General features: G+C 41.7%; 2 protein-coding genes across 13 annotated transcripts; both read right to left on the bottom strand.

Moving 5' to 3' along the window:
* Positions 1-31,829: 31,829 nt before the first annotated feature.
* RHOT1 (ras homolog family member T1) lies at positions 31,830-100,000 on the bottom strand. Of its 10 annotated transcripts, none has more exons than XR_011468051.1 (21): positions 99,774-99,998; positions 80,537-80,595; positions 77,823-77,904; positions 75,776-75,819; positions 75,437-75,490; positions 75,230-75,282; positions 71,510-71,618; positions 71,089-71,190; positions 60,481-60,579; positions 59,851-59,959; positions 58,937-59,057; positions 56,678-56,762; positions 55,946-56,091; positions 54,583-54,683; positions 52,812-52,942; positions 52,083-52,166; positions 50,655-50,774; positions 49,227-49,429; positions 46,257-46,379; positions 34,346-34,419; positions 31,830-32,921 (listed from the first exon to the last, which is right to left on the bottom strand). XR_011468051.1 is itself a non-coding variant. In XM_070390428.1 (21 exons), the coding sequence occupies exons 1-21, from the start codon at positions 99,847-99,849 to the stop codon at positions 32,804-32,806; spliced, it is 2,115 nt and encodes a 704-aa protein (XP_070246529.1). In that variant the 5' UTR covers positions 99,850-100,000; the 3' UTR covers positions 31,830-32,803. The 10 variants fall into 10 exon arrangements, 9 of the variants coding, with proteins under 9 accessions (XP_070246529.1, XP_070246520.1, XP_070246522.1 ...); XM_070390428.1 differs by lacking the exon at positions 34,346-34,419 and adding an exon at positions 48,070-48,165 and having other exon boundaries at positions 99,774-100,000; XM_070390419.1 differs by having other exon boundaries at positions 34,346-34,489; positions 99,774-100,000.
* A 13,112-nt stretch (positions 100,001-113,112) lies between these two features.
* Positions 113,113-126,114, bottom strand: RNF135 (ring finger protein 135). 3 transcript variants are annotated; one of them, XM_070390413.1, is made up of 5 exons: positions 125,576-126,108; positions 121,266-121,409; positions 118,717-118,876; positions 115,638-115,727; positions 113,113-114,700 (listed from the first exon to the last, which is right to left on the bottom strand). In XM_070390413.1, exons 1-5 carry the CDS (start codon positions 125,924-125,926, stop codon positions 114,171-114,173), a joined length of 1,275 nt encoding a protein of 424 aa, XP_070246514.1. In that variant the 5' UTR covers positions 125,927-126,108; the 3' UTR covers positions 113,113-114,170. The 3 variants fall into 3 exon arrangements, with proteins under 3 accessions (XP_070246514.1, XP_070246515.1, XP_070246516.1); XM_070390414.1 differs by having other exon boundaries at positions 121,284-121,409; positions 125,576-126,103; XM_070390415.1 differs by lacking the exon at positions 121,266-121,409 and having other exon boundaries at positions 125,576-126,114.
* Positions 126,115-133,806: the final 7,692 nt, after the last annotated feature.

Raw genomic sequence — 133,806 nt, 5'->3', positions numbered from 1 at the left:
ACTCACCCACTGGCCTTTGCTCCTCTCTCTACCTCTCAGAAGTGGATGCTCTTTTCCAGTAGTGCAAGTTGCAATTAATGTGCTCATCTTCATAAAGCAAACACATAACCCCAGGATCCAACCTGTGACCATCTCAGCCGACAATAACTGCTCCCCCTAAACCCAGAGAAGGAAATTAACTCCATTCTAATTAGGTGAGTTTGCTACAGACACCAATTTTCATCTCTGGTTTCAGAAAGTGTGATCATTCCAACTATTTTTGTTTCTCACCACCCTTCCCCCATCCCTACTCTACTAACAAGTCAAGATCCTGCCAAGATTTCCTTGTAAATAAAACTGTCTGCATAGGATGTGATTTTGGAAACAGCTTTCAGGGGACAGGAGAGAGGCCGATGGACTCCTTTATGGAAAGAAGCCCAAAGGACAAGGGGCAGCTGGGGGCCCTGAGGTCAGTGGCACTGCCCCCACCACCCCCACTGCTATCATTTACAGGACCTGCCTGGGTGCTGGCTGTCTTACACTTAGATCTTCCAGGCTGGAGAAGTGGTCAGGAAATGGGAAGTTCCAGGGAAGAGGGGAGGTGAAGAGCTGAGAGGGCTTGGTCTCTGGGCAGTCTCTGACCTCAGCTGCCCTTTGGGTTCTGCCTTTTCTTCAGCCCAGGGACAGCTCTTATCAACCCATCCAATTCTGTTATCCCCTCCAGTAGAAGGGATCTCAGCAGGCTCCATTCAGTTCACTGAACCTTTGCTGGGCTCCTACTAAGTGCCAGAGACAGAACTTTGGGAAGAGAGGTAGATAGGATCCAGACCCAGACCTCCAGAAGCTGTTTAATTGGGAGTGATAGCCAGGGAAGATCAAGGGAGAGGGTTCCTGTGGGTCCAAGAGGGCTTCCCAAAGGATATGCCCCAAAACAGAGCAAAGTGGGAAAGCTGGAGGGGAAACCTTCCAGGTGGAGGGAACGGCATGGACAGAGGCTGGGCTTGGGCAGCAGTATGGTTTGGAAAAGAAACTACAATCAATTTGGCACGGCTGGAAATTAGAGCAAGGAACTCAAATGTAGAGAACCCAAACTGGGAGACTTCCTTGGTGGTTCAGTGGTTAAGACTTTGCCTTCCAATGCAAGGGGTAAGGGTTCAATCGGTGGTGGGGAGTTAAGATCCCACAAGCCTCAAGGGCAAAAGAAAAAAACCCATAAAATAGAAGCAATATTGTAACAAATTCAAGAAAGACTTGAAAAATGGTCCACATCAAAAAAAAAAAGTCTTAAAAAAAAAAAAAAAGAACCCAGCCTGGAGCAGAGGGTTTGAAGGTTTAAAGGGCTGTGAGGAGTTTCCTGAGAAAGAGATTTGGACTTTGCCCTAAGAGCAATGGGGAGGCCACCAAAGGATTGTGAGCAGGGAAGTAACACTGGAAAAGATCCCTCCAGGGAATTCCCTGGTGGTCCAGTGCTTAGGACTCCACACTACGACTGCCTTTCAATAGCTGGTCCAAAAAAAAAAAAAATCTGTCCAGGAGGCTGGCCTCTCTAACCCTAAGCATAGGGAGATGGGAGGTGACATCCAAGGACTCAATGGACATGAGTTTGAGTAAACCTCTGGGAGTTGGTGAAGGACAGGGAAGCCTGATATGCTGCAGTCCATGGGCTTGCAAAGAGTCGGCCATGACTCAGCGACTGAACAACGATCCAAGGAAGCAGTCATGAGGGCAGCACCAGTTAGAATAAAGTGGAGAGCGGGGCTCTGGGAAGTATCGAGAAGGGGATGTTGTTCCTTCATCAGTCCTAGGAACATCACACCCAACCCTGGCAAACAGAGTTCCCAAGTCTCCTAGGGAGGAATTCCTGAACTCCAGCCAGGGCTCTCGCTTCAGGAGCCCGCTCCCGTCCCTCCCCGGTCCCCGCTGGAAGGAGCACCACCATCTGGACTTGGAGACCAGCTGTGACATCCGGCAGCTCCTATGAACCTGAGGCCGCACGCACCTTTTGCCCTCAGCCTTGCCTCTGCCTCACCAGCCAGCCCATGGCAGTCCTCAGCCCAGGGGAACATGCAGCTGGGGCCAGCCTGCCCCTCAGCAGGCAGTGGGACGTGGACCTTGGGTCCCAAGGCCCAGAACCCCTGGGGGGTAGGAGTGGCCAGGCTGTCTGAGAGCTCTTGTCCCACTCTGAGAAGACCTGAGGACCAGCCCATCCGGAGCCCTACTGGGGACAGAGGAGAGAAAGGGCACAGCAACCACCCACTCTCACTGGATGCTGCAGGGCCCTGCCCAAGGGCCCTGGTCTGCCTGGAGATGACAGTCAGCAGAGGCCGACTGGCATTTACACTCTGCTCTTCACTGTGTAAGACCTCGACACCCATGACCTCTTATGAAGTTTCCTGATGGCTCAGTGGGTAAAGAACCGGCCTGCAGTGCAGGAGACACAGGAGGCGCAGGTTCGATCCCTGGGATGGGAAGATCCCCTAGAGAAGGAAATGGCAGCCTACTCCAGTATTCCTGCCTGGAAAATCCCATGGACAGAGGAGCCTGGTGGAGTGCAGTCCATGGGGTCGCGAAGAGTCGGGCACGACTGAGCTACTAAGCACACAACAGCCAGACACTAAGTCAACGCTGAACAGGATAAGAGCCTGGGAGAAAGCGGTTCAAACCTTGAAGCGGCAAACCCAACTCAGAGGGACAGGATGAGCTATGGAGATGAACCTGGACAGAGGGGGCAGCTTTGCAGTAGAGTGTGGAAGGGTTTCTCGGGGGACAGAACCAAAGCAGTAAAAGCAGAGACAGGAAAGCCACTGACTGTCTTGGGAACAACTCAGTGGGTGAGCACAAACAGGGGATGACCAGATGGGTGAGAAGTCGTGTCCAGAAAGTCTTTGAGTGCCAGTCTGAGGAGCCTGGACCTTGCTTAATGGGCGATGGAAGAAGTAAGTGGTGGCGGCTTCTAACTGGAGCAGCATTTTAGGAAGATTAAGTTGGCAGCAGCCCAGGACAGCAATTCAACTAACACATTGCGAGTGTCCATTCTTTGCCAGACCCTGGCCGAGGTGCTGAGAATACAAAGGGAATAAGACCCAGACCCTGGCCTCCTGGGAGAAAATTAGATAATCCTCTAATTACAGCCCAGTGCGATAAGGGAGGAAGAGCCGTCTGGGGGTGCACCCACCCAGAGAGGGAGGGGGGCGGTTCTTTAAGGAACTGATGTTCTGATGGGCCGGGAGCACCCGCACAATGGGGCTGCTACTGGAGAAGCAGGAAAGCTGGGGAGAGGGAAGGAGGGTGGAGAGGGGGCCCAGGAGTTTGTTTGTGGACACCGTGAGCTAATGAGAAGACAGGGAAGAAACATTAAGGGCTGTAATTACCGCTCAAAGCAAATGGCAGCGCCAAGAAGGAGGGGTAAACGGGGGTGACTTTTTCTCCAGAACCTCTCAGCTGAGGCCTCCTCTGAAACAGCAGTTTCCTATCCTGATGTCTCCCTCAGCCAGGCCCACACCCCTCAGGGCACTTTTTCTCCCCAAAGCAAACCTAAAACTGACCCTCACAGTCCCCGTTGCCTGCATCCAGCTCCATCTTCTGAGAAACCTGCAAACAGCCCCGAGCTGCTTGAGATGAAGACATGAGTTATTTTTGACTGAGATCCAAGCCCCGGCCCTGAATTCTTTTGTCTTCCCGGAATCCCCCAGTCATGTTTGAAGTCTGCAAGTCCGAACAGCGGGTGCGGCTCAGGGAGGAGACCGACACTTGGGATCCAACCCTCCCCGTCCCCAGCTCCAGCATTCTTCTGTTATTGCCCGCTGTCTCCGAGATCAAACGCAACAAGGCTGCTAAACGGACTTTTTTTTTCTTCTTCTCGCCTTTCGTCTCTTCCCCTCTCACTCCAGGGCCCCCAATTTTCCAGGGAACTAAAATCACTGAGAGACGTCTAGGTCCATAGACACCAGATCCTTTCAAAGAGAGGTGTGGGCACCCAGAAGGGAAAAGCTCAGAAAAGCACGGGGGAAACTCGCCCAGTTCCAAGATTCAGCCAATCGCACATGCAGGGAAGGGCTTCCCAGGTGGCTCGGGGATAAAGAATCTGCCTGCAATGCAGGAGCGGCAGGAGATGAGGACTTGATCCTTGGGTCGGGAAGATCCCCTGGAGGAGGGCATGGCAACCCACTCCAGTATTCTTGCCTGGAGAATCCCATGGACAGAGGAGCCTGGCGAGCTACAGTCCAGGGGGTTGCAAAGAGTTGGACTTGACTGAAATGAGAGCACGCACATACATGCAGAGAAACTCTCAGCTGCTCTGCTGGTTCTCCTCTTCCTTCTCTGCCCTCTCCTTGGGGGGTAGGCTGTGCCCGGGGCCCCATTTCTGGGTTCTCTTTGGGCCTCCTATGCTCTGTGTGACCTCTGGTTATGTCACAGGTAGGCCCTGTGTCCTTAGCAAACAGCACCTTCGGGTTCAATCGTGTGCTCTCTGATGGATGCTTTCTCCTTCAGAAGTCTTTACTCAACCCTCCAAGCCCAAGTGGAACCACTGCTTCCTCTGGATCACTTTTTTCTTTTGACCTTGCATTACAATATCTAAGTTTTGCCTTCCTTGTACCCAAATACATATTCCTTGAAGGAGAGATTATGGCTTATTCAGTGTCACACCCATCACAAAACACAACACTGCACACGGTAGGAGCCGAACAAATGTCTCTTTAATGAAAAACAGAGCATGTCTCTTGATCTGACATTGGGTCTAATTACACAGTTACTAGTCTCAGCCCTCGATAAGAAACAAGTTTTATGTTTTACAGAAAAGATTTCTCTGCGTAATAAAAATACAATTGTATCTCCGTTGCCTTTATTTCAAAGCACTTACACATTTGTCATTTCATTTCATCCTCAAGAAGCCGGCCTTTCTGAGGTAGCAGAACAGATACAAAGGCGGGACAGTAAGATTCCCCGGACCCAGAGTGGGTTTGATTCTCCATTCCTCTCACCAAATTTCTTTTTATTTTTTTAAATGAAGACGAGGCTTTCTGGGTTTCTGTGTTGCTGCGTGGGCTCTTCTCTAGCTGCGGCGAGAAGGGGCAACTCCCTAGCTGTGGTGCGAAGGCTTCTCATCGTGGTGGCTTCTCTCGATGAGGAACACGGGCTCTAGGGCACGCAGGCTCAGCAGTTGCGGCTCCCGGGCTCTAGAGCTCAGGCTCAGTAGTTGCGGTGCATACGCTTAGTTGCTCCATGGCATACGGGATCTTCCCAGACCAGGGATCAAACCCATGTCTCCTGCATTGCAGGTGGATTCTTTACCACTGAGCCACCAGGGAAGCCCCCAAATTTCTGATTTTAAGAGTGAAAGACAGACTTTCCTGGCAATCCAGTGGCTAAGACTCCATGCTCCCATTGCAAGGGGCTGGGGTTTGATCCTTGGTCAGGGAACTAAGATCCTGCAAGCTGCACCACATGGCCAAAAAAAAAGTTAAATACACAAGTCCTGACCACGACCTGCAGTGACAGCCTCCCAGGGCAAGTAGGTGGGGCTTGTCCAGCTGTAGGCTGGTAGAAATGGTAACATTGGGAGGGTCTCTGGCTGTGAAGTAAAAGCCACTGGATTGTTTTCTGCTTTGCTGTTGTTAAGCTGCGTGTGCGGGGTCCCCAGGATGGGGAATGGTTTGCTGTCACTCCCCACTACACAGCCAGATGGGAGCTTGTGCAGAGTGAAAGGGACAGAGTCTGGAGGCAATCTGCCACAAAGCCTGTGGTAAACTTCCTGCTTGAGCATCTACTCCATTAGGACAAGCACTTGGTTCTGTTTGCTGACAGCAGAATCTTTGACTTCTAAAATGATTCCTGGCACCTGGAAGGTTCACAGCAAGCCACCTGCTCAAATAGATGGGGAAAAAGTGGAAGGAGTGACAGATTTAATTTTCTTGGGCTCCAAAATCACTGGGGACAGTGATGGCAGCCATGAAATTAAAAGACGCTTGCTCCTTGGAAGAAAAGCTATGACAAACCTAGACAGCATATTAAAAAGCAAAGACATCACTTTGCTGACAAAGGTCCGTCTAGTCAAAGCTATGACTATTTCCAGTAGTCATGTATGGATGTGAGAACTGGACTATAAAGAAGGCTGAGCACTGAAGAATTGATGCTTTCCAACTGTGATGCTGGAGAAGACTCTTAAGAGTCTCCTGGACAGCAAGGAGATCAAACCAGTCAATCCTAAAAGAATTCAACCCTGAATACTCATTGGAAGGACTGATGCTGAAGCTGAAGCTCCAATCCTTTGGCCACCCGATGCGAAGAGCCAACTCATTGGAAAAGACCCTGATGAGGGCAGGAGGAGAAGGGGGCGTGGTTGGATGGCATCACTGACTCAATGGACATGAGCTTGAGCAAACTGCGGGAGATAGTGAAGGACAGGGAAGCCTGGTGTGCTGTAGTCCATGGGGTTGCAAAGAGTTGGACACGACTGAGCAACTGAACGACAACAACAACCTGTTCAATGAACAAATCTCTCCTATTTCTCCTCCAGGCCTGGGGAAGGGCTCCCAGATGTCAGAATTCCTAGAAACGCAGCCCAGGGTTTGGCCTCAGAAGCCTTCCTCGGCCTCCTTCGCGAGAATGTCAGTGAGTCCAGCATCTGCTCTGTTGAAGGAAGCCTTGGGGTCCTTTCTGATGATGAGGATGCAGCAGCAGCAGCCAACCATCCTGGAGCTCCAGATCCAGGATAGCCAGGGGCAACCAGCGCAAGGGAGAGTGAACAGAAACACGGCAGCCGTGGCAGCAGCAGCAGGAACGCCAGGCACAGGAGTGAGACGGTGGGCACACAAATCTGCTTCCTCCATCTCTCAGCCACTCCGCCCAAGTGAGGCTGTGTGAGAACTTCTCAGTACACATTGTAAATACCATCTGTCACACTGCCTGCCCAGACGCGGCCTTCCTCCCTGGAAGGGAGTCGTGCTTTATTATTTATGCAGCATGCACCCTACTTAAGTGCCGTGCCACCGAGAGAGGGAAAGAAAAGCCCAGAAGAGTCCAGGACTCCGGGGATCCGCCCCTCAGAGAGCAGCTGGGCAGGGGGGCTTGGCCATCATCTTTCTGGAGTGGGAGGTTCGCTCCAGGTCTCCTGGGGATTAGGAGGTCTGCATCCTCGCCCTAGTTCTGCCACCGGCTTGCTGTGCGACCTTGGGCAAAGCAGCTCAATCCCGTGGGCCTCCGTCTTCTCATCTGTAAATGCAGAGGTCAGACTAGGTGACTTGTGACATCTCTTCTGGCTCTGAAATTCAATTGTTCTCATTCTAATCCTTCATCCTCCTGCTGCCGGCTCAGAAGCCTGATCATTTCTGGTCAGCCCTCTACCCAGTCTGGAGAGGACAAATGCACATCAGGATGGGATTCCTCAGCACTTGCGAGCAGGCCCAGGAGTCCGCAGGCCTGGGTTCATGTCCAAGCTCTGCCCACTATGTAGACAGGTGACCGTGGGGAAGGCACAGGTTCCTAACCTCACTTCTGTCTTTTGCAAACCATGTGGGTGGGACTAGGGGATTTCAGGAGGAAAATCCATCTTGCAATTCTGCAATCTCTGATTTTCCCCTCCAAAACACTGCTGATGAACATTTTTACAGGCTGAGGCTCCAGACACAGAGATGAATTAGACCCTCACCGAGGTCTAAGTCGGATGGAAGAGACATGCTAAAAAGCTAGGAAAAAACAAACAAACAAAAAACGGTACAATACAATGGGTACTGGGTAGAGATGTATGCAGAGCACGTGGAGGCAGAAAGGGAGTCCAAGTAAGTGATGCCAGAGCGGAATCAAGAGACCACCGAGTAGGAGCTGGCCAGGTGGATGAAGCTTGATGCGTTCAAGACAGAGGGAGCTGCATGTACTGAGGCAGGAAGGTGTGAATCTGCATAGAAACTGCCCGCTCGTTGTTAGGGTGATGGAGACATTCTGGGAATTTGTGCACTGACTGCTTCCTCTCCCACCCCTTTGGAACAATCCAGCACTCCCTGAATGGGGATAAGGGGGGCTTATGGCTGACGACTCTGCTTGGCCCCCTGTCCATAAAGCATCATCACCAAGGAGATGAGAGACTCACAGGGCTCCCTTTCCATCTCCTGCCTTTCTCTATTCTCTAAATTAGAATCAGGAAAGCAGGCTGGAAATAGGGGGCTGGCTTGCGAGTGGCTCCAAGGTGACCCATAATTCTCCAGCCTTGCACACCATGAGGCTGGGTCAGGGGAGGGACATGGCTTTGTGTAAAATGGGGGCCCAGAGGCTGGCTGGTGCGGGCAGTCTGTCTGGGTTTGCTGGGCAGCTTCCCGCATGTGGCCAGGGCACGTGATCTGTCCTACAGCTGTGGTGGCCTGTTGTGGCTCCTCAGGGAGCGGGCTGAGTCCTCTGCAGAGCGATGGAGTTAACCTGTCCCTTCTCCGTGAAGGACGTCCTGCAACGGAAATGCGCTTGTCCTCCCAGCCGCTCAAGCTGGTGGCTGCGGCGGAGGCAGCTCCGGTCTGCAGCTTGTATGCCTGCTCTGCATACTCCCAAATACATAAGAACAGCAGACAGGAGACACACAGGCGTCCGAGACATCCGTTAGCTGTGAACAGATTCATAGGCTGCGAGCCATGGGGTTAACCAGGCTCGGAGAAAGCCAGTGAAGCGCCAGCAAGCATTCTACTGGCGTGGTTCGCTGCAACAATTTATATCCAAGAGGAAGGGGCTGCAAGCCAGGGAAATACCAGAACCGCTGAAGGAGCGGGCACATTTGCCAGATGGTTCCTGGGGCACAATTGTATCTGCAGAGGAACGGTCTGCGGTGGGAGGTCCTTTCACGGGAGAGCAGAGGCGCAGGCTGATGGCTCATTCATTATCCCAGGGCTCCTCTGGAGGAGGTTGGGGGTTGGAGCACACCCACGCTCGTCCTTGCTTCCCAGAACCTTGAGGCTCTGATTGCCTGAGGTTGAGGTGTCGAGGGGAATTGGGCCTCTCCAAGCACTCCAAGCTCTGTGTCTTTAGATGCCCGCCACCTGTATCTTCCTTCCCAGCTTAAGCCCATCAGTCCATCCTCCCAACTGCCAGCTGTCACTCTCTCTCCTTAATGTAACTGCATTTAGTCAATTACACAGCTGGGGCTCCTATGCTTTGAGTGTGGCTGTGCCGCCAGGACTGAACTGTGAGGTAATGGGGACAAGGCTGGGAGTGGGTCTGAAATTATTTGCTACATTAGCACAGAATTTGCCAGAGCTTGTTGTTTCCCCCTGATAACACATGTGTCTCTTTTGTCTTTCTCTGTGAAACTAGATTGTGAAAAGTAGGGCGCTGTCTTGGCTTTGCTACATATTCCAAGTGGATGGATGGGTCAAAGCCTGAATCCCAAAGATGCCCCTGAGGGCCTTGGTCGCAAGGCAGAGGCAGGGAGGGTGAGTGGGCAGTCCACACAAAGGCACCCTGACAGCGGAGCCCAGTGGTACCCTGTGACTAGTGGTCTGTGACTTGCCCCCGCATAAGGACAGCAGCAGAGTCTGTGTGTCGTGAGGCTGACCACCTAACGGGGTACCTGTGAGAGTCCATGCTACAGACCTCCACAAGGAAAGGATGCCTTTAGAATCACCTCACTTTCTCTACCCCTGAGAACGATGCCCTATGATATGGTATCCAGGGGGTTAGTGGAAAACACGTATCTTTATTCATACAGACTTCCATTTGCATCTAGCAAGATAACTTCCAGCAGGTTAGTTCACTTAGGCTCAATGAGCCTTAGTTTCCGTGGATTCGAATGAGGCTAATATGACCAGGGCTTCCCAGGTGGCGCTAGTGGTAAAGAATCCACCGGCTAATGCAGGAGACTCGAGAGACGTGGGTTTGATCCATGGGTTGGGAAGATCCCGTGGAGTAGGAAATGGCAACCCACTCCAGTATTCTTGCATGGGAAATCCCATGGACAGAGGAGCCTGAAGGAATACAGTCCATGGGGTCGCAAGGAGTTAGTGATGACTGACTGAGCGCACGCGTCGCACACAGTATGACACAGCTTGCCACATGTAGTAAAAGGGAAGAGACAGTGCCTGGCTGGCACAGAATACCTCTCAATCAGCACCCTTTTCCTCCTGGATTCTCAATACATGGTGTTGAATACATGAATAATTATTTCAGAGATTAATACACTTTGACATCTTTCCTGGATCCCTTCACATTCTGAAAAGCCCATATATTGCAAATTTTTTTTTTTTTTTTCCCCCAAACCAAGGAACCAAATTTGCAGTTTACAGCACTGGGTCTATGGTGTTACCCAAAAGATGGAGAAGTACCTAGGTTTATTTTTAAAAGAAAATACAAAGAAACTAGCTTGGGAAACAGTGCCACAAGATATCATGTTTGACCTCTTTCTCCCCTCGACCCAGGAGGCACACATTTGGTGCCTAATAATTGCACACCGAAGGCTTGGCCTTCTGAGAGGATTGGGAGTTGCAAGACTGGCTGGGAACCACATGAAGTCCTGGAGCCACAGTGTCCTCTAGTGGGGAAAAGTAGCCACAGCACCCCACAGAGCCAACTGAGCTGCAGAGAGTCCCCGGCCAGCAGTTCCCTAAAGGGCTCTGGGATAGGCCCCAGGGTGCAGCCACCAAGACTTGCAGGGCTGTCTTCCTGACTGGGAAATACAAACGAACCACGCGTATTCCAGGAAATGCTATTCTGATTGTATTACTCAGAGACTGCCATACTCGTTCCTTAAAATGAGTAGGCATTAGTCAGTGAGTGGGGTCTAGACAATGATTCCAGGCTGCCAGCAACACAAAAAGAACCCTGTCATTCGCCTTCTCCGATGGAAGCACATAGCACCTCCTCTGAAGGACGTTTTCAATAGAACTAAACCTGAGTCTGACCTAGTCTCTAGATCTAACCACCAATTCACAAGAAACACATTGATAGTTAACAAACTTACAGAGGAATACGTTGAAAACCACCACAGGGATGTGGTTAGAAGAAATTCAGACCGTGGAAAACTCTCCAGGACAAATGACCTCGTTTCTTCAGCAATAAATTGCAAAGCAGAGAGGGAAAGAGCTGAATCTTTTTTTGGATCCTGATTTAAACAAAATGGGGAGAAAAACTTCTTTAAACAACTGGGGAAATCTGAACTCTGTATTTTAATCTTGAGAAGTTATTTTTTTTTAAGTGTGAAAATGGTATCGTGTTTTTTAGTTGTTTTTTTTTTAAGATTCCCTATCGTTGAGAGGTACACGCCAAAACATTTTCAGATGAAATGATGTGCTGTTGGAGATTTGTTGAAAACAATTTCAGAGTGGGTGGGGGAACAGATGAAATAAGACTGGTCAAGTTGATGACTGTTGAAGGTGGCTGATGGGTTCCTGAGGGTTCATTATGCTGTCTGCTTCTTTGTTTCTATTTGAACATTTTCATAATTAAAGGTTAAAAAAAAAAATTCCTACTGGAAAAAGTTTCCACCTTAATTCTCAAGAGAACCTGCCAATGGCTCCTTTAAAGCTTTATTCTCTGACTCTACGAGAAAACACAGACTTCCCTGGTGGCTCAGATGGTAAAGAGTCTGCTTGCACTGCGGGAGACCTGGTTTCAGTCCTGGGTCGGGAAGATCGCCTGGAGGAGGAAGTGGCAACCCACTCCAGTATTCTTGCCTGGAGAATCCCGTGGCTATAGGAACCTGGCGGGCTGCAGTCCATGGGGTCGCAGAGTCGGACACGACTGAGCAACTAAGCAGAGCACACGAGAAAACCGGAGCCCGCTGTTTGACAACCTCTGTAGGATGGGGCGTCAGGGATTGCTTTCACCTGGAACACTTGAGAAATACAATCAGAATCAGATGAACTGCTGTGCTTTACAGCTGTACCATTCAAACGAGCTTCTGTGTTATTTTTATTTTTTTTTTAATTTTATGTATTTGTTTTTGGTTGTGCTGGGTGTTCGTTGCTGTGCATGGGCTTTCTCTAGTTGCAGGGAGCAGGGACTGCTCCTTGTTGCGGTGCATGGGCTTCTCGTGGGGGCTTCTCTTGTTGGGGGGCATGGGCTCTAGGCGCACGGGCTCCAGTAGATGTGGCACGTGGGCTCCGTGGTTGCAGCACGTGCACATGGGCTTAGCTGGTCTGTGCCACGTGGAAGCTTCCTGGACCAGGGATTGAACCTGTGCCCCCTGCACCAGCAGGCAGATTCTTATCCACTGAGCCACAAGGGCAGTCCTGTTGTTTGATTTACTCCTGGATAACACGGTGGGAAGAGGCTGAGAACCAGTGGACATATCTTCTAAGGGACTGCGTTGACAATGCTCTGATATGGGGTGGGGTTGCTCCCATGCTCTCTACAGTCTCTACAAGATCTGCACAGCCTTCTCTCCTCAGTGATAACTCTTGACCCAAAACTCCCCCCAAAAAGGCAGTGGGCATCAGAGCATTGCTAAGTGGATAGATGGACTCAGCAAACTCCTGCCTCCTTCTTAACCCTCATGCTCTCCTCTGCCGCTGGCTTACATAAACACAGCTGTATCAGCAGCCCGCCAGCTGCCAACTCTCCTAGAAGATATTCTGCGTTTTTCCTCTTCTGGCTAAAAATAAGTACCAGGCTCTCCTGAGCATCTGCAGGTGCTGTGCTCACTCTGTCACACCGGGGTTTTAAGGTGCTCTAGTTCGGAAATGTGGAGCTGCCTGTGCCAAGCCCGAGCCAGAAGTTCTGTTCCTTCTTTTGGGATGTGGTCCTAAGGAAAAATTAAAGCAGAAAGGAGCTTAAGAGGGCTTCCCTGGTGACTCAGACGGTAAAGAATCTGCCTGCAATGCCCAAGACCCAGATTTGATTCCTGGGTTGGGAAGATACCCTGGAGAAGGGAATGGCAACCCGCTCCAGTATTCTTGCCTGGAGAATTCCATGGACAGAGGAGCCTGGCGGTCTACAGTCCATGGGGTCACAAAGAGTTGGACACGACTAAGCGACTAACACACACATATGAAGCCATTGCTAACAGGTACCAACCTCAATCAAGGCATCAGACAGGGGACACTGGTTCAAGTCCCAGTCCTGCTACTCAGCTGGATCCATGACTGGTTACCCACATTCCTTCAGCTGCAGCTCTGTTACAGTTTTAACGAGGATGATGATAATACTATACCTCTTGGATATGAGAATTAAATATGTGAAAAGGACTTTGGAAACAGCTCTATAAAATGTGCTAATTTCCCCTCCTTTTTATTATACTCTCCCACCCACCCCCTTGTGCCCACAGGCTTGCTTTATGTATTCACTGAACAAATATCTGAGTGTCTGCTATGTGCCAGGCACTGTGCGAGGAGCTGAGGATAAAGCCGTGAACAAAACAGAACACAAATTCTGCCCTCACAGAGTTGACAGTGTTGGGGAAACAACTAACAAAATTAATTATACAAAAAGTACAGTATGAAGAGTGGTGATAAGCATAACAGAGAAAGAGAAAGCACGGATTCAGGATAGAACTACCGTTATGATCACGCAGTCCCCCTGCTGGGCATATACCCGGAAAAAATAAAAACTCTAATTCTAAAAGACACGTGCACCTCAGCATTCATAGCGGCAATGTTTACAACAGAACCAAGACACGGAAGCAACCTAAGCGTCCACTGATAGACGAATGTATAAAGAAGTTGTATTTATATATGCAGCGGACTATCAGTCATAAAAAGAATGAACTATTGCCATCTGTAGCAACATGGACAGACCTAGAGAAGACTGTTCAGTAGGAAGAAGATAGTGTTTTCAACAAGTGGTGCTGGAATAATTGAATATCCACATGCAAAGCAGATACTCAGTGTATATAAGCTCATATAATATAAAAGGGACCAAAGGTTTGAATGTATATAAGAGCTAAAACTCTTAGAAGAAAACATAGCTATAAATATTGGTCACTTTGGGTTAGGTAACAGTTTCTTTGATATGTTACCAAAAGCATAAACAACACAACAAATACATAAGTAAATTAGACTTCTTCAAAATTAAAAACTTACGTGTTTCAAAGGCCTCTACTAAGAAAATGAAAAGACAACTCACAGAATGAGAAAGTAAACTCTTACAACAATAAAAAGATAACAACTTTTAAATAGGCAAAGGACTCAGACATTTTTCTAAAAAGGACATACTAATAACCAATAAGCCCATGAAAAGATGCTCAGCATCACTAGTCATTCAGTTCAGTTGCTCAGTCGTGTCCGACTGCGACCCCATGAATCGCAGCACGCCAGGCCTCCCTGTCCATCACCAACTCCCCGGAGTTCACTCAAACTCATGTCCATTGAGTCGGTGATGCCATCCAGCCATCTCATCCTCTGTCGTCCCCTTCTCCTCCTGCCCTCAATCCCTCCAAGCATCAAGGTCTTTTCCAATGAGTCAGCTCTTCGCATGAGGTGGCCAAAGTATTGGAGTTTCAGCTTTAGCATCAGTCCTTCCAATGAACACCCAGGACTGATCTCCTTTAGGATGGACTGGTTGGATCTCCTTGCAGTCCAAGGGACTCTCAAGAGTCTTCTCCAACACCACAGTTCAAAAGCATCAATTCTTCGGTGCTCAGCTTTCTTCACGGTCCAACTCTCACATCCATACATGACCACTGGAAAAACCATAGCCTTGACTAGATGGACATTTGTTGGCAAAGTAATGTCTCTGCTTTTGAATATGCTGTCTAGGTTGGTCATAACTTTCCTTCCAAGGAGTAAGCGTCTTTTAATTTCATGGCTGCAATCACCATCTGCAGTGATTTTGGAGCCCAAAAAAATAAAGTCTGACATCACTAGTCATTAGAGAAATGCAAATCAAAACCACAGTGACGTATCAGAAGACATGGGAGAAACTTTTAAGTAATGCTATTGTAAAGGGGAACAGAAGGCGGAGGACAAGAAGATAACTTTTTTAAATGGCAGAAATAACAATATGCTTGTATAAGAGCATCTAGTGGAGGGTGGTTCTCTAACACCCAGGGAACATCCAGTGGTTAGAGCTCTGAGTTCTTACTGCCAAGGGCCCAGGTTCAGTCCTTGGTTAGGGAACTAAGATCCCATGAGCCAAAACAAACAAACAAATCCAGAAGAAAGGAAAAAAAAAAAGTTGATGACGGTGCAGGGCGGGGAGGGAGGGGAGAGAGACAAAGAAAAAGAATTTCTGGAGGATGCAGATGAGAGGGGCTGGAAGCTAGTGCTGAAGTAACAGGGCTGCCTTGTGGACAGTTTATCTGTAGTAACAGGAGAGAAAGGACAACAGACACATACAAAACGCTGATATACATGGTGTGGGAGCTACGGGAGGTTCTCTTCCAAGTGCCTTCCTTCAGAGAACTCAGTCTATTTTCCTTGACCATCTTGCTCCTATCCCAACACACACATTCAAACAGAGCAAACTAGCTTCAAAGAAAACTAGCAAGCTAACAAGCAAACCAGTCCCCAGAAATTATCTGCTCCGGTAGCTTTCATTCCACTCAAACTGGTCATTCTTTTACTGGGAATTCCTGCAACAACGTTATTTACCTCTGTTATTTTAATCTATTTTTAAATTACATTTTATTATTGAAGAGTAATAGTTACACAAATGAAACTCAAAAGTTCAGAAGCCAACCTCTCTCCTACCTCAAGGCCAGTTTATTGTATATCTTCTGAGAGATAATCTACATATGTGAGACCATATGTGTGTGTATTTGCATATGTCTCCCTCATTGCTTTTTTAAACCACAAATGGTATCCAGACTTTCTGTTCTGCATCTTGCTGTTTTCCCTGAATATGCATCTTGGAGATTGCCTCATATCAGTACAGATAGCATTGCCTCATTCTTTTACATAACTACTATGATGTGATGGTTTTAAAAAATGTCCACACGTCTTTGATAGTCCTACTTTCAAGAAGTGGAGCTTCAGGCTTCGCTGGTGGTCCAGTGGCTAAAACTCTGCACTCCCAATGCAGGGGGATTGCATTCGATCCCTAGTCAGCAAACTAGATCCCACAGGCTGCAATGAAAAAGATCCTTCACACCGCAGTGAAGATCGAAGATCCCATGTGCCGTAACTAAGACCTGGTGCAGCCAAATAAACAAATATTTTTCAAAAAAGAATTCAAGCTTCTACTGTAAGGGCATGCACGCATGATCAGTTGCTTCAGTCGTGTCTGACCCTTTGCAACCTATGGACTGTAGCCGTCAGACTTTTCTGTCCATGGAATTGTCCAGGCAAGAATACTACAATGGGTTGCCATGCCCTTCTCCAGGGGATCTTCCCGACCCAGGGATCGAACATATGTCTCCTGCATCGAAGGCAGATTCTTTACTGATGAGCCACTAGGAAAGCCCCTACTGCAAGGGATGCAGGTTCAATCTCCAGTTGGGGAATTAAAATCCCACATACTTTGCAGCGAGGCCAAACAAAACAAAACAAAACAAAAAGTGGGGTCTGAGTCTCTTCCCCTTAAGTTTGGGCTGGACTGAGTAACTCCTAATAAACAGAATATGGCAGAAGCAATGTGCATCTTCTGAGGCGAGGTCATGAGAGAGAGCGCAGGTTCCCCCTTGCTCTCTAGCTCCTGACTCACTTGCTCCGTGGTGAAGCGAGCTGCCCGCGGCGTCACTCAAGCAGCCCTATGGGAAGAGGCCCGAGTGGTGAGGAAATGAGGCTTCCTGCCAATAGCCGTATGAGCCAGCCATCTTGGAAAGGGGTCCTCAGACCCAAGTCAAGCCTTCAGATGACAGCAACCTAATTACAGACTCTCGACCACAACCGCCTGACTAAACCGCTCCTAAATGTCTGACCCACAAAAACAGTGAGGTAATGAATATACTTATTTAAGACAAGCGTGTCCTGTCTCTTCCATCAACATATGTCAATCTGAAAATCCCTGGTTGGCCATAAAGCCTGTCATGAATATAAAGTTATTGAATATAATCCTCTCTTGTCGCATTGTCTGTCCCTGCCTCCCTAACGACCATCAGCACGTACATCCGAACTTGCTCAAACCAGGCTGCTCTGCGGCAAATCAGTGTGGCACGTGGGACTTTGGAGCACGTCTGTGCTGGCCCCTCTTATGTGTTCTCAGGTGATGATTTTCACCAGAGAAGCTGGTATTTTCATCAGGGCTCCCACCAGCAATTCTCTGGGTCAGTGTGAGGGCCATATAATTTTAAGTTTTTTGAAATGTTTCCACTTAGTTCAGAAAGTGAAGTCTGCTAAGAAACAAATCTGACTTTCTGGGCTTTCCTATCTCTGCTCCTGACCTGAGCAGGCCTCCCTGCAGTGTCGAGAGAATCTGTCAACTGTACTCTGAAGATGAGGAAGAAAAAAAAAGGACCTAGTCTTTTCCCCGGAGTGGGAAAGCAGCTAATAGCATTCAGATATTTTGAGATGAAACTGTTACCATGGGAATGTTTCCATATCTCTCCCTTAATAATGATGGGTAGAAACAATGAACAGTACAGCTCTCAGAATTCTAGAAATAAAGGAAGCAAGGAAAGGAAAATGAAGCTGGAAGAACAGGTTCCCAAGAAAGGATTGATGAGTTCAGTCAAAACTCTGCCCTGGGTGCATTCGAGGAGAATGGGGGGCAGGGAGTTCGTAGGTCAGCATTTTTTCTCCCAGGACCACGGTTCCCATACAGGCTGGAGGAGGGTAATCTGGAGGTGGGGGGGTGGGTGATTCTTCAGTACTGCTGGTAAGGGGGCTAAGTTGCTTTTTCCTTCTAGGGCTTTGTAGCGGGGGAGGGGCAGGGAGTCGGGAAGAAAAAACGAGACCTACCAAATCCTGATGCTTCTAACCACGTCTCCATTTCTGATCTGGCAAGAGGTCAAAGGGCTTTGATGATCCCTTTATCCCCAGGGCCTCGGACTGGACCCTGAAGGCAGAAGCAGGCTGGTGCACGGACGTTCTCATCTTGCAACCGGAATGTCCTATGCTGCCCTCTACAAGGGGTCAGAAGGGCCCACTGCCCGCCCTCCACCTCAAATTACCCACTGCTCGAAGCACACATAGGGGTGCTGCCAGCTGGGCTCCTGTCTCTCCAGGACCTTGAGAAGTCAAAGGACAGATGACTCACTGATGAGCAAGAGAGGTTATCTTCGGGGACAGGCATTTTACCCTTGTCTGCTAGAACCCCATACCCTCTCTCAGAAGGATTTGTTGCATTTTTTTGTTGTTTCTGTTTTTTGGGAAGAGGCACCCTAATAGACCCACCCTATCAACAAGATGAATGAGAATCCAACCCATGAGCTGGGGAATTTAGGAATTCATATTGATAAGTGCGTAAAGATAACATGCAGGCTTCCTGAGTAGCTCAAATGGTAAAGAATCTGCCTGTAATGAGGGAGACCTGGGTTCAAGAAGATCCCTGGAGAAGGAAATGGCTACACACTCCAGTATTCTTGCCCGGAGAAATCCACGTACAGAGGAGCCTGGTGGGCTACAGTCCAAGGGGTCGCAAAGAGTCGGACACAACTGAGTGACTGACAGACACAAAGATATATGCAGATTGGGTGCTTTCTTTTAAAAAAAAATATTTTTTAACTTATTTACTTGGCTGTGTGGTCAGGTCTGAGCTGTGGCATGCAGGATCTTCACTCCAGTATGTGGGATATTTTGTTGTGGTAAGTCGGCTTAGTTGTCCCGTGGCATGTAGAACCAAACCCGGACCCCCGTGGAAGCTCGCAGTCTTAACCACTGGACTGCTGGGAAAGTCCCTGGGTGTCCTCTTAATGTAAGCACATTTAAAATATCACACAAAGAGGAAAGAAATGGATACTGCTTCATCAAGCACTCCTACACATGCGGACTGACCTAAGGTCAGGAGGAATGATGATCTGTCAATGCTCCCAGGCCAAGGTTTGTTAGAAATATCGAAATCTAGATTGTCCTTTTCTCTGTTGGCTGTGTGGCTTGTGAGATCTTATTTCTCTGACCAGGGATTCAACCTGCACCCCCGGCAGCAAGAGCTCAAAGTCCTAACCACTGGACAGCTAGGGAATTCCCTCCATTTTGTTCTTGAGATCCTTAGTTCAAATACACCATAAGCAGCACTTGAATTGTTCCTTGGAGGTAGTAGGTGGAGGTCAATCCTTATCGGAATGCAGTGTAAAGACCAGATGCCTTATTGGGCTGGGTCCTCCATCTCTAAACCACCACCCCGTGAAGCAACACATACCACTTTCCCTGTTTTGCACACCTCCCAGAACTACATGTTTTCTGTTCCAGAATTTATGATTCACAAAGAGAAAATCCATTGAAAAATTCGATTTAGCAAAAATATAAGCTCAACAGAGAGTGGAGCAGGGAGCTCTAAAAGCAGGTAGCTCCACTGGCACAGAGAAGTCAGCCAGGAGACCCTCCGGCAAGCTCCCTTGCCCACTCCCACCTTTCGTGGCCTTGGGAGCTCCACAGTCCTGGCCACGTGAGAGGGGCTTTTCCTGGCAGATGGCATGCCTCTCTTAATTCTTTTTCACTGATTGCTGGGCAGGCAGAGCTTCTTTATTTTGGTTTTAAAGGTCATTTCTCATAAATAATAACTCTCACTCCCCAAACGTGAGTCCTAAAATGTGGTAGAATCTTGAGGGCAATGTTAAGATGATACAACTGCACCAGGCTTAAAATCTGGTCCATGTTTCAGCTGCCATCAACACTTAACAGGTAACCACAGCTTTCCAGTTGTTTGAGATGAACACCTATTCTGTTTCAAGTACATTATTATTTTTTTTAATATTTATTTGGCTGTATCGGGTCTTAGCTGTGGCATGAGAGCTCAGCTGCCCTGCAGCATGTGGGATCTTAGTTCCCCAACCAGGAATCAAATCCATGTCCCCTGTATCGGACGGTGGATTCTTAACTACTGGATCACCAGAGACGTCTCAAGTGCATTATCACAGAGGGTATTTTTCAACTCAGCTGCTACCTTGGTATTTTTTAGTAGAAGTGTGTGTCAAAAATGCTTTACATACCACACTGAAAGGAAATTCTTTCAAAGAGGTGATTGCTGGTCTCCAGCCCCAGAAGTAGGAAGACACACAGGAACTTGAAATCCTTCAGCCCAAGTGAAACTAACTAAATATGTCTTATGTGTGAACTGTTCAAGGTCCACATTGAACATGGCCTCCATAAAGCTGCTTGGGAGCTCCTCAACTTGAGAAAATTCCCCCTTTGCTTGAATCCCCATTGCACTCGATTTTATCTCTTACAGTTATTATTTTTCTACGTGTAAATGCAGACATTTACATATTAATTCTTGGAAGATAAAAATTTATCTCACCATATCTTATCTTTAGTTCTCACTACACCCAGCCCAGAGCTTTATACACAGAAGCTTCCAGATATACATTTCTAAATGAATGAATGCCCAAGCAGTATGGACTCCCTCCTGACAGTGCAGCAGCAGGAGGGCGATCACTGAGTTCATGCTAAGGACAGCTGCCCAGATGGCTTGAAGGGAAGCCCCCACACACACACCCCATGCTCAACTTTGAAGCCTGTGACCACTGGATCTGAATTACCTGAGTCTCTGCTGTTCAGTATCTGATTTTGCTGAGGCCCCTCCCCACAGCGTCTCAGCTTCAGAGCCACCTCAGCAGAAAATATTTGGCTTTCCCTTTAGTTTGATTTCCTCAGTCCAATAAGCTGCACTGCCTTCCATAGAGTTTTAAGGCAAGCAGCCGGCAATTCATTTGTTTGTCTGCTCATTCAAACAAAATATTTATTAAAATACTTAGCACAACTGTGCCAAGTATTGTTCGAGGCTCTGAGTATACAAGTGGTGATTAAAACATCTTGGCATCAATCTTGGTGATGAGCTTTTGGATCTGACTCCAAAAGCAAAGGCAAAATTAACAAGTGGAACTACATCAAACTAAAAAGCTTCTGCACAGTAGAGGAAATCATCAACAAGATGAAAAGGCAACCTACTGAATGGGAGAAAATATTTGCAAGTCACATATTTGATAAGGAATTAATAACCAAAATACATAAAGAGCTCGTGAAACTCAACTGCAAAACAACAATTTGAAAAGGATTAAAAATGGGCAGAAGATCTGCATAGACATTTTTCCAAAGACGACATACAGGGGGCCAACAGGTACCTGGGAAGATGCTCAGCATCACTAATCATTAGGGAAATGAAAATAAAAACCACAATGTGTTATCACGTCACACCTGTTAGAATATAAAGAACACAAGAAATAAATGTTGGCAAGAATATGGCAAAAAGAGAATCCTTGTACACTGTTGGTGGAAATGTAAACTGGTGCAGCCTCCATAGAAAACAGTAAGGAGGTTCCCCAAAAAGTTAAAAATAGAATTACCTACAATCCAGCAATTCAACTTCTGGATATTTGTCTGAAGAAAACAAAAGCACTAACTTGAAAAGAATATGAACCGGCATGTTCAGTACATCGTTACTTACAATAGTCAAGATATGGAAACAATCTAAGTGCCCATCAATGGATGAACGGATAAAGACGATGTGGTATATATACACACACAATGGAATATTATTCAGCAATAAAAAATAATGGACTCTTGCCATTTGCGACAAACATGGACAGACCTTGAGGGAATTATGCTAAGCAAAAATAAGTCAAGAGAAAGACAAATATCATACAATTCTACTTATATGTGGAATCTGAAAATCCACCACCCCCAAGTTCACAGACAGAAAACAGATTGGTAGCTGCCAGAGGTGTGGGATTGGGGGTCGAGGGTAGGCGAAATGAGGGAAGGGGGTCAAAAGGTACAACATCCAGTTAGAACGTAAATGAGTCATGGGGATGTAAGGTCCAGCATAGTGACTACAGTTAGTAATACTGTGTTGCATAATCGAAAGCTGCTAAGTAAACAGATCTTAAAGTCCTCATCACAAGAAAAAACTTGTCACTACGTATGAGATGGATGTTACCCAGACTTACTGTAAGGATCATTTCACAATACATACAGGTAGTGAATCACGTTGTGCACCCGAAACGAATGTAACGCCAGTTAAATCTCAATTTTAAAAAAGACAGACACGGCCCTACACCCACGAAGTGTATATGCAAGCACAGGAAAATACTCAACAAATGAAGGAATGCACACGAGGGAAAAAAAGGATGAAGCACAGATGGTGAGATGCCAAGCATTCGGGGTGACGCTTCTGGGAATTTTTTTTAAGATTAGATGGTCTGGAAAGGTCCCTCTCTGGGGAGGTGACATTACAACTGAGATGTGAATGACAAGAACGAGGCAGCTTGGCAAAAATCAGAGAGAAGAGCATTCCAGGCAGAGAAGAGTCAGTGCCCAGGCTCTGACGCAGGCACACAGTAGGTCGAGAAACACAAGGTAAGGCCAGGAGGCAGGCAAGGAGCACCTCAGGTACACTTTATAAGGGCAAGGAGTCTAGGCTTTCTTTAAGTGTGATGAGGAGACCCTGAAAGATAGTCATGGCAACATGAGAGAATAGATTTTAAAAGGGAAAGGATGGGAGTGGGAAACCAATAGTTAACTTGCATTTAGTCCAAGTGGGAAGTCACGGAGGCCCAGACTTAGGTGGTTGTAGTGGAAGTGGAGATAAGTGGACAGTTACATAGTTTGGAAGCAGAGCCCACGGGACTTGTTGATGGATTGCAGGGGTGGGGAGAGCAGAAGATAACTTCCAGAGCTTTGCCCTGTGAAACAGTGTAGATGGCAGTGTACTCCGGTAAAACAGGAAAACTGGGAAGCGGGTGGTTAGTGCTGGATATCTAGGGCTCTATTTAAGGAGAAATCCAAGAGGAAATAATAGGCATGAAACAAAATAGAAGTGTGGATTTCTGGAATGAGGTCAAGGCTGGTAAAACTGATTTGGGAGTCACCAGAGGACTGGATTTAAAGCCACGGTGCTGCAACTACCAATGAGCTATACCTACTTCCAGGATCTTGGTTTCTAATAAAATAATAAAAGGACCAGTGTTTCTTATAGAAATAGTTGTGTCAGGACTAGGACAGGGAAAGCACAGGAGGATGCCTGGGAAGTCCATAAGTACAAAAGCTGCCTGGAACCTCTCTTGTGGGGCCAGAAAGTCAGGAGGGCTCAGAAAATAATGGGCACATGCGGAAACGGCACATGAACCAAGATGAGGCGCTGCTGTTGGCCAACCCTGAGATAAGAACATGCAGCACTGAGCAACAAAGTAAATGACAGCAGTGGATTATGATCCAAAGAACGAAGGAAATACACACTAGCCCATAAATCACTGAATAAACATATGGGGGGAAGGCATTGCCTTCCCTTACATAACAATTCCCATTAGTAAATGTAGAAGAAATGATAGAAGTGAAAAATTCGGCAAATATCACAGCAGTAACCATTCTGGGCAAAATCGGTAATAGTCAAAATCGCAATGAAGGTACCACTTCATACTCACTAGAATGGCTACAACAACAACAAAAAATAGATGATAACAAGTGTCTCAGCAAGGATGTGGAGAAACGAGAACCCTCATAGGCTGCTGGTAAAATGTAAAATGGTGTAGCCACTTTGGAAAACAGTTTGGCAGTTCCTCAAAGACAGAGTTACCAAACGGTCCAGCAATTCCACTCCCAGGTATATACCCAATGGAAATCAAAGCATATGTCCACACAAAAACCTGTATGCAAATCTTCATAGAAGCATTATTCATACTGATCAAAAACTAGAAACAATAAAAATGACCATTAACTGATGAATAAACAAAATGTGGTACATGCATATCTTGTTTTATTTCACTTCACAGATCACTGTGGTTTTTACTGTTTTGTTCTTTTTTTAACAAATTGGAGGTTTGTGACAACCCTGTGTTGAGAAACTCTTTTGCTGCTAGTTTTCCCAAAACCATTTGCTTTACGACGTTTGTGTGTCACATTTTGGTAATTCTTGCAGTATTTCAAACGTCATTATTATCATATTGTTAAAGTGATCTATGATCAGCGATCTTTGATGTTACTATTTTAACTGTTTTGGGGCACAATGAACCACATCCCTGTAAGAGAGCAAACATAACTGAAAAATGCTGAGTATGTTCCACCTGTTCCACTGAGCAGCTGCTCCCGTCTCTCCCTCTCTTCAGGCCTCGCTACTCCCCAAGACAACAACTCTAGTGAAATAAGGCCAATTAATAACCCTACCTTGACCTCTAAGTGTTCAAGTGAAAGGAAGACTCACACGTCTCTCACTTTAAATCAAAAGCTAGACATGATTAAACTTAACAGGGAAGGCATGTCAAAAGCCAAGAGAGGTTGAAAGCTAGACCTTTCTCTCCAGTTAGCCAAGCTGTGAGCACAGAGAAGTTCTTGAAGGAAATGAAAAGCGCTACTCCGGTGAACACATGAGTGGTAAGAAAGCAAAACAGTCTTATTGCTGTTGTGGGGGAAGTTTAAGTGGTCTGGGTAGAAGATCAAACCAGCCAAACATTCCCTTAAGCCAAAGCCCAATCCACAGCCAGGCCCTTACTCTCTTCAATTCTATGAAGGCTGAGAGAGGTGAGGAAGCTATAAAAGAAAAATCTGAAGCCAGCAGAGGTTGGCTCATGAGGTTTAAGGAAAGAAGTCATCTCCATAACATAAAGGTGAAAGATGAAGCAGCAAGTGCTGATGTAGAAGCTGGGCAGAAGATCTAGCTCAGATAATTAGTGAAGGTGGCTACACTGAACAATAGGTGTTTAATGTCAGCTAAACAGTATTTTGGAAGATGCCATCTAGGACTTTCCTAGTAGAGAGTAGTCAATGCCTGGCTTCAAAGCATCAAAAGGGCAAGCTAACTCTCACTAGGGCCTAATGCAGCTGGTGACTCAGAATGAGACTCATGTTTTCATGCCTGCTAATGCAACATCCACTCTGCAGCCCATGGATCAAGGAGTAACTTCAGCTTTCAAGGCTTAATACTTAAATCCATTTTGTAAGGCAATAGCTGCCATTGAAAGTGATTCATCTGATGGATCTGGGCAAATAAATTGAAAATTTTCTGGAAAGAATTCAACATTCTAAGAACATTCATGATAAATGGAGAAGGGTCAAAATATCAACATTAAAAGAAATTTAGAAGAAGTTTATCCCAACTCACGGGTGACTTTGAAGGTTCAAGACTTCAGTGGAGGAAGTAACTGCAGACGTGGAGGAAACAGCAAGAGAATTAGAGTTAGAAGTGGAGCCTGAATATGTGCCTGAATTGCTGCAATCCCATAATATAACTTTCATGGGTGAGAAGGTGCCTCTCAGGGATGAGCAAAGAAAGTGGTTTCTTGAGACGATGCTATGAAGACTGTTGATGTGACGACAAAGGATTTAGAATATTACATAAACTTGGTTGATAAAGCAGTGACAGGGTTTAAGAGAATTGAGTCCAATTTTGAAAGAAGTCCTACAGTGGGTAAAGTGCTGTTAAACAGTATCCCGTGTTATCGAGAAATCACTTGTGAAAGGAAGAGTCAATTGATGTGGCAAACTTCATTGTTATCTTGTTAAAAAATTGCCACAGCCACCCCAACCTTCAGCAACCACCACCCTACTCAGTCTGCCGCCGTTGGCACTGAGGCAAGAAGGCTCAGAGGGTGGTGAGCATTTTTTCAGTAATAAAGTATTTTTAAAATAAGGTATGCACACTATTCTTTTAAGACATAATGTTATTACACATTTAATAAACTACAATATTGCTATTACACATTTAATAAACTACAATATAGTGTAAACAGAACTTTTTACATGCATTGGGAAAACAAAAAGTTCAAGTGACTCACTTTACTGCAACATTTGCTTTATCTGGGGGCTCGATACCAAACTTGCAGTATTGCTGAGGCATACTGCGTAGCCATACAATGAAATATGATTCTGCTTCCTCTCCAGAGAAAAGAACGCAGCACTGACACCTGCTGCAATGTGGATGAACCGTGAAAACAGGCTACAGAGAAAGAAGCTGGACTTCCCTGATGGCGCAATGGATGAGAATCTGCCTGCCAATGCAGGGGACACGGGTTCAATCGTCCCAGGAAGATCTCACACACTGTGAGGAGCAACGAAGATCGGGCGCCACAGCTGCTGAGCCCACACTCTACAGCCCTCGAGCCACAGCTACTGAGCCTCTGTGCTACAGCTACTGAAGCCCACATGCTGTCAGCCTGTGCCTATGCCCTGCAAGAGAAGCCACTGCAATGAGAAGCCCGAACACTGTAACGAAGAATAGGCCCCACTTGCCTCAACTAGAGAAAAGCCTGATTAAAAAAAAAAGCAGTGAAGACCCAGCTCAGCCAAAAAAAAAAAAAGCCAGGCACAAAAAGACCACATATTGTAGACTCTATTTATATGAAATGCTCAGAATAGGCAAACCCTATTATCATTTTTGCAACTTTTAACGTTTCAAATTATTTCAAAATAAAAAGTTAAAAAAAAAATAAAATCAGGGTTCTTGATGAGATCACCGAGAGACAGCAGAGATAGAACGGATGAGGAAACTCGGGACAGAAACTTGGGGTGTGCTAACACTTTTAAAAGGGTGAACACAGGTTGAACAGCAAGAGACTGAGAAAGCAGTCAGCCAGATAGGAAAATCAGCTATTTGCACCGCCTGCCAAGACAACAGAGGTGAGGGATGCATTCCTGGCCCCAACACCCCAGACAGCTTAATCAAGACATTTGTCAGATACATGTAGCAAAAGAATCTGGCTGCCACCCAAACCTCAGCAGCTCACCCAGATGCAATGGCTCAGCCCTGCTCAACTGCGGGGGATGGGACAGAGGCTTAACCCCAGGTGCTGTCTGCTGTGGGGACAAAGATCTATTTTCCCGGGGAAGAAAGAAGGCGAAACACCACCAGGGACAGAGCTCAGTGAATGTACACAATGACCCTAATCTTCGTTTTAGAGAGACAGGAGAGAGAACCAGAAAAGTCAAGGGATTTACACGCTGAATGAGGCAGAGCTGGCATTCCAACTCTTAGCTCTTCAGCCCATGCTTTCTATTCCTCTGCCAGCAGTCTAGTGAACTGTCAGTAGCACTAAGAGATTAGTCTCCAGGGCTGCTAGTCAAGTGTATCCACAAGGGCTGCTGTGACTGAGTAAAGCGGTTTCTCAAGAAAAGGTTGAATAAATCAAGAAAATTAAATTAGACACAAGCAGATTGGCATGTATCCCCCTGGGTACTTTAAGGTTAGGCAGGAGGAGTGGTAAAGAATCTGCCTTCCAATACAGGAGGCACAAGAGACGCGGGTTCCATTCCTAGGTTGGGAAGAGCCCCTGGCATAGGAAATGGCAACCCACTCCAGTATTCTAGACTGGGAAATCCCATGGACAGAGGAGCCTGGTAGGCTATGGTCCATGGGGTCGCAGAGTCAGACACGACTTTGCGACTATAAACACCACCACCACCACCACCACCACCACCAGGAAATGAAGACACACACAGTCCCTGATGTTCTTCTAGACGGAATACAGAACAAGTTGGGATAAAAGACGCTGGAATTACAGAAATCCCAGAGGCAGAATGGAGAAGCAGAGATAAAAACAGTTAATGACAAAACTTCTGTTTTCCCCTCAATTAAAGCCCCTGTTCCAAGGTACTTTTCTGTTAATAAATAAAAAGCAAAACAGTAATTTTTTCAACATTAACAATTTTAGAACAATTAAAACAAAAACCATAAAGACTGCTTTTAAAACAGTAGTTACATCCTTACCGTCCCTCAATTATCTACACCTGAAATAAACCTAACCGCCAAGCCTGCACTCCTCTAAATAGACATCATCAATTACCTGGTGACAGCTACCAGAAGGGAAGGCAAAATGCCTCCGAGGAACTGAAAAGCGTCCAGAAAATTTGCTTTGCCAACTTTAACCCTTCTTGGTGATAGGAATGTCAAACTCTTTATTGTTTTTTTTGTTTTCTCTGTCTCTTTTTGTTGTTGTTGGCCTGTCTTTTTAAACTGAACATACAGCATATTTACTAAACGTATAAAGTCAGGGCAAGTGTTAAGGCTGGTTCCTCCAGCGGAAGGAGGGCTGAACTGGGAAGTCAGGACGTCTGGGTTCCAGCCCTGCCCAGGCATACACTAATAGTGTGGCTTTGTGCTTAGTTTATGCAATCAAAGTATGGAGTTGGACAGATGATCTTTGTGGTCTATTTAAGCTCTAAAATTCTGACTTTACAATCTAAAGTCGAGGTACTATGACACTGTCACCCATAGAAGGGATAGTCCCAGACTAGAGGTCAAGTTAAACATTCCTGTGGGACTCTTTCACCTTCACCTTCTACACACGTCAGTAAGGTCACTGGACACAGGGAAAGCACACACTGATAAAGCACCACGAGAACGCTGCAGGTGTGCTTAGAGGCGGCGGACACTCCCCTTGCGAGCACAATGCTGCCCTCTGAGGCTGGCGCCAGCTCATCCAGGGCACTGGGTCCTAGTGACCAGTATCTTCAGTAAGAAGGGAACCAATCAAACACTTAAAACATGACTAAAGTCATTTTAAGTTCTTCCTAGCACTGCACCTTTCTGAATTCCAAAGCAATCAGATAATTTTTTCAGCTGCCATGTGATTACTACTAGTATCTTCATCAGTTACACCAAGGAGTTGGTCAAATCTGGCCCACAGCATGTTTTTCTATAGCCTGTGAGCTCAGAATAGTTCCTACATTTTTAAGTGGTTACAATAATCAAAATAAGAATACTTCCTGACAAATGAAAATTATAAAAAATTCAAATTTCAGGGCCTATAAATAAAGTTTTATTGGAACACAGTCATGCTTGTTTACACAATTTTCTACGGGTGCTTTTTTGCTATGACATAGTTGAGCAGCCGCAAAAGTCTCAAATATTTATTCTCTGACCTTTTACAGAAAAAGTTTGTGACCCCTAAGTTACACTACATCCTATATACCAACATCATTCGGATAATAGACACTTCCAAGGGTCATTTGATTACAAAAGACCTATATGTGAAGAATGAGTAGGAAATACTGAACGAGGAAAAGTATTTTGATGGAACTTGGATTTTTCAACGTATGAAGATAATACTAGCAATGCCTCCTTGTGTGTGTACCTGAGAGGCAGCTTTCAATCTCTCGGTTTCACTCTCTGACTTTCTGAAGCTCTCTATGTTAAAGGAGAAGAGAAAATCTACAGAGCAAAACAGTATCACTGGAAAATACAGCCGGGAACCAGAATGGCACCATGAACTTAGGAAATGTTTCCAAATGAATCAAAATCTCACTTTCCAGTAAGGTGTCCGTACCTTCTCAAACAAAAATGACTGGGACAAAGGGTGTGGCAAGTGTGAGCATGCCATGGGAGGCAAGTGAACACAGTTTTTGAATGTGGGATGCACTAGAGAGATCTGAAACACATTAGCTGTGATACTCACAGATCAGAGACTTCCACAGAGCTGACAGCCAAACAGGTTAACAGACATTCACTCTCACTGATGGAGCCTTTTGATAAATAGAGTTTAAAAAACAAGAATTACTTGCAAGATGAGAGGTTTTAACAAATGGGTTATTGGGACTGTGAAACTGGGGATCAAGGTTTTTGGTTCAGATTACCAGCATGGTGCATTCTCATACTATTAATAGAAACATTAAATACATTTAGAGTCTTGCCATAGGGTGTTTCTTAAAAAGCATGTAGTCCAGAGTCAGCTTCCTAAGAACACATGGACTCAAAAATGTGAGGATGATGCCAAATAGATAAATGTGCTAATGAAAATTAGGTCACGTACCCATTTTTAAGATGTGCACATATATTTTAAAGATACTTTTCACAGGAAGCTCAGTTTGGTGCCCTGTGATGACCTGGATAGGTGGGATGGGGGTTGGGGATTAGAGGGAGGTCCAAGAAGGAAGTGATATATGTATAGACATGGCTGATTCACCCCATTTTACAGCAGAAACAAAGACAAACTGTAAAGCAATTATACTCCAATAAAACAAAATAAGAGCTTCCCAAGTAGCGCTAGTGGTAAAGAGCCCATCTGCCAATGCAGGAGACGAAAGAGACACAGGTTTGATCCTTGGGTAGGGAAGATACCCTGGAGAAGGGCATGGCAACCCACTCTAGGGTTCTTGCCTAGAGAACCCCATGGACAGAAGAGCCTGGTTGAGCTACAGTCCACGGGGTCGTAAAGAGTCGAACATGACAGAAGTGACTTAGCATGCAGGCATGCAAAAGAAAAGAAAATAAAGACACTTTTACATGGATATTTACTAGTACAGTTCAGACAGAAGAAGCTGACACCAGTTGCGTTCTGAGGGTCTGTTTAGGAAAGGCTTCCACGCTGTATCGTTTGAGCACTTACCTCTGTTTCCCCTCTGCTAGTCACTATCCAGTTGCCTCCTCTGCTTTCATTCAGGACCAGCTCAGCAGGACGCCTCCTCTGCGGTGCTGTCCCCTACAGGTGATGGGTCGATCTGCACAGATGCCTACAGTCTTCCTCTCTCTTCACAGGCCACTTCAGAATGGTGACATGCTCCCTAAACTCCTAACATCAGGGCCCAATCCCACCTAGCACTGGGAGCTCTGACAATGTGGGACATGGCCCATTTTTTTGGTCCAATGCGAAAGAGAAAGAACAGATGGATGGCAAGAAGCAACAGCAAGGGATGTGCTCGTTAAGGCTAAGTTACTACATCACGACAAGGGACTACAAACCTTCAAAGTGATGCTCCTTCACAGGACCGCCTCCAAAACTCATTAAAACGCTGTAGCAAACAGTTTTAGGACTGTCCTTTTAAAAGAGAATGCCCCTGGCACAAAGTGAGAGGTTTCCTTTCAACCCTTAGATTCCTACAGCGATCATCTGAGTACACTGTAAAGCCAGAAGAAGCCTTCTGCTGTATTCATGCACACATTTTCCTACATTAACTAGTCCCTAACGTAGATATGAAAGAAGGAAAAAGACCTGCATCAGCCAGGAAGTTAACGAGGTGAAGGCAGTGTTTCCTCTGCAAACTGGACTGAGAGGAGAAGGAGGCTGCTGTCAAGAGCAGGGAAGGAAACAGGGCAGCTGCCAGTCTGCCTTCTTGACAATCAGACACTTCAAACGAAAAGACTGAGAGAGAAAAATCACAACATGTAAACATGCTGCTTTTCACCTTTTTGGCACACTAACTTCTCTCCTCTGTTTCTCACAAACACAATCTACAAAGCATATTCACGTAAAATAACATTTCAGTTGGAACAAGGAAGAACTTGGGAGGAAAGAATTAACTGAATTGGAAGCTGTGTAACTGAAATTTATTTGGTAAATGAGGAATTCTCAAGAAATAATGAAAATGAGGCGTCAGTAGACTTTTCTTCCCTCGATTCTCCTTTTCCTCAGATTCAGAATGAAAATGTGAGGGAGGGAGATGGGGAAGTGTGCAGGTGAGCATGGCACATACTATTTTACAAGCTTATAGCTAGTAAATTATATTGTTACTAGCTGCTCAAGGAACGTGATCTTCAGACAAAACACTCCTCAGAATGGCAAAGGAGAAAAAAAAATCCATGTTAAAGGAGAAAATAAACATGTAAATCATAGTAGTAAAACTACATCAGTTAGGTATGTGTAGGGAAAAACAACTGCCCTTTCCTAAGAATAGATTTCCCCACAACTTTAAAATAGATTTCCTCCTAATAAGTCTTCTTTCCCAATAAGTATTATCTTTCTGTATAAAAAATAATTTGCAAGATAAGAAAGACAGAAACCAGAGGAATTTCATTTCATCTGTACAGAAATAATTACTTTTTCCCCCCCCTTTTTTGGCCACATTGTATGGCTTGCGGGATCTTATTTCCCTGACCAGGAATTGAACCCCAGGCCACAGCAGTGAAAGGGCTGAGTCCAAACCACTGGACCACCGGGGAAATTCCCAGAAATACTTACTTTCATGAGACAAAAAACTCAAGAGCACAGCACACAGCAGTTATTTATTTAAATACTTGAAAAGGTCAATGATGGAAAAAATAGGTTTATCATGAGAGTTTATATTCATCAGATTTATTTTACCATTTAAAAAAGTGCTGCTTCTAGGTTATCCTAGCCAGATATAGAACAATTCATGACACATGCAGCTACTGTAATATACTATAATAGACACAGCCATTATAGAACAATTTACACTTTGGGAGGAAATTCAGTAGTAGTAATGGTGACTGTTTATTTAAACTAAAAACATTGATAATATACAAATCTGTTTTCTCTTTTGATTGAAAGGGCTATAAAATTCAACGTACTGACAAAGGAAGCAACATAATCACACGAGTGACACCTCTGCTAAGGGCCTTTAGCGTCCTCCTTCCTTGGAGGAGAGCCTCACGTTCAACTACACAATTTTTAGACTGCACGATGACCTCAAGGCTGGCCTACCATAAAGGACGGGACCGAAAGAAAGTCATGTTTTTTAAAAACGGAGAGAAAATGGCAAATTGTGCCTTGTGTACTCAAAATACCCAAAGATCATTCTGAATAAATGTGAAATAAATAAGTGATCGATGAGTAAAATACAATCTCAGAGCTGACTTAAATCTAGGAGAGTGAGCCAGCTGAGCACTAACAATACCATGTCGAAACGTCCAGAAACACCGTTTCTAGAACTCAGTCTGGGAGACCGTACCTTGCCTGAATATGTACATTATTTACAAAATATTCCCTTTTGGCCTCTGAAAGTTAGCCATTTTAGTTTGACTGTTAAGCTGTTTCTTTCATATGCTAGCCAATACTGCAGTTATAACTATCATTAAAATACTCTTATGCATGAATTACAAATATTAATAAAGTAACTCTGCAATGTATAAATATCTCAATATTTCTAGCGGAATTTAAAGCATTCAGAATGTACATAAAAGTATTTGTTTTTGGTAGGGCCAGTATTTTTTTTTTTAATCATCGCTGTTTCAGTAATGCTTTGTACATGGCAAAGCCCAAAACTGCAAAAACAGTAGCACCAAAACTTGCTCGAAGCCAAAACGTGGAGCTCTTGAGGTCAGCTTGTGTCACGTGCCTGTAGTCAAAAAATATAATTAATGTTTAAAACATGATTAGTATGAAAAAAACAGTTATGTGGACAGTCTATTTTTAGGGAAGTATTAGCACACTTGTCAGACTAATTGCATACAGTAATGGTCACCAAAAGCATTTGTCAATAAGGCCGTATGTACACTGCTTAGATAGTCACTGTCTTAAGACATACTGTAGACATTTGGGAGTAAACAACATCTAAAATGTTACAAATTTTCTTCACAAGAGAAATGGAGAACTTAGACAAATCAACCTGCCACTTTTTAATACCAGCATGGTCCTTCAAAATGAGAGGTTAAGACTGAAACCACACAATTTTGAGAGTCAATTTCATGGAATCTCCTGTCCCCAGGAACCAAAAGCTATCTTGTAAGCAGTTAAGTGACAAGTGACCATACTTTTCTAATAGCAATGCTTAAAATCAACTTTAGAAACACTGAGTCCCATAAAAATTTACCAAAAAAAAAAAATCCCAAAAGGGAAGGGGGAAGATTTACCAGTTTGCATTAATTTGGTTACTGCTGATTAAAGAAAGAAGAACAAACAAACAAACCAAACTCTGGTATTAGTCAGACAGGCAGTGACAATGGAACCAACCAAAGGACATAATGAACATGATGGACTGAAAGGTAAATGACACAAAAGAAGCCGTATTATGCATGACAAGAACAGGGACAGCCTGTACCACAAACTGAGTTTGTGAGCATGCTCAGTTAATAACACTGCTAAGCACCCTCAAGGGTCTCAAGTATGACAGCTTACCACAAAGAAGATTAAGCTTTAAAGAAAAAGTTGGAACATTTTATTCAAGTGTCACTGAAGGTTTAGTTAAGTGAACATAATTGAGGTGATACAGAAAACTTACAGGATTAAGAGTTTAGAGAAACTGCCTAGGTTATTTTACAACTGAACTAATAAACAAACAGATTTGAAGCAAGAGTCAGACATCATTAAAAGACCAAGACACTGACACAAGCAAAAGAGTTAAGAGCCAAGAATATATAAACTGTACAAAACTACTTTGCCTCAGTAAGAGTCAAGAGTGAACAACCAGATTAGTTATCACACAATGCAATCTGTACATCCCTAACAAGCAAGGCTGTAATACAAGCAGAGTGCTCCATGCCTTATCTCCACAGAGAAACAACACACAGCACTCAACTCCTTATCCTCCCCAGTTTCTATTTTTAAAAAGTCACTCCTTACATAATTATCATTTTACAAAGCAAAGTGATAACACAGATTCATGCCACCTTGCAAGTTAGTTCTTCCAACAGGCAGTATTTCATTAAAAAGAAAAAAAAAAGAGTTAGGGAAGAAAATACTTAGGTTTTTTAGTTTTTTTCTAGTTTTTCCAATAGGAAAAACTCCAACATAGCCAACCCCACTGGTTGTGGGAAATGTTACCTGGCTTCAAGAAAAAGTGGACCGTGAGATGACTCCATGAAGATGGAATCTTCTACAGAGCTGACGGCGTGCACCTGGTGAGTAATACTGCCTTCGTCGTCTGCTAACAGCATGGCACCCCACTCAGCTACCCGGGCTCTTAACCTTTTATACACATGCATACAGTTTGCAGTTCACAGCACAGCTCACAAAAGAAGGGGACTGAAAGTAATATCTCTTGATTAAACATCCCACACATAAACTGAGTTGCCATCCTATTATATGATGCATCTCATGATTTCTATATTTAAAATGAATTTATCCTCTAGAATACTGCCAAACTTAAAAAAAAAAAAAATCTATATATATATACTCTTCTAAAACACTCACATACCATGCAGGGAAACCTTAGGCTGTTATATACCTTCTCTATGTATCCCCCAGAGGCTGGTCTTGGTATATCTGAAAGACTAAGAGAAGCCCTGGAAACTAATACTACAAACAGTACTTGACAATATTCGGTGACTAGGAGTACTGACTCAAAATAAGGCTAACAACTATTAGTCATGAAGTTGAGAGATGCTTCTAATTTCCGATTACTAAAAACTACAAACATATATCTGTAAAAAAAAAAAAAAAAGAGTAAAACATCCCAAACTCTGACTGTCATGGTCCTATGATGAGAGTTTCAAAGTTTACAGCTCCAAGTCAGCAGAGACGTAGAGGACTGAAAGTGAGAACACATGCTCAGAGTGCCTCAGAGTTCTGCTTTGGCTTTGGTCTCTCTGTGATTTTCATGGGTCTTCACTAACAGAAAATATTTTTACACTTTTTTTTTTTACACTTAATTATAAAGTTAGTGTAAAACAGGGTTAGGATTAATGCTAGCTATAGTGACATTAAAATCAGTGAAAATAATTTCTTATAAATATTCTTCAAGTATGGAATCTGTTAACACAGCTTAGCTCTTCTTGCTGTTGCTGTAGTTGTGTGGCTTTTTTTTTTTCCTACACTGCATGGCATGTGGGATCTTAGTTCCCCAACCAGGGATCGAACCCACAACCCCTGCAGAGGAAGCAAGGGAGTCTTAACCACCGAACCAGCCACTGGGGAAGCCTCTCCTTTTGTTGTATTTTGAGAAGTAGTACCATTCATGAAATAATATATTCTGCCTGACTTTATTGCTTTTGCATTTCCAAAGAGTAATTATTACTTTTCCCTAAGCTATAGTACAGCCTTCAATAGGCAAAACAGCGCTTCATATTTATAGATGGCAAACAATATAGATACATGTTCAATATACAGCTAGTTTAAATCTCAAGGCAACCATTAACTCATAAAGTATATTTCAATGACTCCACTGATGTTACAGTAGTTGTTTAAGATACTTTTAGACATGGAAAACTACTTTTTAGACAGAAAGCTACTTAGAGAATTATTTTACGCTTTTACGATATGCATTTAAAAGCTACATTAACCAGGCTCTATTTATAAGGAAAACACATTTATAATGGATGGCACATTTGCATTGCCTGCCTAACAACACCTGATCAGATAAGAGTGTGATCTTAACTGTACCCCATAAGTGTGAAGAACAGAGCCATGCTTGTCATTTCAGGTCTCAAGCAGAAACAGCAATAGTTTCAAAAAGCTGATTCCTAATTCATGTCTAAACTCAAGCAAAAAGCAATTCTTCCACAATTCTTTCCAAATGACTCATATAAAGTATCTTAGAATAAATTATAATGTCTTATTGTATGTTTTTTCTTAAGTTTTTTTGGCTATTAAAAAAGTAATATAAAAAAAAAGAGTAATATAAGCACATTATATGAGAAAATGAAAGTAGGAAGGAAAAAATCAGTCAGAGTCACCTAAGGCAACTAATTAAAATTTGTGGTATTTCCTTTTAGACTTTTTTCAAATGTATTTCTTACATAGCTGCAAACACAATGCATATAATTTATATATTTTATATCCTTTAAATGTATTACATAAGGTCTTTTCCATGAATTATAGAAACATCCTTTTAAATAGCAGCATTACATTTTTATTGGTGGCTATTTCCATTTACAGATACCTGTAACTAAAGTGATAAACACTATTTTACATAACATTTTCCACTACATTTAAAACAGTTTCCTTAACACAGACTTTCCCAAAATGAAAATTACAGGGTCAAAAATGTGTGTATGTGCGTGTATGTGTGTGTGTAAAAAGGTTCTTTTTTTCCATCTATTGATATACCAGAATCACACATTTCCCTATTGTATGTGGAATAAAATATTTTAGGTTCAGCAGTATCTCTTTTTACAACATAAGAAATAATGACTAAGTGGTAAAATATAACCTTAATTAATCATATAAAGCTTGCTAGAGCTTTTGGGTTCTTAGGCAGAGAATCCCTGTGTCCTGAATGCTGGCTTTCTGGCTTAAAAGTGCTCTGGGCCCATACGTCAATCAGGTAACAAGCGCTCTTTGACCCAAGTGCGGGAGCAAACCAACAAGTTTGGACCTGGGTATTATTAAGGCTGCTACTTAATAAGGCAGAAAGAAGGAAATGTTTCCAAAATTCAGGCAATAAAGATGTAAATTAAAAACTGTGTGAAGGTCACAGAAGGTGCGTAACAACGGATCAAAATTCCTATGTACCTTTACACTGAATGCCTCAAAGAAGGCATACAACACGCTCTAATTAACTCTGCAATTTACAGTAAATATAAGAACATTAACTAAAATCTTTATGGGGTTCTGTGTATCTAACCAATAATAAAGGGAATGTTATCAATTGCAATGTTCAGAATCATAAAATAATCAAATCCTTTATAAAGGGCTCAACGGAACTAAACCTATTCCAGCTAGTCCCAAATAGGTATTTTTAATTTTGTTCTCTATAATGTGTTACAAGACTTTATATATGGGGTATAAAAACTATACAGGCATACCTCAGAGGTATTATGAGTTCAGTTCCAGAACACTGTAATCAAGTGAATATTGCAATAAAGTCAGTTAGATGAACTGTTTGGTTTCCCAGTGCATAGGAAAATTATGTCTATGCTATACTGTGGTCTATTAAGTGTGCAATAGCATTATTACTAAAAAAACAACCATACACATACTTAATTTAAAAATACTATAAATATCGCTAAAAATGCTAACGATCACCTGAAAATGCAGTTACCACAAACCTTCAATTTGTAAAAACCACAATATCTTCGAAGCACAATAAAGCAAAGCACAATAAAATAAGGTATGCCTGTACTGCAGAGACCTAAATGTCTGCAAAAATTAGAATTTGAGGCAGGAGGAGAATTCAGAAAGGTCCAGCTATCAACTAATCTAGCCTTAGATTGCAGGCTATTAAGCAGAGGAAAGAAAAGCTCAATAGTACATACTCTTTTCAAAAGCAGTGAAGTTAAGAGACTGTGGGAAAAGTAGCTTCCGCCCAGTGACTTTTATCAGTCCTCCCATACAACTTCTCAGAAATAAATTTGAATTTCCTATTTTTTATTCTTCTATCTCACCACTTCACCCTTCCCAAACACAACTCCAAGGTGTGCAAAGGCACTAAAAATGAATAGTCTCCTAGTTTTATAATTCTTTCCATACATGTATCTCAGGTATGCATTTTTAAGTTAATACTCTGAAACAGTCTATGCAACTGTACTGCACGTAACCTAAAGTTAACTAGGGTTCACAGATGTCATTCATAGCTTTTTCCTATTTGTAATTACATATCTCAAATTGAGAATTATACTGAGGTCATCGAAACTATAATTAAATCTATTGTTTTTAAACTTTAAAAAAAAAGTCTCTGGATCTCCCTGCTTTTCTTCCTCTCCCTGCTTTATGTTTCTTCCTGGTGAAGTAGTTTTTTATATTTATCTCTAATAATAATACAATTACTGTTAATTATAGTTTTAATAATGACAATTCTCCTAATTGAACAATTCATACCTAGTAGGTATGAAATATTTTAATATTTCTCAAAATAGGTTAAGAAATCAAAATATAGTGTTCAACGAAGATGAACTGCAAATCATAAGAAAGCTGTTAACTGAGCATGCTTAAACAGCAACAAACTTAGGAAAAGGACACAGGTGTGCAATGTCAAATGCTTCACCAAGCATTAGAGGAATAAAAATTCACAGATGACTGTAAATTCATGGGAAATAAATAATGTTTATATGTTAACTACTGATAAAGGTCAGAATAAGCAAACTCCAGTCTGTCGTGTCCTTTAAAATACTAATCAAATGGCAAAAAATTTTAAAATTATATGCAGCAGCAGCTTACTTGGCAAGAATCTATAACACAACTCTGGTGCAATTTTAAATGCATGATCATGTATATGCATTCAAATTCAAAGAAAAGCCTTGTAAGGACCTTTCATATAAATATAAAAGCTTCATATGAAATTAAAATACAGGATGCAGTTCCTTAAAATGCAGTATTTTACTGTAACATAGTATCTTATGGACTCATGTTTCCAATGGAATCTCTGTAACATTAAGATTTCTAGGAAACCATCCTCTTTATAAGGCAATCCTGTGAAAGGCAGCTCATTTTGGTGTGACAACTGTAAAACACCTTCTTCAAAAATAGAGTTCCTATATTAAGTAACATGACTTTAAGCGATGTGGAGGAACTTAGGTGATTAGTAAAGTAATAAGGGCAAATGAAGTAAGTCATTAATGAATGGATTAAAATAAATGTCTCATGTATCCAATTTTTAAAAATAGATTAAAAAGCAGAGTAAAAAAATACATGGGTATGACCGTCCATCATATTCAGTGTGGAGCTACACACTTTGTTACTAAAGTAAAATACTGTTACCAAACTTAGGAAGTAATAGGAACAAATAATCTGTACAAAGAAATAAGAGAACCAAAATATGTATCAAAGAAAACTACACCAAAATGATAAATTGTAAAACAATATGATTCAACTACAGGTTAGGAAAAATGGGAGGACTAGACACTGAAACGCAGCTGGGAAAAGGATCAAGAGGAGTTAAAAAATGACTAGGTGGCACAGACAGACAAATCAAAGTGAACATCTAAAGGAAGGGACAAACTACAGTGCTGGCTAGAGTACACTGCACACTAGAGTACACTGGTGCACTAGAGTGCTATACTAGAGTACACTGCACACTAGAGTAGTACACTAGAGTACACTGCACACTAGAGTAGTGCACTAGAGTACACTGCACACCAGAGTACACTGGTGCACTAGAGTACACGGCACACTAGAGCAAACTGGTACACGAGTACACTGCACAGTAGAGTACACTAGTGCACTAGAGTAGTACACTAGAGTACACTGCACACTAGAGTAGTGCACTTGAGTACACTGCACACTAGAGTACACTGGTGCACTAGAGCAGTACACTAGAGTACACTGCACACTAGAGTAGTGCACTTGAGTACACTGCACACTAGAGTACACTGGTGCACTAGAGCAGTACACTAGAGTACACTGCACACTAGAGTAGTGCACTTGAGTACACTGCACACTAGAGTACACTAGTGCACTAGAGCAGTACACTAGAGTACACTGCACACTAGAGTACACTGGTGCACTCGAGTACACTGGTACACTAGAGTAGTGCACTAGCGTACACTGCACAGTAGAGTACATGGCACACTAGAGTACACTGGTGCACTAGAGTACATGGCACACTAGAGTACACTGGTACACTAGAGTACACTGCACACCAGAGTACACTGGTGTGCTAGAGTACACTGGTACACAGCACACTAGAGTACACTGCACAGTAGAGTACACTGGTACACTAGAGTACACTGCACACTAGAGTACACTGGTGCACTAGAGTACACTGCACACTAGAGTACACTGGTACACTACAGTGGTACACTAGAGTACACTGCACACTAGAGTACACTGGTACACTAGAGTACACTGCACACTAGAGTACACTGGTACACTAGAGTGGTACACTAGAGTACACGGCACACTAGAGTACACTGGTGCACTAGAGCAGTGCACTAGCGTACACTGCACAGTAGAGTACACTGGTGCACTAGAGTACACTGCACACTAGAGTACACTGGTGCACTAGAGTACACTGGTACACTAGAGCAGTGCACTAGCGTACACTGCACAGTAGAGTACACTGCACACTAGAGTACACGGCACACTAGAGTACACTGGTACACTAGAGTACACGGCACACTACAGTACACTGCACACTAGAGTACACTGGTACACTAGAGTACACGGCACACTAGAGTACACTGGTGCACTAGAGTACACTGGTACACTAGAGTACACGGCACACTAGAGTACACTGGTACACTAGAGTACAGGGCACACTAGAGTACACTGGTGCACTAGAGTACACTGCACACTAGAGTACACGGCACACTAGAGTACACTGGTACACTAGAGTACACGGCACACTAGAGTACACTGGTGCACTAGAGTACACTGCACACTAGAGTACACGGCACACTAGAGTACACTGCACACTAGAGTACACTGGTGCACTAGAGTACACTGGTGCACTAGAGTGGTACACTAGAGTACACTGCACACTAGAGTACACTGGTACACTAGAGTACACTGGTACACTAGAGTACAGGGCACACTAGAGTACACTGGTGCACTAGAGTACAGGGCACACTAGAGTACACTGGTGCACTAGAGTGGTACACTAGAGTACACTGGTACACTAGAGTACACGGCACACTAGAGTACACTGCACACTAGAGTACACTGGTACACTAGAGTACAGGGCACACTAGAGTACACTGGTGCACTAGAGTGGTACACTAGAGTACACTGCACACTAGAGTACACTGGTGCACTAGCGTACACGGCACACTAGAGTACACTGGTGCACTAGAGTACACTGGTACACTAGACTGGTACACTAGAGTACACTGCACACTAGAGTACACGGCACACTAGAGTACACTGGTGCACTAGAGTACACGGCACACTAGAGTACACTGGTGCACTAGAGTACACTGGTACACTAGAGTGGTACACTAGAGTACACGGCACACTAGAGTACACTGGTGCACTAGAATAGAGCAACATCCTCATGCAAAGCAAAAGTGTGCTGAAATTAGAACAATAAATGCTTAATAGACTAAAACTCTGGGGAGTTCAAACCAATAAGCCAGTCCACTTCTACACAGTTCATTTTAACACCTTTAGATTTAAGAGGTATTTATAACTAAAATATAATCACAAGGTATTTTTCTCCAATAATGTGATTAGCATGGTTTGAAATGAAAGTATTGCCAAAGACTGAAATCATTTGGCCACATACGAATCACCCTCCAAATGTATTTAAATTCAAATAATTCCAGCTATTCATAAATTGTTCTCAAGAAAAACATAAACCTATCCAGATCTAAAGGCTGAGACCATAATTACCTAAGAACAAAGTCACACGTCAGATATGTAGTTAAACACTTCTCATACATGTTGAATCCAATATTCATTCAATTAAAGTTGAAAGAAAAAAAATTTGTATTACTACTTTCTACTTGAAATATGTTGTGATAGTCAACTAGCTAAAAACAAAAACAAAAAAAGACAATTTTTTCTGGTCAAAGACGGGAAACATGGACAATTTCAGAAATGTTGGAACTGTTGAAACTGCTTAAGTGTAAATTAATTAATTTGACATAGATCCTCTCAGATCAGGTTTTGTTAGCATAAGGCACTAAGGTCACTGAAAATATAATCAAAGTTTAAAAAATTTTAACATAATATTTAAAAAGGTATTTAAATACATGCCTAGATCTTCATATTTGTATGATATTTTGCCCCACTCACAGCAGGATCCTAGCTAATGCAGGTACTTAAGTACTTAAATGAATAAATCAAAGTGGTGGGAGAATGACATAAGGGGAGAATGTGGGCCCAAACATGTATTATCTGGAAGTAATTTCTATTTTGGTAACCAACATTTTTATGAGCACATTAAAACAATGTACTAACTTGAGAACAGCATGCATATACCAATATTTGTCTACTAATTTCTTTGCAGACATTTAACAAAATTTTTGGCTTAAAGGAAAAAATTTTAATTGTTTATTTACACGTCTAAATCAAATGCTAGGCACAAAAGATTTCTAAAACCAAAGACCCTAAGACTTATTGAGTAAGAAATCCTCCCTATTGAATGAAGAGTAAAAAATTCTTGTATGACTTTTACTCAGTTACTAAATCTCTTTTTCCATTTATGTAATATTAAGATATATCTGGCACAGCAAACCAATGGTGAAAAAAGTGGTTCCATAGAAAGTGGTTCCATTCTCACTCCACCAATGAGATTACTTTTTCAAGTTTTTAAAGAGAAAGGAGTAAAACTGTATGTGGCGGGTGTTTGTAAGACATTTTCATTCCTTAGGTGTACTTATTTATTTTTTTTTTGGCCTGCATTTTCCCAACTCTAGGCTATGTCTTAAGACTGAAGTTACAAACTGGTGGCCTGCAAATATGTCTTCTTTGTTCTGATTAATACTTTAAATTTTTAAAATTTTGTTGCTTTCATTTAAACAGCAGGAATTTTCATATAAAAATCCTGACATCTGATGTCAGAGAATCAGAAGTCCTGGCAACACCACACTTGGACAACGACCAATAGCTGGAGCTGAGACACGGCTGCCTCTTTCAGACAGGACCTGTCATTGTCCCCACCTCTCTTACTTCTCCTTGGCCACCTTCTTTCATTAACATTATCCATCCAGGCCCTGTAGGCATTTCTATTTTTGGCTTCCACCCTCGCTTACCTCATCTAACAATCCTTTTGTGAATTAGAAGAAACTTCAATACGTAACTCATAAATTTCCACTGGACTTCTAGAAAATTAGTGAAATACCTACCAGGGAAGAGGAAGGAGTTCTTTGAAAAGTGCATGGGTTCCCTTACTCATCTTTTTCAATCTTTCCCTTCTTGATTACCAGATGTCAGTGATGTATGCTGACATTACCTTTAAATTATTTCTAGTTTATAAACAGGCACTATACAGAGCAATTTATGATGAGCAACCTCATCCATTAATGCACACCCAACCTCTTTCACTGGGAAGCTGACTAAACCAACCTAAAACTAAAACTGTCACTGAAGATGCAGACAACAAATTAATCTGCAATTATGTACAATCGAGAGCCTCTAGAAGGAAACAGATGGTTTATGACCAGCAATTATTAGGAGCCAGGGTAAGTTCATCAAGAATAAGACACCAAATAGATGTCACTTTCTATTTAGATAAAATTAACACATTGGTAGATCAGAGGAATGTGGTAGAAATTGTAATGATTTCAAAAGAGCTCTCCATGAAATTTACTGTAAGATAACAAGATAAAATATGGGCTGGATAATAAAATATTTTTAATTGGCAGAATAATCTTTCCCCCAAAACTCTGAATCTGTGTCACTGGGAAAAGAGCTCTCTAGTACAGCACGAAAGGGTTTGCTTGCTTGAGAGCCCTCACTCTCTAATCGCTGGGGATTCAACATTACTTTTTATCACTAACTTGAAAGATAAAAAACATAGCTACCAAATTTGCAAATAACACAATGCTGAGAAAGATATATAATGGGACAAATGACAGAAACAATGTCTGAAATGACTGAGCTAGAACAAATGGACTGAAAAGAATATGACATTTAATAGAGATATATATGTATCTGCATTTAGATTCAGAGGGCCAACTAAAAATGTCAAAGACACAATTAGAAAGGAGGGGAAACTGTTTTAATAGCACTTCACATGAAAAAAAAATCTGATTTCAATTAACCCCAAGATTAATACACATTCACAGTGGGTTGGGGCTTCTACACAGTGAGTTCATGCAGTAGACAGGTGCTGTCCTAACTGTGGAATATGACTGCCCACCGTTACGGAAAGTCAGATTACACTTGAAGCACCATTCTCCATTCTCAGGGGCACTTGTTAAGAGGTACTCTGAACACCTAAGGGGCTTTCAGATGAGGGAAACGAGAAATGATGAGGTCACTAAACCGACTAAGTTAAGAAACAGCTGAAAGAAATGGGGATGTTCTACCTGGAGAAGAGAAAATTAGGGGAGACATGATGGCCGTCTTCAAATGTCTGAAGGATTGCTATGTTGAAGAGGGAGTAGAATAGTCGTATGTTGTTCTAAAGGGCAGAACTAAAACTAAAGGAGAGAAAGTTAAAGGGCAATCATTTTAAAAAAAAAAAAAAAAAAAAAAGCAAAAACAAAAACCTTCTCCAATGAGGAAAGCCATCAGCAGATAAACAATACTCTCAAGAAGGCTCTCAGAAAGTCAGTCTACAGGAGGTTAGGCCAGATGAATCCCAGAATCTCCTCCAACTCTACCATTTTTGACTCCACAGCTCCTGAATGTTGTTTGGTTTGAACTAGCCTTGCATTTTCTCAGATAGCCATCATGAGAGAATCTGTGTTACTCTTTATACGGTGCCATTCAAAAGACAAGAGGCAGAATTTCACCACCAAATGCGAGTGGTGATCCCTTCAAAGCAATCACCTGAGACAGCTGCATTCTTATTCCAGAGCTGATAGTTCTCAAAAACTCTTGTAGGATGCCTGCAGAGTCCATTTCTGATTCATATAAAACACAGCCTCATTGTTTAGTAGCCATGTCTACACTGCTGGTGAACACAAACCAGCCTACACATTTGGTACAGTTCCAGCCCTCAGTGGGAGTCCAACAGTAACCCAAATAAGATTCATTTCTTATGAATCTTATGAACCAAAATCTACTTAGCTTGATCATCTGTCTTAATTAAGCCCTGTTCCCAATGACATTAAGATGATTTCAAAAACCTAATTCATTCATGGACACACAAAAATTTGACATTAGATACAAATTAATAGTACATTAATTAGGCTCTTGCTGCTGCTAAGTCACTTCAGTCGTGTCCGACTCTGTGCGACCCCAGAAACGGCAGCCCACCAGGCTCCCCTGTCCCTGGGATTCTCCAGGCAAGAACACTGGAGTGGGTTGCCATTTCCTTCTCCAATGCATGAAAGGAAAAGTGAAAGTGAAGTCGCTCAGTCGTGTCCAAGTCTTAGCGACCCCATGGACTGCAGCCTACCAGGCTCCTCCATCCATGGGATTTTCCAGGCAAGAGTACTGGAGTGGGGTGCCATTGCCTTCTCTAAATTAGGCTCTTAAATGCTCACAAAATGTAAAATCAATTTGAACAAAGGCAGCATCACCGGAATAAGAACATAACTTCCAAGTTTATTGCTTTGAGGGACTGTATACAACCTATTTTGTTGTTGTTGCTCTTTTTTAAAAGCATATTATGTTCTAAGCAAACTTCATGTGTTGGGTTCCGTTATAAAGACCTCAAAAACTAGCACTCTAGATCTTTTTCCTTTTCAATATTCCATTGAATGCTTAAAGTTGGCTATGGTCTTCTTTTCAAATAAATATCCAAGGTACTTAAAAAGCAAAAAAAAAAAAAAAAAAACTATAAATAATTTAAACAACAGAAAAGTTTTTCAAACCCAAGACACTGTTCACGTTAGTATGGTTTTATAAGTAGCACTATTTGAATGCAAGCTGAACACATTATAACATTTGGGATCAATGTCTCTTTTCCTTACTAAAGTCCTAATCTATTTCTGCAACTCTCAGCCACAAGATTTTCAATCTCCCTACACATTTTTATCCTCTAATTTAAAAAATACTTTAACTTTCTGAATTAAAAAGGCAAAAATCCTACTTTAGAGTCCCCTAAATATATCTATTAATCTTTAAACATTGAGGATGATTCCAGAACTAAACATGGTCAGCACAGTGAGAATTTTAGTGGAAGTTAGTTGGGCGTCCGTTGGCTCGTTGTCTTGGTAGTGAGTACCTATGTAAGATAGTCATCCGCGTTTTTCCTCTTGTATTCTAACAGAACGCCTGGTACCCAGTAAATAAAGGTAGGAACCTGTTAAGCACTGCAGTGAAGACTTTGCTCTTTACAGATTGCAGCAAGTCTGAGTTGAGGAAGCTCTGACAGACGCAAAAGGTGCACCTGTTGCAGGTGCACATACAGCGTAACCGGGCATGGCTGCGGAAACACACAGAAGGACAGGCGTTGAGTTCTTTCTTACAAACACGGCGCAAGTCAGAGCGTGCCAACTTTAAAAAAAAGACTTAGGCATAAGCAACACTAAGGAAAAGGACAGCGTGGGGCATGCTAAAGTTGTGCAGAATTCCACATTTACAAAAAATATCATCAACAGCAATAGCTCCCTCCTCCCTCCCTATAGAAATCTGAGGAAAATCCGCTAACACGTTTGCTTTTTTTTGGAAGGGGGATAGAATTATTAGTACAAGGGTTTTAGTGGAATAAATATGCACAGCAATAGATGGCACCCTCATCTAAATCAATAAAAGAAAAACTGAGTAAGCCACAGCATCCACCGAAAGGTCAGAGTTGGCTAGCATTGAAATAACCACCCCCTCCTCCTCCCTCAGGATACACACATGCCTGAAAACCAGGAAGGAGAATAGGGACAAATCCACAAGAGTCAAAAGACGAGTATGTATATTCAACCTGAGGAGATGCGAACATCGTCTTTAATCCATCAAGCACCACGGTTCCCCAAGGAAATCAAAGTGCTTCATATATTTCTACTTGAACCCAAAATATGGGGTTAATTTTCATCTGCTACCAGCAGCTAAGTATCTGCTAACATAGCAGCTAAGTATGATAACATGAAACTCTGGGTAAGGGTGTAAAAATCAACAATGGATCCAATTGATCTTAGATACAAAATTTAGGGAGGCTTTCTGACTCCTTTCTGGTTGAGTGAGTTGCACTAGTTGGTACAGGCACGTGGAGCCATTTCACCTCCACTTTAAAGACCAAAGTAGGGGGTCTCCAATGACTGCTCAGTGGTCAGAGCCACTCAGACATACAAGGCCATCACACCACCCCTCAAGAGGTACTGGCGCAGAACCCACTCAGAAGAGCGCCACCTGATGAATCAATTACATCCTTTCCTGTAACACCTGAACATTTTTTAGAGGCTTCTCTAAAGGAGAAGTCCTTCTCAAAGAACTGGCCCAAACTGACTTGGCTTAGCTTGTGAAATCTGATGAGATCACAGCACACGGTGGCATGGTTGTGGAGATTAGCAGCATCCCAATAATGCCTAATTCTCAACATGAAGAAAAACAAGAATTAATTTTTCAAAAGACTCTTATAGGCTCGAGATACTCCATTTTAAAATTTGACTTGTGATGATGAACATAGCACTGGTACTAAGTCACTGCCAGCTGTCATACTGGAATCCATCTGTTATTTTATAATTGAATCTGACTCTTCAACATACACAGGCTCCGCCCATCAAAAAGGAGGGATGCAAAGTATGCTTAGCAACAGGGAGATGCTTCATGAGAAGTAGTTTCGGATTAACCATATAAACAAGTGTCCATGTATGTACATTTATCATATACACACGTGCACACACACACACACTCACAAATATTGCAGTAAAATTTTAAATATGCAGATCTAAAAACACAGTTGCAATTATTTACAAGATTAAGATAGTGCATTTACACAGTGAAAAAAAAAAGACACCATAGTATACAGTTAGGCAGTAAAGAGTGACCAAGCAGTGCGTTTCTGGATAATTACTAATTATGGTGAAAGAGATCTGGTCATCTACAAGAAAATGTCAACAAAATCCCACAGAAGCCATAAGGAAAAAGTAACTTACAAAGGAAGCCATAAAGAAAAAGTAACTTACAAAGCAGTTTTTAGAAAGACCCAGATTTTTCTCAAATTCTCTATTCTATCAGTGCTGCCCATGTCTCGGTAGACTCTGTCTTTGTAATGATCCTCTCTGTAGATAACATACACGAGAGTTTTAAAGCAAAGGTAAAACAGAAGTAAGGTTTTGCTTATCTAATAGTAATAGGAATGACTTCTCTTCCAATACAAATAGAATTTCAAGGGTTTGCTGCATTTTTTTTAAGTATTAGTTAATGGAATAGCAATAAAGTTAACTCTGCTTTGAAAAATCTGTACAAATTAACACCCTTTTTGAAAAACCTCAGCTTCTAGCAGTTTCTGAGTATTACTCTGATATACTGCAGTTTTCATAAGAAAAAAATAACTTGGAGAATAACATAATAATAAATAAAATAAACTATGAAGTTCTGAGAAACGCACTGCCTGAAAAACTACCTTGTCACAGAACAGAATTTATACGAACACAGTGCTTGAGGAGAATGCCATTAAGAGCCATGCAATTTTAGGCAGTTAGTAAACTACAAAGATGACCACACTTACGTGCTTGTGCATATGCATGTACAGATACATAATAAATGTACATAAAATTTGTGGCTCATAACACTCCATGTAAAACATTTATATAGAGGGAATTCCAATTACAACTGCTTTTAACAGCACTAAAAAAAGATGTTCTATCCTGAATTCAAACATACCCATAATTTAAACAAAGATTCATAAATGATTTTAGAATCCTTCACATACTCGAAGTCAATTGATCAGCAGAAAAAAAATATAAAAATGAAATTTTTGTTCATATGAAAATGCTTTATTAGCATGATGTCAATCCCACTTTATGGCAGCAAGACTAATTTTTTTAATGCTGGGTGAGGGGCTGAGTTTTACTGTACTATCCTATTAAGATAGTTACAGCCTGCTCAAAAATATTCAAATATTGTCAGATTATATATACTTTATATAATTATATTTATACAATTTTATTCCGGTATTCAAACTAAACTTGCATGTACTCAAACTTGTCCCTTCTCATTACAAAGTCTCTGTTGCTGAACAACTTCTACATGACAGAGATTCCACCCTCATGGCTAACAACGACATGCAATGCTACCACGAACCATGCAATGTGAAAATGACGGCAGAGCAAGTACTTACGGGTACATGGCCATCGTTGTCAGTTTAACAAAGATATCTTTACTGGGTGCATCAGCAGTATTGCAAGTGAAGGCTTGTGGTGGAGGCATTTTGTGTTTCCTGCAGAAATCAGTAGGTGAAATACTATACTCTTGTTTAACTTCATGCAGGTCTGACTTTGCAGCTACGATTAAGCAAGGTATTCTGCTGTCCATAAAGTGTTGCTATAGAATAAAAAGTGAAATCAAAATCTGATGACAAGCTCAAAAATTACTAAATTTCATTCAACGGGCACTGAAATTTTTCTCTAGATAGGCAAATCATCAACAGTTTCAGGGAGAAAGTAAATGAAGAGGCAAGGACTGGCAGTTGTCTAGGTCAGTGATATAATAAGACCAGGGCCACTTTTCTAATGCAGATAATGATACAAACTTGTAACAATTCTTCAAATTCACTATAATTAAAAAAAAATTTTTTTAAAGATCTAATACTCTGAAATAGAAAGAAATCCACCTAAATTCTTCTATCCTAAAACACACTACTTTCATTTTTTTATATTACCTCTAGTCCTTAGGGCTTCCCTGGTAGCCCAGGACAGTAAAGAATCTGCCTGCAATGCAGGAAACCTGGGTTCGATTCTTAGACCGGGAAGATTCCCTGGAGAAGGGCACCCACTCCAGTATTCTTGCCTGGAGAATTCCATGGACAGAGGAGCCTGGCGGGCTACAGTCCATGGGGTCGCAAAGAGGCACGACTAAGTGATTAACACTTTCAGTTTCTAGTCCTTAAGCACATGCATATATATATACACACACACACATACATTCACACACACACACAGATATTTACATAGTGGCAGTCATGCTGGATATTACTATTGAAAAATGCTGAATTTTCCATGTTTTCAGAATTCAAAACCATTATTTTTAATGACTATATAAATTTCACAGGATCATTTTATCTCAATTTGGTAAACTACCTTCGTACTGTTAGATATGTGGATTATTTCCAGGTTTTTGCTATTAAAAACAATCCTAGAGGAAATTCCTTTGTACGTATAGTTTTTTTACTCTTATTGAATCTTGTTGACAATCTCAAAGTAACTTACAACTTTTGAAGCCTCATGTTTATCTCCTTGCTCTATTAATCTTCTTGGTATAATTGGCAATATGCAAACCATGTGCATTTCTAAGAACTTTCACTAATGCAGAGGTTCTTAACCAGGGACGCACATCAGAATCACTCGTGGAAAAAAGTAGTTTTAAAAATACAGATGTCTGGGACTGTACCACCTCAGAATGAAGCCAGAACCTTTACAGATAGGATGTATCTATCTTTAAAAAGTTCCACAGATAATTTTCTTGCATTTCCTTGGTTAGAAAACACATTACAATTCCATTAAACTCCTTACAAAGTTAAACTTAGTTATAGGCCAAAATTGAAACAAACCTTAAAAATCCTGGCACAGTATTCAAAGGATTTAGGGTTACTGACATCATATACCAGGCACACAACATCACAAAGGATCTCAGCCTCAGTCAAAAATTCCGATTCTGAGATATCATGCAACTTGGAAAAAGAAAAAGACAATGAGAAACGTAAGTATCATAACACTGATGCAAAATTAAAGTCATGAAGTTTTATTACTTGCTTAACTTGACTTCTTAATTTAAAAATACTAGTTAAGCATAATTTTTCAGACTCATTAGAAGTAAGACACAGAGATAAACAAGTAGCTTTCTGATTTTTGTAGATGAAAAATGGTGATTAAGGTCCTACAGAAACTAACATTTAGTGAGTGACTGAAGTGTGCTGGGCAGGCCCTTTACACGCATTCTCTACCTACTAAAGATAACAAACGGGTTACAGAGATTAGGTCAACTGCCAAAGATAATTCAAACCAAAATCTGAATTCAGATGATTCCCAGTGGGAAGCACAGGTGGCACAGTGGTAAAGAATCAGCCTGCCAAGCAGGAGACCTGGGTTCACCCCTGGGTCGGGAAGATGCCCTGGAGAAGGAAATGATAACCCACTCCAGTATTCTTGCCTGGAAATTCCATGGACAGAGAAGCCTGATGGGCTACAGTCCATGGGGTGGCAGAGTTGGACACGACTGGGCACATACAAACGATTCCCAAGTGTTTTTTCTTTCTACCACACCACTCTTCCTCCCCACCAATCAAAAACACAAAGCAAAGGATGGTACATTAAGGTTATCAGTGACCACAGATAAACTACTACACACCTGCACTAAAGCCTTCAAACTCATTTCTAGTCAATAGTAAAGGATGTAATTTTTTAAAATATAAATGAAAGAAAGAGCAAAGTGGATTGAATTTTTTTTTTTTTCACTTTTTTATGGTGGTATTTGGAGAAGGCAATGGCACCCCACTCCAGTACTCTTGCCTGGAAAATCCCATGGATGGAGGAGCCTGGTAGGCTGCAGTCCATGGGGTCGCTAAGAGTTGGACAAGACTGAGCGACTTCACTTTCACTTTTCACTTTCATGCATTGGAGAAGGAAATGGCAACCCACTCCAGTGTTCTTGCCTGGAGAGTCCCAGGGACGAGAGAGCCTGGTGGGCTGCCGTCCATGGGGTCGCACAGAGTCGGACACGACTGAAGCGACTTAGCAGCAGCAGCAGCATGGTGGTATTACATACAATTAAGCACACAAATAGATAAATTTTTACCTGTATCTACAACCATGTAATCACCACACACATTTAAGAGAACTAAAATTAAATCTAATGACTAAGTCAGGTAGAAAAATAAAATCACACAAAAGCCATTAAATTAAATCCAATTATGTTCTCAGAGTCATTTTAAAAATGTACCCAATAATTAATAATCTTTATATGCCAGAAAATTTCTTACCAACAAATATTTCTCTTGTCCATAGACATAGACAGTGTTAATCGCATAGTACGATTTATGATCATCACGAATTTTCTTCTGCCTCTGAAAACAACCAAAAATCTCAGTATTTACAGTAAGAAATCACAGTAACTAGTTTTCATCAGCACATGTACTTTGTGTATATGTGTGGGTGTGTTACCAAAAAAAGGACATTCTTCCCTATGCTATATATTATTTATCAGTACAAAGAGCATATTGATTTTGTTTCTTAGTTCTTAGGCTCTAAAATAAGAGATGCATTTGTTCTGCAGAAAGGGAAAGCAGTAGCTGACAAGAAAGTAAACTGCATTCACTGAGCCACCTGCTGGCAGTTCTCATTACACTATGATTTGGCCTGCCATTTCACCCGAAAATATGTCAGCCTCTTTACTCAAGGCAGTAGTCACAATCAGGTATCAGCAATGTAGAGTGCTACATTTACTTCATGCCAAGCCCTGTGTCTGATACTTTCATATGTGTATTTATTTAATCTCCATCTAAACGTTAAAAAAAAACCAAACACCAAATGATGGCTAACACCAATGAAGCAAAGATAAAGCTAGTTCAAAGAGATTACTGTTACATTTTAGTTCTACTTTACTATTATACCTATACATCATCTAAAAAGGTTAATGGTTATGAAAAAATTATGTAAACACATGACTATAAAAACCTTCTGAGTAAGGTTCTAACTTTCTGAGCTCTCACCGTTAAGTTTCTTCCCAGAAGAGCCTGAAGAACTCCACTTTTCCCACAGTTTTTCATCCCAATTACATTACATCGGAATACATTTCTTTGAGTTTGTTTTTTCTGAAGGTCTATCTTTTTATCTCTTGTTACTAAAAAGGAAAATAAAAAGCTAATTATGTACCACATACACTCACTGAGGCTTCACTTCACCTTCTGCAAAATATGATACTGCTATTTATTATTTTTATGAAGCATTTGATCAATAAATAAACTGTATGATAGCCAACCTGTATGTAAAATGAAGTACAGAAGATAATACAGAAGGGCCTCTTTAGTGAAAAAGGTGCGTTTCTGAAAGTCAGTTGTAAATTTCTAGTAACCACATATTTATTTTATCATAAAATAAGTAGTACCTTTATGTAAGAAAACAATATTCCAAAAATGAACAAAAATTACAATGAATGTAGCATACACTACATCCCATCTTTTTTTCTATTACTGTCGAACAAATTATAAACTGAAAGATGCCACCTCAAAACGTTACTCTCGGATCTATAAACAGAAAGGCGGTAGGCACTCTAGATTTCCAAGGTAAATCTGTGAAAGAGGCAGTGCTGAAAACAACCCTGCATCAGCAGAGCCACGGGCATCTTTCTCGAGGGAAAGAGACCTCCTTAAGCTGCACCCAAAGATCTGATTACAAGAAAGCTCACCAGAGACACTATTTATAGTAGCAAAAAACTGAAAATGATAAAAAACACAAAATTATGGAATAGTTCAGTAAGTATATTATAGACTATCCATATGATTAGACTTTATATAATATTAAAGGTATATAAAATACACATCGATAATAGAAATATGTCCACAATATTTTGTTGAGTGAAAGAACCTCATGCTGGCTAATTCCTTATTCTTTGGTGCTGAAGTAAATACTGTCTAACTGGTTAAGTATTTTAAAGGGTACTTGCTCTGTCAATTTCTCATAGGCTGTCTTCTTGTAACAGGGCTTCCTGTAAGATACGTGCCTATTTTTTCCCACCAATTAGGATATAAAAACTTCTTGAAATGATCAGTTCCCTAATTTATTATTTCATGTTATATCTATATATATTTTTTAAGTGGAGCACATTGTTTGGCAAGAATGCCTGTTTAACATTACAAGATCTGTAAAAAATTTATTAATGTGGTAAAAGATTATAAAACTGAGATGTACAATCAGTTCAATATCAGGATCATGTGTTAATACACATTGTTTTTAATGTTAAAAGAAAATTAAAACACAAGATGGACTGTAAATACTTTTAATGTCTATCAGATCAGATCAGTCGCTCAGTCGTGTCCGACTCTTTGCGACCCCATGAATCGCAGCACGCCAGGCCTCCCTGTCCATCACCAACTCCCAGAGTTCACCCAGACTCACGTCCATCGAGTCAGTGATGCCATCCAGCCATCTCATCCTCTGTCGTCCCCTTCTCCTCCTGCCCACAATCCCTCCCAGCATCAGAGTCTTTTCCAATGAGTCAACTCTTCACATTAATGTCTATAGCCTTCCCTAATTTTCATCCATGAAGTACCCTCAGGGGTAGACTAGAAGTAAAACCTTTACTCTTTCTTTCTTGATAAATAAGAAATCGAGCATTTCAATTCAAAAGAGATTATCAAATTATGGGCAAACAAGAGTATAAACAGGAAGACTAATGAAGATGCATTTATTTTCACTCTTTTTACATATGAAACTGGAATCTTGAAAAAAAAATATCTAATTAAAGAGTATTTACACACTTACCTGTGATGGCTGAAGCCTGAGATTCTTGTTCAGTCAATATTGAATAGCCTAGATAACCCAAATACTCCAGGCACCGCTGTACATCTAAATAGGTCGTGAGCCTAGGAAAAAGTTGAAAACACGAGAAGTTTCTAAAAGAATATCTATTTTAAAAAATCACAACAGCTCAAATAATTTAACACCAGACCCAGGTAATTTTTGTCAGACTGCTTTAATTTCCCACATGCCCAAACATGGCTCTTCCTACAGTGACATTCTTAGGGCAGAGAAGAAAGAGGAGAATGCAATGTAAGGGGGCTCCTGTACCTACTCCATCGGCCTGGAGAGAGCAAAGCCACACAGATGAGCTTTAACCTTGGTGCCCTAGGTAAGATCTACAGCACAGATATTTTATGTTACCTGCTTCCCCAGTTACATACTGTACTGCAAATACTGGCTAGCTAAGGATTTAATTCTGAAAGGGCTTGCAAAAGGTGCAAAACTAAAAGGTTGAAAGGCACTTGAAATTAGTTGGCCTTTCTTATGAGATGAAAAAAAAGAACAGATCCTGGTGTTGAGAAAGTTATTCTCACCAAGGTTAAAGTATTAAATCATTATGTATAAGCAGAAGATTTTCCTATCGCCTAGACAAGAGGTCAACTTTGCTGTATCTAGACTGTAGACACCCTCACTAAGCCTAAGAGTGCATTCAAAGCAATCAACAATCCCTCAAAGCGTCTTCCACGTCAAGTAAAATATGCTCTCCCCACATTCCAAAAAATATGGGTTTCCCAGGTGGTGTTAATGGTTAAGAACCCATATGCCAATGCAGGAGATATAAGAGACGCGGGTTTGATCCCTGAGTCAGGAAGGTTCCCTAGAGGAAGGCATGGCAACCCACTCCAGTATTCTTGCCTGGAGAATCCCATGAACAGAGGAGCCTGGCAGGCTATAGTCCACAGGGTCACAAAGAGTTGGACATGACTAAAGTGACTTAGCACACACATATTCCAAAAATAAAAGAATTGTGCAATAAAAGTGATGATTCCTATTCCCTTAATCAAAAAAGTATTAAAACACAACACTGCAAATCAACTATACTCCAATAAAATTGTTTTTAAAGTATTAATGTTTAGTTCCATTTTGATATTAATGTTTCCCTGTACATAATCCAAAAGCAAGCACATCCCTTCCTGATAAATTTATAAACATCTATAGTTCATCTTAGCGATAGCAGTGACACTATATTAATAAATTCTGCTCACAGGCAGCTAAGATAGAAGTATTTCATAACATCTGACAAATTCACAAAATAACGCATGTAATGTACCACAATTTCAAAGCAGCTGTAACTCTAGAGGAAAGAAGTGAGCTCTATACTCACGTCCACTGGGAAAGGAATCCCTGGTAGGTTATCCATCCTTTTTCATTTGTACAAACTGTGTTATTCACATCTGGCCCCCAAGGTATGTAAGGGAAAACTTTAAACAAATCTTTAAGCTCATCAGGTGACAAAGCACAGTCTCTATCCTGAAGATACACAAGGAAGTATACATAATGTTTAGATATCTAAGAGGATAATTCCCAAACACAAGAGCCTCCTAATCTTGTAAAGCTATGCTTCCAAAAACTAACCCATGAAAATAAATTTTACATTTTATCAAGAAAACTCCTTGCATGTATGTATGGAAACCTATGCAAAAATCTATCAGAAACTAGACTTTTTCATCTTGAGAAAATAATAAAGTAAATAAGAAAAAGTATTTTTGCTTGTTTTAAGAGCTTTTGAATAATTTTTGGCTATGTGACATGAGCGGGGCTAGTGGTAAAGAATACGTCTGCCGATGCAGGAGGCATAAGAGACATGAGTTTGATCCCTGGGTCAGGAAGATCCCCTGGAGAAGGAAATGGCAACCCATTCCAGTATTCTTGCCTAGAGAACCCCTTGGACAGAGAAGCCTAGTGGGCTAGAGTCCACGGGGTCACAAAAAGCCGCACATGACTGAAGCGACTTAGCACACATGACATGAGCACCCAATAGGTCAGCAAATAGAGCTACATTATTCACAGAAAAACATTTATCATATATCACAGAAAGCTGCAGCCGAAAGCTTACCAAATCATGCTTATCAAAAGTGCTTTGGAGAAACAAATATGCGTGATGATTTAATTCAGTAGTGCAATCAGGAGGTATTTTTAGCCTGAAGATGGAAAAAAAAAAGTAAAATAAATCATTAATCAAATATTAAAATTTAATTTGAGAAATGAATATGAAATTGCAACAAGTTCTTTTTGTAAGATGAAAGCACTTACAGAATATGTTTGCTGCAGCCATTTAGACTTTCCCAGGGGAAGTCACTGCATTGCTATGGCAATCCTCAGAAGAGCCGTAATAGTGCTCCTTCCAAGGTGACATATACATTTCCTTAACTATCTGAAGGGCAGGTTGTATTAAAAAACGTACAGACAATACTGATTAAACTGTAATTAGTTTCTAGTAGTTTCTCCTACAAACCAATTGTAAGTCAAAATTATGAGCTTTATACAGTATCAACATTGTAATGAGTTAAAAATGATGTGAAGAGATGTTATTTCTGCCTGATGTGATTTCTGACCCACCCTAAATTTGAATCCATAAACATTTATCAAATGCACTGAGATACTGGGGGCATGAAAACACGACAGGCTCTCTACCTCTAGGGAACCACATTCAAGCTGGAGACAGAACACAAGTAGATAACCTCACTATCTCAGCAGAAAGAGGCAACGGCTGAGTGGGCAAACTACAGATGCTGAGGAGCTCCTGAGAAAGCAGACGCCTTGGTCTGGGGACAGGAAGGTGTCAGCACTGCTGAGAGACACTGTACTTGGACTGAGACCTGAAGGGTAACAGACACGAACTGGGTTGGAGAGAGAAGAAGGAAGAGTAAAAATACCATGGGCAGAAGCCCAGGGTGGGAAATAATATCTGATTTGCGGACCAGAAGTAGTTTAGTATTTACTTCTAGAGTGAAGGCAGAGAGTGAGTCGGAGCAGACCAGATCAGGAATGACTTTCTATACCTGGTTAAGAAGCTTGGGCTTTACCCTGTCTTGAAGGCAAAGTGACATGGCAAAATCTGTGTTATGTATCTATCAGTATTAATTCTTGCCACAACATGAAGGGTGGGAGTAGAGAGTTTAATAAGGAGACTCAAGATGTGGCTCTAAAGGGGCTATTTTACAAAAAATTAAAGGTAGAGTGCACAAAGAAATTAAAAGAGATTTTAGTCTAAGTCACAAAGCCATAAAAGATGGAGTTTCCTTACTGTCATACTTTACAAAGCAATAAGCAACTTTCTATGTTCTGTAGAATTTATCTACCCACATAAATGGCACAGAAAAGAAAGCTTGATAAAAAGATCTTGGGACAAATGCATTCATTCCATACTTATTTATTGAAAAATCTGGCAAATTACTTGAGCCAAGTTTGAATAACTTTGACAAGGGAAGTTTCAACTTAGAACTGATTAATGGGCCAGGAATCCAACCAGAAAGTATTTTGCTTCCTCGGTGATGGGGAAGGAAAAAATGACAGTTTTTCTGAACCCTTACATGGAGAGCAGTACCATGCTAAAATTTTTTAAAAAAGGAGAACATGAAGATAACGTGCTACTGAAAGAATGAAGAAAAAAGGCAAAAGGCTCAAAGGCCTGATCCTGGGAAGTCACCTCCCTGAGAAGCCTACTTCCCTTGGGTACAGAAGAGGCATCCTACAGTTACGCAGTCTCCTACCAGGATGATGCTGGGTTCATTGCTAAACAAACAGAACTTAAACACATCATTACTTAAAGGAAAATAACCACAGAGAGACTGGTTGCTTAGGAAAAGTACTTTATCCTAAACTGAGAACAGGCTATAAAACTCAGGGAGGACAAAGAAAAATGCTAACCAATGTATTTTTGACTCCTTTGATTCTAAAAACAAGTTCATCTAGCTTCTCTTATCTCCTTCCTCAATCAAACGAATTTTAAAATATAACTGTATTCTCCGTAAGAAGAAGAGCAAGAGGCTGAGCCATGCTATAACTCAGTGGCTCTTAAGTGGGGATCATCTCACTCCCACGGGCACATTTCTGGCTGTCACGACTAGGGGAAGAGGTGTTGCTGGCATCTAAGGATGTGCTAATAAACATCCTGTAACGCATAGAACAGGCTCTACAATAATGAATTATCTGGTCCAAAATGGCGTTAACAGTGCCGAGGTTGAGAAACCCTGCTATAAACGGCTCTATAAATCTAAATTATTCCTAAGTAGCTCAAAGCCTACTACCTACGTGCTAAATAAAACTTTAAAATACTGGCAAGTGAAATCAATTAGAAGCCAAAGGTACATACAAGGGGAATAAATATTCGGGTGTCAAATCCAGATCGTCATCATAACCAAATCGTCGAAGCACAGTCCAAGTAGTCTCATGTCTCCCTCTCTGAATAAAAAGTGTGTGTAAAAAAAGAAAACCTGAAATAAAATAAATTAGTAAGTACAGCTGATGTGAAAATGGGTACAGGGTCACACGGGAGGGGAGCACATAACACACAATGGCAAGAGCTACACTCACGACCACACGTGCACTAGCTGTGCATACTGAAGGTCCGATCAAAACCAGGTTCACGTGTGTCGCAAAGAGCTGATTTCAGAATGTATCTGTAATTCAGATACATTCAGATATCTGTAATGTATCTGTAATTCAGAATGAATATGTAACTTCATATACACCCAAGTCAGCAAAAGGTGGTACTGGATCAAAGGGCCAAAAACACATCCCAAGGTGTATACTGACATTCACAAAGTTATACGATAAAAACAAATGAAATCATTTCCGACATCTGTGTGCTTATTTCTATAACGAGAAAATTGGTTTCTGATTTCACTGTGGCTCTGTAACATATTTTACTCGGTACTTGGAACATTCGGTACTTGGTAAATTTGATTGGGAGACAAAATGTCTTCCTTAAAAATAATTTCTATTTAGAGGATGCTTATGAGTAATAAGAATTTTAAGATAAATTTGTTTCAGAATTCTTTTATCTTCAGGGGGAACTCTGCACTCTTGAAATCCAATAAATTTCCCTATCTCTAATTTATACTGACAGTGGAGGTAATTATTCCCACCGATGGCCTGCCTGCTAGAATTTTAGTTACACTAATAAACACAGACGCTTCCCTAAACATCTAGATAGCACTATAGACTGTTGCCTGCTGCCAAATTTTTTAAAAGTTTGAAAGGAGGAGAAAAGCACCTTTCACCCACCTTTCAGTGTCAATCCACCGTCAGCCACACCATCACTTATATGTTTTCTGACCACATTTTTGACATCTTCCAGAGCTTGAGGGGCTAAGGGAGTGTTAAAACAAATTCTCTGGCAAAAGACATAAAAATAAAGTTAAAAACAAATCAGCATTAAAGTCACAAATAATACAAATATTAATCCACAGAGCAACATTAAACCAAAGAGTTGTAACCAAAGGAAACAAATTCTGAATTAGGACAGCCTCTACTTTGTATTAAGTAAAGCATGTCCGACCAAGAAGGGCATGTTCTCCCTATCTCCCACATGGGGTTCCTAAAACACAGAGCTCTTTGTGTAACTATGTTATACAAAACCAAGAAGGAAAAATAATTCAGAATTCAGACTTCAAGTCATTCCCACCCATTGTACACTGTGAAATGACACTCTCTCAGAGTCCCCTCAACTCCTAAGCAAAAGAGATTTTATCCCATAGGTAAAGATTAAATAGCCTGATGTCAGAGAGATTTTACATGAAAGAAATGCATGTTTATCAAAATACCATTGGTCATGCCAATAAATTTTTACAGCTTTTCTCAGCAAAAAAAAAAAAAAAACAAGATATACAAATATCTGAAATAAGAGAAAGCTACCTGGAAGAAGTTGAGTTCAGCATCATTGAGTGTACCATCATTATCTTGATCAGATATTTTGAATATACGAGTAAGGGCTTTTATACAGGCTGGTTTCATCTATAGATCATTGAGGAAAAATAAATTGTTTTAATGCAAATAGTTGGGATTTTAAAATATGATTTTCATAAATATATTGAGAATTCTGAATGTTTTCACTGTCAAATACATAACATCAAATATAAACAACATGAAAACTTAACTAAAGCAAAGCCACTTTTATCTTCAAGCCACTTTAAGTAAATGAGACAATATTTACTTGGACCAGTATCTGGAATAGTTAAACACTCCCTTCATGACCACATACCTCTGAAGATGAGCAAAAGAGAAACCCATCTTTTGAAAAAGTCATTCTTCCAGTTATTTAGAAGAAATGCCCTCTCTCATTCCATGAGCTGACTTATAGAACTATAGCAAAGGCTTTTCTCTCTCAACTTCTCTGATTTTTGACCTTCTAGCAGCAAAATAGGACTAAATGTTTCAATCTGTAACTTGTGTTTATGTGTGTATGTACTGAAGCTGGGATATAAAATGTACTTCTTCCCAAGAACATGACAAAACAGCACTGGTTGATGTGCAAAAGTTCTTTTTTTTTTTTTTTTACTACTTGCCTATTATAAGAATTATATTCTTCAAAAAAAGAACCTTGCCTTTTGTGACTCTGTAAAACTTTTATAAGAAAAGCTGCTAGAAATGTATTCTGACAATTTTTATTTTAGGATTTATAATGGATAGAACAAATATTTGACTATTTAAAATAAGGCCCACGTGCTTCTAATTTGTATAACTGCTATAGGAAAATCATGGTCAACAATTCTGAGAAAATAAAACTTTCAGGGAGATTTTTGAACGCTGAAAATGTGGAGGGAGATATCTTATGGACATCTGAGTGCGAGAAATGAGCTGCTGAGGTGAGGAAATGAATACTTGTTAGTTTATCTACTCCCATGATACGGCTAACCAGAGAGGCAGTAATGATGAGTTTTGGTCACACTATCATAACAAACCTAAATGCATAAAATAATTTCTTTTAAAAATAGTAAGGAACAGTTATCTTCCAAAATATGCACAATTCCTCCTCCTCCTCCTTTTTTTTTTTTTGGTTTAAATAGGGGCTCTAGGAGAGCAATTTGATAGAATAATAAAAAGCCAAAATCTAAGATATAGAGAGATTAGAAAGAACTGAGAAAAAAAAGTCAAACATTTAGGGAGCATGGTTAGGGATGTCTTTATAAAAAAAATGCTAAATGGACTATAACCTATCACATCCATAATCATAAATAACTTTAACATTTTTATTTTGTATTGGGGTATAGCCAATTAACAATTTTGCTGATAGTTTCAGGAGAACAGCAAAGAGACTCAGCCATACATATACATGTAATTGATAACTCTTTAAGTAAAAACAAGTTATTGCTTCTGTAAATATGATCCTAATATTAGATATTCAAGATTACTAAAGATCACATTATATTTTATTTTCTCTTCTTTTAAAAATCTGTTGCATAATAATCTAGATGTTTCAAAAAGGAGCAATAGGTAGAATGATGCAAAAACCAGAATCTAAAAATAACTTTTTATTTGCACGTGTTTTTCCTTGTATCATAAAATGCTATGATAAAAAAAAGTAACTGAAGAAAAATGAACAGTGATGCATTTTTCATTAAAGCCTGAAATGCATCAGAAGCTAAAGTGCTCTAAGGTACTGGCTCAATATGATATTTAAATATTAACCATCTTAAAATACAACACAAAAAATGACTACTTCTTAAACGCATCAAAAATTACACTTCAGTAAAACTTTAAAATGTGTTGTTTAGTTGCTAAGTCATGTTCAACTCTTTTGTGACCCCATCTTTTGTAGCCCACCAAGTTCCTCTGTCCATGAGATTTTCCAGGCAAGAATACTGGAATGGGGTGCCATTTCCTTCTCCAGGGTATCTTCCTGACCCAGGGATTGAACCCATGTCTCTTGAATTGGCAGGATTCTTTACCACAGAGCCACAAGGCAAATCCCACCCCTCTCCACCCACCCCTGTACAACTTTTACAGTAATAAAAATAAACTCACTTTGCATGTAAGTAATCTAATCCTCACACAGATCTGTTTCATTATTAGGTAAGCAGAGGACTCCATGGGTCATACAGAGTCCATCAAACCACTGGAAACATATTTCCAGTTCAGGCTTTAATTATCTTGATTTGACCTACCTACCTCAAATCTATGTTAAAAGGTTATGAATGTTATCTAAATAAAAGATTCTATTGTAAGTTTAGACTCAAGGCTTCTACTTGTATAAATCAAGGCATATAGTCTCTAAACGTTACAGATTCTACCTTAGGCAGGTATGCCTAAGAAATGACTAACAGATGGTAGTCATTAGGGAAGGGAGGATTAGCAGATTAGCAGAACTAATAATAGGCCTAAGAAAAAAGTAGCAATTAGAGAACTGAGAACAAACTAACGGAGGGGATTCAATGTACTGCCAGGCTAAGCTCAGAGGTAAATCTCTATAGAATGAGACTGCCTACTGGACTGCTAGGAAAGTTCCAGAATCTGTATTTTAAACAAGTATTTTAACCTAGTGACTATTATGAGGTGAATTTCGGAAATATTGAATAAAGGGCAAGTTCAGTTCAATTCAGTCGCTTAGTCCTATCTGAATCTTTGCAACCCCATGAATCGCAGCATGCCAGGCCTCCCTGTCCATCACCAACTCCCGGAGTTCACTCAGACTCACGTCCATCAAGTCAGTGATGCCATCCAGCCATCTCATCCTCTGTCGTCCCCTTCTCCTCCTGCCCCCAATCCCTCCCAGCATCAGAGTCTTTTCCAATGAGTCAACTCTTCGCATGAGGTGGCCAAAGTACTGGAGTTTCAGCTTTAGCATCATTTCTTCCAAAGAAATCCCAGGACTGATCTCCTTTAGAATGCACTGGTGGGATCTCCTTGCAGTCCAAGGGACTATCAAGAGTCTTCTCCAACACCACAGTTCAAAAGCATCAATTCTTCGGCGTTCAGCTTTCTTCACAGTCTAACTTTTTGTTGGCAAAGTAACGTCTCTGCTTTTGAATATGCTATCTAGGTTGGTCATAACTTTCCTTCCAAGGAGTAAGCGTCTTTTAATTTCATGGCTGCAATCACCATCTGTAGTGATTTTGGAACCCCAAAAACTAAGTCTGACACTGTTTCCATCGTTTCCCCATCTATTTCCCATGAAGTGATGGGACCGGATGCCATGATCTTCGTTTTCTGAATGTTGAGCTTAAAGCCAACTTTTTCACTCTCCTCTTTCACTTTCATCAAGAGGCTCTTTAGTTCTTCTTCCCTTTCTGCCATAAAGGTGGTGTCATCTGCATATCTGAAGTTACTGATATTTCTCCCAGCAATCTTGATTCCAGCTTGTGCTTCTTCCAGCCCAGCGTTTCTCATGATGTACTCTGCATACAAGTTAAATAAGCAGGGTGACAATATACAGCCTTGACGTACTCCTTTTCCTATTTGGAACCAGTCTGTTGTTCCATGTCCAGTTCCACCGGTTGCTTTCTGACCTGCATATAGGTTTCTCAAGAGGCAGGTGAGGTGGTCTGGTATTCCCATCTCTTTCAGAATTTTCCACAGTTTCTTGTGATCCACACAGTCAAAGGCTTTGGCATAGTCAAGAAAGCAGAAATAGAAGTTTTTCTGCAACTCTCTTGCTTTTTCGATGATCCAGCGGATGTTGGCAATTTGATCTCTGGTTCCTCTGCCTTTTCTAAAACCAGCTTGAACATCTGGAAGTTCACAGCTCACGTACTGCTGAAGCCTGGCTTGGAGAATTTTGAGCATTACTTTACTAGCGTGTGAGATGAGTGCAATTGTGCAGTAGTTTGAGCATTCTTTGGCATTGCCTTTCTTCGGGATTGGAATGAAGACTGACCTTTTCCAGTCCTGTGGCCACTGCTGAGTTTTCCAGATTTGCTGGTATATTGAGTGTAGCACTTTCACAGCATCATCTTTCAGGATTTGGAATAGCTCAACTGGAATTCCATCACCTCCACTAGCTTTGTTCGTAGTGATGCTTTCTAAGGCCCACTTGACTTCACATTCCAGGATGTCTGGCTCTAGGTCAGTGATCACACCATCGTGATTATCTGTGTCGTGAAGATCTTTTTTGTACAGTTCTTCTGTGTATTCTTGCCACCTCTTCTTACTATCTTCTGCTTCTGTTAGGTCCATACCATTTCTGTCCTTTATCGAGCCCATCTTTGCATGAAATGTTCCCTTGGTATCTCTAATTTTCTTGAAGAGATCTCTGCTGCTGCTAAGTCACTTCAGTCATGTCCAACTCTGTGCAAACCCATAGACGGTAACCCACCAGGCTCCCCTGCCCCTGGAATTCTCCAGGCAAGAACACTGGAGTGGGTTGCCATTTCCTTCTCCAATGCATGAAAGTGAAAAGTGAAAGTGAAGGCGCTCAGTCGTGTCCAACCCTCAGCGACCCCATGACTGCAACCTTCCAGGCTCCTCCGTCCATGGGATTTTCCAGGCAAGAGTACACTGGGGTGGGGTGCCAAAGAGATCTCTAGTCTTTCCCATTCTGTTGTTTCCCTCTATTTCTTTGCACTGATTGCTGAGGAAGGCTTTCTTATCTCTTCTTGCTATTCTTTGAAACTCTGCATTCAGATGCTTATATCTTTCCTTTTCTTCTTTGCTTTTCACTTCTCTTCTTTTCACAGCTATTTGTAAGGCCTCCCCAGACAGCCATTTTGCTTTTTTGCATTTCTTTTCCGTGGGGATGGTCTTGATCCCTGTCTCCTGTACAATGTCACGAACCTCCATCCATAGTTCATCAGGCACTCTTATCAGATCTAGTCCCTTAAATCTATTTCTCACTTCCACTGTATAATCATAAGAGATTTGATTTAGGTCATACCTGAATGTCTAGTGGTTTTCCCTACTTTTTTCAATTTAAGTCTGAATTTGCCAATAAGGAGTTCATGATGAGAGTCACAGTCAGCTCCTGGTCTTGTGTTTTGCTGACTGTATAGAGCTTCTCCATCTTTGGCTGCAAAGAATATAATCAATCTGATTTCGGTGTTGACCATCTGGTGATGTCCATGTGTAGAGCCTTCTCTTGTGTTGTTGGAAGAGGGTGTTTGTTATGACCAGTGCATTCTCTTAACAAAAGCCTTTGCCCTGCTTCATTCCATATTCCAAGGCCAAATTTGCCTGTTACTCCAGCTGTTTCTTGACTTCCTACTTTAGCATTCCAGTCCCCTATAATGAAAAGGACATCTTTTTTGGGTGTTAGTTCTAAAAGGTCTTGTAGGTCTTCATAGAACCGTTCAACTTCAGCTTCTTCAGCATTACTGGTTGGGGCATAGACGTGGATTACTGTGATATTGAATGGTTCGCCTTGGAAACGAACAGAGATCGTTCTGTCGTTCTTGAGATTGCATCCAAGTACTGCATTTTGGACTCTTTTGTTGATCATAATGGCTACTCCATTTCTTCTGAGGGATTCCTGCCCGCAGTAGTAGACATAATGGTCATCTGAGTTAAATTCACCCATTCCAGTCCATTTTAGTTCACTGATTCCTAGAATGTCGATGTTTACTCTTGCCATCTCCTGTTTGACCACTTCTAATTTGCCTTGATTCATGGAACTAACATTCCAGGTTCCTATGCAATATTGCTCTTTACAGCATCGGACCTTGCTTATATTACCAGTCACATCCACAACTGGGTATTGTATTTGCTTTGGCTCCATCCCTTCATTCTTTCTGGAGTTATTTCTCCACTGATCTCCAGTAGCAAGTTAGAAAGAAACATTTCAATTAAGAATATAAACCAGGATTAAGGAAGACTAAATCAGGATCAGATTAAGGGATAACTCAGATTCATATTTCAGAGAAGGCAATGGCACCCCACTCCAGTACTCTTGCCTGGAAAACCCCATGGACAGAGGAGCCTGGTAGGCTGCAGTCCATGGGGTCGCTAAGAGTCGGACACGACTGAGCGCCTTCACTTTCACTTTTCCTTTCATGCATTGGAGAAGGAAATGGCAACCCACTCCAGTGTTCTTGCCTGGAGAATCCCAGGGATGGGGGAGCCTGATGGGCTGCTGTCTATGGGGTCGCACAGAGTCAGACACGACTGAAGCGACTTAGCAGCAGCAGCAGCAGCAGCAGATTAATATTTATACCAGAGGTCAGCACTTTTATGGTAAAGCAATTAATAAAGATATAATAATAATGTCTAAGAATAAATAAAGACACAGCAAATACTTTAGGCATTGGGTGCCAATCGGCAAAATCAAGGATATCATGTAGGTACTTACACAGCAAGAAATAACCAAATTTCCACAAAGTTTTTATTAATTAAATTTAAAATATAATAATAAGTGAGTATACCTTTACTCTATAGGTCTACTAATATTACAGAAGGATAGACTTCTTGGAGGGATATCGATTGGCTTAGTTGGGGTTCAAAGTCAGTGTTCCCTATCTTGTAATAAACTATAATGGAATATCAGTTCAGTTCAGTTCAGTCGCGTCTGACTCTTTGTGACCCCATCGATTATACACTCTGGAGAAGGAAATTATATAATGGAATATAATCTGCAAAAAATCCTACAAAAAGACCACTATGATACATACCCAAAACTAACTCAGTATTGTAAATCAATTATACTTTAATTAAAAAAAAAGCTAGCTTTTCCTATCATGAAAATCAATTGCAGATATTCATCTATTAATGCTGATCTGTAATGAGATTTAACATATTTCATCTCTGAAAATGTCTTTTTAACAATCCCAATAGTGACACTGATCCATAAACATATAACTTTCTTTGAGCACATTCATCACTTGGAAGGCATTTATAGAATTCTATTTCATTCTTTTCGTGATATTTGCCTGTTAACATGTCATACACTGCAGATTAATCAGTTCCAACTGAAGGTTGGGTGGAAGCTCCTCAACTGCATGGTCAAATGGATTAGGAAATTAAAAAATTTCCTTTGCATGTGCATCAAGGTCCAAAAAAAAGTGATGCTGGAATTATAGCTCAGAAAGTATATCTGTTTTGCCATCTGAAGATCCACTTTTTTTCTCTTCTTGTTTTGGCATATGTATGTACTGGTAATAAAAAAAATAAAACGCTACTGTACAGGGGTACATGTGGCACATGAGATGCTGCTGCCAAGTCTGCAGTGTGTCAGTGCAGTTCGCAGGGCGACGAGCAGTGGTGTGATGACAGTTACCACAGACAAGCTCTGCTACAACCACATGACTGCCTTCACAGCAGGAAAGTGCAGACAGACGTGAGGGAATGAACACGGCTGTGCTGCAATAAAGCTTACCTATGAACCATGAAATCCGAAGGCCTTATAAATTTCCCCATATCTCAAAACATTATTCTTTTTGACTTTTTCCCCAATCATTAAAAAATGCAAAATGTATCTTAGCTCACAGGCTATATAAAAGCTGGTGGCGGTCGACAGATGAATGGATAAAGTAGCTGTGGTACATATATATGATGGAATATTACTCAGCCATAAAAAGCAATGCTAATGACTGACTCATTAGAGTCAGTTCTAATGAGGTGGATGAATCTAGAGTCTATTATATACAGTGAAGGGAGTCAGAAAGAGAAAAACAAGTACATATACTAACGCAATATATGTAATCTAGAAAGATGGTACTGATGAAATTATTTGCAGAGCAGCAATGGAGACACAGACATACAGAACAGACTTATGGACGTGGTGGCAGGGAGGAAAGGGTGGGGGGTATGGAGAGAATAAGATGGAAACATACATTACCATATGTAAAATAGATAGCCAATGGGAATTTGCTGTATGACTCAGGGAACTCAAACCGGGGCTCTGTAACAATCTAGAGAGGGGGGATGGGGAGGGAGGTTCAAGAGGAAGGGGACATATATATATCTATGGCTGATTCATGCTGATGCTTGGCAGAACCAACATAATTCTGTAAAGGAATTATACTTTAATTAAAAAAAAAAAAAGAAGGTGGCAGGCCAAATTTGGCCCATGGGTCAGTTCTCCAATCATTCACCTATACTATAAATTTTTCCCGAAAAAAGTCTTTTCAGGAAACTTTTTTTCCCCAGCAAACTTCTATTCCTTAAAAATTCAAAATAACAACAAAAGAAACAAATAGCTCAATTAAGAGATGGATAAAATACTTAAACAGACCTTTCTCCAAAGGAGATATACAAATGGCCAATAAACACAAGGAATGATGTTCAATATCATTAGCCATCATGGAAATGCAGTTCAAACAACGTAAGACACCACTCCCATCTACCAGGATGACTACAAACAAACAAAGGCCAGGGGGAGGATAATAGGTGCTGGCAAAGATGTGGGGAAATTGGGACTTTAATTTTAGTGGTTCCTCAATATGAGTGAAACATAGAATTACCATGTGACCTAGTAATTCCACCTCTAAACAGACATTCAAAACAGGGGTTCAAACTTGTGTGTGAATGTTCTTAGCAGTATTCACAATAGCCAAAAGGTGGAAGCAACCCAGTTATCTACCAAACAGTTGAATGGATAAACAAAATATGCTATATGCATACAGTGAAGTGTCATTTGACCGTAAAAAGGAATGAAGTACTAGTAACGCTACAACATGGATGTACCTTGGAAACATTACACTACATCAAAGAAGCCAGACACAGAAGACCACATATTGTATGACTCCATTCATATGAAATGCCAAGAATAGGCAAATTCAGAGAGACAGAGAGTAGACTAGTGGTTGCCAAAAAGTAGGGGAAGGGGGAGGAGGGAATGGAAGTTACTGCTAATGGGTACAGGGTTTCTCTGGGGGTGATGAAATGCTCTGAAATCAGACAATGACGAACATACAACTTTGTGAATACACTAAAAATCACTGAAAAGAACAAAAAAGTGAACTTTATGGTATGTGAGTTATATCTCAATATAAAATTTAATTTTAAAAGTCTATGGTGTGGAGAAGGAAATGGCAACCCACTCTAGTATCCTTGCCTGGAAAATCCCATGGACAGGAGTCTGGTGGGCTACAATCCATGGGGTCGTAAAGAATTGGACACAACTGAGTATCTGAGCATGTTAGGTGAGGACCACTAAACTTCCCTCTCTCATTACTGAGTGGGTGTTCGCCTGTTTCTGCACATTTCAGCATGAACCTGGCATAAGAGAAATTGCTTCAGACTGAGAGTGCCCGTCTGCTCCCCTGCAGGTGCGTGGGAGCCTGGGGCTTCTTGGGGGGAAGTGATGCCCTTGCTTATGGGAGTTGGACTCCTTTGGTGCTGCCTTGAGCCAAGGATGGTTAGGGAGGGGAAGTGCAGCATCAAATTAAGTGCAGTGGCTGGCTAATAGCTTTCTTATAGATCAGTAATCAATCAGAATTAAAAACCGAGAAACAAAAAGAAAAAATAATAATAACATTAAAAACCCAGCACCATGAAAGAAGAAGAAAGGAAACAAAATATTTATGTATAAATCTAACAAAATATGTACAAGATCTTTGTGAGGGTAAACTACAAAGCTCTAGGTCTATACGTACAATAGAACATTATTTAGCCTTTAAAAAAAATTTGTGAAACATGCTACAGTGTGAGTGAATCTTGAAGACACTAAGCTACGTGAAATAATCCAGGGGCAAAGGACAAATTCTGTAGGATTCCATGTATATGAGATACCAAGAGTAGTCAGATTCAGAGACAGAAGGTAGCATGGTTATTGCCAAGAATGGGAAGGAGGGAATGGAAAGTTATTGTCTAATGGGTTGCGAGTTCCAGTTTGAGAAGCTGAAATTCTGTACATGAATGGTGGTATTGGTACAACAACGTGCATGTCTGTAATGCTACTGAACTGCATATTTTAAAACATTAAATTTCATCTTATTTTTTTTTCTCACAATAAAAAAAAAGACCAAAATTCTGGTTTAAAAAAAAAAAAAAGTCTATGGTGATTGGCTGTGGAAAGAACCAGAACGTATGAAATTCCTTACGTTTATTGACTTAAATAATTTTGCCTGTTACACGTAATTAAAAAAAAAAAAAAAAACCTTTATACTTTGGCAGAAAAAAAGTCTATGGTAAAATATCATTAAATTTTAGATATTTCATTAAGGAATTACTATGTTTCTAAGCTATGGAACAAAAGGGAGTATTCCAATTGTATTATATATCATATCCATGTCAAATAATTATACAAGTTTTTCACTTGTATGTGTTACTAAGTTTGTGAATTTTATAGTAGCAAAGCAAATAGACTATTAGTTAAGTCTTTGGACTTTTTGTTGTTATAGTTGCCAATTCTTCTGTTTATTTTAATTACATTTCTTAAAATAGTATTTGACCTGGCATATTATTCTGAGCATTAAATGTGACTGTCTTTGAAAAGTACCTAGGAAATATAACAGTTTAATAAGTAATTAATTTAAATTTCAGCAGTTTAGATGAATACTTAAGAGTTACTAACAATCAGTATCATAATGGAGTGATAATGTGCTACCTACACATTCCAGTCCTTACTAACATGGTCTGATGGGATGGAGGGTTTACCTCTTTCTCCTCTGGGCAGTACAAGGGCCCTGTAGGATGAAGAACTGCTTTCTGTGCATAATAGAAGAGCTCTGATATGTTCTTCAGATTTTTTGCTGAACACTGAAAAGAAAATTTTAAATGTTTCACTCTGAAAGCAATTCAGAGAGAGAGCTAAGAACATTTAAAAAAATGTTTTCTTTTTAAACTATCAAGATTCCTTGAAGAAACTGAAAAAATCCATTTTTTTAGTGGATATCACCATATGATAGACTACAAAGAGCCCAGAGACCAGTTCCAAGTTCTCTGTTTTATTTGATTTACATGATTTCACAAACAGGAAATTTATTCCACCCCACATCTTCCCCCATCTCCTACTCTGAACCTCAATTTAGTGAGAATTCACCAACTGTAAATTTCAAAATGAAATGAGAATGCATACCTCCACACAGGTTTCTATTTCTGTGTACTGGTTCATAATAGGAAGGATGGTCTCCATACTACTATATTCCACCAGGTCAGATTTGTTCCCAACCAGTATCAAAGGCAGCCTGAAATAAACAGGGCACATGGTAATAATAAGGAAGGCAAAAGACATTAGATTTTATTTTAATGTACATTGTAACCTAGTAAAGTACAATGATAAAGTTATTGAAGAGGGCAAACTATACATGGTAATCAGGGAACAATCCCTCTGACAAAGCGGCATTTGAGGCAAGGAGTGAAGGATAAGATGGAACCTGTCAGGTGAAGAGCCTGGAGAGAGCTGGCTGGGACGAAGCGACAGCATGTGGAAAAGCCCCAAACTGCAGAAACATCCCCATGAGTCTGGAGAACAGAAAAATGCCAGAGCGGCTGAGGAGTACTGGTCAAAGGGGAAGACACATAAAGCGGAGCTGGAGGGACAAGCAAAGGCCAGATGCAAAACGACTTTACAGCTACAGTACAGAGAGTGTGTTTTAAGTGTAAAATGACAGGATCTGATAGACATTTTAAAATGCAGTCATTTGTTATCTTTTAGAGATACATACTGAAATAGTTAGAGTATGATATGATGTCTGATTTGTTCAAAATGATCCCAAAGGAAGGGGTAATAAATGAAACAACACTGGCCATGAGTTGTTAATCGTTGAAGCTGGATGATACAGAGGGATTCATTATATTATTCTACTTTTGTATATATTTGATTTTTTTTCAATAATAAAAAAGTTCTTTTAATGTGGTATCCTGGATTAGGGTAGTGGAGACAGAGAGGAAATTTTCAGATTTGAGATATATTTTTGAAGTAGAACAGATAGGAGCAACAGTAGATTAGATATGGAGATTGAAGGAAATTAGAAATCAAGAAAAGTACATAGATCTTTTTGGCTGGACAAAAGGATTAAATTTTTTTCCATTTTTAAAGTTTTAACTGAATTTGTTACAATATATTGCTTCTGTTTTGTATTTTGGTCCTTTGGCCCAGAGGTATGTGGGATCCTAGTTCCCCGTTCAGTTCAGTTCAGTCGCTCAGTCGTGTCCGACTCTTTGCAACCCCATGAATCACAGCACGCCAGGCCTCCCTGTCCATCACCAACTCCCGGAGTTCACTCAGACTCACGTCCATCAAGTCAGTGATGCCATCCAGCCATCTCATCCTCTGTCGTCCCCTTCTCCTCCTGCCCCCAATCCCTCCCAACATCAGAGTTTTTTCCAATGAGTCAACTCTTCGCATGAGGTGGCCAAAGTACTGGAGTTTCAGCTTTAGTATCATTCCTTCCAAAGAAATCCCAGGGCTGATCTCCTTCAGAATGGACTGGTTGGATCTCCTTGCAGTCCAAGGGACTCTCAAGAGTCTTCTCCAACACCACAGTTCAAAAGCATCAATTCTTCGGCGCTCAGCCTTCTTCACAGTCCAACTCTCACATCCATACACGACTACTGGAAAAACCATAGCCTTGACTAGACGGACCTTTGTTGGCAAAGCAATGTCTCTGCTTTTGAACATGCTATCTAGGTTGGTCGTAACTTTCCTTCCAAGGAGCAAGCGTCTTTTAATTTCATGGCTGCAGTCACCATCTGCAGTGATTTTGGAACCCAAAAAAATAAAGTCTGACACTGTTTCCACTGTTTCCCCATCTATTTTCCATGAAGTGATGGGACCGGATGCCATGATCTTCATTTTCTGAATGTTGAGCTTTAAGCCAACTTTTTCACTCTCCACTTTCACTTTCATCAAGAGGCTTTTTAGTTCCTCTTCGCTTTCTGCCATAAGGGTGGTATCATCTGCATATCGGAGGTTATTGATATTTCTCCCAGCAATCTTGATTCCAGCTTGTGCTTCTTCCAGTCCAGCGTTTCTCATGATGTACTCAACCATTGGACTGCCAGGGAAGTCCCCAAAATGAACAGATCTTTGGAGACAGAAAAGATTGAGAAATCTGGGGTGGGGGCAGTGGGGAATAGGCAGGAAATAAAGAATTTTATTTTCAATAAATTAAATGTGAAAGGCCTATCATAAATCTGAATGGGGATTACCAAGGAGAACTAGCCCAGTAGAGAACAATTATTTGTACAACCCATAAGAGAGCTTAAAGAGAAGGCAAATCATCTAGCTGGGATTCCAAATTATAAAAGAAACACTTGCAGGCATTTATTTAACCACCTAGTGTGGTTATTATGTGTAAATGGACCGGCCCACTACATAACCCAAACATAGATTGTTAATAGAGCCAGGAGAGTTCCCCAAAATGCACTGCATTACAACCAGAGGTGTGCTCAGAATAATTTACGGATCTTAAAAAAAGAAAACACTCAAGTCCAAGCGCTACTCCAAACGTACTAATCCTAAAACTCAAACAGTAGAGCAAAGGCATCTATATTGTTGCAAGGTACCTCAGGTGACAGAGATGGGCACATCTGACTAAGGACCACTGTGATAATGGTCCACAGAAGTCCTAGATAAGAACATATGTGTAATAAATATAAACTTAAGGTATGAGGCCCAGGAAAGAAGGTACTGGGAAAATGTGAAGTCCATACATTAACGAAATAGACCACCTTGGAACAAATCAACCACAAGAGAAATAAACATGCTCCTATGATTCAGGGAAGGGTACAGGTATACCCACGCCTGAGAAAGCTCAATTAGATCTCCCAAACATTGAAGGCCACTTTCAGATGGTACACTAAAAGGGGCATGAGACTAGCCAGCTAGTTTCTAGAGAGCAGTTTAGGAAGCTGTCATGGTAGAGTCAATTTTAAAAATTCAGTTGTTCAAGATAGTGCTTCATGCTGCTGCGGTTGCTAAGTTGCTTCAGTCGTGTCCGACTCTGTGCGACCCCACAGACGGCAGCCCACTAGGCTCCCCCGTCCCTGGGATTCTCCAGGCAAGAACACTGGAGTGGGTTGCTATTTCCTTCTCCAATGCATGAAAGTGAAAAGTGAAAGTGAAGTTGCTCAGTCGTGTCTGACTCTTAGCGACCCCATGGACTGCATAGATCCTGGCAAAACTGACTTCTCGGAAGAGTCCTCGAAACAGTTCAAGAAATAAGCAAGAAAAGCAAGTGTAAGGAGCATAGAGGCATTGTTTCCTCCAAAGCAGTCAAGGCATCATTTCTGTGATGACAGAAATGAACTTTATTTGTACTGTCCATTACCCTAACCTCTAGCCACAAGTGCCTATCAAGCACTTGAAATGTGGCTGCATCCAAGGCACCAAATTTTTAGTATTATTTAATTTTACTTAAATTGCCCCAACTGACTAGAAGCTACTCCACTGGACAGTACAGCTCTAGAGAGCTCCTCTCAGCTCAGTCAGTAAGTCGTCATAAAGTGACTTTAAAACAGTGATAATGACTGTGCTCTTACATATTTCACATGGTGAACATTCAATGATTGGGATAATGCCAGTCCTCAAAAGGGCATCTCAAGAAAGAGGGCAGATTACAGTTTCAGAGCTCTATTCTCTGCTTTGCTCTCAAATGTGTATGCAGCCTCTAGTAATTCCTCTCTGATAAAGGTGTGTGTGTATAAACAGACCTATTAGATGAAGCACATATGGCAAACTATTAACTAGCAGATCTAAGTGAATAGTTTACAGATCTTTACTGCACTATTTCTTGCGATTTTTCTCCAAGTTTGAAATTTTTCAATATACAAAGTTTCAGAGAGAAAAAAGTACCTGCTGTCTTTGTCTGTTCTTTCATTTATGAGAGGAATCCATCGACTTGTTACCTAAAATGAAAATTAACAGGAGTTAAGGCCTAATGAAGATCTGCCTTGAAAAATACTCCACCCTAGGACTCCTAAAATTCTAAATTGAGGATCAATTTTAAAAGTGCCCCCACTGAAATTTAACAAAGTATAGTGAAAAGTCACATATTCATACCTTATCAATGGAATGCTTGTTGTTAACAGCATAAACTATGCAGATGACATTAGCCTATAAGAAAAATTAACAAATCGATGGTATTTTAAAATAATACAAATGTAGTATTTAATTACCAGCTAGCTAATATATTTCAGTCAAACAAAGAAAAAAATTTGAAAATTAAAAAACTTAGCATGCGTCTAAAAGCAAAAGGATTTATGTCAAAAATACATACTCAAAGTCAGCAGCGACATTAAAGAACTGAAAAAGCCCTCTCTGTGAGAGAAGGAAATGGCAGACACAGGATCATCATTGTTCTCCCACAAACAAACCTAGAATTATTTTTTTTTAACTCACCTGTGATATTTCTTGATGAAGCTGTTCATCACTCTGTTCTGCTTCTACAAATGATAAAGTCAATTTTTTTTCATATTTTAAACACTTTCATAAAAATGAATGAACAACCAAGCTAAAATCCATCTGACATCCACCTAACATCCCTCAAAACCTCCCTCACCTCCCATGTCATTTACAAGACGTACTGCCAGACAAGTGGCAAAGAAAAGGGAAAGCCAGAGAAGGGAAAGAGTGGAACTATGATAAGGAAGCTGGCTGGCACTGAGAGACAAGTCTACATGAAGATAGTCAGGCAGGGAAGAGCACAAGGCATTGTGTGATCAATCTGGGCCAGCATCTGATCCAAAGCTGAGAAGGGACTGGCAAAAGAGATCAGAAACTCAAGCTAGGAGACTGGGTACTAAAGAGTCAGAAGCCCAGACAAAAAGCCTATACACACAGGGTCAAAAAGCCAGGTGAGAGTCTGGGAAATACAAGCTTAAGATCTAGAAAGCTGATAGAAGTAATCTTAACCAGGCCCCAGAGGCAAAACCAGAGCATGATAATGAAAAGTCAAGAATTCCCTCACTCGCCCATCTCTCTGGCTAGAACTGGTCTCATGGAGGGATATGCCTATAATCCCACAGGTGCAAGGGATGGGCATATACATAGCTAGGAGAGAGATAGGAGAGAGAAGTAAACAAACGAAGAGCAAAGCAATTATTGATATATTAGATCACTTTACGTTAACTGCTTCCCCTCAAAATGTTATTTCTGACATATAAACTAATGTTACAAATGAGTACAATGGTATCTCAATTAATGCTAAATAACTGGCCATATTTCAAATATCTTCTCTAAGTTGAATAATCAAGCAGTTAAAGCTTCAAGTGTAATACTGAAGTCAATCTAAACATGTAGCTACACACACTGAAAAAGAATAATTCTATACATAGAGCTAGTTATGAGACTGACGGTAGCAGGGAGCATCCAACCCCCCTCAGCTTCTAGTAGAGTACTGTCCAACAGAAATGTGATATAAACCATATATGGAATTTTAAATTTTCTAGTAGTCACCTTAAACAAAGTAAAAAGAAACAGGTAAAATGAAAAAGGTAAAAATTTAAGTTAATCCAAAGTATCAAAAATACTAAAATTTCAACATGTAATCAACAGAAAAATTATGAGATCCTGTACTTTATTTCATACTGTCTTCTAAGTCCACTTATATTTTATCCTTAGAGCACATTTCAATTTAGACTAGACACATTTTAAGTGTTCAACAGTCACATGTATTAGACTGTACGGTTCTAGTGTTTCATTTTTAGAATGGATGGGATACCAGATCAGCAAAACAAAGTATTACCAATGTGGTTATACACATGTTTAAAAATAGATTTCATTTTTCAGAGCAGTTTTAGGTTCACAGCAAAACTGAGTGGAAGGCAGAGATTTCCCACAGACCTCCTGATTTCATATAGTTTCCCCCATTGTCATCAGCCCGCATCAGTGATACATGTTACAACTGACCCTTCCTTTCCAAAAGAAGTTCCACAACAAAGCAAAATAGTTTAATGATTAACAAGTAAGTAGTATTGTGCAGAAAAACTTTACATTATTAAAAACAATACAGATGTGCTTCCATTATCATTTAATGTAAGCAAACTGTTTTAACTTTTTTAGGACAAACTCTGACAAATTAAAAACAAACTTAGAACTCAACAAAATTTTCACATGAGAACTCTTTCTACATCACCATGCCTGAATGCCTGATAACAAAATAACACAGAACTCTGCAAATATGCTAATTCAAGGAGGCTTATGATTTATCCGGTCATTTGCCATCCCCCTTTCCCTTTCATTATTATGGAACCCAACTTAGTAAATTAGGGACAGAGAACTGCAAGGTGGAGGCTTTTTGTGGGGTGTGGGGTAAGACAAGAAGAGTATATAATCATTTACGGCGAGAGAAAGAGACACTCCTCCTAAAACATTTTTTAACGCTTAGTAAGTATCTTTTTAAGGACTTTTAACTCTACAGCTTCACCCGCAAGAAGACATTTACTACCTGAGTAATCTACAATGTGCGTGGGAACTCTCTCAGGGGTAACATCAGCTGGAATGGTGATTTCTTCTGCCCGGGGAGGAACCTTCATTTGCAAACAAATATAAAAGAAGGAAAAACCTTTGAATATCAGAAATCAAACTTTTTAGATTATGTAAATTCATGTATAATTAGCCCTTTCACCCACGCTTACCTTTACAGGTATTTATTATAATTTTAAATGTTTATTTTTGTGCTTTACCATAGATGCAAATACATACTAAAGCTATATGATAAAACACTAAAAAAATAAAATAAAAGCACATTTATACCTGTGTGGGCACAGGACATATTAAGGACACTTCAGCTCCCAAAACAATACTTAAATTAATTTAGTGTTTCAAAATTAGATTTCTAAAATGTAGTTTTCATTCTATTTTGTTGAACGCTTAAGATATTCTGCAAGTGAAGACCTATCCTCAAGGGACTGCCCTGGCGGTTCAGTGGTTAAGATTCCGTGCTTCTGTCCTTTCCAACTACGATCCAGCAGGATGGCACCCACACAAAGAAAGACAGCTAGAAGAAGGGCTGATCCACCACCAGTGAGGTGGTGACCAGGAGAATACACTATCAACATTCACAAGTGCATCCATGGAGTGGGTTTCAAGAAGTGTGCCCCTCAGGCACTCCAAGAAAGCCAGAAATTGGCCATGAAGGAGATGGGAACCCCAGATGTTCACACTGACAAGGCTCAACAGAGCTGTCTGGGCCAAAGCAATAAGGAAATGTCCCATACTGGTATGCAGCTGTCCAGAAAACGAAATTAAGATGAGACTCACTAAACAAGCTCTACACTTGGGCTACCTACGTGCCTGTCACAACTTTCAAAAATCTAGACACTTGATGTGAATGAGAACTAACAGCTGACTGTCCAATAAAGTTAATGAACCAAAAATAAAAAAAAGATTCTGCACTCCCAATGCAGGAGGTACGGGTTTCATCCCTGGTCAGGGAGCTAAGATTCTGCATGCCACTCAGCACAGCAAAAAAAAAAAAAAGAAATCTTCAAATAAATTAATAAATTATCAAAATTATCTCTTCTAGAAGATAACTGTTTTGCTATATAAACCTTAAGCAGAATAACTCCATTATTTAAAAAAACTCCTTATCCACACCCAAAAGGACTATGATAAAATAACAATTCTAAACTAAGTTAAAATATCACAAAAAACTTTTAGGTACTATACTCTAAGTGATCATAATTAATGTTGCTGATTTCACAAACCACATATGAAAATATACTCCACTTTACAAATTATGATTTATTTAACTATCTTATTTAAGAGAAAAAAAGTGAAAGAAACAATGGTCACATGACAATTGTAATTACTGAAATAACTACTATATAATACATTAAATTGCTCTCTGAACAATGAAATTGTACAGGTATTCCTAATTAAACATGAGTAAATAAATGATAAATGCAAACCATGGTGCTAGTAATACCTATTATATGAAGAAAGAAAATAAAAAGAAATAATCTTTATCTCATTTGCATTGATCCCATTCCTCATAACAATAGCTTTACATAACGCTTTAGGCAACTGTTCACCATACTGGATCTTCCAACATGTAAATAAGTACACTGCCAGCAATAACAAAGCCACCATGCTTTTGGTGGTATTTTAGCAAGTTTATCTCATTTGAGACCCACAACTATTCTTCGAGGTAGGCAAAGGTGGAATGAATTAGATTTTTTATTTGTAAAATGATGTAGGTAGATAATATTTGAGATTTTCAAACATGTGTATCAGAATCCTAGTGGCTCTAATGATGTCTCAAAGACTGGGGAGAGTCAGACAGAAGGCAGGTGGGGAGCCAGACATTTCATCCTTACTTCAACTAAAGGAATACTCATCTGTTCTATATTTGGGGTTTATAAAAACATTTTATTTTTAAGAAAGAATTACACAACTTAGATGATCCCTAAGGAGATCCAACCAGTCCATTCTAAAGGAGATCAGTCCTGGGATTTCTTTGGAAGGACTGATGCTAAAGCTGAAACTCCAATTCTTTGGTCACCTCATGTGAAGAGTTGACTCATTGGAAAAGACTCATGCTGGGAGGGATTGGAGGCAGGAGGAGAAGGGGATGACAGAGGATGAGATGTCTGGATGGCATCACCGACTTGATGGACATGAGTTTGAGTAAACTGCAGGAGTTGGTGATGGACAGGGAGGCCTGGCGTGCTGCGATTCATGGGGTCGCAAAGAGTCGGACATGACTGAGCAACTGAACTGAACTGAATATCCCTTTCAGCTCCCTTTTTACAGATGCAACAACTAAGGCAGAGAGATGACAAATGTCCTGCTGCTGCTGTTGCTAAGTCGCTTCAGTCGTGTCCGACTCTGTGCGACCCCATAGACTGCAGGCCACCAGGCTCCCCCGTCCCTGGGATTCTCCAGGCAAGAACACAGGAGTGGGTTGCCATTTCCTTCTCCAGACAAATGTCCTAGCTAAGGTCAAAAGAAAGAAACACAAAGGCCTTATGTGAACTCAGAGCTGGTTTGGCTCTTTCTCCTATATTTCAGAGATGTCTTGTAAAAACTAACATGAGCCTTTCTAAAAGTCATTAACTATCAGAAAGGAAACACATACCAAAAAAAACCCTAAAATGTATTTCATTTAACTCAATTTTGATAAAAATTTAAATGTAGGAAAGAAATCACAATGCCTACCTCTTCTGGAAATTCTTCACTGACTAGAGACATAATCAGTGATGTCTTCCCAACTCTAGCTGTAAAAAGAAAAAAAGATTACTTTAATAAAGTATTCAGATTCTAGAAAGCTCAAATTTAGCAACCACACAGCAAAGTACTGTTATTTGTTACCTAAAATCAGAGGATCAGAGCCATCTAATTACTAATTTTTAGTACATCTTTTTTTTTTCTGCTTAGAAAAGTTACACAGGTTCACCGTTTAAAACAAAAAAATTACTAAAATATACTATAAATGTAAAAATCTCCCATAGTATCCCCCATAAACTGTTTAATATATGTAGTCTCCCAGATCTTCCCACACTTGTATTAACATATTATAAAAATTTACCACAGTAGAATCAGAGTATTTATACTATTTTACAATTTTTATCACTTAAGTATGTATTGGGGCAGTATTCCACGACAATCTTTAAAAATCTCCCAGAAGAGGGAAGAGAAAGTTATTATTTAATAAATACAGAGTGTTTGTTGGTAATGAAGAAGGAGTTTTAAATGTAGAAAGTGGTGATGGTTATACAACATTGCAAACATATTTAATGCCCTTGAACAGAATATTTACTAAAGGTAAAAAATGTTATGTTTTTTATCTATTTTATCACAATTTTTAAAAGCAGTAATAATAAATGCATTTTATATTAACATTTAAAAGCTTCCTACATTGTTTTTTGGTAAGTGTATAAGAAGCCAGTGTGTGATGTGTCATAATTTATTAATGTAATCTCCTAATGATGAACAGTGCTGCAATGTTAATCTCTACAGGATAAGTTCCTAGAAGTGGAGCTCAAGTTAGCACACATGATCTTCTTGTTTTTAATAGACACTGTTATATTACTGCCAAAAAAGAATAATCTACATGCTTACCAATAGAAGATCAGAGTGTCTATTTCTTCTTAAAGGGTTAGTAAGAGCAAAGAAACTTTCCTGTTACATTTTCTAACCTAGCAGTTTTTTTAATGTACAAACTTAAATTCTTAATTTTCTTTCTGAAACTTGACTTGCATTCCCATCATTTTCTGATCTTACTATTATTAGACTTTCAAATGCTTATCAACTAAAATCCTTTTGTGATTCTAGAGGAAAACAGTCCACCTGCCTGTTGATCTCTGCTGTGATAGCAACCTATAGTTTTCAAAAGTCTAAATATAAAAGAGCTGGAAAATGTTAAAGTCAAGGAAAGTCACATTGCTTTGCTAAATAAGTGACTAAAAGAAAGTGTGACTAAAACTACAAGTCAAGTCTGTGGAAAAATAATGACTGGCTGGAAGGGAGAGTACTGGTCAAAACAACTCAGAGGGCGAGCTGCAAACAAGCGGCTACAGCTGATAGAAGGCAGCCCAGATGTTTAACCGGCATCCTCTGGCTCTGACTCTTCAATCCTTTCAATTTACACGTGTGAGAAGGCTTGGGCCTTCTTCAAGGGTCTGACAATAAGGTAACATTTCCCTGAGTCAGAGAATCTGGAGCCCATCATCAGAGAACTGCTAGGAGCCAGGTACTGAAGTCAACTTATCCAGCTCCCCACAAAAATTTCAGATGAAGAGCCTGGGACCCAGCCACAATGATTTGCTCATGGTCTCACTAGAAGACTAGTTACAGACCTAGGAGAATAACCCATTTTAACACGTTAGTAATACAGAAAATGCATGATGGTCCCAAAAGTCAGCGAGCATCACATACACAAATACTACGTAAGTTAATTAAAATAATTCACTGATCCACTGGTGACTAATCCAGCAGCTCTGGCTCTTTTATTTTTAGAAAATTCCAGATGTACAGAAAAATTGCAAAAATAATTCAAAGGACTCAAGTCTATACTTTAACCAAATTCCCCACGTTAGAATTTAACCATACTTACATTATTATTCTCTCTCTATATATATATATATATATTATATATATATATAATTTTAAAAAACATTTGAGAGTAAATCACAAACATGATGCCCCTTTACCCTGAAGCATTCTAGTATGTATTTCCTAGAAACAGTATCATTCTCTTACATAACCACAGTTAAATCAAGTTATGTCAAGATCAGGAAATTAACACCCCAAAGAGTGCTATTACATAATCTATAAACCTTATTCATGTCTCACTATTATCCATTATAGAAAAGAAAAATCTTTTCTGTCCAGAATCAAATGTTCCATTTGGTTGTCATATCTCTTTAGCCTCCTTTAATCTGGAAGCTTTCCTCCATCTTTGTCTTTCATGACCTTCACATTTCTGAAGACTACAAGTCATTTATTCTGTAATATCTCTCTCAACTGGGTCTGTATGATGTTATCCCACGATTAATTTCAGGCTCTGCTTTTTTGGCAGAATATGAGAGAAGTGTTGTGTCCTTCTCAGAGTGCCAGAGCAAAAAGGAGATAATGTCAATTTATCCCACTGCTGTGACGTTCGCTGTCATCACTTGGAGGAGGTGGTGCTAGGTTTCTCCAGTAAAGTTATTTTTTTCTAATTAAAAAATATCTTATGAGGAGGTACTTTGAGACTTTGTAAATTTTCTGGTTCTCATCAAACTTTTGGCTATTAGGTTTAGCAGCCATTCAAGCTTCTTGCCTAAAACAAGTATTGCTATCATGGCTGCTAGATGGTGATTTTTTATTTCTATCTATTCTCCTATATTACTTTACATTCTCCTGTAAGAAAAAACTTTCCCTTCTGTTTCTTATGAGTGTGGCCTCATGGATTATTGTATTATTCTGTGGGTTATAATTCATTATGGTCATTATCTGGAGGCTTAAATTGTTTCATTTTATTTAAAAAATGGCAGTTAGGCCAGTATATATCACCATGAACAATATGATTTTTTTCTTTCCTTTTTTTATTATTAAAAAATGGAAACATTTCAGAATTAGTGACAACAGTGTGATCCAGTGTGTGAACCCATCACCCAACCTCATCTCCTTTCCATATTCTCTCGTCCTTTCCCATGAATTATTTTGAGGCAAGTCTCAGATACGTATCATCTTCACCATGTACAATATGATTTTATAAATATGTATAATTTGGGGGACTAGAAAAAGTCAACACTTTCGGGGAGATAATAATACCGTCTCTTCAAGGTTCCAGTAAGAATTAAACATCATATATGTGAAAGTGCTTAGGCAGAGCACCTGACCTATCACTGTCTCTCAATAAATAAAGGTTTTAACTTTCCTTCTTAAAAAACAAAAGTCACTTTGGTGGTAAAAACGGTCACATTCTAAATTTACAGATGGCAACTGAAATTTACTTCAATTTTAACATGTTAAATGCATTCCTGCATCCCTTCTTTGTATTTCTTGAGCACTTCTACACTCGAGACATTATTCCAAGTCAGGGGATACTACTGATCAAGGCATTACGTTTTCCCTACTTTTATATTCTTGGAGATTATATTCCAATGGATTTATGATATTTTTCACCAATAAGGAACACTCTTTCTACACATCAGGATAAAAAGCTCAAAAAAAAAAAAGCATAACCATCTTTGCCTAACCCTTTGTACTGATCATTCAAGTTCTGTCAAACTTCCTCTGACATTTTTAATACTCATTCTTTCCTCTCTGTTCCCAGGTTCCCCTAAATATAGCACTTTTACCAAAACACTTCCTAGTTCACAACTTTCTACCCCCTTCTCCAGTCTCTCCTCTCATTAATATATCAGTAATACACATGCAGGCCATCTTTCTTGCACATTCTTTACATTTCCTAACTCACCTGATCAAAAGCCATCCCGACTCTCAATTACCTACCTCATCAAAGTGTCTCTATTCCACTGGCCTTTGAAAATCACACATAATTTAACCCCCGATCATCTATCTTTCCTGCTAGTCCTCATACACGATTTACTCCAATAAGGCCATTCTGTTCTGTGTAAGCCCAAACAAGCCATGATGAATCCTGGCCTCCCTCACGTGGTTTTCTTCATCTAAAAATACCTTCCCCCTTCTCTGGTCTACTTTTCCAAACATTTACATCTCTAAAGGACAGCTCTGTCTCTTCATTCTTTCTGGAGCCTCTCCATTGACCTCCAGTAGCATATTGGGCAACTATCGATCTGGGGAGTTCATCTTTCAGTGCCCTATCTTTTTGCCTTTTCATACTGTTCATGGGGTTCTCAAGGCAAGAATACTGAAGTGGTTTGCCATTCCCTTCTCCAGTGCACCACGTTTTGTGAGAACTCTCCACCGTGACCCGTCCGTCTAGGGTGGCCCCACACAGCATGGCTCATAGTTTCATTGAGTTAGACAAGGCTGTGGTTGATGTGATTAGACTGGTTAGTTTTCTGTGATTGTGGTTTTCAGTCTGTCTGCCCTCTGATGGAGAAGGATAAGAGGCTTATGGAAGCTTCCTGATGGGAGAGACCTACTGAGGGAGAAACTGGGTCTTGTTCTGATGGGTGGAGCCATGCTCAGTAAATCTTTAATCCAATTTTCTGTTGATGGGTGGAGCTGTGTTCCCTCCCTGCTATTTACCTGAGGCCAAACTATGGTGGGATTTGATTTAGGTCATACCTGAATGGTCTAGTTGTTTTCCCTACTTTCTTCAATTTAAGTCTGAATTTGGCAATAAGGAGTTCATGATCTGAACCACAGTCAGCTCCTGGTCTTGTTTTTGTTGACTGTATAGAGCTTCTCCATCTTTGGCTGCAAAGAATATAATCAATCTGATTTCGGTGTTGACCATCTGGTGATGTCCATGTGTAGAGTCTTCCCTTGCGTTGTTGGAAGAGGGTGTTTGCTATGACCAGTGCATTTTCTTGGCAAAACTCTATTAGCCTTTGCCCTGCTTCATTCCATATTCCAAGGCCAAATTTGCCTGTTACTCCAGCTGTTTCTTGACTTCCTACTTTTGCATTCCAGTCCCCTATAATGAAAAGGACATCTTTTTTGGGTGTTAGTTCTAAAAGGTCTTGTAGGTCTTCATAGAACCGTTCAACTTCAGCTTCTTCAGCATTACTGGTTGGGGCAAATCAAATCCCTTATGATTATACAGTGGAAGTGAGAAATAGATTTAAGGGACTAGATCTGATAGAGTGCCTGATGAACTATGGACTGAGGTTCATGACATTGTACAGGAGACAGGGATCAAGACCATCCCCATTGAAAAGAAATGCAAAAAAGCAAAATGGCTGTGAAAAGAAGAGAAGCGAAAAGTAAAGGAGAAAAGGAAAGATATAAGCATCTGAATGCAGAGTTCCAAAGAATAGCAAGGAGAGATAAGAAAGCCTTCCTCAGCGATCAGTGCAAAGAAATAGAGGAAAACAACAGAATGGGAAACACTAGAGATCTCTTCAAGAAAATTAGAGATACCAAGGGAACATTTCATGCAAAGATGGGCTCGATAAAGGACAGAAATGGTATGGACCTAAAAGAAGCAGAAGATAGTAAGAAGAGGTGGCAAGAATACACAGAAGAACTGTACAAAAAAGATCTTCACGACACAGATAATCACGATGGTGTGATCACTGACCTAGAGCCAGACATCCTGGAATGTGAAGTCAAGTGGGCCTTAGAAAGCATCACTACGAACAAAGCTAGTGGAGGTGATGGAATTCCAGTGGAGCTATTTCAAATCCTGAAAGATGATGCTGTTAAAGTGCTGCACTCAATATGCCAGAAAATTTGGAAAACTCAGCAGAGGCCACAAGACTGGAAAAGGTCAGTTTTTATTCCAATCCCAAAGAAAGGCAATGCCAAAGAATGCTCAAACTACTGCACAATTGCACTCATCTCACACACTAGTAAAGTAATGCTCAAAATTCTCCAAGCCAGACTTCAGCAATACATGAACCATGAACTTCCAGTTGTTCAAGCTGGTTTTAGAAAAGGCAGAGGAACCAGAGATCAAATTGCCAACATCCGCTGGATCATCGAAAAAGCAAGAGAGTTGCAGAAAAACATCTATTTCTGCTTTATTGACTATGCCAAAGCCTTTGACTGTGTGGATCACAAGAAACTGTGGAAAATTCTGAAAGAGATGGGAATACCAGACCACCTGACCTGCCTCTTGAGAAACCTGTATGCAGTACAGGAAGCAACCATTAGAACTGGACATGGAACAACAGACTGGTTCCAAATAGGAAAAGGAATACGTCAAGGCTGTATATCGTCACCCTGCTTATTTAACTTATATGCAGAGTTCATCATGAGAAATACTAGGCGGGAGGAAGCACAAGCAGGAATCAAGATTGCCAGGAGAAATATCAATAACTTCAGATATGTAGATGACACCCTTATGGCAGAAAGTGAAGAAGAACTAAATAGCCTCTTGATGAAAGTCAAAGAGGAGAGTGAAAAAGTTGGCTTAAAGCTCAACATTCAGAAAACTAAGATCATGGCATCCGGTCCCATCACTTCATGGCAAATAGATGGGGAAACAGTGGCAGACTTTATTTTTGGGGGCTCCAAAATCCTGCAGATAGTGACTGTAGCCATGAAATTAAAAGACACTTACTCCTTGGAAGGAAAGTTATGACCAACCCAGACGGCATATTAAAAAGCAGAGACGTTACTTTGCCAACAGAAGTCAAGGCTATGGTTTTTCCTGTGGTCATGTATGATGTGAAAGTTGGACTATAAAGAAAGCTGAGCGCCGAAGAATCGATGCTTTTAAACTGCGGTGTTAGAGAAGACTTTTGAGAGTCCCCTGGACTGCAAGGAGGTCCAACCAGTCCATCCTAAAGGAGATCAGTCCTGAGTGTTCATTGGAAGGACTGATGCTAAAGCTGAAACTCCAATACTTTGGCCACCTGATGCTAAGAGCTGACTCATTTGAAAAGACCCTAATGCTGGGAAAGATCGAAGGCGGGAGGAGAAGGGGACGACAGAGGATGAGACGGTTGGATGGCATCACCGACTCGATGGACATGAGTTTGGGTGAACTCTGGGAGTTGGTGATGGACAGGGAGGCCTGGCGTGCTGCAGTCCATGGGGTCGCAGAGTCCGACATGACTGAGCAACTAAACTGAATTGAAGGACGCCTCAAATTCTACCTCACAATTTGTGGGATATGACATCCGGGGGCTATTGAAGCCTTCTCCCTCCTCCTCTGAACTACTCCTAAGCCATTTCACAGACTGTTATGAACAGAAAGTACTAATATACACTTAACATCTATGAGTCTGCATTAACACAATAACCAGATATTTGAAAACACTGAATGGAATTTTCTAATTTTACACTGAAAAGGAGAGAAGAACCTGTAGCACATCAACTAGACTGAGGTACATAACTTGATCTCACCTTGCCCCAAACACAATGGTATTGCTGTAGCTTCAGCACTGCTCTTTTGGAAATCAGGCCTACCCTTGGGAGCTCCTGGAACTCCCCCATTCACAGCTTTTCTTAAGAATGACCGAAGAGCTGTGAATAGGAAACTGCTGAGGCAATCAAAAACAATTCCAAAGTTACTTTGCTCAACTCATTTTTAGTAAAAACAATAATTCACGTTGAAACTATAACTATTTTTTATCCATTTATTTTTGGCTGCACTGGGTCTTCACTGCTGCACGTGGGCTTTCTCCAGTTGCGCTGTGTGGACTTCTTTGCAGTGGCTTCTCCTGTTGTGGAGCGCAGGCTCTAGGGCTTCGGCAGTTGTGGCTCCCAGGTTCCAGAGCACGGGCTCAGTAACTGTGGTTGCGTGGGCTTAGCTGCCCCACAACGTGTGGGATCTTCCCAGACTAGGGATCGAACCCGTGTCTCCTGCATTGGCAGGTGGTTCTTAACCACTGGCCCACCAGCAAAATCCCAAAATCACAATTAGCAAAGGAGGATGTGAAACAATAAAGAATACATCTGGTCTTTATGCCTAGTTCCTGGAACAGCTTCAAAATCCCTTGGAATTTCCTGAGTGAAACCAGTGTCCTTTGTTATAGTATCTTTCAACCATGCTTCAAGTTATCCTAATGCGGTGACTTATTAAAGGGGAAGGGAGGGCCTAGACAGCTTTCAGCATAGGGGTCAGCTGCCAGAAAAAACCACCATGTGATGAGGGGGTTGGAACCTTTAGCCCCACCTCAAAACCTCTGGGGAAGTGGGGGTGGGGTGCTAGAGACTGAGTTCAATGAAGGGGCTACCTAATGAAGCCCTATATGAAAACTCTGGACATATCAAAGCTCTGGGCATCTTCCTGGCTGGTGAACACACTGATGGGCCATAAAGGTGGTGCACCCTGACTCCACAGGAACAGCAGGTCCTGAGCTCAGGACCCTTCCGGACCTTCTGGCTGTTCATCTGTGTAATCTTAAGCACTGCACTCTCCTGAGTTCTGTGAGTCATTCTAGTGAATTACTGAGCCCAAGGGGTTGTGGGAAGCCCCTAATTGTAGTCAGCCAGAAAGAAGTGTGGATAGTCTGGAGACCCCACTGGCATATAGAAACTAAAAAGTAAAGGTGGATCTTGTTGGGGATCTTGCCCCTTAATTTGTAGGATCCGAGGCTAATCCAGGGTAGTTAGTGTCAAAATTGAATTCAGCTGTAGGACACCCAGGTAGTTTCAGAAAATTGTCAGAATGTAGACAGCATGATGGTTTTGCATTTCTAAAAAGAAAGGATGGCTCAAAAAACTGAGAAACACTGATAACAGAATTTCTATCCAAGAGTACAAGTTCCACTCAGACATAGCTGTGCCCTGCCCGAACCAAACTAGGAAAGACACTAGAAGAACAGAGTATTATGCTTCTAATGACCCATCTTTCTTCTGCAGGCTCCTAACCAGTTTATTTGGTAAGTATTTACCTAGTTGTCTTCTAAGAAAGTTTAGCCTTAGATACTCTGGGGAATAATATGGAAAATGTATAAAACAACAGATAAAACTGCCATAAAATAAGTATGGATCGAGTGCTATGTTCAATCATTCTGTTTTAAAAAGGGAAGGGGAGATAAGGAAGAGCAGGAAGAAAAGTGAATATTTTCTCCTCCCAGAAGTCTCTCTAAATGTAGCAGGAAATCAAAAAGCTCATAAAAGAAGCTCCCTAGAAGGAAAAAAAAAAAAAATCAGTAAAGACATCTAAGCAACCTTCCAGCACATCACCCATGGTCTCCTGAAGGATCTCCTAGACCTCCTTGGCAAAAACCTGATGTGTCCCACCAGCTAATGAATATCTCCAGAAAGACTAAGAAAAAAGTATTTTGCTATCACCCACAGGAAACTCCACAAGGGCAGGGAACACATTTTCCTTGCTCAGTGGTCAATCTGTAGCTCCTAGCAAATGCACTTAGTAAAATGGAGCATAGCGGCTAAGAGCACATATTTGAATTTCAAGAAAGTGGTTGGTTACCTTTGCGGGAAAGGGAGGGAAATACAATGAGGAGGGAGCTTCAACTGATTGGTAATGTTTTATTTATTAAGCCAGGTAATGAGTATTTGTTAGATGAATCTTTTTACATTTTATACAAACATTTCACCAAAAAAAAAAAAAAAAAAAGAATATAGGCTTTGGAATGAGACAGAACTGGACTGCAATCTCGGTGTCAGCACTTATAAGCTGTGTTTCCTCAGGCGAGCCACGAAGCCTCACTTCGTTCATCTATAAAATATAATACTGAACAGCTTTACAGAAGTGGTAAAAGGATTAAATAAGACGACAGATGCATAATGTTTGGGACAATACCAGGCACTCATTAAATACACAAAACAGTAGTAGTTGTATTGAGGAGGAGTTTGAATTAAAGGAGTTAAGCAAGCACTGGAGCAAGATTTTGGAACCGGCCCTGAGTTGTCACTGACTTTCTCTGGGCCACCATTTTCCCATCAGTTTAAAAAAAAAAAAAAATGGATTAGATGCTATTAATGTTTATATTTTATGATTTATCTAAACCAGCATGTAGCACAGCTAGAAAACAGGCCTATAACAGACAAAAGTGCACGTTACATTAATGGTAACTTGTCCTGCAGTATCCTCAAAATGGGAGACAGATCCCCAGATCGCATCTGTTATCTGTTTTAACTGTGTACGGGACTGTGATCTGACAAAAACATTCATCTATCTGTAAGAACACAGAGGGACTCATGGAGCCAATATGGGGTCCAAGAATTTCTAGTACTTGATGACTTACATTCAGCACTTCATAACTTAAACGACTCCTTTCATCACGACCTTGTTTAGGGTTCCAGCAACTCCAAACCTTCAGCCAGCTCAAGTTAGTACTCATCTCCACATGTATAGTCTCCAACCTAATTCCACATGATTATTCACAATGGAGGTAAACTCAAGCTGACCCTTGAACAACACAGGTATGGACTGTGCGGGTCTACCTTGACAGACTTCTTTTCAATAGCAAATACCATAGTACTACACAATCTGCAGATTTGCGATGTGGAATCACAGACTCAGAGGAACACAGAGGGCTGTAAACAGAGGGCTGGTTACATGCAGATTTTCAACTGCAGAGATGGTCAGTGCCCCTAACCCCTGTATTGTTCAAAGGTCAACTGGACACAACTTAGCGACTAAACGACAACAAAAGGTTATCTTAAAATGAGCCAAGCCACCCTCTTCTTATTCCAGATATTTACCAAACCTTTTAGAAGATCCAATGCCTATACAATACCTGTGACCTTTGAACTGCGGGCCCTCTCTGGCCCCAAGGGAGATGCCTGCTTTTTCCCTGGTCTCCTAAACCCAACAACTACCGCCAGCACAGAGGTCCCCAGAAACTCTTCCACTCTGAAGAACTCTCCTGGGTATCACAGACAGCTGACCCTTGAACAACCGGGGGTAAGGGATGCTGACACATGCACAGCTGAAAACCCTAGTATAACTTAGAGTCAACCTTCTGCATCAGCAATTCTTCTGTATCCTCATCCCTGGATTCAACCAGTATTTACTATTGAAAAAGATCCTCAGATAAGTGGATCTGTGCAGTTACAACCCGCACTGTTCAAAGGTCAGCTGTACAGGTCTATAATGTTATCCTTGATCTACTATGTTAGGAATGGGAAAAAAAATGAATCAGATCCTCAATAACTCAGATACTTTCCTTGGTCACGAAAACAAGTCTCACTCTTGGGTCTTAAGAAGTCTGCCTACTTTAATGTCTTGATTCTTCTCATAATCCCCTTATTAGAATTATTGGGTTGGCCAAAAAAGTTCATTTGGATTTTCCCAGAAGATTGTAGAGAAAAACCCAAATGAACTTTTTTGGCCAACTCATTATCTTTAAAAAATTTTATTTGTATCCTACCATTCTAAGGCCCTCACCAGTTTCAGAAGAAACCTACCCTTGAATCCTCAACTCAAAATGTTAAACAAAATGTTCAAAATTATGTCAATTAACAATATCAAAATGCCTAGTAGTTTCTAAAACAGCTAAGGGCTTATTTCTCCTTAATCACCATCACTCAGGTTCCCTTAGCAAAATGCAGGTCTTCATCAGGTGCTCCATGTTACCTTAAAGTTCCCCTCAACCATAACCTTTAAAGTGCATCCACTCTTACTGCTCTTCTTAGAACAACGCTTTTTTAATCATAGTCCCTTTCTGCTTTCCCCGAGGACCCTTTGTATCTCCCGTGATATTTTCAGAAGAGAAAGATCACTATTTTGAAGAAAATCAGAATTTTTCACAGCTCAGCTCTTCAGGGCAGTTCCGGCTCTCTGCAGCGACTCCTGCAAAAGCACAGACCTGCCACCATGTCTGTTCCAACAGGGCAGGCCTCAGAGGCAGGAAAGGAAACAGCTTTGGGGAGAGGAGGCCTTGGAAAGACAGCAACAATTTAAAAACTTAACTTATGCTTGATCATACAGACTTAGGAGTGCGGTACCAACGAGTAGGAATAAATTTCTGGCACCAAAAAGTAGGAATAAATTTGTACCGATACTCTCTTTCAGATGTGATATTCTGTTTTCTCACCCGTATTCTGCCTCATCCGTTGAGGAATCCGAGGCAGCGTAGCACTCACTAGAGTAAAACAACCCTATCTAGTTTCTGAAGTAATTGTCTAATAAAAGACCTTTAAAAAAAAAAATCAAAGAACATGAATCTCTTTCACATAAAAATCCACGAGTGGTTTCCTTTTTTAAAACAAGTTCGAAATAACAGCAAGAGTGAGAGAGAGCGTACAGTGAACTGGGAAGCAAATAAGCAGGCATGTTTTCACTAGTATCGTTTTGGGTTTCCATTTGGAGGAGCAGTGAGATAATAGCTGCTTTAACTAATGAAGGGTTACACAGATATGATTTAGTTTCAAAATGCTTTGGATAAGCTAAACTAGGGTTGTTTTGCTTCTCTTAAGGTCTACCCACCTAACCTTGAGTGAGACGATCAAAGAAATAATAAAGCAGCAGGTTTAAAGTTAAAATAGGCCACTTTCAAGCTAATTTTAATTGAGAAATAAATGAATGCCTTGAAGATAAGGAAAAATATTTTAGATTATTAGAAATTTAAAGCTATTTAAACAAGCCTATGATCAAAAAAGTCCCTTATGGGAATTCCCTGGGGGGTCCAGTGGTTAGGACTCCATGCTTTCACTGCTAAGCGTGCCGGTTCAATCCCTGGTCAAGGCCAAAAAAACACAAAGTCCCTATGACAATGTCAGATGAGTATAAGCACTATGTAGTTTTAACTACTCCAAAAAATAAAAATTATTTCCATAAAGGAACAATATCCCAAGCTCTTCTCTAGTTATTGTATCAATTAAAATTTAATATAAATACAATATATATTATAAATGTTATATAGTACAGGTTTATAACAATAACTAGAATTAAATTTAATAATTATATACAATATAAGTATTGATATGGAGGACAAAAAATTATCCTTTGTTAGCCAGCCATCTGATGGTCTCTACTTCCTCTATTTTGCCTGACAAATATTAAAGTGATCTACGAAAATTACAAGTATGGCCACAATTATTCCCAAGGACAGAAGGCCTTCTGATTCAGTTCAAGACAACATGCTACAGTTCAGTCTGAAACTCCATGCTTCTAAGTAGGTCATCCATGGGAAGCATAATTCATCACTATAGAGTAAATTATCTAGATTTATCCAGGCTAAAAATTTCTTTGTCTTTTCATCAAAGCTTTTGAACATCCAGTTCTAAATGACAGCAAATTCTTAATATTCATGAAGCGGAAATAACATTCTCTGGTTCCAATTACCATCCTACCAGCCATTTTGGGAAATTCTTCTTGATAACAAACACCCCATGCTTCAAGTAGCAAAGGGATCTACTCATTTTTATCTGCTTCTTTATTAAGAAGCCTTGTTGGCTCTTCCTAAATTATTGTAATTAGAATAAAAAGGGAGGAGGAGAGTGACGGATGAAGTTGTAATTTAAACTGCAAAACTTTAGCATTTGGGGAAATAGCTGAGCACTGTTCCAAAAGAAAATTTCATTGACCATATATGCAGACAATGTCAGCTGCAGAAGGACAAATGCCGTGGTCTATCCCTCTCCTTCAAACTCCACCAACACTAGTGCCCAACTGGCGCCAGAAGAGCAGAAAAGACAGCAGAAAACAAGTCTCAGTACATGCATAAGGAGGATATAGAAGAGACTCTATATAAACAAAACAGACTATGTATTAGGTTGGTGCAAAAGTAATTGCGGTTTTGCACTGTAGAATTCTGCCATTTGATACTGGAATATATTCTTAAACGTGGTTATGTTATACACCATTTTAATGCACATTTCTCGCTTTATGAGTTTTTGCTAATGACCAATTACTTGCTGTTTATTTTATATTTATTTTAGACTAGGGAAATGATGTTAGACAAAAAGCGATTTTCTTATTCAAGTTCAAAATGGGTCGTAAAACAGTGGAGACAACTCACAACATCAACACATTTGGCCCAGAAGCTGCTAACGAACATACAGCGCAGTGGTGGTTCAAGGAAATTTGCAACAGAAATGAGAGCCTTGAAGATGAGCGCAGTGGCCAGCCATCAGAAGTTGACAACCAATTGAGAATATCACGAAGCTGATCCTTTTATGACTACATGAGAAGCTGCTGAAGAACTCAACATGGACCGATCTATGGTCATTCCGCATTTGAGGCAAATTGGAAAGGCGAAAAAACTCAGTAAGTGGGTATCCCATGAGCTGACCACAAATCAAAAAAATTGTCATTTTGAAGTGTTGTCTTCTCTTATTCTACACAACAACAAACCATTTCTTAATCAGATTGTGACATGCAACAAAAAGTGGATTGTATATAACAACCTGCAATGACCAGCTCAGTGGCTGGACCAAGAAGCAGCTCCAAAGCACTCCACAAAGCCAAAGTTGCATCAGAAAAAGGTCATGGTCACTGTTTGGTGGTCAGCTGCCCATCTGATCCACGATAGCTTTCTGGATCCCCGCAAAACCATTACAATGGAGAAGGACGCTCAGCAAACCAATGAGACGCACCGAAAACTGCAGCACCTGCAGCTAGCACCGGTCAACTGAAAGGGCCCAATTCTTCCTGACAACACCTGACTGCACGTCGCACAACCAATACTGTATTTAAAAGTTGAATGAACTGGGCTACGAAGCTTTGCCTTATCCACCATATTCACCTGACCTCTCGCCAAACTACTACCTCTTTTTCAAGCATCTTGACAACTTTTTTTGCAGGGAAAACACTTTCACAACCAGCAGGAGGCAGAAAATGCTTTCCAAGAGTTTGCTGAATCCCAAAGCATGGATTTTTATGCTTCAGGAATAAATCAACTTATTTCTCATTGGCAAAAATGTGTTGATTGTAATGGTTCCTATTTTGATTAATAAAGATGTGGTTGAGCCTAGCTATAATGATTTAAAATTCACTGTCCGAAACCCCAATTACATTTGCACCAACCTAGCAGACTGGACTTTCTGTGGCCAATCACCCAGATGATAGTAGGCACCATACTGCATTGAGTATCTATCACCCAGACACAGTATAATTAAAACTGGAGCAGTTTAATCTGTAAATGTCATTCTAACAATGAACAGAATGGAGAGCAATGTGGTTTTAAAAAGGATCGCTGAAAGTCTTTCTCTAAAATAAATACTAGCTTATTCCTGAAGTCTCTTTGACTCTTATACCTAAAGAATCTTTCTCTAACTACTTCAAACCTCTAAATGGCCTCTGCTGGTTCAAGGAGAAGCTGACCTCTTTTGGCAAGGACTACAATTCCTGGCAGCCAAGACATGAACTAGACATGGCATTGCCAGAACACAGGAATCTCCCCCAACAAAATAAGGCTAAGAACATGGAACAAGAGACTGGATGAATGCGCCCCTTCAAATCCTAACAATAACCACAGCAGATTTGATTTTAAGAAAGGAGAATGATCACATTTTTATGACTAAGAGGAGTGGTTTAGGAAACAGAGTCTAAATAAACTAGCTTGAACTCTATCATTCTTTCAACAACTATTTGAGTGCCTACTTTGTGCCAGGCCTATTATTTGAGTGCCTACTTTGTGCCAGGCCTATTCTAGGCCCCGGGGAAATGGCAATAAACAACACAAATCCACGGTCTTTATGAAGCTTACCTTCCAGCCCAAGCAACAACAGCAACAACAAAAAGTGAACACGTATGCAAGGGAGGAGGGATAACGCCTGGGTCAGAGCCTTCCTGCAGAGAAAGCAAACTACAGGAGAGAGTAGTACAAGAGCAAAGCAAGGGCCAGCTTGTGAAAGACTTCGTTAGGCCTGCTTTAAAAAGTGTAATGGCTTTTATTCTAAGTGAAAGTAGAAATCATCAGAGAATTTTTAACCTGGGTAACAGGATCTGAGATATTTTTTAAAGATGACTCTTGTCTGCTACATGGAGAATGGACGAAATTAGAAGCAGGGACACCAGTTAAGGAGATGTTACAAAAGCCTAGGCCAGAGCCAACCAAAGCTTGAGCTAGTTTGGCAGAGGTTTTGATGATAAACTAAGCAGTTAGACAAAAAAGAGCTACCAGATTTATTTAAAAAGAGGACAACAGTTCCCCTTTCTTAATTAATTTGACCAGAAGACCAATATATCTCAGTTTAATTTAAAACAAGGCCACTAAAACTAAGACTACCCTGTGTACTTTTAATGTAGATACATGTTTTGGATAAAAGGTTAATAAGGCTCATTCCTCATACTATAACAAGGACATTTGTCAAGCATACTAATGCAAATCTAGCTAAATGCAAATTCTGGCCAATGAAATTGATTATGAAAAGTTATAACCTGAAAAACTAAGCTTTGTGTGGTTGCTTAGTTTTAAAGGCTGTTTAAAGAATGGTATTTGACTTTTAATTTGGCCTGAATAGTATTCAATATGCTCAATAATTAAGGTAAAGAAGATACTTAAAAATACTTTGGCTTTCTTTGCAAATAAACACTTTAATATTTATAGACAGCCTAGGTTTTCTGATCTAAGCAGTCAATAGGCATTAAGCAACTAGTTAGTGTTAAAACCTTGTTGGCTCAGAATCCAAATTCTGGATGGGCCAAGAAAAGATCCATTTCACCTCTAGAGTACAGTACAGGTTAAGCCAACAGACTGCTGAAACCACTCACAAGTATTTGGGAGCCTCAGTGAATGACATTGCTGCTGTGTGGTGCAGGAACTGACACTGACAGCAATAAAACGTACTCAAGTGATAGAGAAACAATAACAAGAGAGACAATGTTCCTTTTTCTTTTCTTTTCCTATTTCCCTTAGTTAACCATCTTAAGTACAATACTTTGGGCACCTGATGCGAAGAACTGACTCATTGGAAAAGACCCTGATGCTGGGAAAGACTGAAGGCAGGAGGACAAGGGGACAACAGAGGATGAGATGGCTGGATGGAATCACTCACTCAATGGACATGAGTTTGAGCAAGCTCAGGGAGTTGGTGATGGACAGGGAAGCCTGGCGTGCTGCAGTCCATGGGGTCGCAGAGTCAGACACAACTGAGCGACTGAACTGAACCATCTTAAAAATACAACAGAATTATTATTTCTGATAAATCTGTGTATCGGACCAGTATTAAAACAGTCCTGGGACTTCCCTGGTGGTCCAGTGGCTAAGACACCATGCTTCCAATGCAGGGAGCATGAGTTTGATCCCTGATCAGAGAACTAAGATCCCACATGCTGCACAGTGGGCCCAAAAAATAAAAGTCTTGGTCACACTGTTTATCTAGCATTTACATTTAGGCTAAGCAGCTATCAAGATATATTAAATCTCCAAAAGTAATGTTTCACTCATTTCCCCCAGGATACAAGCCTTTAATGTAATTAACTGAAATTACATATTTCAAATAAGTATAACTCTTTCTAGTATTCTTAAACGTGGGGAAAAAATCATGTATATATGATATCTGGCCTAAAGCTTTTGGTACTATTTTCTTTAAGAAAAATATCTTCCTCAGAAATGAAGGCTTTATTCTTACCTGGTGGGAAATCCCAGGGATAGAGGAGCCTGGCGGGCTACAGTCCACGGGGTTGCAAGTCAGACACAACTTAGCAACTAAACCACCCCCATAAATAACACTGTTAACATCTTAACTTAAATGTCCTAAAGCTGACCATGTATCTTACATATGTATAGCATTTCCATTTAGATACTTTACAGACTAAGGATTACATGTAATTGCTAAATTCAATACTAAAACCAAGAGAGAATTTCTGCTTAAAAAAAAAAAAAAATTGTCTTTCAAGCAGCAGTTTTCAGCCCATCATCTACTCACTACTTTCCCTATCTTGCTCCAAATGCATCAACATGAATCATCTTCCTGAACTTTTTCAAGGAAGTCCATGCACAACACAGATTGAGATACATATGTGGTTTAAATTAAAACTAAAATTCACAGCTGCAAACCAAAAAGTAAACTGTGTCTGGCTAAGCTTACTTCTAAATTTTGATTCTAAAGGAAAATTTCTATTGATTCAACAGCAGGTGAACAAGGATTTCAATGAACAGCAAAGAACACTACAGAAGAGAGTAAAAGTATGTTAATGTTAGTTTTCTTCCTTGGAGAGCATCACAGTGACCTGGAGGAGCTACTCTAGAATGGAAGGGGAGTTCAGAAAAGAAAGTTTCAAAGCAAGCAATGGTAGGGCCTTAACTTGTTTTTCCACTGTTGTGTCTGACTCTTTGTGACCCCATGGACTATAGCCTACTAGGCTCCTCTGTCCATGGGATTTCCCAGGCTAGAATACTGGAGTGGGTTGCCATTTCCTTCTCCAAGGGATCTTCCTGACCTAGGGATTGAACCTGTGTCTCCGCTTGGCAGGTGGATTCTTCACCACTGAGACACCTGGGAAAACCAGAGCATTACCAAATGTACTTTCAAAACAAACAATCCAGTCCTCCCCAGCCCGCTTTCTTATTTTAGTCCTACCAATTGAGTCATGTACCTTGCACAACAGATATCAAGCAGTCCCTGCTGTTCTGTCCCCAAGTCAGTGAAGACATGCTTCCTTTACTACATCTTCAAAAGTGAAATCTATGAATCTCAAGGTTGGGGGCGGGGGTCACGTATGTTGGTCTATTTGGGTCTCATGTGTGCCCGTTATTTTAAAATTAACTACCAAGTTTGATTCTATTGTATTCTATTACAATAATGTTTTAAAAGATGAGGGCAACTAGACTTCAGTGTTACAATAATTCTCTCAACAGACGGACCCTCCTCAGATAACCATTCATTGAACACTTGCATAACTTGAACTTCAGAGTACGTTTTTGAGGAAAATACCCAGTGATTGCAATGCAAAGAGCAAAGATCGTTTTAAAAAATGCTCCGCGTCTTACAATGTCTAGAGGGAGGGAGACTGCGAGCGCAAAAACAGGCAGAGACACCTGACCTTGCCCGCAAGTCGCCCAGTCCTGCAGCCCTCCCCTGGCTTCCCCGGGAGAGCCGCTTCACGCCATTCCAATTGGCCGCCCGTCTGCCTGCCTGTTCCAGCACCTGCCTGGCGGGGACAGAGGAATCTCCGCGGAAGACGAGAGGGCTTGAGAGGAGGCGGCCTCGGAAACGGGGAGGCCCGGGAGGAAAGGATTCCAAGTGGGAAAGGAGGCGAAGACCTTCGGACGAATGAGGCCGGGCGGTCAGGGGCTAATGGAGACGCGGCTGGGGGGGTGGAACACGACGGTGGGACCGGGGAGGGAGGTCTCAAGAGGGCCCCGGGGAGGAGAGAGGTCGAGGGCCGCAGCCGAAAGAGAAGAGCCGAGGAGCTGGGAGGCCCGGGGGCGCGGAGGAGAGGGCAGCGGGGCGGCAGGGGCTGCGGCGGCCGCGGCCAGCCCCCCGGCGCGCGGGGACTCACGTTCTCCCACCAGCAAGATCCGCACGTCTTTCTTCATGTCTGCGGCTCGTAGGGGCCGGCCTCGGCCCGCAGGCATGGAGCGGACTCCTCTCGCCGGGAGCGCCCAGCCCGCCGCGCCGCTCTCCCCGCCCCGCCGGCGCCGCCTGCCAGCCTCCCCACGCCGCCCCTCCCGAGCCTCGGCCGCCCGGGCCCGCCGCGCCGCCTCCTCAGCAGCTTCCCCGCTCGAGAGCCGGGAAGGCGCCGGCTCCGCCTCCTCCGGCTCTGCCGCGGCGGCAGGGAGGACGGGGCGCCGCGAGGGACAAGCGGTTTCGGAACGCGAACGCTCTCCGTCCCGCAGCTGCGCCCCAGCTGTGCCGTGAGCCGCAGCGCTTCGCCCGGGAGTCTCACCCACTCTCCTCGGGGAACACCGGTCAGGATAAGCTTTGGACCCGGAATCTGAGTGGCAGAGTCGCTAGTCTTGACCCCATTTCTTTTACAGAACAGGGGCAGGAGAAGTTCCTCGCTCAAGGTCAGATAGCTAGAATTTGGCAGTGTGACTCGGGGCGGGAATATTCTCACTAGAATGACTATAAGCTTCAGGTGAGCAGCGACCTGTCTACCTGGTTTTCAGCAGTATTCCCCCACCTTACTGGCCAAAGCCCTCGGAAAGTGCTTGATTGACTCCCAAGATCGAGCCCTTTCCACTACCCAAAGTCCCCCATCCTAGCTGCTTTTTACCTGTGATGTTTATAAAATATGATTCTAAATAATGAGGTTAGTTTCTACGCTTTCAGTGTAAAAAGCTTCATTTCTTTGTAACCAAACTAAATGTTTTTCCTCTCTGTGTATGGTTTACTTTAGGCAGGGTCTTCTGACACTTCTCTTTACATAGGTTTGCCCAGCACCGTACTGGGCATATAGGTGGCACTGAATAAACTTTTATTGATTTGTCTAACATTGCCTTAATTTCTTCTGACTTTCTCCATCCGGAGGAATTTGTTGCTATATGTCTAATGCTTGAACAGAACTTGGAATACAGTGGGAGATGATAGCTAGAGAGGTATCTAGAATAAATGAAGAAACACTAAGCATAATATTCTTTTTTTACTATGTTAAATATTACAAAATGATTTTTTGGGTTTTTTTGGCCATGGTATGCTGGTATACAGGATCATAATTCCCGGATCAGTGATCAAACCCATGCCCCTTACAGTGGGAGAGTGGAATCTTAACCACTGGATGGCCAGGGAAGTCCCTGAAAATGAATTTTTTAAAGGAAATGACGTGTACATTATACCAACTCTCTTTTCTCCTAAGAGAAGCCTTGTGGTCTGGTGCAGCCGTTAAGACCATGCTGGCAAACTGCATGGGTTTATATCCAGAGCCCATCACCTGATAGTTATGTGATCTTGAGTAAGCTCTTTTACTTCTCCAAGACTGCCCCTTCTTCTGTAACATGTCAATAATGATAATAGTACCTACCACCTTGGGTGGTTGTGAAGAATAAAGATAATATATGTCAAGCATTTGCCAGACTCACAGTACTTGCTCTGTAATCTCGAGGTCATTACTGTCATAAAACTCACTGAAAAGTTGAAATCTGTAGGTTTTGAGGCAAATTCATTGTTATGTTTACAATAGTATTTCTCTGTCTTATGCATATGATATCCCTAAGGAGCATAGGGGTGGGAGCCCTTCCAAAAATCACTCTGTGATATAAGGAGGAAGACAGGAAAGACACACTCTCTGCTCACTGGGAGGTAATGAGTCATATTCCAGGATGGAGGCAAATAAGATGAACTTCACAAGGCCTGATGGCCTGCTTTTTCAGAGGAAAGTATTCCTCAGAATTTTTAGTACAGTAAGTCCTCTACATGTGAACCTTCAAGTTGAGAACTTTCAAAGATGGGAACAAGTGTTCACACTGAAGAGAGTCCCAGCGCAGTAAATGGCAGGGGGATTTTTCTTTATTTAAGGAGGCGCTGTTAGTTTTCGACTCACTGGACCCAAATGTGGAACAGCACACAAATGTTACAACACCCATTCAGAATGCAATCCAGTGCTACCGTGTCATCTAGGATGGAAAAAAAAAGACCTACTACCCAGATATCACTGGATCATTTATTTCAAGAGGGTACATGGAATTGCATCCAGCAAGGCACCAGAACCTGTGCCATCAAGGTCAGGCGTGAGTGAAATTGCAGCTTGCCCTCCATCTCCTATTGCTGATGGCCCTTCTGCTCTATCATCTCCACCTCCTCACTTTCCTCCACTCATTAATTCGTCTTGCCTATTTACTGGAAAGGACTGCTGCTGCTGCTGCTAAGTCGCTTCAGTCGTGTCCGACTCCGTGCGACCCCATAGACGGCAGCCCACCAGGCTCCCCCGTCCCTGGGATTCTCCAGGCAAGAACACTGGAGTGGGTTGCCATTTCCTTCTCCAATGCATGAAAGTGAAAAGTGAAAAGGAAGTTGCTCAGTCGTGTCCGACCCTCAGCAACCCCATGGACTCCAGCCTTCCCGGCGCCTCCATCCATGGGATTTTCCAGGCAAGAGTACTGGAGTGAAGTGCCATTGCCTTCTCCGGCAAGGACTAATGGTTTGTTATAAAAGAATAGCAACAGTCCCTAATTAGTGGGAGTGGGGAGCCTGACAAGCCAGAGTGTGCCTCTCAAGCAATGTAAGTTTCCTTTTTACCATCCCTTCCCATCTCCCAATCAGCTATACTTCTGAAGCTTTGGCCTCCTGCCTTGCCTTGAGCTTTATGCCCTTCTCCTATGCTAACAGACATTCATCAGGGGCCACTCTGAAGTTCTCTTGCAAACAGCATAGCTCAGTGATTAAAATCAGGGACTCTGGAATCTGCCTGCCTAAGTCTGAACCTCGGCTTTACCGATTCCTAGCTGTGCATCGTCAGGCAAATTGCTTAAGCTTCTCTAAGCCTCATCTGCCAAATGGAAATAACACTTCATGAGATTGTTACAAAGATTAAATGAGTGAATATAATAGGAAAATGCTTCAAAGAATGTCTGAAACATGGTCTATAATATACACAAATGCTGAATAAATAAAATAACTCGTCAGAAAAGTGCTTCTGTACAACTTTCTGAGCCTGAGGACTGAGCCACACCATGACCCACACTGCAGCAAAATAGAAGTCAGAAAATGGAGTTGTTGGCAGTGGAATTTACAGTTGGGATATTGTAGATTGATGACTGGATATTAAGTAGATTGGATAAAGCCAAGAGAACAGATTGGTATCTAGAAGGCACTGGTGGAATTTTCCTCTGGAATGCTGGGAAGCAGTTCTGCCTTCACAAGACAAACTCCATGGCTCCTCAACTGTGAAGGGGACACTGGAAAGTCTGAACAAAGTACTTTCCCAAGAGATAAGAGGCTCCATCTTTCATACCTATCAAAGAAGGAACTTGCAACATAGCCTTTCTCTGAGATTCAGGACAGTGGAACGCCCAGGGCTACTGGGCAGGCCTGCTGGGTAGAAGATAGTGTGTGTTAAATGACTGACACTGCGTGGAACAGGAGGCTGGTCTCTGAGGGTGAGTTAGACACAGTCCTGGGCAGGAAGCCAAATAAGATGGGTTGGCATTGGTCCCACTCTTCAGATCCATCTATCTTTGAGCTCTCAAATTAAACCCAAAGTGGCATCCGTCTCCACTCGTGTCTCCTGTTTCTTCCAGGAAGACTTCCTCTTTTCCTGCCAAGTTGCTCTGGCAGAGCAGAAAAGTCTAATAACTCGATAACAGAGTAAATCTGTTATCTTAGCTTTGAATGCACTTGTTCTTGACTCATTGGTCAAACATCTATGTCCTCTGCATAGTCACATGGATTGGTCTCCAGAGGATGTGGATTCTATTTGTTTAATTTGGCCAAAAGAGACATCATTCAGCACCATGACTTTAAAAAGATATTTGATTATAATTAACCATACTAAGAGGATATTTTTCCAGACAAGAGCCTCATCTTGTGATGAGGTTGCATCCAGTTTTCTTTTGAATTTTCTCAAGCTTTCAGATAATATTGTAAAAACACTCTTGATTAAGAGATAATTGATATCGAGAAGACTCTCAGACCTTCTTGCCCCCCAGGTGGCCTGAATTCCCTCATGTCAAGGTTAAGAGCATGAGCTCTGGAGTCTACATTTCATCTCCAGTACTTGGCTACCTGTACAATATTAGACAAGCTACATAACCTCTCTGAAAAACTCCATCAGCAAAATTAGTTCATAGAGCTCTTTGAGAATTAAATAATTCAATAAAACATTTATCACATTACTTAACATATGGGACATGTTCATATATCATCTTTAACAACTGCATTTTTTAATATTTACTTATTTTTTTAGAATACATGGATTTTTAAAATAATTTTATGTATTTATTTATTTTTGGCTGTGCTGGGTGTGTGTTGCTGTTCGGGCTTTTCTCTAGTTGCAGCGAGCAGTGGCTACTCTTCATTGCGTTGTGAAGGCTTCTTACTACAGTGGCTTTTCTTTTTGCAGAGCACGGGCTTGCGGGCATGCGAGTATGTGGGCTCAATGGTTAAGGTTCCTGGGCTCTAGAGCACAGGCCCAACAGTTGTGGTGCTCCGGCTGAGTTGCTCTGCTGCCTGTGGGACCTTCCCGGACCAGGGATTGAACCCATGTCTCCTGCATTGGCAGGTGGAGGCTTTACCACTAAGCCACCAAGGAAACCCAGCAAGTGCATTTTTAAATTTGGGATTCATTTGCTGATTTGCCTTATCTTTCTAAGGGCAAATTGATTAGCCTGCCTGCGCAAATTGTAAACTCTGAATGACAAAAGTGCATTTAATATAATTTTTAATTACTGCAGAGACATTAAAATTTGTGCTGACTTGTTATCTATGCCAACCAGTGATTCTCAAAAAAAATTTAGGCCACAAGCCATTTCCACAAAACAAAGAATTCTGTACAATAGTAAAATTACAACTTGCTTATCTCTGCAAAGAAATTACCACAAGTAAATATATTCCAAGCAAATAATCTAAAAGAAGAAATATATATCTATACATTATGCATGCATGCTAAGTCACTTCAGTCATGTCCAACTCTGAGGTCCTCTGTCCGTGGGATTCTCCAGGCAAGAATATTGAACTGGGTTGCCATTTCCTCCTCCAGGTGATTTTTCCAACCCAGGGATTGAACCCCTGTCTCTTGCATCTCCTGCATTGGCAGGCAGATTCTTTACCACTGCGCCACCTGGGAAGCCATTGTTTGGTATGTGTGTGTGTGTGTGTGTGTGTGTGTGTGTGTGTGTTAGTTGCTCAGTCATGTCTGAGTCTTTGCAACCCCATGGACTGTAGCCTCCAGGCTCCTCTGTCCATGGGATTCTCCAGGAAAGTATACTGGAGTGGGTTGCCATGCCCTCCTCTAGGGCATCTTCCTGACTCAGGGATGGAAACCACATCTCATGTCTTGTGTATTGGCAGGTAGGTTCTTTACTGCTAGTGCCACCCATCTACGTACACCTATTCTATTTATAGCATCATTACACAGTAGTAGAAAGTGGAAAAATATACAATTGTGAAGAATAGCTAAATTAAGTATGACATAAAATTACTGGAAATTTTGCAGTCATTAAAACTAATGGCATCTTAATTCATCTACTTCAAAAATAATTTTAATATATAGTGGGACTATATGTTACTTTGTTCTATATTTTCCAAGTCTCCTGTAAATGTATTATCATATTTTCACATTTTTAAAAAAATTTTTAAATGGCAAAGGAAAAACTAATGCCTATCAAAGACATAGAAAAGAATTCACAAAATAAGTGAAAAAATAGGAATATAAAATCATTTATACAATTACAACTATTTAAAAACTAAGTATAACATGTATTTCTATAACTTTTACCCTCCACACCTTTGCAATTTTGAACTTTTGCAGGCATGCACAGCTATTAATCGGGTAATTAAAAACTAATGGATGGGACTTCCCTGGGGGCACAGTAGATAAGAATCTGCCTGCCAATGCAGGGTACACGGGTTCATTGCATGTTCTGGGAAGATCCCACATGCTGTAGAGTAACTAGCCCTGTGCTTTTCTGAGCCTGCGCCCTAGAGCCACAACTACTGAGCCCGTGTGCCACAATTACTAAAGCCTGCGTGCTCTGGAGCCGCACGCTGAAACTGCTGAGCACCGGTGCTGCAACTGCTGAAGCCAGGGCGCCTAGAGCCCATGTTCTGCAACAAGAGAAGCCACTGCAATGAGAAGCCCATGCACCACAACAAAGAACAGTCGCTGCTCGCCGCAGCTGGAGAAAGTCCACGTACAGCAGGGAAGACCTAGTGCAACTAAAAAACAATGATGTACATAAAAGATAAGAGTACAAAGGAAAGAGAAAACGTGCTAAAGATGTACATAAAAGATGAGAGTTCAAAGGAAAGAGAAAACATGCTAAAGATTAGGAATTAATTTTTAGTACAATCATCTCTTGTAAAATGTCAACATTAATAACATCTTTTATATAAAACTAATAGAAATATTTGGAAAAATAGCAGTGCTTTAAGTGAGACATTATTGTAGGATATCAGGGCTTCCCAGGTGACGCTAGTGGTATAGACCCTGCGTGCCAATGCAGAAAACATTAAGAGACGCAGGTTGGATCCCTAGGTCGGGAAGATCCCCTGAAGAAGGGCATGATAACCCACTCCAGCATTCTTGCCTGGAGAATCCTATGAACAGAGGAGTCTGGCCGCTACGGTCCATAGATTTGCAAAAAGTCGGACGCAACTTAGCCTGTACAAAATGTAGGATATCGTGTTTATAAAATGATTTAACAAATATTTATTGCGTCCACCATGTGCACTGCTCTGTACTAGGTTCTAAGGAAGCAGTAATGAGCAACACAGACGATCACGGTGGGCAAGTTGTGGATAAGGAAGTCTGGGCATTCATCTTTCTCACCAGAATCTTCAAATCATTCTCCCATCAGCCCAAACTGCCTTTTTTTGAAAACCTTTCATGAGAGGTAGCATCTCATAATATAAATCTCTTTGTACTTCCTCTCTCCCCATCCCACCCCTAGCCAAAACCAGCCAGACTTGTGTGACTGTCCCACTTCTAGTAATCCGCTCCCCTTGCCTGGCTGTGTTCACAGACAGCCTCCAAGGCAACACAATGCCTTAACCCAGAAAAACTGCAAATATCCCCATCAAGCTCCTAGGAAAATGACTATGATTTTAGCCTGAGTGGCCTTCCTGTAACTTCTTCTACAATTAGTGCGTCAGCTTTGATCTGAGCTAAACTCGGTATACACGCACACATCACCATGTTAGACACAGTGACAGTGAGAGACTCCAGTCCCCTTGGTAGAAACCAGATCCACTCCGGGTAAACAGTTTTCAACTCTGGCCAAGGGGATGAGAGAGAGACTCCAGGCCAAGCAAACTGCAATTGCAAAAGTATATGATGTGACATACAGGAGGAAGCTGGGCAGGACGTTGTATCTGGGGAGATGACAGGAAATGGGGGCGAGGTAGGTGAGAACAGAGACAGGAAGCAGAACTTTCTATTTTAGGAGGCTTTAAGGAGCACCCAGGAGTTATAAGCTGGGGAGTGACATGATCTAACTCCCATTTTGGAAAGTTCACATTAGAATGAGAATAGATGGGGAGAGGGCTCCTCACTAGAGATGGAGGAACTCGAATTAAAATAATCTTGGAGAGAAGGGATGAGAGTCTGAACGAGAGCACAGATGCAGAGGGAAGAGTTGGAGGGCAGAGTTGAGATGCCTTGAGAAGGCAGAAGCTAGGATCAGAACTTGGTGACTAATTGTAGGGAAGGTACAATTGCACCGGAAAAGCTCCCGTGGCAACGCCCAGACATTGAGTCCTGGAGATGTCACTGACCAAAGCCATAAGTTTTCTGCCCCCAGGGTGTATTTACTTTGAAGAATAAAGGTGAAAATTTTCACTGAGCACAATCTTCCATATTGCACCAGATCAATCTCTTAGAATCACCTGATAGAAGACGAGGTGTATAAGTGGTGTAGGGACAGCAGAAACTAAAGTCTTGTGGACAGAAACCTTTCTTTTCTCTATTATCGTTCCATCCTGATTAAGTCAAGATGAAAGCCTCAGTAAATCTGTAATACCTGATAATCTCCTTTTGAGCCAGAGAGAGACAGAGAACACTTCAGAAATTTAAGACAAAGGTTCCAAGCTAGTTATAGTGTTTTGTTTTCCTTGAAACATACATTTACGCTTATCTCTATTTGAAACATATGATTCTGGTTTCCATTTATATCAACTTTTTAAAGTTTCCTTTTGAAACCCATGTACCTGAAGAGGGAAAAGTGAGTTGGTTTAGGAAAGATATTAAATAAAAAATGGTACAGGAGATTTGAAGATGTAACAAAAATCATGGCATCTGAAAGGCTGAAGCTTAAGAAACCTTGTCCTTAAAAAGCCTATGGCTGGTTAGGAAGAAAAAGTTACAAATCTTCAGCATAACCTAAGTATTTATAATTAAGGAAGAAAACTTCAGTTGTCTGGAAGGACCCAGTGTTTAGGGTTGAATAAGGATGAATTTGGGGCTAACGGCTCAGCAAAGTAGGGGTGATGGAGCTGAGCAAACACCAGGGATGATTCTTCCTTTCCTGTCAAAATCCCCAGGTGCCCCTGGGGAAGGGTCTTCTCTCTCCAACAGAGCAGAGGAGCTTGAGAGGTCTCCCAGAGAGCAGCTTTGTTTCGTTTTGTGATTTGTCTCTATAATCAGCTAGGAAATAAAGTCTTCAAATTAAACTTTCCTGGGGCTTCCATGGTGGTTTAGTGGTAAAGAATCCGCCTGCCAATGCAGGAGACACAGGTTTGACCCCTGATCTGAAAAGATCCCACATGCCACGGGGCAGCTAAGCCCCTGAGCCACAAATATTGAACCTGTGCTCTAGAGTCCAGGAGCCTCAGCTCCTGAGTCAACGTGCTGCAACTACTGAAGCCCTAGAGCCCACACTCTGCAACAAGAGAAGCCACTGCAATGCGAAGCCCACCCACCGCAACCTAGAGAGTAACCCCCACCCCTGCTCGTGGCAACTAGAGAAAAGCCCGTGCAGCAATGAAGACCCAGCACAGCCAAAAAGTAATAATTTTTTTTAAAAATTAGACTTTTCCAGAAAAAAAAAAGTACCTGAGGGAGAAAAAACAAGATAGATATAACTGTATTAGGAGCTGTTGTGAGCCTTAAGAAGGTGGTGCCTTCCTCCTTAGTAGGTGGTTCTTCCAGGAACCGGAAATTCTGCTGTGCTGTGCTTAGTCGCTCAGTCGTCAGTCTTGTCTGACTCTTTGTGACGCCCTGGACTGCAGTCCGCCAGGCTCCTCTGTCCATGGGGATTCTCCAGGCAAGAATACTGGAGTGGGTTGCCATGCCCTCCCTCCAGGGGATCTTCCCAACCCAGGCATCGAACCCAGGTCTCCTGCATTGCAGGCAGATCCTTTACTGTCTGAGCCACCATGTCAACAACCACTTAGATGTTTGAAACACCTCCAGATGGGGTGAGCGGCTGCCTTCAGAGTCCCCGACGGGAAGTCTTTCCGGCTTGGTCCTTGGGTGGATGCTTCCGCCACACAGTGCAGACCCGAGTGAGCGGTCCTTCATCCACTGGCATTTCAACTTCAGTTCTTCTTCTGGGTAGGATTTTCAGTTTTGTTTGAGAAAAGGGTGTGATTGATATTTTTCACACTGCATGGAAAGGATATGCTGACAGAAAACTCGAGGCAAGGGACTTCCCTGGTGATCCAGTGACTGGGACTCGGAGCTCCCAATGCAGGAGGGCCTGGGTTTGATCCCTGGTCAGGGAACTGGGAGCTTCCCTGGTAGCTCAACGGTAAAGAATCCTCCTGCAATGCAGCAGCCGCAGGAGACACGGGTTTGATCCCCTGGAGGAGAGCATGACAACTCACTCTAGCATTCTTGCCGGAGAATCCCATGGATAGAGGAGCCTGGTGGGCTACAGTCCACGGGTCGCAAAGAGTCAGAGAAGACTGAATCGACTGAGCGCTCACACACGGGGAACTGGATCTCTCATGCTGCAACTAAGAACTCACAAAGCCAAATAAATATTTAAAAAGAAAGAAAGAAAGCTTGAAAGAAAAGCAAAGAATCCAAAAATGATAACCTTCATTCCCACCTTTATAATTCTTGTGCTCTGGCTGCAGTTTGGGGAACTCATGTGACCAAAGAATTAAACCCCACTCTGACAAAGGCCCCATTGTCCAAATCACCTGAGAGGATGGTATTTAACCAAATGACTTCAATAGGCTAAAACTCTGGCCTTTAGATTCTAAGTTTTAAAAGGCAAACATCAGGGATTTCCCTGGTGGACCAGTGGCTTGGACTCCGTGCTTCCAACACAGGGGCCTGGGTTCCATCCCTGGTCAGGGAACTGGATCCCATGTGCTGCAAGTAGCACATCCCACCCACCACAACTAAGACCCAGCCCAGCCAAATAAAAATAATAAAGTAGAATAAAATACTTCTTTTAAAAAATGAAAGGCAAACATCAAGGTGACTCTGGGTGAGTCAATAAAGGCTCCACAAAACAGGAAGTGAGAACAGAGAGCCTTTGAATGGTCATTTGGCACAGAGAGAGAGGCCCTGGCCCTGCTTAGGAGCTTGAGGCCACTAGAGACCTGACGCCAACGCCCAGGGAAGAAAGGGCATCTCGTGGCTTCAGTGCTGTGTCTTATCAAAGTGGACAGCCAGATCCGGGTCTCAGCCAGGATCTTATCAAAGGATGTTAAGCTTTGAGACTTGGAGAGTGGGAACACTGGGCCGGCTCCCAGATCTGCCATGCTCAGCTGACTGATCCTGCCCAAACCCCTAAGTTGGTCCAGGCCCCCACTCTCCTCTCTCAAGTGTTAACAAAAGGTGATAATACTCATCACACAGGGTAGCTTATGAGGCTCAGAGAGCAAATGAGTAGATCATGGGGGAAGAATTCTGGTGTTCCTGTTTCCAAGAACATGTGTGAAAATGAGGTGTGAATCTAAAGATGTTGGAGACCAGGTGCTCTGCTGTGCTTAATGGCTCAGTCGTGTCCGACTCTTTGTGACCCCCATGGACTGTAGCCTACCAGGCTCCTCTGTCCATGGGGATTCTCCAGGCAAGAATACTGGAGTGGGTTGCCATGCTCTCCTCCAGGGGATCTCCGCAACCCAGGGACTGAACCCAGGTCTCCCACACTGCAGAATTCTTTACCATCTGAGCCACCAGGAAAGCCCAAGAATACTGGAGTGGGTAGCCTATCCCTTTTCCAGGGGATCTTCCCGACTCAGGAATTGAACTGGGGTCCCCTGCATCAGGTGGATTCTTGACCAGCTGAGCTACCAGAGAAGCCCCAGAGACCAAGGTAGGGGATGTGAAAGTATAGTTCTGAGACTTCCCTAGCAGTCCAGTGGCTAAGACTCTGCACTTGCAATGCAGGGGGCACAGGTTCAATCCCAGGTCAGGGAACTAAGATCCCACATGGCGTGGCCAAAAAAAGAGAAAGAAAATATAGTTCTGTCATTGTTGTCATGTCTATAACCACCCTGGCATCCTTCCAACGTCTTCGCCCATAACTTTAATTCTTTTGCAACCCTTTGAGGAACAGAAGGAAGGGCCAATAATAATGAGCTCCATTTTACAGGGGAAAGACAAAGAGGTGAAATGCACCGCCAAAGGTGGCCTGGCTGGTTTGTATGGCAGGACTTTCTGTTCAACCCAGTCCAACAGAGATGGATTCCACATCTCCAGCAGGTGCTCATGCAACCTGAGGGCCTACAGATGGATTGTAAGGTGAAGAAAGGGAGGGGAAGGCTGTAGATCAGGTGACTTCAAAGACATAGCAACTATTAGTAGGTATGAGGGTTCTCTCTATGGGGAGTGATGAAAATGTTCTAAAATTAGATTATGGTGATGGTTTCACAACTCTAAATATACTAAAACACATTGATTTGTACACTTTAAGTAGGTGAATTTTATAGTACGTAAATTATATCTCAACAAAGCTGTTAAGATATATCAGGGTTTGTGGGGGTTTTTTTTTGAGTTTATGCTAAAGATGCATGTTTGGGTGCTAAAACTCTAAAGAAATGCAAGCAAGTGATTACTGTAAAAGTCAAGATGCCTTTCAGGTGGAAAGAGGGTTTTGTAACTGCAATGGGGAAAGAGCCTCTGGGGTCGGTCGCAGGGTTTTATTTCTTGACCTGAAGTGTAAAGGGTGCTTAATAATAATAATAATGATTATTCCTTATGTTGCACATGTGTTTTGTGTAGTTTTCTCTATCCATTCTGTTATGGGATAAAATGATTCTTAAAAAATGGGGGAAATCAAGTATGAGATGATACCATGTGCTGGCCAGACTATAAGGACCCCCCCCAACTTCCTGGTATTCATGTTCTTGTGAATCCCCACCCCTAAATGTGGGCAGGGCCCTTGACTTGCTTCTAATCAACAGAATCAGACAAAGGCAAAGGGATGCGTTGGTTATATGTCCGTGTGGTTACATTACATAAGATTTGTCGGGACTGACCTGGTGTTCCTGAGGTTAAGTATTCACCTGCCAACTCGGAGGACACTGGTTCGATCCCTTGATCTGGGAAGATCCCACAATTCATGAGGCAACTCAGCCCATGAACCACAACTACTGAGCCTGTGCCCGAGAGCCCGTGCTCCACAGTAAGAGGAGCCACTGCATGAGAAGCCTGTGCACCGCAACTAGAGAAGACCACACGCAGCAATGAAGACCCAGCGCAGCCAAAACTAAATAAATTAAAAAACATCTTTACCACACATCAACATGAATTAGCCACAGGTATATAGATGTCCCCTCCCTCTTGAATGTATGGCAGAAACCGAACCAGTATTATAAAGCAATTACTCTTCCATTAAAAATTAACAATTTTTTTAAAAATTAAAGTTTTTAAAAGAGGGAATGTCCACCTTTTGGGAGACGATCTCCCTCGTTGGCTGTGATGAAGTAAGCAGCTATGTTGCAGAGGCCCACTGAGTAAGGAACTGGGGTCCTCAGTCCGACAACCCACAAGGAACTGAATGCTGCCAACAACCACGTGAGCTTGGAAGCAAGTCCTTCCCCAGGGGAGCCTCCATGTCACCGGCCCCAGTTCATACTCTGACTGCAGCTTTCAAGACTCCAGAAGAGAAGCCTCAGCTAAGCCGTACCCTGACTCTGGCCCAGAGAAGCGTTGAGATTATAAATGTGTGTTGTTTGAAGCCACTGAATGTGTGCTTGATAGCATGCCTCTTGTGGGTGGGGAGGAGGTCCCCTAAAATCAGTCTCATAGTCAGTGATTCACTAGGACTCACAGAATTCAGCAAAGCTGCTACACTTGTGATTACAGTTTATTACAATGAAAGGATACAGGTTAACTAGAAAAAGGCACACAAGGGAGGGGTTGGGAGACCCCACCCTTCTCTCAGTGGAGTTATAGGGCCATTGCTTAACTCTCCCAGCATGATGTGTGACAACACACACGGAATACTGCCAGCGAGGGAAGCGCATCCAAGACTCGGTGTCCAAGGCCTTGATTGGCCCACGGTAGGCAGAGTCCCCGGTGGCTCAGATGATCAAGAGTCTGCCTGCAATGAGGGAGATCTGGGTTCAATCCCTGGGTCGGGAAGATTCCCTGGGGAAGGAAATGGCAACCCACTCCAGCATTCTTGCCTGGAAATCCCATGGATGGAAGAGCCTGGCAGGCTACGGTCCATGGGGTCACAACGAGTCAGACATGACTGAATCACTTTATTTTGTAGGCAGAATCACCGCTCTTACGGCTGATCTTAGTTTCCAGCTCCTCCAGAGATCAAGCTGATACTGTGTGGCCCAAGGGCCTCCGATAAAGACAATCTTATCAGGCAGGATATTCCAAGGGCTTAGATGTTATCTCCTACTCAAGAGCCTATCCTTTCTTTCTCGCAGAGTTTGAACCATGCAAGTTAGCCGAATTAAACAGTTACTTTGCATCCCTCAATTTTCAAAGTTCATTCCTTTATTGTTTGCAATTTCTTTCTTTATTTTTAAAAATTATTTTTGGCCGGGCAGGGTCTTAGTTGCTGTGTGCAGGCTTTCTCTAGTTGCGGTGAGCAGGAGTTACTTTTCCTTGGGGTGTGTGGGCTTCTCACAGTGGTGGCTTCTCTTATGGCCGAGCATGGGCTCCACGGCTCCAGCGCTCAGTAGATGTGGTGCACTGGCTTAGTTGCTCTGTGGCGTGTGGGATCTTTCGGGAATCAGGGATTGAACCCATGTCCCCTGCATTGGCAGGTTGATTCCTAACCGTCTGGACCACCAGGGGAGTGCTGGAAGACGGATTCTTAAGTTGCCACCCTGCTAAAAGTCAGAGAGACCAGGAAATCAATGTGTTTTAACACCCAGGGAATGTTTACACATTCATTTTGCGTATGGTCAGAGAATTTCCAGGGTCTAAGCCATACAGCCAGAAGGCAGGGTGTAGAGGAACAGAGACAGAGATGGGGCACTCAAACAGAGGCTTTGCCTGATCTGCCTTGGAATAGAAGGCAAGTTTTCCCTCCTCAAGGTCCAGCCAGATGCCCACCACACTGGGTCTGTCTGAGCCGAGGACAGTTTCCTTAACCATGCACCACGCAGAGAGCTGGCTGGCCCCTTTCCACTCTACACACCAGGAGTCCGTGGTCCTTCCCAGGATCTGGTCACGCTTCATCCCCCGTGAAGCCACCCCGACTGCCCAGTGGCTACAACGCTGAGTGTCCACTTCCCAGTAATGCTGCCCAGAAGAGAGGGCCTGGGAACATAAAGCCTGGCTGGAGGCAAACCTCTCAGGACTCCAGGCATAGAGCATTGGGAAGTCAGACACAGCCACTGTCCGGCGATCCACGGAGACCTTCAGATTACAGGAGAGGCTCTCAAGGTCAAAGGTTGGACTGATGGCCCCTGGGGGAAAAAACAGAACATGACCAGTCAGCTCTGATGGTTCATGCTACGAGGTCCTCAAATAGCGAAACGCAGCTGTGTATCTTTGAATGAGATACAGTTTTTCTTATATTAGCATTACAGTTGGAACGTCAACTTACACTGGAAGCTTGTTATACACACCCCTGATGCTGTTCTAGTAACAATACTCCTCTCCCACCTTCATTTCTACTTAGCCTTCTTTCAGGAAGCTGTCTGTGAAGCCCACCCGACAAAAGTCACCTCTTGCTTTTCCCCTAATGCTTTACCTGATCACTAGTGATACTTAACCATTTTCTATCTGTAGTAGAGTGACTGATGATCATGGCTATTTACATCTCTCTGGTTACACTAAGCTTCCTGATTAGGGCTCATGTCTTATTCATTTTGTATATTCCATATTGTTTTCCACTAAGGGAGTAAATAATTGCTAATACTCGGCATTCCTACTGAAAGTCATATTTACACACATTTACTCACTTACCCTGATGACAATCCCACAAGGAAGTAAGTACTACTATCTCCATCTTGCAGATGAGGGAACTGAGGCTCTGAGAGGTTACATGACTTCTCCAAGATCAGACAGCTAGTGAGTGGAGCAGTTGGCTCCAGGATCTGTGCCCTCAAGGATTATTCCAGACTGGGGCCGTGATAGTAGTTTAGCTAGGTTGGGGCATTGGCAGTTGGCTGTAAGTGGTGGCTCTGGCATGGATGCCCAAAGGCTGCCAGGGTTCTGAGAGCTCACGGGTCTGGCTCAGCCTGGAACCCCTTTTGCCTTTGTCATCAGCTCCCCATGGGGAGGGGCCAGTTGTAGAGGAACTAGCCAAGGGGTCTAACAGCAGAGAGATGGACACAACATGCTCTTAAGCTCCTTGCTCTGCCAAGCCAAACCCAAGTTGTAGGCAGATCATATACTTACATCGAGCAAACGAGGAAGCCTTCTTGGGTGCAAAGCGGCTCTGGTCAGGCAGTGGGCATGAGGAAGAAGATGGAACTTCTGGGAGTTCAACTATGGAATCAAAAATATTAGGAGAGGGAGACAGTCCCATCAAAAAAAAAAAAAAATGCACGTAGAAGACATCCAAACATCGTGATCAACACACACAGCTTGTCTTTCTCATCGTCAGCATTTGATCAGGCAGTATACATCCAGCTTAGGTATATCTAGTCCCATGTTCTTACTGTGGACTTTTTCCCCTCACTGAGTCCTAAGCTCCTTGCTGGCAGAGATTTTATTCATCTCTGTATTCTAAGCATTTCCCCATTGCCAGGTACGTAGGAAGTACTTCATGCATATCTATCAAATAAATTAACAAATATGGTTCCAGGAGATCACAGCACCCTCACCCGCAGAATCTCCATGACGTCAGGTCAATGCTTTAAATCATTATTAAACTGGGAAACATGAATTGATATGAGACTCATCACAACTGCTGATACCTATTTCCTCTCAATATACCGAAGTTTTGTTTTCATTTTATGGAAGTATAGTTGATTTAGTGTTGTATCAACTTCTACTATACAACAAAGTGATCCATGTATGCATATATATATATTCTTGTTTATATTCTTTTCCATTATGATTCATCACTGGCTACTGAATATAGTACCCTGTGCTATACACTAGGGCCTTGTTGTTTATCCATCCTGTATATAATAGTTATACCTGCTAATCCCAAGGCTTGTCAGGTAGACAAGCTAAGTTATACCTGCTAATCCCAAGGCTTGCTCAGTGGTCGAGAATCCACCTGCCAATGCAGGAGCCTCAGGAGATGAGGCTTCAATCCCTGGATTAGGAAGATCCCCTGGAGGAGGAAATGGCAACCCCTTCCAGGATTCTTGCCAGGACAATCCCATGGATAGAGGAACCTGGCAGGGTACAACCCACGAGGTTGCAAAGAGCCGGACATGACTGAGTGACTGAGCACGAGCTAACCCTAAACTGTGCTCAATTTTATTATTACCTTAAAGCTACTGTGTGCTTACAATGACCACAGTAAGTGGCAGAAGGGAAAGTAAGGGAAATGTTTGGACATGGACGATGAAGGTGAAATCTTCTCCATTGGTATCCTGAAGCGACAGCAGCATAAACTGAACCTCAGAGTCGGATGATGTAAACTTACGGTGTAGACAGATACAGTACAGCACTGTAAATGTATTTTCTCTTCCTTATGCTTTTCTTAATAACATTTTCTTTTATTCTAACCGACTTTACTGTAAGAATACAGCGTATAGTACACAAAACATACGAAGTATGTGTTAATCAACTGTTCATGCTGTAGTATGGCTTCCAGTCAACAGTAGGCTACTGGTAGTTAAGTTTTGGGGCAGTGAAAAGTTATAGTCAGATTTTCGGCTTTATGGGTGTTTGGTGCCCCTAATCCTCATGGGTTCAAGGGGCAACTGCACTCCTCAATAATGAAATTTGTATTACAAATAATCACCCATACTGGGTAAGCCCAAAATGGTCATCAAAATTGTAGTGTGCATTAAAATCCCCTGCAAAGTTAGTACAAATACAAATCCTTGGTACTTAGTCCCAGAGATGCTAGCTCAATAGTTTGGCAACAGGGCCTGGATTCTGAATTTTCATTTTTTAAGGGTAAGAAGATTTTTAATTAATACTATGAAGTAAGCATAATATTGATATCAAAGTCAGAAAAAACACATAAAAAAAAAACAAAACATAGGCTAACAAACTGGAGATTATCTGCATTCTTTCTACTGTTATACAGAGTCCTGGGCCATGCCTTGAGAAACACTGTGCTGTTTAGGCTGCGTGATTTCCATGGCAGCTCGTGGTCTATTTACATAGGGTCAAAGGAAATCATTGTGAGGAGGCAGCCGAATTGCTTAGCAGCTGTTACAAGTGCTGACCCGAAGAACAGCTAATCTATTGTCTTAAAAACAATCTTGTGAGAACTTCAGGGAATGATGTTTCAGGAAATATTCAGATCCTGTGTTTGAAAGCTGCCCTGGACTGGCCCAAAGAATCAAAATCAAAACACCCAAAACAGGGACTTCCTGGAGGTCCACAAGGACCACTGGCAGTCCCATGGTTAAGACTCAGTTTCCAGTGCAGGGGTTGCAAGTTCTATCCCAGGTCAGGGAAGCTAAGACTCCACGTGCCTTGACCCCCACCCCGCAAAAAAAAGACTCCTTTTTCCCCTACAGTGCAATGAGCTTAAAAAAAAAAAAAAAAAAAAGCCAAGATAATAAAAATTGTACTCACTAAGACATACTTGAATTTTCTAAGTTAAACTTTTTTAAAAACTATTTTATTTCTGACGTTGCAGTGAACGGGGGCTACTCTCTCCCTGCAGTCTTGGGCTTCTCATCGTGGTGACTTCTCTTGTTGCACAGCATGGGTTCTAGGGCATGCGGGCATCAGTTGTCATGGTTCTCGGGCTCTAGAGCAGAGGCTAAGTCGTTGTATTGCATAGGCTTAGTTGCTTCTCAGCATGTGGATCTTAGTTCCCTGACCTGGGATTGAACCAGTTTCCCCTGCCCTGGCAGGTGGATTCTTACCCACTGCGCCACCAGCAAAATTCTGTTATAATCTACATTGTTACTACTTAACATGTTAACACATCCACCAGAGATTATAGTTGAATAGAATTTGTCAAGAACTGTATACAAAGTTGCATTCTTCATTAATAAGACATTTACTAGTGAAAAATTAAAAAGCTGCCTATTTCTGAATCTCCTCAAGTAGAATAACACAGGTGTGCAGTGAGCTAGCAAAATCAGGTCTAGGTTCTGGATTTATAGGTCTTAGAAAATGAGTTTCTGTCTATTAAGGGCCTGTGTTACATCACACCTCCAGTCAGGTCCAAAAACACATCCAGCCACAAAAATAGCTCAGCCCACTCCTTCCTCATTCACATCCCAGGGAACACGAAGCTGGGCTCAGAGATCCTGTTCCCTCAAAAGGAAGCCATGGGACACTGGCCCAGCTTCCATAATCAAACCTCCTCTACCAAATAACATCAACTCACCCTGTGTTTGTTCTTCAAGGGCCCCTTTCTGCGTGAAGTTTTCTCGTAATTTTTCTTGGATCTCTTCTAGATCATGGAGAATATCTTTCATTTTTTGCTCAGGTGGGCTGGAACTCACTTTGGGAGAAGCCAAGGAAAGGTCCACCCCATCCAACAAAGTCTATTGATGAATAAGAACAGAATGAAAGAAAGGGAGAGAGAGGGAGGGGGAAGGGAGAGGGAAGGAAGGAAGAAAGAAAGAAAATCTTCTAAAGAATGCATCAAATATATTCCAGTCCTGCCAACCATCTATAATTTTCTACTTACCTCCCAACAGGTTTTTCAAAATATAATTAGGCCCTCATGATGCAGGCAACATGACTGTCTTCGCCCAGGGGAAGAGTTATTATGATAAGATGACAGCAGTCGGGGAAAGACTATTTCAGCCTCTGTGGCTTATCTTAGTGACTATCTGTATTATTTATTTTGTAAGGCCCCTATAAGATGGGCCTAAAACTTTAAAACTTTTTTGGGGGTATGAGCTAAGAATTGGAGAAGGCAATGGCACCCCACTCCAGTACTCTTGCCTGGAAACTCCCATGGATGGAGGAGCCTGGTAGGCTGCAGTCCATGGGGTTGCTAAGAGTCGGACATGACTGAGTGACTTCACTTTCACTTTCATGCACTGGAGAAGGAAATGGTAACCCACTCCAGTGTTCTTGCCTGGAGAATCCCAGGGACAGGGAAGTCTGGTGGGCTGCCGTCTATAGGGTCGCAGAGTGTCGGACACGACTGAAGGGACTTAGCAGCAGCAGCAGCAGGAAGAGGAACGAAAGACAATGAATTATGGTATCAATCACTATCAAGTCACAAGTGTGACAACTGCTGCAAATGAAAGATACATGGAATCACATACATGAGAGCCTCTAATAAGGGAACTTGACTTGTTCAAGGAAATCAGTGAAGGCTTCTTCAAGGAAGTGATAATCTAGTCGAGGTCTGAAGGATGAGCAGGCATGACCTACATGACAGGGGAAAAGAAGAACATTCCATCACGGTATGGACCCCGTGATGAGAAGACATGTGACACTAGTGGGAACAGAACAGAGTGATTAGGAGGCTTTCGTAGAAATCCAGACCAGAGATGGTCACAGGATTGGATTAGAGATGTTTTTAAGAAGCTCCAGAATAGTAAATAGGTTCAAGAGATGTTTAGCCAGGTGATGGAGGAGGGCAACGTGATCAGATTTCTGATTTGGGCACTAGGAGTGGTTACTAGCAGGGTCAGCTGCTCAGATGGGGTACCCAGAGGAGAGACAGTTCAGGATGGATTAAGTGTGATGTGCCTCTGAGATGCCAAGAGGAAAAGATGAGAAGGAAGACACCAGATCAGAGGAGGGTCCAGGCTGAAGCTACGTTTGTGCACAGGGTGGGTAATGAAAGCCACAGGTGTGGACGGGGCCATCTGAGGGAAAGAGACAGTGACCTACAACTCAGCCTTGAGGAATCCCAGCATTTCACTGCTTAGCAGAGGACAGTAAACCTGCCAAACAGCCAGAAAAGGAGCAGCCAGAGAGACATGGGGAAAAACTGGAAGACTCGTATCTCAGAGCTAAGGGGAAAGGAAGCTTCAAGAATGAAGTTGTGAGAAGCAGCAGACTCACTGATACACAGAAAACAAATCTGTGGTTAGCAATAGCTAGCAGGAAGTTGCTGTAGGGAGCTCAGCTGCGTGCTCTCTAATGACCTAAGGGGTGGGATGGGAGGGGGATGGGAGGGAGCCTCAAGAGAGAGGGGGGAATATATGTATTCGTGTAGCCGATTCATTGCGTTGTACAGCAGAAACACACACACCATTGTAAAGCAATTGTACTCCAATAATAAAATTTTTTAAAAAAGAAAAAAGGGGGAAGAAAAAGATCTTTTATCACTGGTCATGGCAGAACAGGTTTCAAAAACACATTTTCTTTTAAATATATTCAGCTATTACACAGCGTTTTGTAAATATGTGTATTAAATATATATAAATATTTTTAAAAAACAAATTAGTGGGGAGAGAGGCAAGAGAGGCAACATGGGGGCAGGGGAGTGAGTGGTAAAAACTCGTGGGTGTGAGATAGAGTGTAAAAACTACCAGGATGCGTTGTACAACACTGGGAACATAGCCAATATTTTGTAACAACTGTAAACGAAGTGTAACTTTTAAAAATTATACAGAATTTTTAAAAATTAAAAAAAAAAAGAATGATGCTGTGGTCAACTATGTCATAGGCGGCTGAAAGGCCAAGGAGAATAAAAGCTAGAAGGTCTGCAGAATTTGCATAGAGGTCACTGGTGATCTTCGGGGAGTAAGCTGGTTACGTGGAGTGATAAGGATGGATACCTTCACACCTCACCTCAAACATTCCAAACTCCCAATTATCTGTGTTGGGTAGTGAAGAGCAAGGTGAAAGATTGGGATTTAGCGCATCCTTCAAGGGCAAACATATTCATCTTGCTTCCCAGCGGTTCCAGGGAGTTGTCCCTAGCCCCATCCCTGGCACATCCTTTCTTCTCCCAGGTGAGCCTACCATAGCCAGAATGCTCACTTCTTTATCTGGTTCAGATTCTAGGAGGTGTCTCGGACTCTGAAGTTTCCTGACAATATTTATAAGCCGTTCCACCAGCTTTGCCAGCTCCCGGTCAACTTCTGTGCTGCTCTTCGGTGCCTCCACCTTTAAAAGAGCAAAGCAGAACACAAAGCTGGACCCGGGAACCAGCTCTAGACAGAGGGAGCCGTAAACACTGGATAAAGGACGCGGGCAAGGAAGTGACAAAAATGTCTAGAGGAAAAGGAGGTAAAGTCCTCGGACTTTCCGCATTCCCGCATCCCCCTGCTGATTGTCCAGAAGCCATAACAGGGAAGCAGAGTTCATCCATCGGATGGGGCCAGGGGAGTGGGGGGTGGGAGTGAGGCATGAAGGGAAGCCTGGGGTCATTTTGAACTGGGGAAGTCAGAGAGGAAGCAGGGTGGGAGCCTGGAGATTTGGTGCTGGTGGCAGCTGTTAAGTCCAGTGGAAGGCATTTGGCTCAGGCTTCAGCTCCACTTTGACCTCTGACTCATCCTGTGTCTTTACCACTCCTTTAAAAACTTAAAGCGACCACCCCTAGTTCCCTTTAACAGTGAAAAGCACCTACTATGAAAGGATCGTGGAGATTCTAGATTGCTGTACAGATGCAAGCTCTTTTTGTTTACTGGCGTCCTTCACATTTAAAGAAACATTCAGATGAGAATGCTAAACAGCTCCACTTCCAGAGCTTCATCTGCGCAGCTGCCTGGCTGAGAATGGGAGGAAGTTTGGCCACCAACATATTCTGGCAACAACCTCAAGACCTGATGACCATCATCAGAGGCAGGCGGGGCCAGAACTCACTGGAGAAATCTGAATTACCTCCCAAAGGGGTCCTACATAGAACCACGGAAATACATGATTTTCATCATTCTACTCTAAATAAACCAGAGTTTTTAATAACTTTGGGGGGACAGCTCTCACTTTTTAAATTATGCTGGAACCTCAAAAACGAACTACTTTTTCATCTCTAAGAAGCACTTATGTCCCTCAAAATAGCATGTGTTTCAGAAGCTACATGCAGACTAATTTGCAGAGGAAGGTGGCTGACTACTGGTAACATTGTTTGCTCTTTTATGTCCAGGTCTCACTCCTAAACATTCTGGCAGCTGGAATTCTGGAGTGGAGCCCTTATCTAGACAGCTGAGCAAATTAAAAACTTTTATAAATAAGTGTTGGTGCTTTTTCAGCATCAACTTTATTGGTGCAACTGCACCAATAAAACTGCACACTTATTGTGATGAATTTAGAAAATGCACAGAACTAAAAGAAGAAACATTTTAAATCATCCAATATCCTACCATCCATAGACACTTGTAATCTGAAAGCCAATGCAAAGTATATTCAGTCACTATACTAACAAATAGTTTTAAGGACCTGAGAGATAATGCTGTATTTATTCATCTGTGGCCACAGCGCTTGGCTTGTAGGGTCTCAGTTCCCTGACCAGGGATAGAACCTGGGCCACGGCACTGAAAGCGCTGAATCCTAACCACTAGACCACCAGGGAACTTCCAATGCTGTATTTATAACCAAAAAGAAGAAAACAGCTTTAATTATAAGGGGGAAAAAAAAAAGGAAGCAACCAATATGTCCATTAAAAGGTAGATAGACAAACTATGGGACATGTATACAATGGAATATGATTTGGCAATAAAAAGAAATGAGCAGTCAAGCCACAAACCTCAATTATGTTTAGTGATAGAAACTAGTCTGAGAAAGCTAGATACTGTATGATTCCAATGGTATGACATTCTGGAAAAGCCAAAGAGATAGCAAAAAAATCAGTTGTTGCCGGGGGTTGGCGGGGGGATGAGGGGATACACGAAGGTGGGTCTCAGGGGGTTTTCAAGGCAGTAAACTATAACTGCAGATACCTGACTTCCTGCATTTGTCAAAATCCATAGAATGGTACGACATGGAGTGAACTGCAACTATGGATTTTAGTAAATGACAATGTATCAATATTGGTTCACAGGACTCCCCTGGTGATCCAGTGGTTAAGAATCCGCCTGCCAATGCAGGGGATTGACCCCTGGTCCAGGAAGATTCCACATGCCATGGGGCAAGTAAGCCTGTGCACCACAGCCACTGAGCCCCCGTGCCCTAGAGCCCCTGCTCCACAACGAGAAGCCCCGCAATGAGAAGCCCAAGCACTGAAACTAGAGCGTAGCCCCCACTCAACACAACTAGAAAAAGCCCATGGCAGCAATGAAGACCCAGTGCAGCCAAAAAAATAAATAAAAATTTAAATACAGGTTCATAGATTGTAACAAAGGAACCAAACTAATGCAAGAGAGTAATAATAAGGAAAACTGTGAGGGGAATAAGGGAACTTTCTGTACTATCTGCTCAATTTTCTATAAATCTAGAACTGCTCTAAAAAGTAAAGTCTATTAATTATTTTTGGAAAAAAAAAAAGAGAAGTAGATAGCTCCAAGCTTTCTGACCCTCTATCACTCCCTAGCCTGCCCCAACACATCACACACAGAAACATCACATATCAAGAAGAAGCTGTCAGAACCAACTTTTTGAGGCAGAACTCTGCAATCACTGACTCAAAAAAACACAACCCGGCAGTAGGAAGCTTTGTGACATTCTGACCTGCACTTACCTCATTCCCTTCCTGGCTCAGAGACAGCACTGAACATCTCCAGCGTGAAACTCTTGCCCTGGTTCCCAAAGGCACAGAAGAGATCTTATTCCCAAACCATGGCACATGTCTGTTCTAACCAGGCTCGGGGCTGTCTGAAGGAATAACACAAGGTGCTCGTTCATCTTTGTTTCACCTAACTTGGAGCTCAGCCCAGAGAGGTGGTGGGCATTGCTCAGAAATGCTGCAAGAGGAGTCAGACTTGCAGGTGTCCGGGGCAAAAGATCATGGTGTAAACTGACAATCTCCTAAGTCCAGGTGGCTAACAGACTAGGAGCAAATAGACCTAAGTTCCTGGAGCAAAAGTTGAGGAGAACTGGAAACCTTCTACTTTGTTAATGGGAATGCAAAATATTGTTGTTGCGTGGAATGCAGTTTGGCTGTTTCTCAGTTAGCTAAACACGGACCTGTCATGTGACCCAACAATTCTGCTCCTACCGGAAAGAACTGAAAATAGGAACTCGGTATCTGTACACCAATGTTCACGGCAATGTTACTTATGATAACCAAAAGGTGGAAACAATCCAAATGTCCACCAATGTTTGAATGGATTTAAAAAAAAAAAGTGGTATAATCACACAAGGGAATTATCATTCAGCCACAAAAAAGGGAATGAAGTTCGGACTTCCTGCTGGCCCAGTGGATAGAATCCGCCTGCCAATTTAGGGGACATGGGCTCCATCTCTGGTCTGGGAAGATTCCCCCTACCTCAAAGCAACTAAGCTCCTGCCCAACAGCTTCTGAGCCTGTGCTCTAGAGCCTGAGAGCCACACCTACTGAAGCCTGCATGCCCTAGAGCCAGTGCTCAGCAACAAGAAAAGCCACCGCAATGAGAAGCGTTCACACCGCAATTGGATAGTAGCCCCCACTCACAACTAGAAAGCCTGAGAATAGCAATGAAGATCCAATGCAACAGAAAATAAACGAATGAATGGTTTTAGAAAAAAAGGAATGAATTTCAGATATATGCTACAACACAAATGAATCTTGAAAGTGGTATCGCAACTGAAAGAAGCCGAGGCTAGAAACAAAGAGGCAAATACTACATGATTCACTTGCATGAAATATATAGAGTAGGCCAAGTCACAGAGACAGAAAGTAGATGAGACGGTACCACGGGCTAGAGGGAAGGGAGAAGTCATTGCTTCATGGGTACAGGAGAAGTCATTGCTTCATGGGTACAGAGTTACTCTCGGTGGTGATCAAAGAAAGAGTTTTGGAACTAGAATAGTGTTGATCATTGCACAGCAATGTAAATATAATGCCACTGAACTGTACATTTAAAAATGGTTAAATGGCAAATTTTATGTTATATAACAAACATATTTTAGCACAATTAAAAATCGTCAGAGAGACAGGCTGCAGAAAGACTGGAAATAAGTGGAAATAGTCCAGGGTACATAGCACTTAAGTTGATAGGATTTCAGATTTGGATTTTTTTCTCCTGCTTCTTCATATTTCTCTGAACTTTCCAAAGAACGGGTTCTATGTACAGCCTGAGAAAACTAAAGTGAAAGTAGAAACAATCAGGAAGAAAGGAAACGCCCTGTCGGTACCGGGGTGCAGGCGGCGCGGATGAGCGGAGGGCAGAGGGCAACCGCTGGTCCCGCCTCCATACCCGCAGCTGCGCCGTGGGGCGCCCGGGTCGGGACGCTGGGCGAGGTGCGGGAGTCGGCTCCGGGCCGGGGCTCAGGGGCTCCAGCTCTCGCGCCGCCAGCCTGTACTTGTCGGCCAGGTCCTCCAGCATTGTGTTCTTCCGCAACTGCGGCGGCCCGGGGGCACCCTCGCGGCAGGTGGGGCAGAACCGGCTGCGCCTCGCGGCCCACAGGTCCAGCAGGCAGTCGCGGCAGAAGGTGTGGCCGCAGGGCAGCGTGGCGGGCCAGGCCAGCAGATCGTGACAGATGATGCAGCCCAGGTCGTCCTCCGCCAGCCACACGGGAATGGCCCGGCCCGCGTCCAGGCCCGCCATGGTCCCCAGGCCGCCCCCGCCCGCCGGCGCGGGCGCGGAAGTCGGGGCCACGTGAGGACCGCCAGCTTCAGGTTACGTCTTCGCAGGCTCCTCCCTTGGTCTCTGCCTGTCCGCTCCTCCTTCGCTGCTGCTCAGGTCCCCCCTCGTTTCCTTTTTCCAGTCCTACTGCGAGCTCACTGGAAATCAGCTCGCCCCAAGCCGCTAGAAACACGCCGATGCCATAAACAGGAATTTGAGTCCGGCTGTTTAGTTTTGTAGTGACCCAAAGCCTGTTATACAGAGTGAAGTAAGTCAGAAAGAGAAAAACAAATATTGTGTATTAACACACACACCAGCCAATCCTAAAGGAAATCAACCCTGAATGTTCATTGGAAGGACTGAAGCTGAAGCTCCAATACTTTGGCCACCTGATGCGAAGAGCTGACTCATTGGAAAAGACCCTGATGCTTGGAAAGAGTAAAAGCAGGAGGAGAAGGGGACGACAGGGGGTGAGATGGTTGGATGGCATCATGGACTCAGTGGACATGAGTTTGAGCAAACTCCGGGAGATGGTGAAGGACCAGGAGGCCTGGCCTGCTGCAGTCCATGGGGTCGCAAAGAGTTGGACACAACTGAGCAACTGAACAACAAAAAACAACAACAACAACACACACACACACACACATATATATAGAGAATAAAAAAAAATAGTACCGTTGAACCTATTTTCAGGGCGGGAATAGAGACACAGGCATAAAGAATGGACTTGAGGGGAACAGCGAGGGGAGAAAGCGGGGAAATTGAGAGAGTAGCTCAGTGCTCTGTGATGTGAGGGAGGCTCAAGAGGGAGGGGAATATATGTATACTTTAAAGCTGATTCTTGTTGTACAGCAGAAACCAACACAGTATTGTAAAGCAACTATCCTCCAATTAAAAAAGAAAAGCCAGCTCAAAACTATAAAATTTTTAAAAAGAAAGAAAGAAATGTGCTGATATCCCCAAATTTTCTTTAGCTTTATGTTCCCCTGCTGCTGCTGCTAAGTCGCTTCAGTCGTGTCCGACTCTGTGTGACTCCATAGACAGTAGCCCACCAGGCTCCCCCATCTCTGGGAGTCTCCAGGCAAGAACACTGGAGTGGGTTGCCATTTCCTTCTCCAATGCATGAAAGTGAAAAGTGAAAGTGAAGTCGCTCAGTCGTGTCCGACTCTTAGTGACCCCATGGACTGCAGCCTACCAGGCTCCTCCGTCCATGGGATTTTCCAGGCAAGAGTACTGGAGTCGGGTGCCATCGCCTTCTCTGTTAAGTTCCCCAACCCCATTAAATTGTGACCTAGACAACTCTCTGGTGAAGAAAAAGGAGAGGATCCAAGAACTCTTTTCTGAGATGTGCCCACTAGGTGTCATTCAGCTACTCCATCAAGCAGTGAGGGATTGGAGAGTACTGGGTGCAGGTAGCTGGCAAGCGCTTTAAAGTCTGATTTCTTTGTCTAGCGTGGAAACCCGGCATGGGTAGTTTTTAAAACCTGACCCAGATGATTCTGGGGCTTCTCAGGTGGCACTAGTGGTAAAGAATCCACCTGCCAATGCAGGAGATGAAAGAGACACTGGTTTGATCCTATATTCTTGCCTGGAAAACTCCATGGGACAGAGGAACCTGGTGGACTACAGGCCGTGGGGCTGCAAAGAGTCAGACACAACTGAGCGCACACACACAGATGACTCTAATGTGTAGCCAAAGTTAAGTCACCCTTAGACTTTTTAAATTGTTATTACAATGCAGAATTGTGCCACTGTTTCCTTACTGCTCCCTGCTGGCTGAAAGTGCATTGCCTGCTAGACTTCAGGATGAAAATAACTAAAGTCTGTTTTCTTGAGGGAGTACACCTGGCCCTGGTGGGGCTTTCTCTCTTCCTCCTCTCTTATTCTAGTCCTATGTGCATGACAAACACGTAACATACAAGAGCTGGAAGAGCAAAGTCCCCAAGAGGCAAACGAACTTACAGGCTTACGTAGCAATACCTGAATGGCAGAGACCAGGACCCTTATCTCTGTTATCTGTTGAGATGAGCTAAAAGTGTCTTATATTTTATTTCACCCCATATTGCCTGGGGTCAAAATACAGGTACCGGATAATATAAATTTGTGGCTACTTCCAATACTGGAAATGACAAGAAATACTCTTTAGTGCTGCTCATCAAAGTCTGTACTATCTATATGTGAAAAAAATTGCATAGTGATCCACCACCAGACAGTATTTTTAATAACCTCTCAGCTGACAACTTGATTAGATTTTCCTTTATTTTTTTTGTTGAAAGCAAAGAATTTGAAACCCCCTGTGTTGCAAAAGTTATTGGAATTAACCACTTTCTCATTTTCTGGGAGGTAGGCTAAAAAGACTTTGAGAAATGTGTGAAAGTCACTCAGTTGTGTCCAGCTCTTTGCAACCCCATGGACAGTAGCCCACCAAGCTCCTCTGTCCACGGAATTCTCCAGGCAAGAATACCAGAGTGGGTTGCCATTCCCTTCTTCAGGGGATCTTTCTGACCCAGGGATTGAACCCAGATCAGACACTATCAGATCAGACACTATCAATTATACCAGTTACTATAGAGGCACTTTGTTTAACCTAATATACCCAGAAAGGCCTAGGAGAATTAGAATATTGTTCATTTATATAGACCTTTGTTAATCTAATTTTTTGGAAAGATACTTGTATCTTAAATGCTTGAAATACATTTCCTCGAAAGTTTGGAGCTGCAAAATTAGCTCATTCAGTACAGGTAAAATATATACCACACAATCTAATTGGCTGTGCCAGTTCTCATAGTTAAACCAGCTGGTCAAATCAAACTCATCTTCTATCAGAGAGTCTGACATCGTTGTTAAATTCAAGTGGATATGTTAATATACATCCCTGGGATGCTGAGCTCTAATGCTAAATCAGATGGGAAAAGACAAGGGTCTTGAGTTTGTATGCAACTGCCATTATTATATTCTGTCAGGGCTCCTTTCTTTGTTTTGTTCTCACTTCAGGGACAAAGCATATTTTGTCAGGGGAAACGTCAGTAAACTGCTAACCTAAAATAATCAAACAGCCAGTTATTTTACCAGCAAAAGGGGCAGCAAAGAATTGCAATTCAGGACAGGGAACTCAAAGGACAGGAAACTCTTTTATTATAGAGGAGGGGAAGTTGGGATAGACGTCTAGAAACAAAAGGTCCATTGGAGGAGTTTGAAGTACAGTGGCTTTTTATTGGCTGAACTGTTGCCAGGCAAGGGGGAAAATCTTTCCGCCCCCTGCTGGCAGAAATAAAGCAGTGTCATTCCCTGCTGGCGATGCAAGGTACATCTTTAGAGAAGGTACATCTTTAGAGAAGTGCAAGGAACACTTTAGAGAAGTGAAGTCGCTCAGTCGTGTCCGACTCTTTTCTACCCCATGGACTGCAGCCTGCCAGGCTCCTCCGTCCATGGGATTTTCCAGGCAAGAATACTGGAGTAGGTTGCCATTTCCTTCTCAAGGAGATCTTCCCCACCCAAGGATCGAACCCAGGTCTCCTGCATTGTAGACGGACGCTTTACGTCTGAGCCACCAGGGAAGTCACATCTCTTCCTATAGGGGTCTGTATTGACGTGAAGTTGTATGTACCTGATAGAGCTTCCTGCTTCTGGCCTCTTGACTCCAGGTTAGTTTTCCCTTAATTTTCACCAAACATACATCACCCATATTTCCACTCTATATGAATGCAAAACACCCAAATATAAGCCAAACACCCTATTTTTAATGCCAAACTTTGTCACTAACAAAAATCTGCATTAAATGAAGGAAATCACAAACCCTGACCTTGATGCCTTGATTTTAAAAAAACTTCACTGGCATTGTTAGAAGAATGAAAAGCTACGGACTGGAGGAAAATATTTGCAAATCCTGTATCTGTCAAAGGACTTGTATCTAGAACCCAGAAAAAAAAATTCAAAACAATAAGAAAATAAAGCATTTAATATCACATTTGCATTGACAAAACTATTTCATCTTCTGGGGATAATTGCTTTAACTTTAAAGAAAAGCCTATTAATTTGAAAATTGTGCCTCTCCAAGTTGAATAAATTTGCAAACTCTAGTGTGAAATAGTATTATTTTAAAGGGAGACCACATAAATTTAAGAGCAAGTTCATTATCAATAAAGTGTCCTGCAAATTCCTCTTACAGCTTTTTTGGACAATTTACCTTACTACCAGTTATAATTAAAGTATTCTGTATATTGATTCATGTTAGAAGAGTGTATAAAATTGTTATTACTACCAACAAGGACCTACTGAATAGCACATGAAACTCCGCTCGATGTTATGGGGCAGCCTGGATATGAGGGGAGTTTGGGGGAGAATGGAAACATGTATATGTGTAGCTGAGGCCCTTTGCTGTTCACCTGAAACGATCACAACATTGTTCATTGGCTGTACCCCAATACAAAATAGAGAGTGTTTTTAAAATTGTTATTACTGATTAGTATTATTAAATGTTTTTGTCTCAACATAAATTCTTGTAACTGCTTAGCTAAGGCACATACTAACCTTTTCTTAGAGCTTCAACATTAGCTCATTCATATACAGTGTAACATCAGTGAGAAAACATAATCACACTGCCTTAGGCCTTTGATTGTTGACTATTTTGCAAGCACTCCTTTAGTTTCAAGAAAATCTTGAGTTGAAATGAACAGTACATTAAATAATTGTAAAACTTATTCAAAACTCAAATAAAAAAATATGAGCTCACTGAATTGTCTTCCATATCTTTCAACAGTTCTATAAATTGGCAGTGCTTCATAGCATTTCATGTTCATGCTGAGCAATTTTAACAATTGTATCCATGACAGTTTTCATAGTCTGTTTCAGAAAACTGAACATAAATATTTTTACTTTGTGTCATACAATGGAACAAAGTCATGAGAATCATCAGACCCTTATTTTAAAATTTCAGTATTTGAATTTTTGACCTAACACAGCTAAAGCATCTGTCACAGTAAAGATTGGGTTTTCCATATCTACCTTAAATTCTTTTCTTACAGATGTAAAAGATTCAAAAATATCTACAACATGAGTTTGACTTTTTAGGCAGTGGATTGACATTTCCTCATAAATGTAAATGTCCTTTGAAACGAAACTTACCCATATTATTCATTGTTAGTCTAGTATCACATAACTCACTTAAAACTAAAACAACAACAAAAAAGTCTGCCGTTTTTTCAAATTTTGAATCAGTTGATTTCTGACATTATTAAAAAAAATCTCCTATCCTACAGGTAATCATTTGGCAGCTTAATTGAAGATACTTCACTTTTTATAAAATTTAGTTCTTACTTTTTTCCATATCATTAAATTTTTTTCCACAACTAAAATAATAGATATCTTATGCACTGCAGGGCTTCCCTGGTGGCTCAGAGGATAAAGTGTCTGCCTATAATACAGGAGACCAGGGTTCGATCCCTGGGTTGGAGAGATTCCCCTGGATGGCTAAATTAAAATATGTCTTACCAAAGCTACTAAGATGTGTCTGAAGTAATGATGTTTTACACTGCTCCAGTTTCTTATTTTAAATTTAAATTACTTAATTTAGGGACTCTCCTGGTAGTCCAGTGGTTAAGATTCCATGGTTCCACTGCAGGGGGCGTGGGCTCGATTCTTGGTTGGGGAACTAAGATCCTTCATACCAAGGGGGCATAGCAAAAATTAATTTTTTTTTTAAATTATAAAATTAGATGCTGCTGCTGCTAAGTCACTTCAGTTGTGTCCGACTCTGTGCGACCCCATAGACGGCAGCCCACCAGGCTCCATCCTGGGATTCTCCAGGCAAGAACACTGGAGAGGGTTGCCATTTCCTTCTCCAATGCATGAAAGTGAAGTCGCTCAGTCGTGTCCGACTCTTAGCAACCCCATAAACTGCAGCCTACCAGGCTCCTCCATCCATGGGATTTTCCAGGCAAGAGTACTAGAGTGGGTTGCCGTTGCCTTCTCCGATAAAATTAGATAAAATGAAGTAAAATTTAAAATTCATTTCCTCAGTTACGTTAATCACATTTCAATGCTCAATGAAAACGTGGTTATTGTCACCATATTGGGCAGTACAGCTGTAGGTCATTGATTCTTTTTTTCCAATTTAAGTGTAGATAATTTACAATACTGTGTTAATTTCTGCTGTACAGCAAAGTGACTCAGTCACATATACATTCTTTTTTATATTTTTTTCCATGATGGTTTATCCCAGGATATTGAATATAGCTCCATGTGCTCTACAGTAGGATCTGTTGTCCTTGTGTGTGCTCATTCACTCAGTCATTTCTGGCTCTTTGTGACCCCATGGACTGCAGCCTGCCAAGATCCTCTGTCCACTAAATGTTCCAAGCAAGCATACTGGAGTGGGTTGCTGTGCCTCCCTCTAGGGAATCTTCCTGACCCAGAGACTGAACCTGCATCTCTTTCGTCTCCTGCACTGGCAGGCGGATTCTTTCCCACTGCACCACCTGCGGAGGCCAAATACGGTTGTCTGCGTAGGCCACTGATTCTTACGTGTTTCCCTTTAATTAATGCTTTAGTTGCATCATTTCAATTTTGAAACTTTTATTATCATTCAGTTATAAATCTTTCTAATTTCCCATGTGATTTCTTTTCTGATCCATGATTATATTGATGTGTCTATTTTTCCCTTAAATTTTGCCCATTTTTGCTGCATGTACTTTGGGGCTATATTTTTAGGCACATGCCACATCTATGATCCATTATGTCTTTTAATGAATTACACCTTTTATAGTTATGAGACATTACTCCTTATTTCTGGTGTTACTCCTTATCTTGAAAAAAGTACTTTATCTGATCTCAGTATAGCCTCTTCAGCCATTTTATTGTTACTGTCCGCATGGTGTATATTTTTCCATACTTGTTACCTCAACTTATCTATGTCTTAAAATGTCTTTTTATGGGGGAGGAGTCAGACCTTGTGGCATGCAGGATCTTCTCCTGACCAGGGATTGAACCTGTGCCCCGCTGTGCAGAGGGGCAGAGTCCTAAGCACTGGGCCACCAAGGATGTCCCCTAAAATGTCTTTTTAACAGCATGCAATTGGGTCATGATTCCTCATCTTCTCTGACAATCGTGTACTTTAATGTAAATGTTTAATCCACTAATATTGAATGCATTAATTATTGATATGACTAGGTCTCCCTTTTGCTCTTTATTTTCAGTTTGTCCCATCTATTCTTTATTCATTTTGTCCTTCCTGTCCTGCCTTCTTCTGGGTTAATCAAATGCTTTTAAAAATTCTGTTTTAGTTTCCTTGCTAGCTTTTTAGCTATACCTCTTTGCACTACATGTTAGAGATTCATTAAGAATTACAGTAGACATCCCTGAGTTTTCACAATCTACTTAGACTTCATTTTGTATCACTTCATGTAAAATATAAGAAGCTTGAAGTGTATAGTTCCATTTACTTCCCCTCCAGGCCTCCATGAGGTAGTTGTCATATACATTATACCTCTACAGATGCTATAAACCATAACACATGTAATTCTTGCTTTAAATAGGCAGCCTTTTACTTACTTATATCTTTACCATTTCTATTATGCTTTACAGATCAGATCAGAGTTTCTGTTTGGTATCATTTCCTTCTACGTCAAAGAACTTTCTTTAGTATTTCTTATACTGTAATTCTGTCAGAAATCTATACTTATCTTTATGGTAAATGTTTTTTGTTTGCCTTTAAAAAATAAAAATCTACCTTTATGCATTTTTTATTGTGATAAAATATAATCAACAGGAAGTTTACCATTTTACTCATTTTTAGGTGTTCAATTCAGTGATATTTTGCCTTCTTTTCTAAAGATTTTTTGGTTTGTTATCTATATAGAATTCCA

Source organism: Bos mutus, chromosome 19 (genome assembly GCF_027580195.1).
Source record: "Bos mutus isolate GX-2022 chromosome 19, NWIPB_WYAK_1.1, whole genome shotgun sequence".
In the NCBI taxonomy this organism is placed as follows: domain Eukaryota; kingdom Metazoa; phylum Chordata; class Mammalia; order Artiodactyla; family Bovidae; genus Bos; species Bos mutus.
The sequence above is the reverse complement of the archived record's forward strand: the minus strand, read 5'-3'. Positions and strand labels throughout refer to the sequence as shown.

What these genes read in the sequence shown, in the direction of transcription:
- RHOT1 (XM_070390419.1), bottom strand. Translation starts at nt 99,849, where the DNA reads ATGCCTGCGGGCCGAGGCCGGCCCCTACGAGCCGCAGACATGAAGAAA. An exon ending in AAATAGAAACCTGTGTGGAG is followed by an intron (nt 71,191 to 71,509) that starts GTATGCATTCTC and finishes TTTTCTTTTCAG; the next exon opens with TGTTCAGCAAAAAATCTGAA. An exon ending in TTCACTGCAGTGCTTAACAG is followed by an intron (nt 34,490 to 46,256) that starts GTTCCTACCTTT and finishes TGTGTATAAAAG; the next exon opens with GTTAAGAGCCCGGGTAGCTG.
- RNF135 (XM_070390413.1), bottom strand. Translation starts at nt 125,926, where the DNA reads ATGGCGGGCCTGGACGCGGGCCGGGCCATTCCCGTGTGGCTGGCGGAG. An exon ending in GCCCCACGGCGCAGCTGCGG is followed by an intron (nt 121,410 to 125,575) that starts GTATGGAGGCGG and finishes GCTCTTTTAAAG; the next exon opens with GTGGAGGCACCGAAGAGCAG. An exon ending in AAGTGAGCATTCTGGCTATG is followed by an intron (nt 118,877 to 121,265) that starts GTAGGCTCACCT and finishes ATTCATCAATAG; the next exon opens with ACTTTGTTGGATGGGGTGGA.